General features: G+C 44.5%; 1 protein-coding gene across 2 annotated transcripts; it reads left to right on the top strand.

Moving 5' to 3' along the window:
- The first annotated feature begins 35,604 nt into the window (after positions 1 to 35,604).
- On the top strand, positions 35,605 to 142,207 carry CLMP (CXADR like membrane protein). 2 transcript variants are annotated; one of them, XM_059874714.1, is made up of 8 exons: positions 35,605 to 35,668; positions 36,998 to 37,340; positions 118,799 to 118,956; positions 134,759 to 134,960; positions 136,540 to 136,707; positions 139,645 to 139,767; positions 140,482 to 140,623; positions 141,210 to 142,207. In XM_059874714.1, the coding sequence occupies exons 2-8, from the start codon at positions 37,313 to 37,315 to the stop codon at positions 141,508 to 141,510; spliced, it is 1,122 nt and encodes a 373-aa protein (XP_059730697.1). In that variant the 5' UTR covers positions 35,605 to 35,668; positions 36,998 to 37,312; the 3' UTR covers positions 141,511 to 142,207.
- The last annotated feature ends 1,972 nt before the right edge of the window (positions 142,208 to 144,179 follow it).

The raw sequence follows: 144,179 nt of genomic DNA, 5'->3' as shown, positions 1-144,179 counted from the left end.
TCCATATATGAATGATATAATATGATATTTATCTTTCTCTGACTTCACTTAGTATGATAATCTCTAGGTCCATCCATGATGCTGTAAATGGCATTATTTCATTCTTTTTATGCCTGAGTAATATTCAACCATGTATGTGTACCACATCTTTATCTATTCTGTTGATGGACATTTAGGTTGCTTCCACATCCTGGCTATTGTAAACAGTACTACAGTGGACATTGGGGTGCATGTATCTTTTTGAATTATGGTTTTCTCTGGGTATATGCCCAGGAGTGGGGTTGCTGTATCATACGGTAATTCTATTTTTAGGTTTTTAAGAAACTTCCATACTGTTCTCCATAGTGTTGTACCACTTTACGTTTCCACCAACAGTGTAGGAGGGTTAATGGCACTACATCATAACTTGACTTTTGAGGACTAATGAAATAATCTGAAAGCACTTTTGTAAACTATAAATCACAATAGTAGCACAAAGCACCAAATCTTCAGTTTGTGTTAGGCAAACACGTGAATTCCTTTAGGATTCAAAATGCTGGGGAGGTAGGGTGTTTAGTATCCAGAAATGGAGAAAACAGCTTTCTTCTCTGATATCTGTTTAAGTATGTCTCATAGCACCCAGGAAACATGTCATTCTTAGAGGATCTGCTTTTCTTCATTCTCCCAAAGAACAGACTGAGAGGAAATTATTGTTAGTCAATAAACACCATGTGCTCATTGAGTTATTCCTTCAAAGGACATTCATTAAGCGCTGAGATGTAGCAGGTAATTCACTGAGCTACATGCCAGGAATACAGAGATTAATATCAACATACATGTATAAACATTTAGAAGAAAGTCTGGAAGGTTGTCCCCTAAAGGTTCCTGCCTGCTCTTTTCCCTTAAGCACAGTTAATTTCACATGCTCTCAGTCCTGAGTCAAGGTAACTGCAGGTTGGTTCGGGCATCGTGTCTGTGCTGGCATCCTCAGCCACCTCCCCTCGAAAAGCCAAGACAAACACACAAACATGACATTAACCAGCAGAAGCATCGTAGCTCTGTCTTCTTGGGCAACTTTTTGTCTTTGAAGAAACTTTTCGAAAACGATTGAAGAATTCCCTTCACTTCTCCTGTGTCTGAACTGGGTCGTATGTCCATTCTAAATCACTGGTAAAGGGAACAGTATCACTGGTTTAGACCAGTGGCTCTCAAAGTGTGCTCCAGGGACCCTGACTATCAGATGGGTCTATGAGGTCAAAACTATGTTCATAATACTACTAAGATTTTTTTCGCCTTTTATTCTCATTCTCTCACAAGTGTACAGAAAGTACAAAAGATTTATAGATATGAACCTTCTCAGTTTTTTCTATTTCTATTTTTTCTTTTTTAAATTGAGATATAGCTGATGTACAATATGTTTCAGGTGTACAACATAGTGATTCACAATTCTGAAAGGCTGTACTCCATTTATAGTTATTATAAAATGTTGGCTATATTCCCTGTGCTGTACAGTTTATACTGGTAGATTATTTTATGCATAGCAGTTTGTACTTCTTTATTCCCTGCCCCTATTTTCCCTCTTCCTCCTTCCCCCTCCCCAGTGGTAACCACTATTTTATTTTTTCTTTTTTTTGAAAGTATTTGGCTGCAGCACGTGGGATCTGGCTGCATCATGCAGGATCTTTTGTTGTGTTACATGGGCTTCGTTAGTTGCAATGAGCAGGCTTAGTTCTCCACAGCATGTGGTTCCCCAACCAGGGATTGAACCCACATCCCTTGCATTACAAGGCAGATTCTTAACCACTGGACCACCAGGGATGTCCCCATTATTTTTTTTCCTATATCCTTCCTACTTTTTGAGTTTTGATGTAATAGCAAATCAGAGTGTCAACAATAATATAAAAAGAATATTGAAATACCCCTCCCTTTTCTAACCACCTATCTGTGAGACCACATTTCATACATTTTTTAAAGCAGAACAACATATCACAATGGATTGAATGCAGAAGCAGATATGAAAGTTCAGCTTTCAATTAAACCAGACACTAAAAGATTTGCTAAAATGTGAAACAATGCCATATTTCTCACCAAATACTTTTTGTTTTGGAAAATATATTATTTTTCATAAAAAATGTTATGTGTTAACCTACAACAGGTTTATTATTGTTATTTTAGATGGATTAGTAAATATTTAAAATTTTATTTTAACATCTAATACAGTAATGGAAACAGTGACAGACTTTATTTGGGGGGGCTCCAAAATCACTGCAGATAGTGACTACAGCCATGAAATTAAAAGACACTTGTTCCTTGGAAGAAAAGCTATGATCAACCTGGACAGCATATTAAAAAGTAGAGACATTACTTTGCCAACAAAGGTCCGTGTAGTCAAAGCTATGGTTTTTCCAGTAGTCATGTATGGATGTGAGAGTTGGACTATAAAGAAAGCTGAGCGCCAAAGAATTGATGCTTTTGAACTGGGGTGTTGGAGAAGACTCTTGAGAGGCCCTTGGACTGCAAGGAGATCCAACCAATCAGTCCTGAATATTCATTGGAAGGACAGATGCTGAAGCTGAAATGCCAATACTTCGGCCACCTGATGTGAAGAACTGACTCATTTGAAAAGACCCTGATGCTGGGAAAGATTGAAGGTGGGAGGAGAAGGGGACGACAGAAGATGAGATATTTGGATGGCATCACCGACTCTATGGACATGAGTTTGAGTAAGCTCCGGGAGTTGATGATGGACAGGGAAGCCAGGCATGCTGCAGCCCATGGGGTTGCGGGGAGTTGAACATGACTGAGTGACTGAACCGAACAGAACTGAACAGTAAAATTCAGACATAGCCTATTAAACTGAAGCTCTTTGGGCTTTCAATAATCTTTATGAGTGTAAAGGGGTTCAGAGACCAAAAAGTTTGAACAAGACTAGATATGTCACTGGTCAGGTGTAGGGTGAGGTAGATACCAAACTTTGGCAAGAGGGAAGATATAGGAAAACAGCTATTGGAGAGGAACCCAGCAATGCATATAGCCCCTGTTTCTGAATTTTGGAGTTACTGGCTATTGTTATTATTATTTTTAAAATTTTTGGCCATACCCCAAGGCATGTGGGATCTTAGCTCCCAACCACGGGTCAAGCCAGTGTCCCCTATGGTGGAAGTGCAGAGTCTTAATCACTGGACCACCAAGGAAGTCCCTGGTTATTGTTATTTTAATCTGAGTTTATTTATATATTGAATGAACTCTTTAATATTTATTTATTTTTGGCTGCGCTGGCGCTTCATTGCTGCTCAGGCTTTTTTGTCTGGTTTTGGGGGCTACTCTCAAGCTGCACTGCGGTGACTTCTCTTGTTGTGAAGCGTGGGCACCAGGGCACTCAGGCTTCCATAGTTGCAGCTCCCGGGCTCTAGAGCACAGGTTCAATAGTTGTGGCACACGGGCTTAGTGACTTCACGGCAGATGGGATTTTCCCGGACCAGGGATTGAGCTGTGTCTCCTGCATTGGCAGGTGGATTCTTTACCACTGAGCCACCACGGAAGCCCTTGAGTGAACTTTTAAAACAAAATATACTGCTTTTATGAGCAGAAGAAAAATCAATAAGACAACTTTTACTTTGAAATAAATAAATGAAAACAAGGATGAATAAGATTCCTAGTTACAGAAGCAGAGGAGTAAACCACTGAGGATGGGCCAACTTCGTCTTCCAAAATGCTTGGAAGTGAAGAGAAGGGGAGGGAGTGGTGAGCTTGGAGAGGAGGTGGGAAGGGAGGGAGGAATTCTTTTAAATAAGAGCAATGAAAGCAGCATAAGCCTGTGCTGAGGGAAGGATCCAGTGCAGGAAGGGTGGTAGAAGGTAGAAGAGGCAGAGACAACAGATGAAACAAGGTCCTGGAGGAAGGGGCTGCCCAGGAGTAGAGGAGGCGGAGAAAAAGATCTCTCCTCTGGAAACGGGAGAAAGAGAACAGAGATCTTTCAAGGTGAAGTGGAGGGAGTTTGATCCTGTGTCTTTGTGAGGACACTCATGCCAAAAATGGAGCTGTGAAGAAGCCCGGATGATAACCTGTAAGGGGAATAAGCAGCCTGAGGCAAGAGCGCCAACTCAAAATCCAACAGGCTCAAGACTCCACTTACTAATCATTCTGCTCGCGACGCTTGACTGCTTGATATGCCATGCTGCGGATGTAGACAGACTCATTTCCATTTTTTCCACCCTTGACTTTCAAGTTTCCTGGGATTTGGATCTCTGGTAGCTCCGATAGTAAAGAATCTGCCTGCAATGCAGGAGACTCGGGTTCGATCCCTGGGTGGGGAAGAGCCCCTGGAGAAAGGAGTGGCAACCCACTAGAGTATTGTTGCCTGGAGAACTACGTGGGCACAGGAGCCTGGTGGGCCACAGTCCATGGGGTCGAAAAGAGTCGGACATGACTGAGCGACTAACATTGTCATGGTCAACAGTATCAATTCAAAAAAGGGAAAACTTTAATAATGCTGAGTTTTTCCAGTAGCTCTGAAGCAAATATAAAATTGAACCACTTCTTTGAAGGAAATGTAAATATGATTGATAATTTAATACAGGTTTCAGCAAACAAAGGCAGCAGGAGAAAACCTGCTTTTCACCTATTTTTGTTGAGCCCGAGTTAAGAATGGTTTTTGTATTTTTATATAGTTGGGGAAAATCAAATGAATATTTTGTGACAGGTGCAAGTTATATGAAATTCAAATTTCAGTGTCCATAAATAGTGGTTCATCAGAACACAGACAATTCAGTAGGAACATGCAGATGCAGATAAAATTAAAAGTAAGCTAATTGCAGTGTAAAGATTATTTATTAATATATATTGATGTCTGGGAGGGCATCCAAGAGAAAGTGCTTTTCACATTTGGAAGAAGATAAAGGCCACAGGTTGGCAGGAAATGGGAAGGTCACGCCAGGCAAAACTGTTTGCTGAAAGTTCCCTCTGTGCCAGTGATGCTGGGCATCATGGGCAAAGAGCTTCCCCGAGTGGAGTGACTGGTGTCTGGTGGGTACAGAGGGCAATGCCTTCAACTGAGGTGCCTCATCTGTTTACCCTGCTGTCTGAGTGCATGTGGATGGAGCTATGAAGTACTGCAGAGGGAATGTAAGTGAAACGTAGGGTCCTGGACCTTACCTGCAGGATACTGCAATCTATCTGGGAGATGAGATTTACTCAGTGTAAAAAGTTAGTGAAAACTCATAGACTATAGTGTTTGGATATGATGGTATTTGCAATGGGATAGACTGGGTTAAGTATAAAGAATACCTGAACTAAATAAAGGTCTCCCAGTGCTCTTCCAAATGGTCTCCCAAAATGATGGAGGGAAACTTTTGAATGGACATTTTGTTTTTTGGCCCTGCTTAACACTGACTGTGAAGAAAACTGAGCACTGAAGAATTGATGCTTTTGAACTGTGCTGTTGGAGAAGACTCTTGAGACTCCCTTGGACTCAAGGAGATCCAACCAGTCCATCCTAAAGGAGACCAGTCTTGGGTGTTCATTGGAAGGGCTGATGCTGAGGCTGAAGCTTCAATCTTTGTCCACCTCATGCAAAGAGTTGACTCATTGGAAAAGACCCTGATGCTGGGAGGGATTGGGGGCAGGAGGAGAAGGGGATGACAGAGGATGAGATGGCTGGATGGCATCACCAACTCGATGCACATGAGTTTGGGTGAACTCTGGGAGTTGATGATGGACACGGAGGCCTGGTGTGCTGGGATTCATGGGGTTGCAAAGAGTCGGACACGACTGAGTGACTGAACTGAACTGAACTGAACACTGTTCAGACAGCACAGCTACTGTGAGGCCCAACCCCTCTTTCCAAATATTTCTTTTTTCTCTCTTTGTCTTTACCTCCTTTCTCTCTCCACTCCTCCCTTCCAGTCTCCCCTTCATGTCCCTTTTACCACTTCCTCCCTTTCTTGCTCTTTTCGGGTCCTTTTTCTCTCCTTTTGTCTTGATGAAAGAAGGAAAACATAGGAACGAAATAAAAAATGTTCATTTGCAACAAGAGATTAGTACTAAATGAAAAGACATTCCTCCCCTTTAAGAAACAAATTTAATCATCTCTAATCTCTAACTACTTTCATTCCTACTGTTTATATGGGCATAATTTTACATAGCTGCTATCATAAAGTCTATATCAAAGCAATTTTTGCTGAAGGCAGAAATTAGAGATGTAGTGCATTCTCCTGAGTTTTAATGGTCCACTGCTCACTTAACCCCGAGTCAGTGCTGCAATAAACAGTCAGACACTTTCATTGCAGTAGGGTGCCAGTGATCTCTATAAAGAAAAAGAATACAAGGGGAAAAAATGCATCCACTCTCCAAACAATGCCATAGGGTAGAATGCTCTCAGGACTCCCTTATCTTCCTTGCAGGAAACCAACCTGCCAAATTGACAGAGGCCCCATACCTGGATAAAGACCCTCACTCTCTCTTCCCCTTCCTCCAGTAGTGTGCCAAAAAATAAGCCTGTGGAAGGCATGGGCTGCTTAAACTTTCATTTTATCTAAGTGCCAATTTGAGAATCTGTGATTAGCTGCCTGCAAAATCACTTAACCCAATTTTGATTCTTTAGAGAAAATTTGTGCTTAGCCAACCAAACCTTCCATTGGATGCCAGCTTCTGGGGCTACAAGTTTAAGAGACAACAAAACAAAAATAACTCCTGAGTGAACCAGCAGGCACTTTCACTTAAATCTTGAATGAACAATCAGTCTGGGTCTAGGGATTTTCTTATTTAATCTTTATCATAACTCTGTGGTTGTTGTTGTTTAGTCACTCAGTTGTGTCCCAGTCTTTGTGACCGCATGGGCTGAAGCCTACCAGGCTCCTCTGTCCGTGGGATTTCCCAGGCAAGAATACTGGAGTGGGTTGCCATTTCCTTCTCCAGGGGATCTTCCTTACCCAGGAATTCAACCTGAGTCTCCTGTATTGACAGGTGGATTTTTTTTTACCACTGAGCCACCTAGGAAACCCAACTCTGTGGTACAGGTAATATAATTATCTCATTTTCCAGAGGGGGAAACTAAGGCTTAGTTGCATATCAGAATTATGCAAGTGAGTCATGATGGAATCAGTTCCAGCTGAAACAGTTTGACTCCTGCCTGGGCAGACTAACTCTTGAGTTTGTATCCTGAACCTTCACATCATGCTGCTTCTGCAGACCTTGCTGGAGAGCCATCTCCTCTGTGAAACACCCGCTGCCTACCTGCCTCCCTGACTACCTTGCATCCTCCCAGAACATCCTCAAACTTTTGTAGGACCCTCATCAGAGCTCTTATTTGTGCTCCGGCTTCCCAAAGTCAGGGGATATGTCATTTAAAAAAATTATTTGGCTGCACTGGGTCTTCTTTGCAGCACATGGGCTTTCTCTAGTTGCTGAGAGCATGCTCTCTGGTTGCCCTGAGACTTGTGGGATTGTAGTTCCCTGACTAGGGATGAAACACACATCCCCCTGCACTGAAAGGCAAGTTCTTGACTACTGAACCAGGGAAGTCCTGGAGATAAGCCATTTTGATCTCTATAGTCCCAACATGTAGCTCAAGGTGTTTTTTCAGTAGTTGTTGGTAGGCTGCTGTGGATGGTCTACAAAACACATTCTGTTACCATGAAGGGTCTTAGAGAGCAAGTGTATGTTCCTCATGGTGCCAACTTGTATTTTCAAAACTCACTTTCTTTTAGTCATTCCTTCTTCCCTCCTTTTGTTAGACCTTGGAACTCTTCCCTAATTGCAACCTCTCTCACAATTGCCCTTCCCTCCTTCATCCATCACATAACATGAATTTATTTTGGACTTTGGTTTAATATGTTTCTCTTGGGAGACTGTGAGATCTTTCCTTTGTTATTCATATTTGTTTGTTAGAGACTACAAATTCTAAAACAGAATAAACTTTGTAATAAATCTTGGAAGAAGACTACCTGATGGTTGGTTAAGAATCCACCTGCCAATGCAGGAGACACGGATTTGATCCCTGGTCTGGGAAGATCTCAGAAGCCACAGAGCAACTAAGCCCGTGCACCACAACTACTGAGAGCCTGTGAGCCCACTGTGAGCAGCTCAGCTGCTGAGCCCACGTGCCTAGAGCCTGTGCGTTGCAACAAGAGAAGCTACTGCAATGAGAAACCCAAGCACTGTAGTGAAGGGTAACCCCTGCTCTCTGCACCTGGAGAAAAGCAACTCACAGCAACGAAGCCCCAGCACAACCAAGAATAAATAAATTAAATAAACCTTCACAAAAATCTTGTAAGAGGACCTTAAATCTAGAAGATGCTTATTAAATTAACAAATACAATTCTCCTGGCATATCTTTCAACGTAGCACCGTACGCAGTTCAACATTCTGTCATGATGCATTCATTCATTTATTGGGTAAATGAATAAATGGCTGTTACAGACAAAGTCACATGTTATAGGCTGAGAATACAAAGATAAAACTGATAGAAACTTAGCCTTCAGGAAGCGTATGTCTGTAAAAAGAAAGAATCTTCCATCAAGAAGAAACAGAGAATGCAATGACCATCCCCAGCCGAACAAATTAGAGAAGACTTCAAGGAGGAAAAGGACTTTACACAAGGCCTTAAGAATCAGTAATATTTAGAAATTTGGCAAGGAAAGAGACAGAAGGGCATTCCAGATGGAGGAAAGAATTTGAGCAAAAGCAAGAAAGTGGGAAAGCCTGGGACATGTACTTGGAACAGAGAAAAGTTCACTTGCTGGGGCATGGAGTGTGGAGAAAAGAAGGGTAAGAAGTGGTGATGGGAGTGTTTGTGAATGCCAGGTGATGAAGCAATCCAAAAGGGGCTCAGGACATCAGACCACTGGAAGCCTTCCCCTAACTCGTGTTGCTCATGAGTGCCGTCTCTTTACCAACCAATGAAGGCCTCACAAAACCCTGGGCAACATGAGATTGGCTGGTGTGTGGTTTCTAACACCAGCCACCTGCTAGCAGATACTTTTACCTTGGTGCAAATTTTCACTTCTGGAAAGATAATTCACATCATAATTATGAGTGACTTTTGCACTCATGTAGCCTGGTGCACACGAGGATTGCATTAACACAATATTAGGAGCTTCTGTATAAACTTGGGAGGAGACTGTCACCAGGTTCTTCCCACCATCAAATGCTTCTCATCACTCACCTCCACTACAAGATAGGAATGAAACCCAAGGCAGTTTGAGCAGCAGACAGTAGATTCAAGGTATCCAGGGGCTTGATTTTCTGTGTTACAGTTGGAGGCAGTGTTCCAGATGCAGGGAGATGGTGCCTTAGGAAGGACATATCCAGACAGGAAAGCATTATTGCTATTGAATCATTACCAAGAACTTGTTGTATGTGGCACAGAGCTGGCTACTATACACAGGAAGCATTCTCTCTGAACCTGAGTAGATTTCTTTGCTTCCCTAGGCTTCAGTTTCCTAATCTGTTATATGGTGGTAGAGGGGGAGAGGTTGCCATCACCCGCAGTGCAAGAATATTATGAAGATCTTTAAGGTAGCATATATAAAAGACTTAGCAGTTGCTAACATATAAGCAGTACTCAATAAATAGTAAAGGATGTATTGTTAAAAATTTAAAGACACTTATATTTTATTATGGACTTCTCTGGTGGCTCAGTGGTCAAGAACCTGTCTTCCAGGTTCAATCCCTCGCTCAGGAAGATCCCTTGGAAAAGGAAATGGAAACCCATGCCAGTATTCTTGCCTGGGAAATCCCATGGACAGAGGAGCCTGGCAGACTATGGTCCATGGGATCGCAAAAGAGTTGGACACAGCCTAGCAACTATATAACAGCAACACTATTTTATTATCTGTGTGCTTTTTTATATACATACATCTACAAACATACATATAGATGCATAGTGATTTTTCACAGTATCTGATGAGATAGGGAGGGAAACTTCCCAAAGAAATTAATCCCATGGGGCAGAAGATGCATCTACCTGAGGTCACATGTGAGTGGATGGCTTGGGTCAGAACCCAAGGCTCCCTTGTCCTAAGACCAGGCTCCTTTCCACACAGCATGGTACCCAAATGCACTTCAAGACCACCTGTATATAATTATAAATGAGAATCAGGAAATGAGCTGAGACGATTCTATGACCAGAGAAGGCAGGGAAAGGAAGCTCAGTTCTCCTTCAGGTTGCTGTTTTGACAAGGTATGTCTAGTTTTTCTGCACCTTATACTTAGAGGCTGCTTTATAAGATGTCAATCATCTTCCTCTCCTCTCTTCCAGGCTTTTTTTAAATTGTGAGTGAGGTTTCGTCAGAGACAGGAGCCCCGAACTGCATTCACTTTTTAGATAAAGGCCAGACTCAGCTGAGGGCAGAGCCTCTGTGTGTTCTTCATGGCTAGGGTGCATCTCATTTCATCTGTGTCTCACCAGCACCCAGCACCTCATAGGCTGTGTATTCTCAGGGCACCTTGAAAAGCTGTTATGGGCTTTAGTTTTAAGTATCAAGGTCCACGGGTCCGGTTATCCCGGGATTGGCTGGAGGACAGGAGCCAGACAACAAGCTCAGAGGGATGGGGCAGCAGGCAGGCAAGAAGGAAATGGGTCAAACCAGGCTGATCCAGAGGAGCAGCCAGCAAAGCACAGAGGCCCAGAAGAAGGGAGTGTCTGAGAAGCAGTTAAGAGCAGGGCCGCCCTTGCTCCAGGCCAGAGACCCTGCTGAACTGCCTGGCTGCTCCAGCTGGCTTTCTGCCCTCTTACTTCACATTCTAACGTTCTGGTCCAGAAGAATATTAACAGAAAGGCGTGACCTGGATGTCTCAGAGCACTGAGGCAAATAAACCCAGAAAAAAGGAGAGGGCCAAAAATCTTTGGTTAGATAATTTGACTAGGATTACACTGTTACAGTAACTGGGAGGGTGCCAGGTGGACTGCCATAAGGGTGGTGTCATCTGCATATCTGAGGTTATTGATATTTCTCCTGGCAATCTTAATTCCAGCTTGTGCTTCATCCAGCCCAGCGTTTCGCATGATGTACTCTGCATATAAGTTAAATAAGCAGGGTGACCATATACAGCCTTGACATATATATTTCAGACTGGAACCAGTCTGTTGTTCCATGTCCAGTTCTAACTATTGCTTCTTGACCTGCATACAGATTTCTCAGGAGACAGGTCAGGTGGTCTGGTATTCCCATCTCTTTAAGAATTTTCCACAGCTTGTTGTGATCCACATAGTCAAAGGCTTTGACATAGTCAATAAAGCAGAAGTAAATGTTTTTCTGGAACTCTCTTGCTTTTCCGTTGATCCAATGGATGTTGGCAATTTGATCTCTTGTTTCTCTGCCTTTTCTAAATCCAGCTTGAATATCTGGAAGTTCATGGTTCACGTACTTTTGAAGCCTGGCTTGGAGAATTTTGAGCATTACTTTGCTAGTGTGTGAGATGAGTGCAATTGTGCAGTAGTTTGAACATTCTTTGGCATTGCCTTTCTTTGGGACTAGAATGAAGACTGATCTTTTCCAGTCCTGTGGCCACTGCTGAGTTTTCCAAATTTGCTGGCATATTGAGTGCAGCACTTTAATGGCATCACCTTTTAGGATTTGAAATAGCTCAGTGAGAGACTTCATTTTTGGGGGTTCCAAAATCACTGCAGATGGTGACTGCAGCCATGAAATTAAAAGACACTTGCTCCTTGGAAGAAAAGCTATGATCAACCTAGACAGCATATTAAAAAGCAGAGACATTACTTTACCAACAAAGGTTCCATCTAGTCAAAGCTATGGTTTTCCCAGCAGTCATGTATGGATGTGAGAGTTGGGCTATAAAGAAAGCTGAGTGCTGAAGAGTTGATGCTTTTGAACTGTGGTGTTGGAGAAGACTCTTGAGAGTCCCTTGGAGTGCAAGGAGATCCAACCAGTCAGTCCTAAAGGAAATCAGTCCTGAATATTCATTGGAAGGACAGATGCTGAAGCTGAAATGCCAGTACTTTGGCCACCTGATGGGAAGAACTGACTCATTTGAAAAGACCCTGATGCTGGGAAAGATTGAAGGCGGGAAGAGAAGGGGACGACAGAGGATGAGATATTTGGATGGCATCACCGACTCTATGGACATGAGTTTGAGTAAGCTCCCAGAATTGGTGAGGGACAGGGAAGCCAGGCGTGCTGCAGTCCATGGGGTCGCGGGGAGCAGGACATGACTGAGCGACTGAACTGAGCTGAACAAGTGGACTAGTTGTTATGGTATTTTTTTTGCAGCAGTCAGTGGATGAAAACAGGTTCCTGAAAACAGGTTCCCACCTTGAGTGTGACACAGCACTGTGGCTCAAGAAACCATAGAAAAGAACTAAAAATTTCATATCCAGGAGCTAATAAGATTCAAGCTGAAGAAAATCAGGTCATAGACTTGAGGGAACTTAACTTGAACTGTTAAACTTAGATTTCTTTTTTTCTTTTAGTTAGACTTGTAACAAAAAATAGGCAAGAGAAAGTGATGGACAGAGGCCTTCAGACCTTGTGTCTAACTTTCCTCCCTGATGCTGCATTGTGAACCCCAGATTCTTTTTTTTTTTAATTTTTATTTACGTATGGCTATGCTGGGTATTCGTTGCTGCTTCCCTGGTGGCTCAGATGGTAGAGCCTGCCTGCAATGTGGGAGACCTGGCTTCAGTCCCTAGGTTGGGAAGATCCCCTGAAGAAGGAAATGGCAACCCACTCCAGTATTCTTGCCTGGGAAATTCCAAGGAGAAAGGAGCCTGGTGGGCTATAGTCCATGGGACTTTTGCGACTACAGTCGCAAAAAGGCAGACACAACTGAGTGACTAATACTTTCACTTTACTTTCTGGGTCTTCGTTGCTGCCCACAGGCTTTCTCTAGTTGCAACAAGCAGAAGCTACTCCTGCATTGGCAGGTGGGTTCTTAACCACTGGACCACTTGGAGAGTCTGAATGCCAGATTCTAACAGCATCATTGAAAAAAATAAGAAGTCAAAGTACTCTTGTGTTTGTCCATGGTAATACCCACCAAATAAGCAGGCAGAATGGAGGTCCCAGAGCCCCAGCAAGTAACCTCCTCTGCCTCCAGGGCAGAAAAAGTCAAAGGCTCAAATTAAAGTGTTATCTTGTAATAGAAGTGTGAAAAACTGCTGTACCCTTTTCTAGCAACCCCAATAAGCTCATGTATTTCATTTTGAGGTGCTAAACATTGCCAGAAAGAGGGCTTCCTATGGGTATTTAGGTCAAATGCTAGGATTTCTTTTAACCCTTCGGTGTTCCAGCTGAATTCCAAAGACTCTAAGCCAAAATCCTAAAACTGGAACCCTAAGAGTCATTCATCACTAATATTATGGTTTTTAGGAAAACCACCTGATTTTAGAGCTGCAATGTCTCTTTCTGCCCCCTAAAATGACCCCTGCGGGAAACTTCCGTCACGTTGTACAGCGGCCTGCCCCTCCCTACTCCTTTCCTATCTGCGGTTATATCCTGGCTGGCTCCCTGATGGGGGAGGATTCCCTTTCTTGCTTGGTCACTCCCCAGAGAATTATATCAGGCTTGAAAGATAAAGGGAAAGGCATCTCTTCCCAGCTGTTTTACCCAGGCAGGTCTCTGCAGGCCATTGGGAAGTCTTAAACCTGCCACTAAAAGACAACTGTCAAAGGAGCCAGATTCAGAAGCAGAGTAGAATAGTGGCTGCCAGGAGTTGGAGGGTGGAGGAATAGAGGAGATGTTGGTCAAAGGGTAGAAATTCCAGCGATAAGATAAAGTTTGGGGATCTAATACATTGCATGGTGATTGTAATTAGCATTATTATACATTTAAAATTGTTACAGGGTAGGTGTTATCATCTCACATACACCCTCAGATCTTAATTATATGAGGGGATGGAAGTGTTGATTAACTTTATTGTGGTCATCATTTTGCTATATCAGATCAGATCAGTCACTCAGTCGTGTCTGACTCTTTGCGACCCCATGAATCGCAGCACGCCAGGCCTCCCTGTCCATCACCAACTCCCGGAGTTCACTGAGACTCACGTCCATCGAGTCAGTGATGCCATCCAGCCATCTCATCCTCTGTCGTCCCCTTCTCCTCCTGCCCGCAATCCCTCCCAGCATCAAGTCTTTTCCAATGAGTCAACTCTTCGCATGAGGTGGCCAAAGTACTGGAGTTTCAGCTTTAGCATCATTCCTTCCAAAGAAATCCCAGGGCTGATCTCCTTCAGAATGGACTGGTTGGATCTCCTTGCAGTCCAAGGGACCCTCAAGAGTCTTCTCCAACACCACAGTTCAAAAGCATCAATTCTTTGGCACTCAGCCTTCTTCACAGTCCAACTCTCACATCCATACATGACCACAGCAAAAACCATAGCCTTGACTAGGCGGACCTTTGTTGGCAAAGTAATGTCTCTCCTTTTGAATATGCTATCTAGGTTGGTCATAACCTTCCTTCCAAGGAGTAAGCGTCTTTTAATTTCATGGCTGCAGTCACCATCTGCAGTGATTTTGGAGCCCAGAAAAATAAAGTCTGATGTTGTTTCCACTGTTTCCCCATCTATTTCCCATGAAGTGATGGGACCGGATGCCATGATCTTCGTTTTCTGAATGTTGAGTTTTAAGCCAACTTTTTCACTCTCCTCTTTCACTTTCATCAAGAGGCTCTTTAGTTCCTCTTCACTTTCTGCCATAAGGGTGGTGTCATCTGCATATCTGAGGTTATTGATATTTCTCCTGGCAATCTTGATTCCAGCTTGTGTTTCTTCCAATCCAGCGTTTCTCATGATGTACTCTGCATATAAGTTAAATAAACAGGGTGACAATATACAGCCTTGACATATATATTTCAGACTGGAACCAGTCTGTTGTTCCATATCCAGTTCTAACTGTTGCTTCCTTGACCTGCATAAAAATTTCTCAAGAGGCAGATCAGGTGTTCTGGTATTCCCATCTCTTTCAGAATTTTCCACAGTTTATTGTGATCCACACAGTCAAAGGCTTTGGCATAGTCAATAAAGCAGAAATAGATGTTTTTCTGGAACTCTCTTGCTTTTTCCATGATCCAGCGGATGTTGGCAATTTGGTCTCTGGTTCCTCTGCCTTTTCTAAAACCAGCTTGAACATCAGGAAGTTCACGGTTCACATATTGCTGAAGCCTGGCTTGGAGAATTTTGAGCATTACTTTACTAGCGTGTGAGATGAGTGCAATTGTGCAGTAGTTTGAGCATTCTTTGGCATTGCCTTTCTTTGGGATTGGAATGAAAACTGACCTTTTCCAGTCCTGTAGCCACTGCTGAGTTTTCCAAATTTGCTGGCATATTGAGTGCAGCACTTTCACAGCATCATCTTTCAGGATTTGTAATAGCTCAACTGGAATTCCATCACCTCCACTAGCTTTGTTCGTAGTGATGCTTTCTAAGGCCCACTTGACTTCACATTCCAGGATGTCTGGCTCTAGATCAGTGATCACGCCATCGTGATTATCTTGGTCATGAAGATCTTTTTTGTACAGTTCTTCTGTGTATTCTTGCCATCTCTTCTTAATATCTTCTGCTTCTGTTAGGTCCATACCATTTCTGTCCTTTATCGAGCTCATCTTTGCATGAAATGTTTCTTTGGTATCTCTGATTTTCTTGAAGAGATCCCTAGTCTTTCCCATTCTGTTGTTTTCCTCTATTTCTTTGCATTGATTGCTGAAGAAGGCTTTCTTATCTCTTCTTGCTATTCTTTGGAACTCTGCATTCAGATGTTTATATGTTTCCTTTTCTCCTTTGCTTTTCACTTCTCTTCTTTTCACAGCTATTTGTAAGGCCTCCCCAGACAGCCATTTTGCTTTTTTGCATTTCTTTTCTATGGGGATGGTCTTGATCCCTGTCTCCTGTACAGTGTCACAAACCTCATTCCATAGTTCATCAGCCACTCTATCTATCAGATCTAGGCCCTTAAATCTATTTCTCACTTCCACTGTATAATCATAAGGGATTTGATTTAGGTCATACCTGAATGGTCTAGTGGTTTTCCCTACTTTCTTCAATTTAAGTCTGAATTTGGCAATAAGGAGTTCATGGTCTGAGCCACAGTCAGCTCCTGGTCTTGTTTCTGCTGACTGTATAGAGCTTCTCCCTCTTTGGCTGCGAAGAATATAATCAATCTGATTTCGGTGTTGACCATCTGGTGATGTCTATGTATAGAGTCTTGTGTTGTTGGAAGAGGGTGTTTGCTATGACCAGTGCATTTTCTTGGCAAAACTCTATTACTCTTTGCCCTGCTTCATTCTGTATTCCAAGGCCAAATTTACCTGTTACTCCAGGTATTTCTTGACTTCCTACTTTTGCATTCAGTCCCCTATAATGAAAAGGACATCTTTTTTGGGTGTTAGTTCTAAAAGGCCTGGTAGGTCTTCATAGAACCGTTCAGCTTCTTCAGCCTTACTGGTTGGGCCATAGACTTGGATTACTGTGATATTGAATGGTTTGCCTTGGAAACGAACAGAGATCATTCTTTCGTTTTTGAGATTGCATCCAAGTACTGCATTTCGGACTCTTTTGTTGACCATGATGGCCACTTCATTTCTTCTGAGGGATTCCTGCCCACAGTAGTAGATATAATGGTCATCTGAGTTAAATTCACCCATTCCAGTCCATTTCAGTTCGCTGATTCCTAGAATGTCGACATTCACTCTTGCCATCTCTTGTTTGACCACTTCCAATTTGTCTTGATTCATGGACCTGACATTCCAGGTTCCTATGCAATATTGCTCTTTACAGCATCGGACCTTGCTTCTATCACCAGTCACATCCACAGCTGGGTATTCTTTTTGCTTTGGCTGCATCCCTTCATTCTTTCTGGAGTTATTTCTCCACTGATCTCCCGTAGCATATTGGGCACCTATTGACCTGGGAGTTTCTCTTTCAGTATCCTATCATTTTGCCTTTTCATACTGTTCATGGGGTTCTCAAGGCAAGAATACTGAAGTGGTTTGCCATTCCCTTCTCCAGTGGACCACATTCTGTCAGACCTCTCCACCATGACCCGCCCGTCTTGGGTTGCCCCATGGGCATGGCTTAGTTTCATTGAGTTAGACAATATACATATATATATATATATATATTTAATCATCACATTGTTCACCTTAAATGTACACTGTTATATGTCAATAATAGCTCAGTAAAGGTGGAAACAAACACACAAAAAAATAAATACCAGAATTGTAACAAAGTGGATGATGGTAATTCCTGGGGGTTTTTTCCTAAGGGTTTTCAGTATAGAGAAGTCACTTAAACTATAATTAAAATATCAAAGCAAAATGGTTCAAGGAGAACCCCTGGCTTCTAGGAAAACACATTATTAATCACAGGGGCATTTTACTTGGGAAGTGGCTGAGTCTGAAGCGTGATAGAAGGTGTGCACGGGTATGTGCCTGCAGCCTGGTAATGGTGGTAGGGCACAGGAAAGATGCGCAAACTTTTAACCATCATTTAAAAAAAGTCCTTGAGAATGAATCAGTCTGTCAAGAAATTATAAGCAATCCACTCTGCATCCTGGAAAGATAAGTGAAATCAACTCCCTGTTTCTGCCCTAGCAGCAACAGTAACTAAACCCTAAGAAGCCTCAGCTCCTTAGGGTCATTCAGACACCAACTAGCTACTTTTGGTGCTTAGTGTGAGGAGTTTGAGTTAAGAAAATTCAGTAGGCTGGCTTATACACAGTTATACACAGAAATCAGTACCTTTCATTTATACAAACAACAAGCATCTGATAAAAGATCTGCTGCTAAGTTGCTTCAGTCGTGTCCGACTCTGTGCGACCCCATAGATGGCAGCCCACCAGGCTCCCCTGTCCTTGGGATTCTCCAGGCAAGAACACTGGAGTGGGTTGCCATTTCCTTCTCCAATGCATGAAAGTGAAAAGTGAAAGTGAAGTCGCTCAGTCGTGTCCGACTCTTCGCGACCCCATGGTCTGCAGCCTACCAGGCTCCTCCGTCCATGGGATTTTCCAGGCAAGAGTACTGGAGTGGGGTGCCATTGCCTTCTCCAGATAAAAGATCTATTTTATAACAAATTTTTAAAAAAGAAGGGAATAAACTTAATATGCAAGATGAATAAAACATTCAAATGCTGAAACTAAACTGACTGGGAAACTTGGTAAGTGAAAAGGCTTACCATGTTCTTTGTCTGTCAGAGCATTATTAAGATGTCAGTTCTCTCTTGCATGTGTGCATGCATGCTCAGTCTTGTCTGACTCTTGGACTGTATGTGACCCTCTGGACTGTAGCCCACCAGGCTCCTCTGTCCATGGACTTTTCCAGGCAAGAATACTGGAGAGGGTTGCCATTTCCTCCTCTAGGAAATCTTCCCCATCCAGGGATCGAACCTAATGTCTCTTGTGTCTCCTGCGTTGGCAGGTGAATTCTTTACCACTGAGCCATCTGTATCTATAAATTTAATGCACTGTCACTGAAATACCAAGTTTTTTTTAACCAGTCAAACTGATTCTAGACTTGCTATGGAAAATAAATATGCAAGAATATCCTTAAAATGTTTTAAGTGAAATTTATTGGGAGTGCAAACTTTAACAGATACTAAATATACTCTAAAGTTACATTAATATAAATCATGTAATACTCATGCAATGAATAAACAGATCTTGAAATAGAAAAAATTTTTGAGAACCACAAATAATATGGCAAATTGGTATATAATCAAGTTGGAATCACTAATACCCACTGACATTTATGTAGAGAAAGAGATTATGGAATGGATGGCTTAGGGATGATAAGATAACCATTTAGGGAAATGATTAAGATGAAACCATAACACTAGAATAATCTCCAAATGAGTCAGAGATTTATATGTGAAACATTGGACTGTAAACTTTAAATCAAAAGAAACCTGGGAAAGTTCTTTTATAATCCCAGTAGAGAAAGTCCTTTATAACTATAATACAACACTAGAAGCCATAGAAGAAAATAGTGACAAACTCAATAACATCAAATAAAAAATCCAACTATTAAAAATCATCATAAACAAAGTTAAAAAAAAAACCTAGGGAAAATATTTGCAACTTATATCTTAGACTAACAAACCAATAACAAATTTGACAGGATATGAACACACAGTTCTGCCAAAACAATGTATATATATTATTCTCAAATATGTGAAAAAATGCTTCACCTCAGTAATATTTAAAAAAATACAAGTAAAAACTACAATGAGATACTATCTCCCCTCTCAAAGTTCAAACTTTTCACAACCCTGCTTTCGTGTCAGCAAGTACTCTCATATATCACTGGCAGGGGTGGAAATTGCTACAACTCTCCACAAGGAAAGTAATGCCTCAAAAACTTCAAAAATAATAAACATGTCTGTCTTTTGACCAACCAATTTCACTTCTAGGAATTCATCCTACTTAGTCATACAAAATTATATATGTATATAGTTACTCACTGAATCATTGTATCAAAAGACTAGAAACCATCTAAGTAAATATTAATAAGAGAATAGCTAAATAATTATGGTATATTTATCCGGTGGAATAGTATGTAGCCATAAACAACCGCGAGGGAGCTCTTAAAGCAAGTTGCAAGACAGTGTAGAATAGTCTACTGTTTATTGAAAAAACAAAAAAGAATATATAAATATAGTTGATAGTATACTGGAAGTTATACAAGTTGACTTTGGGAGGAAAACTGGGTGTCTGGGACAGCAGCAGAAGGTGAAATCTTCAGAAATACACTTGTAACTTTCTGAATTTGAACCAAGTGCATGTACTGTCTATTTTTTTAAATTAGCAAATGCAATTTTAAAAGATTTTACTGGATATGAAGAATGACAAGACAAACCAAAATTCACAGATGTGCCTATAATGCATAAATGTCAGTGCACAAACAGACCCAGTATATGCTCTTAGCCAGCAGACTGTGGAACAAAGTGACTTCAGTGGCGTGATATGATGGAAAGAGCTTGGAATATGGAGCTACCATTGCAAAACTTCTACAAATGTGATTCTCCTACAAATAGGGTTGTGATGATTATTAAATAAGACGTGTGTGTGTCAATTTTACACACTTAGTCCTATACAAAACTATACAAATATTTAGTATCAGGATGGGGTTGTGTCATCCCAACCTGGCAGTTCTTTCAAGCTCTATTTTGAGAGTCAGTTCTCTTAACTTCATCAGGGAAAGCGTTCTGGAAAAAATGACCTTGAATAGCAATATAAGGAGAGGAAGAGATGTCATGTGGTTGTCAGGAGGTGGGAGGTTATCCCAGACATAAGTGACAGTTTGGACAAAGGCTAAGAGAAACGAAAGGGTGAGACCATCCCAGGAGACCACAAAACCGCCAGCCTCACAGGCTGACGGGAGATGAGAGCCGACAGGTCCGATGGGCACACATTGCAACATCATAATAACTCACCTATCCCAAGAAACATCAGGGTGACTCCCATCAACATTTCCCCCAAATGCCTCTAAAAACAGAAGGAAGAAAATAACTCTCTAAATAGGCCACTACAATTGGGACACTTCTTTAAAATTGTTTTCTTCATAAATTCATGAAAATTTTATATTCTATTTCATCACATTCCCAAGATTATTTTAATATTAAGAATAGGGACTTCCCTGGTGGTTCAGTAGTTATGACTTTGCCTTCCAGTGCAGGGGGTATGGGTTCGATCCCTGGTTGGGAAGCTGGGATCCCACATGCCTAAGTGGCCAGAAAACCAAAACATGAAACAGAAGCAATATTGTAACAAATTCAACAAAGTCTTTAAATAAATAAAAGATAGGTCTTAAAAAAAAGCATCCTGCTTAAAAAGAAGAAGAATACCACCACCACCACCAGCCCTGCTCCTAGGAAAAGATCTTTGGTAAAAATGATTTACACCAAGATGTTCATGTTTATTCTATGGTTGAGTGTCCTAGTCAAGAGGCTTGCATGTCCTAGTCTGAAAATACCATCCTCTTAGCACCTTACTGTGATAAGGTTCAGTAGTCATGTATGGATATATGAGAGTTGGACCATAAAGAAGGCTGAACCCTGAAGAATTGATGTTTTTGAATTGTGGGGCTGGAGAAGATTCTTGAGGGTCCCTTGGACAGTAAGGAGGTCAAACCAGTTGATCCTAAATGAAATCAACCCTGAATATTCATTGGAAGGACTGATGCTGAAGCTGAAGCTCCAATACTTTGGCCACCTGATTAGACAAGTCAACTCATTGGAAAAGACCCTGACGCTGAAAAAGACTGAGGGCAAGGGGAGAAGGGGGCGACAGAGGTGAGATGGTTAGATAGCATCACTGACTCAATGGGCATCAATTTGAGCAAACTTAGGGAGACAGAGAAGGACAGGAAGGCTGGCATGCTGCAGTCCGTGGATTGCAAAGAGCTGGACACGACTAAGCAGCTAAACAACAACAATGATGTGGTTCATGACATCTCAGGAATAAAGGCTACTGCACAGAAGCTTCCACACTTGACTGAGGTCCTCTTGGGCACTTAAGGAACCAGAACTTGGAAAAGGGCCAAGTAGAGGGCCTGCCATAGGCAGAAATTCCATTCTAGCCTTCTCTGCAGGCCTTCCTCTTTGCAAAGACTCCCACCACCCATGAGCCCCGCCTGACGCCTTCTTGACCCTCGAAGGACTAACTGGTTTAGGGAGATTTATGACTACTTGATTTGGTCCAAAATTCCTCATTCTTTTGACTCCTTTAATTTCTCTGCTGCATTGTTGGGTGTGGAAGTAGAGCCCTAGAAGGGGAAGAGGCAGGAGAAGGGGGCGGTGCTAGAGATTCAGAACAGAGATTTATTTCCATTCGAGGGACAAGTGGTCTGAAACCTGTGACTTGGAGACCACCCAGACTCAATGCCTCCCACCTGCACAGAACCCCTTCTACCATGCACATATTTCTGCTCTCTGGAGCCTCACTCCCTGGGGCAGAATTATTATTTGTTGATGATTAGGACCAGACTGCTGAACACAGAAGGGACTCTAGTAAACTCAGACTGCGGCCCTCCTAACTGGAAGCTGCATATTTTGCTCAGAGACTTGGTGACTAAATTAATGAGTGCCTCTTTGTGTCTCAAAGGGGAATTAAGGGTAAGCTGATGACTCTTCTTTGATCCCTTCTTCCCTCAGAGCTTGTTTTTATTACCATCAAAGGGGCTGGCGGATTACAAAATAGTTCAGAAGAGTGCATAATATATCTTTTCCCATTTGTTTCAGAATGGTGGAGGCTGGGGAGACAGGCAAAAATGAAATAGGTAAAAAGGATTAAATGCTGCAGCTAACTGTGGAAATTAGGTATCAGGAATGTGGGAGATCTTCACACTATCCTCTCTATTTTTTTTTTTTTTTTAGGTTGGAAATTTTCTGTAAGAGATTTTTAAGAAATCCCTGCCCTTGCGGTGCTTATATTGTCTTTCTCATTCTTTGCTTCATCCTTTGGTGGCTGGTCCAGGAACACAGGCTTCCCAGGTGGCTCAGGGGCAAAGAATCCACCTGTCAAGCAGGAAGCAAGGATTCAATCCTTGAGTTGGGAAGATCCCCTGGAGGAGGAAATGGCAACCCACTCCAGTACTCTTGCTTGGGAAATCCCACAGACAGAGGAGCCTGGTGGGCTACAGTCCATGGGGTCACAAAGAGTCAGACATGACTTAGTGACTAAAGAACAACAAAACCCTGAGCACAGAATCCACTATTGAGTCTCTGCAGAGGGCTCCCTGGCAGGACTCTGACTTCACCTATTGGCAGACCTCTTACAAATCTGAGAAGTTTCTCCAAGTGGGGAAGGAGAGAGGGAGGAAAAGGGGATGGGAGAGGGAAGACCAAGACCCCTCTTACAGGATCAGCACCCCCCAGGAGCAACTAAGACCAATTCTGAGCAGAGATGAGAGCTACTACTCTTCCCTTGACTAATGCGAGAACCAGAATCCAAAGTGAAATCTAAAAATACAGACTTCCAGGCTCCACCCACATCACCTTGGGGTTAAAAGCTCCCTTCTATTGTATCACCCGATGTGGGAATCACTGCACCAGGCTAGCACTTAGCATCATGTTGGTGGGGCTGCAGTGTGAGCTGGAAGATTTTAGCTCTCACAGTTTGATGCAACCTGCTGCTGCACTGTGGACCCCTCTGTCAGCTTACTGTTTGCCCTGATGGTGCCTGGAGATCTCAGTACTCCCTTAACCACCCTGTTTGTTCATTCACTTTCACTGTCTTTTAACTGTCTTGTCCCAGTGGGCAGCTCCGGTTCTGCCCTTTCCTGATGTAGGTAACTAGTAATCCAAATTCAAGCTGGAACACTGTGACCATCCCACCAGGTATCCTAAAAGTTCCTCAAACTCAGTGTATATGAGTTCACTGGGCTCTCCTTTCTCAACCAGCTTTCTCTCCTGGCTTCCGTGTTTCTAGCCTTAGAATCATAATTCTTGTCTCCTAGGCTTGAAATCCACACTATAACTGCTTCTTTCCATCCCTCCCCATCCTTCATGCTCTTTCTAATCAATCACAAATCATTACTCTTTTCAAAAGTTTACATTCATGGGACTGCCTTGGTAGTCCAGTGGTTACCCCTTGCAACGCAGGGGGTGCTGATTCAATCCTTGGCTGGAGAGCTAAGATCCCATATGCCTTCTGGCCAAAACTCCAAAACATAAAACAGAAGCAATATTGCAACAAATTCAATAAAGATTGTAAAAAAAATTTTTTTATTCACCATCTCTTCCTTCTGGGCACATGGCCTCTGTCCCAGCTCAGCCCTCTTTACCTCTCACCTGGAACGCTGAATGCCCTAAAGGTGAACTCTCATCCTCCAGTTGGTCCCAATACCCTCTCCCACCTCCATCATTTCCAGCCCCACCTCCACCCTTTAAGGTGTTGACAACAAAACCCGACCACTCTTCATAAAGACTTTGTTGTCCTCCAGATCATAAACCTTCAACAGCTCTTTTGCTTCCTGAATAAAGCTTAGACATTTTCTCAGTGATTTGGCCCAACTCCACCCTTATCCACCCACATTTCTTATGCTCCCATAAAGCATTATCATTCCTGGATCCTTCAGAATAGTGCCCATTCAGATATTCTGAGCCTCTGCGCTTGCCATTTCCTTCATCTGGACTTCCACCCACTTCTTTCTCGTGTATGAAAATGTCACACCCATCCTTGAGTTCAGGGCCTGAACTCAGAAGTCACCTTCTCCGTGAAGACTTCCGTGATCACCAGCCAGATGGGAGACGCCATACTCCTGATTCCCAAGATGAGTACACTTTCCTTAGGACACTTATCATGCCCTGTTCTTCCTGAGATTATTTGATTATATACCATAGCTTTTTTTTTTTTCTCACAAGACTATGCATTTCTTTAGGGTGTGTTTCTTCCTTCTTTTTCTTTTAAATTTATTTGTTTTTAATTGAAGGATAATTGCTTTACAATATAGTGTTGGTTTCTGCCATATATCAACATGATTCAGCCTCTTCCCTCTTTTTTAAAATATTCAATTAATTAATTTATTTGGCTGCCCCAGGTATTAGCTGCAGTGCAAAGGATCTTTGATTTTCACTGAGGCATTGTGGCAGGATCTTTAGTTGTGTCCTGTGGGATCTAGTTCCCCGACCAGGGATCTAACCCAGGGCCCCCTGCATTGGGAGTGCCATTGGACTTAGCCGTTGGACCACCAGGGAAGTCCCTTTCTACTCTTTTTATATCCTCCTCTTTGTCTAACCTAATGCTTCTGTTTTATGGGTTTTTTTGTGGCGGGGGGCGGGGGAGGGGGGTGGTTGGCTTCGACACATGGGATCTTAGCTCCCGGACCAGGGAATTGAACTCACATCCCCTGCACTGAAAGGCAAAGTTTTAAGCATTGGACCAACAGGGAAGTCCCTCTAACCTAATGCTTTGCACAAAATAGTTGCTAAAAATTCTAAGTATTGACAGAACAAATTAATAATAGATTGCATTGGAACAAAGAAGGTCGATCTTCAGGTGGTACACTTAATATTACATATGCAATATTAGATGCTGGAATATTTCCACTCTGATTGGTCAGTTGGAGAAGGAAATGGCAACCCATTCCAAGACTCTTGCCTGGAAAATCCCATGGATGGAGGAGCGTGGGTGGGCTACAGTCCATGGGGTCTCAAAGAATTGGACATGACTGAGCGACTTTGCTTTTCGCCCTGGGCCCCGGGTTGCCCCCCAGTTGCCCTGGATCCTCCTCCAAGAGTCCCTGAACCCCTTGGATAACTCCACAACTAAAGAGAGGATACTTGACACAGCAGAAGGTCTCCAGAGTTAGTGCTGCCATGGTAATCTTGAATATCATCCAGGGGTGGAGCAGCAGCATAATCAAACAGGGTTAATGAAACTGACATTTAAACAGGATACTGTTCTCATCTGGGCACAGAAAGAGCTAGAAACATGGACATAGTTTCTGCACAGTTTACAATAGTCACGCTCTAGTGTGGATGGAGGGCATATTAATGTTTGTGTGATGACTAGTGAGGACAGGTGGGTATTACTATTAGTAATAACACCAACCCGATTTAACAAAACACTTTTACTAACCTAATTTAATTTTCACCAGAACTCTTGGAAGCAACTGGTATTACTGGTATTACCTCATTTTACAAGTGGACCGATAGTCCCAGAGGACCAGATAGATAGCACTGTGGCCAGGTTCCTGCCATTAGAATTCATGCTCTCTGAGTGCATGGAGTTCTCCACTGTTTTATGTTGCTTTAGCATCAGGCAGCAATGATGCTGTACCCTCGAGAGAGAGAGACAGAGACAGAGAGAGAGGAAGGAAGAGAGAGAGAGGGAGGGAGGAAAGAGAGAAGGAGGGCAAGAAAGAGGAAGGAAAAAAGAAAGAGAGGGAAGGAAGAAGGGGAGAGAGAGATGAGGGAGAAAGGAAGAGAAGGAAAGGAAAAAGAGAGAGTGAGAGAGAGAAACAAACTTATAAAAGTTTCGTGGTCTTCCCAGGCCTTTCAGCCCCACACCACATCATACTAAGCATATTAAAATATACTTGAGGGACATCCCTGGTGGTCCAGTGGTTAGGACTATGCACCTCCCCTCCCAAGGACAAGGAGTTCGATTCCTGGTCAGGGAACTAAGATCCCATAAGTTGCGTGTATATGAACTTTAACTTTTCTAAGTGTAAAAATATTGCAGTATTTTTATAGTTTTCCTTTTGATTTCTTGGTGATCACTCCACTTATAATCAGGAATTCTGCCAATGATGAAAAACTGCAACTTGTTTTCAAATAGGTAAAAATCTTGTGATAATAAATGTAACAATTAAAAGGCATCATAATATCTCCACAGATTTAGAGAGGTACCTACTAATTTTATTTTCAGGGTCTTCTTTTCATATTGTGAAGCCGATTACATTTTTTTAGATCTTCAGCATTTTTAGATCTCCAGCATTAGCCTTGGGGCAAAGAGCCTTGGTTGAGTAGGTGACCCACTGTGAACTTAATGTTGACACTTGAAGTACCAAGGACATGCCATCCGCCACCCCCTCCCCAGGGCATCTTGGTACATCTTCAGGGACAGCAGAACTTTGCTTCCACAGTGGAGCCATTCCATCTCCCAGGGGCCTCTTCTGGAAACTCACTCCCCACTCTGGATCTGGCAGCACCAGCGGGACACCAGAAGGGAAGCTGTGCATCCAGAGGGCTTGAGGCTGGCGAGCTTTCTGCCTCTTCGGTCCCTGGGCCCAGAGGGAGAGGCACAGAGTGGGTTAGCAGTGAACACTGTTTACTTGGCTAACCTGAGCACATTCCCAGCCCAGGCCGCAGTCAGAGATGACGCTGAGCAGTCCTCCTTTACTTTGGGGGTTGCTATGACAGCCAGGAATTCGCAAACCAAACCAGACCTAAAGAAGAATTCTGTCCTTGGCCCCAAAAGTTAGTGGTTCCACGTGGTTCTGCTTGTGGTTCCTGCTGTCCCCTTCGACACCTACCAGATATAAGAATCTCTAAACGGAGGATTCGGAGACGTCCTAACAGAAAGGCGATTTCCAGGCTGGCCAAAGCTGTGTTAGAAAGAATTTAGGTGTGATTGAAGAAACTTCTTGGCAAGAAATGTTGGAAAATATTACAGTAGATCCCAGAGAAAACCTCATTATTTTCTCAAAAAAATCTTTTGTATTTGTTTAGTGTTCTGTGGTTTGCTAAGCACATTCACATAAATCATCTCATTGAATCTACACATCTGCCCAGTGAAGGAGTCAAAGTTGATATTATTATTATTTTCAACCAAAGACAGGAAATTGAGGCTCAGTAAGAACAAGGTCAAGCAGCTAACAAGCAGCAGATTTGAGATGTGAATATAAACTTTCTGACTCAAGATTTAGCTCTTTGAATTAGACCATGATGATCTCTGAAAGATGAACTAGGTCACGTTTGATATGGACAACTTAGGAGCAGATTTTTTTTTTAATATTTATTTATTTGGCTTGGTTGGGTCTTAATTGTGCCACTCAGGATCTTTCATTGTGGTGCATAGGATTAGTTTCCCTGAAGCTTGTGGGATCTTTGTTCCCTGACCAGGGATCAAACCCTTGTCCCCTGCATTGAAAAGTGGGTTCTTAATCACTGGACCACCAGGGAAGTCCCAGGAGCAGATTTTTTCTTTCAAAGCAAGTGATGTTTTAGATGAGTGAATTTTTATATTGTGATAAAATACACATAACATAAAATTTATCAACTCAACCGTTTTGAAACATACAGTTCAGTGGCATTAAGTACACTCACATTGCTGTTCAACCATCACCACCGTCCATCTCTAGAACTCTTCATCTCGCAAAACTGAAACTCTGTACCTATGAACACAACTCCTCATTCCCCCTCTCTACCCCACCCCTGAATTCACCATTCTGCTTTATGTCTCTATGTCTGTGACTAGTATACAAACTTCATATAACTGAAGTACTGAATGAAGTACATACTTCATTCAGCATTTATCCTTCTGTGACTAGTTCTTGTCACTCAATATAATGTCCTCAAGGTTTATCCATGTTACAGCGTGTGTCAGAATTTCCTTCCATTTTCAGGCTGAATAATATTCCATGTGTGGATACGTCACATTTTGTTTATTCATCTATGGATGGACATTTGGATTGTTTCCACCTTTTGGCTATTGTCAATGATGTTGCTATAAATATGGGTGTACAGATACATTTTTGAGTCCCTGCCTACAGTTCCTTTGAGTATATACCTAGAAGTGGAGTTGCCGGGGCATATGGCAATTCTAGGTTTCATTTTTTGAGGCATCGTCATGTTGTTTCCCCAGAAAAGGCAATGGCAGCCCACTCCAGTACTCTTGCCTGGAAAATCCCATGGATGGAGGAGCCTGGTAGGCTGCAGTCCATGTGGTCGATAAGAGTTGGACACGACTGGGCGACTTCACTTTCACTTTTCACTTTTCACTTTCATGCCTTGGAGAAGGAAATGGCAACCCACTCCAGTGTTCTTGCCTGGAGAATCCCAGGGACGGGGGAGCCTGGTGGGTTGCCATCTATGGGGTCGCACAGAGTCGGACACGACTGAAGTGACTTAGCAGCAGCAGCATGTTGTTCCCACAGCATCTGTGCATCCCCACCAGTAGTGCGCAAGGGTCTTCCTCTCCCCACATCCTTACAACACTTGCTGTTCTCTTGTTTTTTGATATGTCATCCCAGTGAGTACGTGGGCTTCCCAGGTGGCTCAGTGGTGAAGAATTTGCCTGCCAAGCAGGACATGAGGGTTCGATGTCTCGGTTGGGAAGAAGCCCTGGAGAAGGAAATGGCAACCCACTCCAGTATTCTTGCCGGGAAAATCCCATGGACAGAGGCGCCTGGTGGGCTATGGTCCATGGGGTCACAAGAGACATGACTGAAGCAACTTAGCATGCACACATGGCTCCTGTCAGAGGGATGTTAGAGTGTTATCGTTAAAGAACTTTGGAGGAAATGCTCTGTGTAGGCTGGCCAGGAATTGATCTCTCCGCCTCTGTGGTGGATATGTATAGGGCCTGGGCTAGGCAGCCAGTGCACAGGGTCTGTCAGCCCTGTCCTTGTGCTTCACACGTCCTCCAGGAAGTGAGAGGGGAGAGGGGAGGGCCCCACGGGCCCCACCCTCCACCTGGAGTCCTTTGCCACTTCTGTTTCTTCTGCGTGCCATGCTGTGTCTGCCGTGGGTGCACGTGAAACACTCCTAGATTCATCGATTTTGTATTCTTCTGGCTGAGAAACAGGGGGAACAGAGAAGAAATGACCAGGTCCAATCAGGTCATGTCAGTTCCGACCATTTACACTCCTAATAATACTTTTCTCACCTTCATAAAAAACTTAAAAATTTACAATGTTCTAGCATGCGTATTTTCTTCAGATGAAAAACTGAGACTCAGAAGGTTAAATAACTTGTTCAAGATAACTAAGTAAGCGACAGTGCCAGGAAGGGCTCAGAGCTGGTCTCCTGACGTCACACTTCTTGCTGTGTCCACTCCTCCCACTGCCTCCAGGTCAGCGGTTTCAGGCCACAGCTATCCTGTACCTCTCCCTGCTTCATGGGAACAGTATGGTCAGGGGAGATGCAAGACGACACAAGACAGAGAGCTGAGTTGGTGTCAGGAAGTTGTGCATGTGTTGTGGTCAGGAAGACGGGGGATGGCGATCGTCCCCCCTGGCCCGTCAGCGTGGCCACTGCAGACACCAGTCTTGTCACTGAGCAGCTGCAAACAGCTGCTCATAGCTCCCAGCACCTCAGCCTACAAACATAGGAGCTCCTCACAGGACACCAGTGGCGTACACAGGCTTTGGATATATATTGTCCTCAGTTTTATTCAATGGCTTTGACAGCCTCATCCATTACTAGGAAAAAAAAAATCCCAGCTTTTCCTGGGGCCCTGTCACACGTGTTTCTGCCAGCAGACACCACGCACTTTTTTGTGCTCATTCCTGACCTTTCAGGAGGAGGCAGAGCACTCTGGGTGATCATCGTCCACACTGCTGGAAAGACAATGGGCTGGTCTCTAGGCAACCGGTCTCCAGCTTGGCTCTGCCTCCAACTTGAGTATGTCTCTGAGACAGCCCTCCCCAGGCTGGGTTGCAGTCAACAAAGTGAGGAAGCTTGACCGAAAGGAACTCAGAAGACCCATCCAGCTTGATAGCGGAGACAGCAGCTGCACAGAGGTGGAACGAATGCGGGCTCACGGCTGGAACACTTCCGTTAGGGCTGGATGAGTGGAAAGCACGGGAGAGCTCATGCAGCTGGGGACAGTGAGTGCCCCATCCGCAGCTAGGAAGATAGGAACGATTTCTGTCTTCTGGCTTGGCCATTTGTGCTTTCTGCCCTATGTTTACATGTTACAGAGGAAAGCATGCTGCTGGATTCTCTGGAAAATCACCTAGGTCTCTGTCCGGCTGCAAAATGAAGCCAGGCGTGGGTCTGCTCACCTGCCCAGTTGATGACCAGAGCAGACCTGCAGGAGACGTGGGCAGAGCACTGAACTAGACATCACTGAAGCCCTGGTTACTTCTGTGCCACCAGCTGGCCGTGTGGCGTTAGGCAGGTCCCTGATCCTCTCTGAGCTTGGGCTCTTTTCAGCGAAATAAGGATATTAGATCAGAGCCTCTGCTGATCTTTGCAATAAAATAATCTGAAATTTAGTGCTTAACCTCATTCCTGTCTCACAGACTTCTGTGGGACAGCTTGTCTTGTGGGTAGTTCTGAGTATTATCAACCAAAGAAAACTTCTGGAGTTTGATCTCATCATAGAGATGGGGAATGAGAAAGAGAGACAGCACAGAAATACTTTGACTACTTCTTTTGCTGTGTGTTTATAAGGCAGTCACTTCAAATCACCCTTAGAGGGAAGAGACGCTCTTTCTCCCCTTCTTTGAGCAGTGAGTCCCTGCAGAACTGGTTTGTAATTAAGAGGGAACGTAGAGGGAGCCGCAGTGTGCTGAGCAGCAGAGCGCCCTGTGTTAGGTGCTTTCTCTATATGTGTGTGTGTGCGCTAGTCACTCAGTCGTGTCTGACTCTTTGTGACCCCATGGACTGTAGCCCACCAGGCTCCTCTGTCCTTGGATTCTCCAGGCAAGAATACTGGAGTGGGTTGCCATTCCTTTCTCCAGGGGATCTTCCTGACCCGAGGATCGAACCCAGGTCTCCTGCGTTGCAGGCAGACTCTTTACCATCTGAGCTACCAGGGAAGCCTGCTTTCTCTGCATAGTTTCACGTAATCATCTCAAAAAATCGTATGAGAACTCTTATAGATGACCCGAAGTCATAGAGGCCAAGGGAAGTTAAGAAACTTCCCCAAGTTAGACACAGTAAGGAGAGCTGCAGGAATTCAAAATCAGCCTGTCTTCTTCCAAATGCTGAACTTCATCCCTGAGGGCATCACTTTAGCAGGAATTGAAAGTAGGATGTGGTGAGGAGCTGGGAAATTCCCAGACCTAGATTCCCAGATCTAGCTGACCTCAGGGAAGAAGGTGGTGTGGAGAGCCAAGATTCCATCTTCTAAGGATCAACTGCATTAACCTTCTCTGTTTTTTATCTTGTTTCTTGACTCTTCTGAGAGCACCTAAAAACCCCACTGGGGTGGAGGGACAGACCTGTGCCTCCGGGGTCCTGGTAATTTGCGGGGAGGCAGGGGTCATTTCTTCACTGACAAATGTCCTACAGGAAACCCGACCCCCACCAAAACCCCACCTTCTCAACTGACCACACAGATCAAAGCTGGGGATTGTGGTCTCACAGTGTGGGATAGAGCAGGGCACACTATTCTCACCTCTCCCCTGTCACACTTTCTCTACCTCAGGAGGACCCCTCATTCCTTAGCCTCCATCAGCACACAGGGCTCCTCAGACACAGCCTCAGTAAGGGCTGTCCAGTCAAGACCCTGACAGCCACTGGGGCCTCTTACCATCCAGCCATACAGAAAACCAGCGCACTCAACAGCTGAGGCAAGAAGTGATGTCCTTGTGGGACAGGAAAGACTATGTGAAGATAACCTTGTTTTAAGAGAAAAATAAAATGAGACAAGAGCTGGCTTTTTTGTGTTTTTGTTTTGTTTTTTACTGCAGAGAATGTAATTCTGTGAACTCAAATTTTAGTTGGAATAAATATTTACTGAGTCTCCTATGTGTTATATACTGTGTGAGACACCTTCATCAGAATCTCATTTCTTCCCCATTACAGCATCAGGAAAAGAGAAAAAGGCTCCGTGACATCGAGTGACCTGTTCAAAGCCACAGAAAACCCAAACTGTCTGCCTTGCAGTGCGCAGCTCCTTGCATTCATTATCTGTCAGCTGCATGGTCCTAAATGCCCTCAGAAATGTGTCTTCCTCTAAGAGAGCAGGGCACAGGTGGGTACTGTAATACAAAGGGATGAGAAGACATGGTCCCTGGTTCAGGTGTCCTGCAAGATGAGACAGCAGCACAGATCTCCTTCCCCTCCTGCTCAGGGAGGCTACCTTGATGTCTCCTCCACCAGGTACAGGGTCCTGCCATCAGTTCCACACCCTTCAGAGTATTTCTCACTCTGGTTTGTGATTGCTTCTTTGTTGTCCATCTTCCTTAACCCACCATATGCTTCTGGAGGGTGAGGACAACTTTTGCTTTGTTCACCATTGACTTCCCAGTGCTTGGCACCTAGTAGGTACTTAACAAGGATTTACTGAATTATTGATTCTAACTAAAAATAGAAAAGTAGATGAACAGATGGATGAATGGATAGATGTGGTTTATCATTTTCTATGAGTTACAGTGTCTCAAGTTAAATTGATTTTTCCCTTCCTGACAAATTAACTTACTTGACTCCCTAGGAGCAATTATCATCAAAAGTCAGTGAGGGCTTTCCATTTTCTAACTTTAAATCCTGGCTCAATCATTTACTAACCATGGAATGAGATGCAATTTACTTAATCACTCAATTAGTGGTTGGTATACTCATTTAATATGTTATTGAGGACACATAATCCCTGGAATATACTAGAAGGTCTATAATTATAGCTTTAATCTTAGCATATATAACAACATAATAGATCACTTATCTTTGGTGTCTCTTGTCTTGTACTCCCTCTCCTACCCACAACGGCCACTGGGTATTTAATCTGGCTTATCTTTCTGCCAAGTATCTTCTGTTTGTCTCACCACCCTCACTTCATCTCCCCATTTAATGCCAGTAGGTTCTAACCAGTTTCTCTTCTTCAGATTTTTCTTCCATTGTTTTATGCACACCCTGCGGTGGCTCTAGAATTCCTCTGGAGAAGAGATTTAGGGTGGTTCTCTGGCTCCACTTGGAGTGGGGAGGCTAAGGGACTTGTCTTGAAGTTGTACATGCATATCACTTTACAAAATGTTGAGAAAATGTAATTGTTTATATTAAAGCACAGGGGTAGAGAGCCTGATGGATAAGAAAGGATACTAAAGCTTTCCACCCTTGGCCAGCCTGTAGGATCACCTTTGGGCACTGCCGATTTATATCTCTTAAAATATGGTTTCTATGAAAGTCATTTTTACTAAATTTTTTCCAGGAAGCCTGGAGAAGGTCTAGAGCAAGTTCCAGAGTCCAGTCCTTTGCCTCACATTCAGGACTCCTCACGATTTTGCTGCAGGCTAATTGTTCCGAAGCGTTTTGTGCCACCAGTTTTTCATTGCAGGGATTTCATGCCATTCACTGCCGCCTGAATGCACCCCAGCCACTCCTAACTCCATGTTTCCATTCAGGAGTGCCCCTGCCCCTCAGTGGGCCTCCCCGGGTCTTCTCATCTAGTGAAATTCTCTCCATCCCCCAAGGCCTGGCTCAAGAAGTGTCCTCCCAGGGAACCTTCACAGCCACCCAAGCCCACAGTGCTCCCTCCCTTCCTGGAATTCCCAGTGTTTCTTGTTGTCAGGATAATTTATTCCGGCACTTAACTACATAACTTTCGTGTTTGTTGTGGAAACATTTCACATGTTGATGCTTCCTCTCTCACTGGACTGAGAGGTCCATTTAGGGTAAGGACTGCTGTGTACCTCTTCAGATCCCTATGGCACCCAGCCCGATCACTGTGAACACAGCATAGGTAGGCTATGTGTTTCCGAGTTACGGAGCCATCCCGGGGTACTCTGCTGCCGGGCAACAGACCGGAGGCTTCAGATTCAGAATAGTCATCTCCAAAGACCTGCGGACTCTCCTCAAGGAGCAGATGCCCAATATAGACTGGCTGTAAGACTTTAGATCTGGGGAAACTGAATGTTTATGACCCAATTTCAGCAAAAATCATAAGAAATTGGCATTTCCTGTGCTTTGTTGTTGTTTAGTTGCTAAGTCATGTCTGACTCTTTACGATCCCAAGAACTGTAGCCCGCCAGGCTCCTCTGTCCATGGGATTCTCCAGGCAAGAATACTGGAGTGGCCCCCTTCCTGACCCAGGGATTGAACAAACCGTCTTCTCTACGTCTCCTGCATTGGCAGGCATGTTCTTCCCTACTAGTGCCACCTGGGAAGCCCACTGAGCCACCAGGGAAGCCCCATTTCCTATCCTACCAACCAGCAGCTTAGAGCTGAAGGTGTTTTGTTGTCTTCAGCTTGAGCAATGTAAGTTTAAACACACGTCTGGCCTGCACCCCCATACATCTGTCTTTATGTGCACACCAACCCTCGTGCAATACAGGGTGTCATGAATTCATGAGAAAGGCCACCAGCTGTGAAGGAATAGAGATGGGGCTTTAAAACTTACAAAAATATCTCCTTTATAAAGAAAAAGGTATAAATATAAAGAAATAGAAGAAATCTGGATGAAGTGTATCAAAAATCTTTGTTCTATTTTTGCAGCTTTCAAATATCTGAAAATATGTCAAAATATTAAATAAAATTTCAAGACAAATGACAAAAAGTCGCTTTCTCTATAAGTCACCTTCCTACCTTCCTCAGCCTTTAAGAGAACTAACATTTTTTCAACACATTCATTTGTGAATTATATTTATGAGTGTTTTTTCCTATTGGACAAGAAACATAAAATGGAGAACAAAAATAGTCAGAGACTTTTAAAATATTTTATTTTTAATATAAAATAACATTAGAATATTAATATTGGAATAGAAGAGTTTTAATATTGGGGGACCTGGGGCAAGATAATTAACCTCTCTAGGTTATCGTTTCCTCAGCTTTAAATATTTTATTTATGTATTTATTTCTTTGGCTGTGGTGGGTCTTGGTTGCGGCATGTTATATCTTTAGGTGCAGCATGCAAACTCTCAGCTGCGGCAAGTGAGATCTAGTTCCCTAACCAGGGATTGAACCTGGGTCCCCTGCATTGGGAGTGGGGAGTCTTTAGCCACTGGGCCACCAGGAAAGTCCTTCCTCCTCTTTAAAATGGAATAAAAATTGCCTATCCTTTAGCATTATCATAAGAATTAATAAAAAGATAGATTAATATGCTTCCTTGTCCATAGTTGGTGCCAAGATATACTAATTCCAGATGTTTAAAAAATGTCAATAGCCAAGTTCTACTCACTTTGTGTGCTCAACGCCTAAAAAAGCATCTGGCACGGAGTAGATGCATAATAAATAGTTATTGAAGAAGGTGTGGGGGGGTAAAGGATGGGTGAGGAAAGGGGGGGGGGTGGGGAATACTGGAATTTTACTGGTGCAACTCTCAGAGCTGATCCCAAAGCCCCAAGAGCAGCTCTGAGAGCTTTCTCCTTCCCTTCTGAAGGGCCTGGTGGGAGCGCGATAACCTCTCCAGGTCTGTGCTCTTCTCATTTGTGAAATGGGGTTGGCTCATGGCAATCGGAAAAGACAAGCTAATTAGGGAGGACTGTACATCTCCTGGCTTCTAAAGGCGCGGGGGGAGAGAACTGGTTCAAAGTGTGATGGAGCAGCCTGCCAGGCCCAGGGGTGAACCTCTGCTGCGCACAGGGCAGACGCCGCCGCCCGCCGGAGGCTGGCCCCAGCTCCACTCTGCGGGCACGGGTGAGGTCGTGCCTCCTACGGCTGAAGGAGCTGCCACATCCCCGGGGACATCCAGAGGCCGGGGACCAGAGAGTCAGGTCCAGGCTTTCTCAGAGCCCCAGTGCAGTTGAGACCTGAGTGTGGCAGTCACTGCGGTCTCCTCCCGCCGCCAGGGGTCCTGGTGGGCAGAGCCCCAGGCACCTGGGAGCGCGCGGCGGCGCCCCCAGGGCTTCCTTGACGGGGTCCCTCGCACAGAGGAGGTAATCCGTGCAGAATCCTCTGCCTTCTTTTCTGAAACAGGATTACACCTGTTTTGCCCAGGGCCACGTGCAGGGTGGTCTGCACCAGGGCGTCCCAACAACGGACCCCTTTACACCGAGTTCTGAACCCCCGTCCGCTTAGGTCGGCCCGATCCGAGGGTGGGCTGCTGGGATCATCGCCGAGAGTGGAAGAGCCAGGGCCAAAGGCCGAAGGGAAGACGGGGAAGTCAGGAGCGCGCCGCCAGACCCGCACTTGACAGCCCTTAGCGTCAGTTTCAGGCTGAGCCGTGCGGAACGGTGGAGTTTTACCCCGACTCAACGTGGCAGGGAGGGCTGAGGAGAGGACAAGAAGGGAGGAAGGAAGGGAGAGAGGAGCGAGGAGGTGGGAGAGGCAAGGAGAATGCAAACGCGAGAGAAATGGAGATAGGTGGAAGCCAAGACAGCGCAGACTTGTGCGGAAGCCAGACTGTGTGTGAGCGAGAAAAGGATGCGCGAGAGAAGTAGAGAGATAAGGACGAAGTGAGGACGCAGACAGAGGAGACTGACAAGGCCTCATCCCCGCTCATGGCCCAAGTGTCCCCGGTTCTCTCTTACAGGGTCGATCCCACACCGGCCCCCGTGCGGCCGCACGCCCTCTCCTCCCCGCGGCCGCCGACAGAGCGCCCCGCCGCGGGCCGACCCCCGCCGACCCCCGCGGCTGCCCGGCCGGCGCCCAGCGCGCCAGGAGCGCTGGGAGGGAGGGAGCAGCGAGCGAGCGAGCGAGCGAGGGAGGGGCTGCCGGTGGGAGGCAACCATGTGGTTCCAGCTCACTCTTTTTTTTTTTTTCCCCCTCTCTTTCTTCACTCCTTTTTCTTTCCAAACAGGGAAAAGTGTTCCACGAAGCGGTAGCGTTTTTCCGTCTCGTCTTTTCCTCGCTGACCCGGGTCCCCGCTCCCGTCCGGGTGCGAGCTGGTGGGGCGAGCACTGGAAGCCCCTCTGAGCGGGGCGCGGGGACCCCGGAGCCGGGCGCGGGGCGTGGGGCCGTTCCCGCGCCGGCACATGGCTGCAGCCGCCCCGCGCGCACCCCGAGTCGCCGCGCCCAGCTCGCCAGAGGTCCGTCGGCTGCGCTCTGCTGCGCCCCGCCGCCACCGGAGCCAGGCAGCGGCTGAGCGGGGAGGAGCCCGCGCCCGGGCATCGGGATGACCCTCCTCGTTCTGCTGGGGCTAGGTGAGTGCCTGGGGAGGACGGAAAGGCGAGTGGCCCCGGGGAACACACTGTCCCGCACCCGGGCGGCGACGCGGGCTCCGAACGTTCGTCCCCGCGGCCCCAGAGTGAGCCGGGCGCCTTTGTGCCTGCCTCCCGGGCCACTCTGAGCACATCTGGCAGCGGAGGGCCGCCCGGTCGGCCATCGAACATCTGGGCCTGGAGCAGGCTTTGGGGTGCGGGCTTTCCCGGTAGAGCTGGGCCGCGAACCGCTCGGTGTGGAGGGTCCTTTGGGGGGCGGTATTTAGTTTCAGGGGTATCTGGGGAAAGTGGAGAATTAGGGGAAGGAAGGTTTATTCAGGAATGTTTTGTGCCAGGTTCCTGAGGGTGGGGGGAGCTTCTTCGTTTCAAGCAGGCGCCTGGAGGGCGCAGATTAGAAACAGATGTGTTGGAGGGTAAATGAAAAGGCGTAGGGGAGGAGGTGGGGAGAGGATAGCCGAAGGGAAAGGGCCGAGCACCAGGAGGACCAGGAAGGTGCGGAGAGCCTGGGAAGAAGAGAGGGGAAGGGAAAGGGCTGGGAGCAGGAGAAAAAAGGAGGATAGTGAGGCAGAACAAGACTGAGGGAGGCCGAGCAAGACCTGAAGAAAAATGGAGCACAGGAGGGTAGACAGGGAAGCAGAGAAGTGCTGCCTGCGTGCCCCTTCCAGGTGTCACCCAGGCAGGACTCCTGAGGCCTGGGAGGCCCTAAGGCACAGACTCACCCCAGGCAGGAAGCAGGCGGGTCTGCAGGACAATGCCCATCAAGGATGTATGGGCAAGAGCTGACAATGGGATGCTCTGGGTCAGGGAAGGTGGCTGGGGAGCTGAAGAAAAGTCACCACAGGCACCAGGGAAGTGTGGGCTACAGCTGACCCAGGACCGAAAGTGAGCCAGAGTTCAGAGAGCCAGCAGGTGTGGAGCGTGGCTGCTGCCCTGGACACTAGGCCAGGGGACAATGCCCCCCGGTTTTGAACTGACCACCTGGTTGACCTCGGACCATGTACCCACTACCCAGGCCTTCGGTTCCCATAGCTCCAAAACAAGCAAACCAGACAGTTCCTAAGTGCCCCCTGTCTCTGACAGCCTTAAACACCAGGAGTTTGCTTGGGGCCTAATGGATAGAAACCGCCCCCCCCGCCCCCCCCCCCCCAAAACCAAAGTGAAGAGGCACTAACAAGTCCCTCTGAAATAGATGTTTAAGGCTGTCTCTTTTTGAAACCTTACAAACGGTAGGCCAGCCTCAGGCCAATAATAACCCATCACCCAGGTTAAGAGAATAAAAGAGGTGGATCAACCTGAACTATTGCTCAAGTAGGGCATGTAAGGAGCCATGCTTCTTCTCATCTCTTTTAAATACCAGCCAAGTATTGCAATATCACTCCTGGGCACAGCTGGCATGTCTGGATGGCACCTTTGTCACCTGTAATGGCCTCTACCCCTAAGCCACCAATCACCAGCAGTCAGTAGGCCCGAACGTCAGATCAGTCTTATTCAAAACAACTGAAAGTCACTGAGTACTTATTATGCTGAACACGTTACATGGGCCATCTTCTTAACTTATTTATTCTTCACACCAACCTTATTGGCTGCCCACTATTATGATCCCCATTTTACAGATGAAGAAAACAAGATGTAAAGAGTTCAAATATAATAACACTCAAAGCCGTAAGCTCCTGATTAGCAGAGGTGGCATTTGAATCTAGGTTGTTTTCTCACTAACCTGCCATGAATACAGCCTTCCAGCTCCACAGAAGGACTCTTAAAGATGTTTTCTTCAGTGAGATCCTGTTCAGCCCTTTTCATGGAGCAGGAAATGTCAGTGTGATCCTGCCCGTGGGAGGAGCCTGGGGAAGGGAAATAAAACAAGGGTATTTGAGCCCCTGCTCTACTCCAGCCTGCTTTGGGCACAATTTCTGATGGAAAGTGACTTTGGCCCACATGGTCAGTTGAAATCAGCCGGCTTTGATGATGGTCTGCCTCTTGGTATCATGAGAAGGAGAAAACAGACTAAGACATGGATCAAAAGATAATGTTGATTCCCTGGCTCTTTTTTATTGAGTGCCTACTGTGTGTAATCATTCCTCTGGTGAGAATATCATCTGTTGGGTTGATGCTCTTTCTCATAGAAATTGTCTCTCTTCGTGATGTCTTTTTTTGGGAGGATGGGGGTTTGGTCTTTGTATACCAAAGGCCATGTAGAAGAGAGCAAGTGGGCTGCTGACATAGAATTGTGCATAACTGGATGCTCATCTACTGGTCACCTCAGAGGATGATCACCTACTATTAAGCTTTTGCCATATAATGATGCTAAAGCTGAAACTCCAGTACTTTGGCCACCTCATGCGTAGAGTTAACTCATTGGAAAAGACTCTGATGCTGGGAGGGATTGGGGGCAGGAGGAGAAGGGGGCAACAGAGGATGAGATGGCTGGATGGCATCACTGACTCGATGGACGTGAGTCTGAGTGAACTCCGGGAGTTGGTGATGGACAGGGAGGCCTGGCGTGCTGCGATTCATGGGGTCTCAAAGACTCGGACACGACTGAGCGACTGAACTGAACTGGACACCTTTGTTAGAAATGCACAGACTCATGACATCCCAGATCTCAAATTAAATAAACTATTCAAGTATGAATAGTCACAGAGGGACAGCCTAGAGGGGTGGTATGGTGAGGGGTGGTGGTGGGAGGGAGGCTCAAGAGGGAGGGGACATATATATATATACTTATGGCTGATTCATGTTGGCAGAAACCAACACAACATTGTAAAGCTGAGGTTTTGAGCCCTGGGATGCCTGGCCGGGCACTCGAGCAAAGCCAGGAGGAAAGCCCTCAGAGTTGGCTGAATCCTAAAATCATCTCTGGGCCCTGAAAGGAGCAGTTCTGGGGTGGCTTCTGGCCACTGCTAGTGTGATTTCTGGCCTCTTTTCTGGAGAAAGTTCAGTATTGAAGGGAAGTCCTAAGGGCTAAGCATTCATAATCTGAACAAACGTGGACCTAATGACTCCTTCCTTTCTAGACCCACCAGTGAGTGAAATCAAATGTCCCACCTCTCTGATGTGAATGAACAAGAAGTGCTCTGATCTCCATGGAGGAGAAAGAAGGGGGACTTTGTGGGCTCTCCCAGCTCCTCCTCTGCCCGCCACCCTTCCCTCGCCCCTGTTGCTCAAGTCTCATTATCCCATCTGAACTTCTTCCTAGACTTCTGTAATAGCAGCCACATGGCCTCTGGCTTGAGCTCTCTCTCCTTCATCCTACACACTGCTACCCCAGTAATCTCATGAAACAGCTGTTATAAGGCAAAGAATTTGGATTAGGAATCTGGCAAGCTTTCTGGGTTCTTGTTCTGACTCCCTTGACTGTAGAATGAGGGTGGGGGGATTTTAAATTCAAATTTTCTCTGATTCCTTGATCTTGTACTGCTCTTCCATAAACCTGGAGTAGTCTCCATTGCCTATAATGTCAAGTACAAATGTTAAAGATATTACACAGTATCATTCGCAACTCACCGCCTTCCCCCCCCAACACACACGTAACTCTTCAATAAACCTGGAATACTTCCTGGATTCACATTATGCCACGTGCTTCTTTCTGGTTCTCTGCTTTTGTTTATAATTCCTCCACCAAAAATACCCTCTTACTCTCCACCCCTACAGATGGTTGACTTCAGATCAAAATCCTGTTCACCCTTTAAGTCTCACCTCAAATACCACTTCCTCCATATACCCATCCATGATTTTGCCAACAGAATATACTTTCTTTCCTTCCTTGAATCTCAGCAGCCTTTCTGTTGTGCTGCTTTGTATTATAGTGACCTGAATGTTTAGAGTGTAAGCTCCATGCCTCATTCATCTGGGTATCACTTTCAGTACCTTGCATGAACTGAAAGAGTGGAAACTTTCAGTACCTTGCATGAACTGAAAGAGTGGAAACTATCTGTTAGAATGGTTGGATTTTTGAAACATTTGGAACACTTAAGGTCAAGAGAAGTGAAAGCTTTGGAATATGATTACTCTTTGACTGTGGAACAACACAACTGTGAGGAGCCTAGTTTTAACTGTTTGCTTTTGTGCTTCCTTGTCCATTAATGCAAATACAACCTGTACTGTTTTATTTTAATTATGTACAAAAATTATACATAGAACATTACATGGACAGGGACCAGACAATACATCTGTTATACAAACTGGTTGTATCGATAGTACCAGATTTTTTTAATAGACTTAAAAATTTTTTTTTCTCCTATTACTCATTAATTAATTAATTAATTTTTGGCTGCACTGGGCCTTTGTTGCTGTGAGTAGCCTTCCTCTAGTTGTGGTGCTCGGACTTCTCTTTTCAGTGCTTCTCTTGTTGTGGAACACGGGCTGTAGAGCGCTCGGGCTCAGAAGCTGTGGCTAACAGGCTTAATTGCCCCGCAGCATGTAGAATCATTAGGGCAGGGATCATACTTGTGTCCCCTGGATTGGCAGGTGGATTCTTAACCACTGGACCACCCCGGAAATCCTGTTAGCACCAGATTAACAATAGACTTCATTGAAACTTTTGCCAGGGTGGGGAAGGAGCTTTGCTTCTGAGAAAATGAGTTTGAGGAATGCTTGAACAGCCTACTGGCCCATAGCTTGATGATCGGTCTCAGTAGGCTTCCATGTCCTTCCCTCATCTTCCCACATTAACGGTGATGGTCATAATAAAGATATGTTCCCATTTGGCTCATATCTTGTCTCATTCAATTTTTGTCTCGTGCTCAACTGGGCAAAGTATGCATGAGTATATTTCATAAATATAACTAATGATGAATTAGACAGACATTTTTAAAAGGTAGAGTCAAAGATTATCAGACATGGGCAAAAGATAAGACACTATCTAAATCAGTACAGTGGTTCTTAAAATTTTGAATTCCAGGCCGCTCTGAGAATTCCAGTGAAAACCCTGAATCCACTTCTTAGAAAAAGACATTTACACATCAAATCTTCCTGTAACTTCTAGGGGTTCAGTGACCTCCTAATACCATTCCTTGGAACCCAACTAAATCCTTAATCTAAACCCACCCCTTCTTTTGTGATGAAGAAAGAATCAAAGTTCAGAGAGATATGGCTAAACTTAAACAAGTAGCTTAATAGAAGGGCCAAGATAAGACCCCCTAACTCCATAATCTATCCTAGCACACATTCTCAAGGTAGAAAATCTCTCTCTCTCCGCTTTAGCTCATTAGTTGAGATCCAAGATCACAGTTGCTCTTCAGATGCTCCATTTAAATGAGCTAAGCGCTGAATAATTGCCATTTGGTTTTTATGTTGAGAAATTGCCTGAAAAATAGGGCAGATGTCATAGCATTTCAATTTAACCATCTTAACTGGAAATCTCGGAAACTTCTGCAGTGCCTTATATAATGTCTGGTGTATCTGGGGGGAAAGGGATTATACCCGAAGTCCTAAAGATGTAGGTGTGCCTTCAAGGAACCAAGCAGGGAATCAACAGCTCTAGCTGCAACTTCATGGTTTCGCTGGTTTATTCTGGGCAAGTCATTATCATTCTAAGCCTCAGTTTCTTTCTCTGTGAAATGAGGTTACTAGACTCAGGTTATCTCTAAGTTTCCTTATACCACTAACATTCTCTGGTTTGTTTTATAATTCTGAGAATTTGTCAGCTGGTCCAGACATGGGTGTGGTCAGAACACATGGGTGTTAGTTACCATGCTTGTTTGATTTCTTTTTTTTCAGGCATTGCCCACTCATGGGAATCGGTAGCATGTGATTATGAATCCAGAAGGGCTGGCTGCCTAATGTGAAGAGAGCAGTTGTAACTCCACCCTGCGTCTGCCCTGGGGCGCTGTTAGCCAGGCAGCATCATTCAAGGTCAGGGTAGATGGCCACAGAACTCAGCCCTGGAAGTTTAGTACCTGAAATACTCATCAAAGGGCCTCGTCCTGAGCAGAATTACCTATAAAACAACCCGAAATATGGACACCCAGGGTAGACTTCTGAGTAGCAGGTCTGTTTATGGAACTGTTTACAAGGATTAAGCATTTCCTTCAGTTTTTAAAATTGAGGCATAATTTACATATGATAAAGTATACCTACTAAGTATGTAGCTTAGTGGTTTCCCTGCATGGATTTGAACTTGTGGTTGGGTTTTGAAATATGAACTGTGTATTTTTAGCTTCCTCATAGTACCTGAGAAAGGACTATGTGGGTGGGATTGTTATGACAGCAGAATTTATTGCTAACCTTTGTACAGAGTTCCACAGTTTACATACCTTATCTCATTCTCAAATCACTCGTTGAGGGTAAATGTCATCATTATGCCACTTCACAAATAAACTAAGGTCTAGAGAAATAAGGTGAGTTTCTCAAGATTACCATCTTAGTAAACAGCTGAGCCAGGACACCAAGCAAGCATTTTAGATCCTAAAAACAATTTGCTTTCCAATTTTCAGGAGGTACGTAGTTATTCTGAAGTCAAGGCTTCTGTGTTACCAAGAAGAGAGGGTCAGGTTGAAGCAAGGCTTCATTTAAAGAATTCTAAACCATAAATCCCACAGTGGAAAGTTCAGTTAGAACATTATCACCCCCTACCCTGTACTCCATTCAGATGGTTAAGAAATGTTTGGGTTAATGTTTATTGTTTACGATCCAGAATTACTGCATATGACATACAAAGATTACGTTTGCCAATGAATGAAGTTACATACGCTAATGAATCAGAAGACTCTCCTAGTCCTCAAGGTCATTGTTGTGGAGACCTTACTGTGCTTTTGAGAAGGATGCGTGAGCTCAAGCTCCTTGTTGGTACTGGGACTGGGTGATGATGGTGTACGTTTGGCTATGACTTGCCCTATATATTGCCTTTTCTAGTTAAATTCCTCTTTTCAGCAGTTTTGACTTCTTTGTTTCCCTTCCCCAAAGAAGAATGCAGACTATACCAAAAAGAAAAGAAAAAAAAATTCTGGTTATCTGAGCTTCTTAACCGTCTAGATCCTGGGAAAATAAAAGTTTGTTTCCTTTGGCACTGAATAGACCAGAATGGGGAAGAAGGCTGAAATCAAACAGTCTTGATTTTGCTAGTGACAGTGGTGTGGAGCCCCAGCCAGAGTCTGCTGGTGATAAGACTGAGGTCTGCTTTGTCTTTGCAGAAGGCGGGGGAGAAGCCACTGCCTTTGTGACCACACTGAGATGGGAACATGGGCAGCCATTTTCAGACTCCCGTGTGGAATATGGGAGCTTTTTCTGAAGCCAGGCAGCAAGGAGATCTGAAGAGCTCAGGCCATTACAACAGGGGAGATGAAGGAGGAGCAGGCGGAAGAGGAAGGCATAGAAAAAGCAAGAGCAGAGGATGCCAAAGCTAAAAGCCAGCCTTTCTGGCTTTACAGAGCAGCTTCTCTGAGCTCTTTCTATTGCACAGAAGAAGGGTGGCCACAACTTTTGGGAGCTTCCAGGAGCTCTTTTGTGTGTCCCATAACATTTTTTACTTCATTCATACACCCACACTCACAAAACAATTAGAGAAGGCGGGGCAGGGTGCTCCTTCTATAGTTCAGGCTCTGTGCTAGGCTCCCAGGTGCCAGTAATACAAAATGCAGTTCCCACCATCTAAGAAGTCAGCCCAGTGGGGCAACACAGTCATAAACAAGACTGTCATTGAGGAAAGCACCAGGGTTTCTAGGTGTCCCAGGGAGGAAGCAACTCGATCCTGTGCTGTCTTATGAGATGGGCTGTATGTTCCTACGTGGATCTTCAGGCTGGTGGCTGATGTTTGCTGGTGGCTGATGTTCATCGGTCGCCAGCAGCACTTGCACATTAGTGGGGCAGGTGCTAAATAAACAGCTGGTGAGTTGATGGATCACCCCCATCGCTATCAGAAGGGATGGATTCAGCGGTGTGAGTCCTTGGCTTTCAGCCCAGTGCTTCCTGGAGGGATCGGACCTCCCGAAGTCCTCACCTATTGAAAGTTATGGGTCATTCTCCATCTCAGCCTGCCAGTTCCATAGCTGCCTCTGGTTCCCTGTCCCTCATGGGACGTTAAAAAGAAAAGAAAAAGAGAAATACATCAGTGAATTTGGATCTCTTAGTTAAGAACGATAGTCTGTTCACCTGAGGTTTTAATAGCATTTATCCGCACGGAAAGCAAACAGGATCAAGCCAAGAAGAAATTTTTTGTTCCAGAAGAAGTCCATTTGTACTGAACAGTCTAAGCCCCTGACATACCCTTACTTTTCTTGTTGGGGTGTTGGGGGTGAGGGGGTGTCAAATCCTGGAGAGGGAGATTGCTTTGCGAGTTCATTGTTTAAATTTAGGCTTGCGTTTGTGGGGGTCATTCTGACTCGGAGCAATAAGCCTTCCAACCCAGCTTCTGTCACTTCTCATTACTTCCAGTGACAGTTCCAATTATTTCCAATCACTCTTCAAGGGAAGAGTCGGGGCAGGCACAGGGATGGCCATGTGGACCAGGAGGGTAGCCGCCTCTGAGCACCCGGCCCCGGGGTCCTGGCTGGGCCTCGCTATGACCGTGTGACCTTGGGCATTGCCCCTTCCCGACCTTGGTTTTCTCACCAGTGACCACAACTAATAATGCATAGGTTTGTTGTGAGAATTAAATGAGTCAGTGCATACAAAGAATTTATCATCCTGCTCAGTACATAATAAGCTAATAAATGACTATCCCTGCTGGGAGAGGCTCAGCCCAGGGGGATTGGAGGGTTTGCTTGAAATCAGCCAACACCAGGCCAGTATGCCGGCCTTCAGGGTTCTGACCACTGCTGCCCCTCCATCAGGCAGATGAGTCCCCAGATGTCCTTTGGGGAATGTCACCCTGCCCCATGACCCCAGGAGGTGCATAGACTCCGTCTGCACCACAGTTTCTGTAACTGCTCTGAGAGAGTAATTTTTTGCGTTACTCAGTCCCGAGTAAGAAACGCCTGCTCTGCTTACTGTCCACTGAAGCCAGATCACAGGGGGCCGGCTCTGCCCTGCCCGACACAAGCTCCCCGAGGCCCATGCCCACTTGAGCTATCCAGCCTTAGCAAACACAGTTTGGTTCATTTCTGCTTTCACTCTGAGGCAGTGTTTTATTGAGCACCTGTTATGTAGCAGGCATCATGCTAGGGACTTTCATACAAGAAATTTCTGGTAACCTCATCACAACACGTGAGGCTGGTATTATCATCATCCCTGTTTGGGGTCAGAAGAGAGTGACTTAGGCTGCAAAGCTGTACAGACTGGATCTGAGTTTGCCTCCTGCTTCTTTGCTAACCTGGGGAAGATGGGAGGGGAAGGATAGATGGATGACACCCCTCTGGGGACACACAGATGGGAGGCCACTCAGGGACCGAGCAGCCACCACCTGGTCCTTGAGAATCTGGCCTGAGAAGCAGCTGCAGGGCCCTGCATCCTCCACTTTCGTCCTGACCAAAATTAGATCCAGTGAGCTCAACACCCACACTCCACATGTTGAATTGTATTTCCTGTTTAAATTTGGGAGGAAAGGAAAACCTCAAGGTGGGAAGGAAAATGTCTTGTTTTTTTCCACTGACCTGAACAGCAAAGAGAGCAAAGAGTGTGATTCCCTCCCCTTCAAGAGGGCTAAACTGGGTGTCCCAGATTTCTGCAGACCTAGAATTCCCACTCAGAGTGGATTCCTGGGCCAGGTGGGTAGAGGCTGGGTGTCCAGCAGAGGCTTGGTCTCCATCTGCTTTCTTTGGCTGGAGGTCCATCCCCCAGCCCTTCAGACAATGGCGAAGTATGGGCTCCCACCTCTTGGCCTGTCACCCTCAAAGGAGGAGAGCTAGAAACGGGACCCCCCCCTCTTCACAGCATCCATCTCTGTTCCACCGCCTCTCTCTCCCTGTTCCTGGAGTCCTGCAGTTTCCCAAGCCCCGAGGGATCCAGATGACCGTCCCTCACACGCCTGCCACCTGAGCCTGCCCTTCCCCTCCCTCTGCCCTTCCTGCTCTGGACCCAGGATGGCTGCTGTCAGGTCTGGTAGGTAATGAGAGGGAGACAGAGATGGAGAGAGATAAACGAGAGTGAGACAGAAAAACAGAGAAAAGACAGAAAGACAAAGAAAGAAACAAGAGAGACAGAATGAGACAGGAAAAAAAAAAACAGAGAAATAGACATACACACAGAGACACACAGAGACAGACTAGCACACACACACACACACACTCGAAGAGCAGTCGTGTCCTCCGTAAAGCTCATCTTTCCTGTGTCACCTGTCATATGCAGTCAAAGGTCCTCTTCCTTTTTCTCCTCTTCTCTGTCCTGGTGGATTCACCCTGCATATCACTAACTCCACTGGGGTATCTGAGGTAGGGCGAGCAGAGGAAGCACAAGTCAGTGATTATAGAATGTGTTGGTGGAATTTAAAAAAAACATTATTTCCAGGCTTAGGGCTTACGTGTATGTTAGCCCATATAATCTTCATGACAGCTTTGTGAGACAGGTATTGTCAGTCTCTGTTTAATCAAAAAGGATCAGAGAAGTTAAGACATTTTCCTGGTGTTACATAGCTAATTACTAGCAGAATCAAAAGGAGAAAGCAGGTCTTCCAACTCCCAAACGATTGCTCATCTCCCTCCTCCACGGGACCATGAGAACCCCTATCCATGGCAGCAACACCCCCAGCACTGAGCAGGGCCCCTCGCACGTTCCCACCTCTGCTGTCTCATTGCCAGCTGGTGGAGCGGGGAGTGAACGAGCTTCCTTTGAAAGATCGTAGCCCGTTGTGACTGCTCTCTACCCTGGGAGGACTTGAGGTTTGTCTAATACGTACAGTGACCAACTGTCCTGATTTGCCCAGGACTGGAGGGTGGTTCCTAGAATTTGGAATACAGGATTTTCAGTGCTAAAATCAGGACAATCCTGAAAAAACCATTTGGTTGGTCACCCACGCTGTAGACTATGTCGGCATTTCAGGTGTGATCCTCAGACGAGCGGCAGGGGTAGCACAGGGAGCTTGCTAGAAGTGTAGCATCTCAGGTCCCACCTGCACCCACTGAAACAGAATCTTCAGGATTCCCACAGAACATCAGAAACATCTGAGAAGCTCCAGAGGGAACATCAGGCACCTTTGGCAGAACTGGGGAATGGAAGACACACACCTTAGTTCCCTGATCTGGCACCATCACCTGCTGTCACCTCAGGTGATGCCCACTGACACATAAGATGTAGGTTTAAAGGCTGAGGGGAAAAGCAGTCAAGGTCCCAGATTTGACTCCATGGCAGTGAGAGGCTGGAAGGCGTCTTGGTGCTGTGTGGGTGGGCGTGAGTCGTGGTTAAGCTTTTCCATCTGTCCTTGGAATGATGATACAAAGGTTCTGAAGTTTCCTGGACCTCCTTCACTTTTATTGGAGTGAGGCTGGAGTAGGCAGTGGCCGACAACAAATTACCCAGGTGTGCATGGGGCCTCTGGGCCCTGGGGACATGGGAAGTGAGAAGACAGAGGGTCTAATAGACCCATTATTGTCAAGGAGTAGACTTCCATGATTAGTAGTTGAAGGAACAATGCAAGCCTATGCAAGCAATCCTGTCTGATGCCTGCTTCTTGCTGCAGGAACCTGACCCAGCTTTGCAAGCAAGCTGGCTGTGGTTACCCAGCCCTTCATGGCAAGCACTTCACTGGGATGTAAATAGGAGTCATCATGAACCTGTGCTCAGTGAGGAGGTGGTTGGCCAACTCCTCCATGCTTCACCAGCTCCTGGAGGTCTGGGCTTATCTCAGCGTGAACCTGGGTCAAAGCAGGTGTTCTGTCCTCTGAGTGATGGTGGCATGTCATCTTCTTTTTGCTCTCAGACCTGACTGTCGCTTGTGAAAATCACAGGCACAAGGCAAGGTAGGAAAAGACACTTGCATGTCTAGGGTGGCGGGGCAGCCTCAAAGTAAAAGAAGCATAACCCACATTTGTCTACTTTCTCTCTTCCAAGTCACATGCCCAGCAGGGACTCTGAAATAAGAGCAGCCCAAAGGAGCGGGTGACAGGCAAGCCTGGAGATGGATGTGTTCATCCCCTCAGAGCTGCTTCAGACAAACCTGATTTCTGCTGTGATTTTAAATTAAAAAAACTTTTTTCTGGCTCTGCTGGGTCTTCATTGCTGTGTGCAGGTTTTCTCTAGTTGTGAGCAGGGGGCGACTCTCTAGTTGTGGTTCGAGGGCTTCTCATTGTAGTGGCTTCTTACTGCAGAGCACGGACTCTAGAGCATGGACTCAGAAGTTGTGACCCACGGGCTTAGTTGCTCCACGGCACGTGAAATCTTCCTGGACCAGGGATAGAATCCACGTCCTGTGCGCTGGCAGGCGGATTCTAAACCAGTGGATCACCAAGGGAGTCCCTCTACTGTGATTTTAATCCCACCCCGACCCTGAGAAATCAAGCCATCACTTTTCTTGTAATAGGGAGAGATGTCTCTGACCTAGGATGGTTTTGTAACTAGTTTTGTCTGTGTGTGTTGTTTTCCCTGGGATCTCCAAGGGCTTGACTGTGGGTGGATTTTATCAGAGGATTCACATTTCCATTATGAAGCAACTCCTGTGTCCTGGATTACTTGCTCATCAAAGTTCCGGTTGGGGACCAGACTGACAGAGGGAAAAGGAAATGGTGAGAAAGGTCAGACAATGTGGTTAAAGGCCAAAATGCTTGGCAGAGACAGGAAGTGAAATGTGGGTTTTGGAAAAGGAGAGTCATTAAGGTGTAAGATCTTACTTCAGCTAATGGTGGAGCAAGAGTATGTGTCATGTGAGGTGAAGACGTTGCGTCAGAGGGTGGGTGAGAAGGCAGGAGGAGACGCACAGCTGGGGCATGCAGGGGGCGGGGAGGACACATGGGGGAGCGTGCAAATACTCAGCCTCATTCTGGAAATAACACATACTCGAAGCTTTCAAGCCAGTTTGGGGACCTACCCCAGGCGGTGTGGAGAAGGACCTTGGGCATCTATCTCATTCTCTGGGTCTCAGTTGTCACTCTGCACAAGCCGAGGTTGGAGGGGAGAAGATCCAGGTCCTTCCAGCTCTGCAGCAGGTGGGCTCTGCAGGGTTCCTTAGCAGGAGACTGCAGACCCCAGTGATCCCTTGCCGTCCTTCCCAGGCAGACAGTGTGAGCTGATGCCTTACCCGTCCAGGTCTCCCTGCTCCCTGAGGCCCCAGCTCTGCCCCCACTGCTTTCCCTGGCACAAGAATAGACCCACACAGTCTGCCCTGAAGATGCTGAAGCTGCTTCAGTCCCAGGACCTTTGCACGTGTCTTCCAGTGTTCTTGCCTGGAGAATCCCAGGGACGGGGAGCCTGGTGGGCTGCCGTCTATGGGGTCGCACAGAGTCGGACACGACTGAAGCGACTTAGCAGCAGCAGCAGCAGCAGGTCCCTCACCTGGTGCGCTCTTTCCCTGGTCTTTAAAGGCTCCTCTTGCCTTACAGTTTTCACTAACAAACATTACATCCATGAGACCCTTCCTGAGCTCCACCCAGCCTCGGTCTGGTCACATCACATTACCCTGCTATATTTTTTTCCTAACATTTATCACAATCTGAAGTCTTCTTTTTACTGCTGCTCAACCCCTTGTCTCTTGTCTGTTTCCACAAGAGTCTTGGACTTTGTATACCAACTTCTGGATCCCCACAGTGCATCTACACAGAGGTAGATGCTCAGGAAAGAGCATCATGATGAATAACATGATGCTCAAATAACACATGATGAATAAACACATCTGCTTTTTACCCTCTATGGCATGCATAGCAACTGAGACATTTTATAAATGAAAAAAAGTTATGTAATGAGCCCTTGTTTGTACTGCGCTCTTTGTATATATTATTTCAGTAATCATTTAATCCTCATGACAACTCTACTATGTAGATACTATTAGGATCTCTTTTACAGAGGAGGGCGTGGATCATTATAGAGGTGAAGTCCTTGCTGAAGGTTACGCAGCTTCTGAGCCATGAAGCCTGGGTTTGAACCTAGGCAGTCTGATTGCAGAGCTGGTGCCGTAAGTTCATGTGCTATTCAGTCACCTAAGCCAGTGCTTCTCAGACGTTAAGGTGCTCATGAATCACCTGGGGATCTTGTTAAAATGCAAGATCTGATTTAGCAGGTCTGGGATGGGGGCCTGAGACTCCATGTCTCCAACAAGTTTCCAGCCAGTGCTGCTCGTCCATGGAAAACACCTTTCAGGAAGGAAGGGAGAGATGGAGAGAAACTGAGACTCAGAAAGGTCAGGTGGCTTTCCTTAGATCATGCAGCCAGTTCATGGCCAGCCCAGTATCCTGGCTCCTAGTCCAAAGCTCTTCAAGCAACTCAGAAATGCTAAGGATTTTAAAGCATGTACACATCTTCAAAGACCCTGTGCAGAGAACATAGTCACCTGAATTAGAGATTGCAGAGGGGCCCATGATGATGGCCTGTGCCCCCTGCTGATCATGACCAGGGTATTTGATTGCAGCTGGGCTTCTTTCCCTCCCAAGGCAGAGGACATTGGGGGCAGAAGGGGTATGTGGAGATCACACACTTCAGCACCCTGAGTGTATGTGCTCAAAGGAGGTTTGGAAATTCTGGGAGACCACTCTTTATCTCTCAAAACAAAGACTGTCATGCCAAGACAGAAAGTGCTGCTATCTTGGGTTTATCAAGTTTTCTCTGGCTGTTTTAGGGTTTGCTGAAATAGTATTTATTACAGGTAACATCAGGTCATTCGGGCCTGCCTCTACCCTTCCCCTGCCTTCCCCTGCTTCCTGTCTTCCTGACATAGAGGATTCAGTTCCTGAAGACTTTCATTCGTCCATCTGTTCCCCTTCCCACCCAGCAGAAGTCCCTTCTGGAAGATGGTCATCCATCTTCCAGTGGAACACACCGCAGGGTACTCAGGACCTGCAAAGCCCTGTCCACTCTAGGACAGCTCTTACCCTGGGAGGGACTTCACGCTCTGAGCTGGAGTCACTTTTCAGGAAAATGTCACCCACCAAGGCTACAAAGATTAGGAAAAGCCATAATGGCCTTAAAAGTGAAGGGCCCGCCAGTTTGTAAAGTGATGTTTTAAAAACATTTATCTGTGATGGGTACTGTGCTAGACATTTTCACATACACGTCACCTTGTATAATATTACAAGCACAGCCTGAAGTGTGTAGTGATCAATCCCCCTTTTGTATAAGGACACTGAGACTCAGGAAGAGATTAAGGGACTAGGCTCAAGGGAGACAGCTAATGTCATTGCTATTACGTCATAGCTGCCCATCCGCATTCTATCCCAAAGCCCAATAGATAGTTGAAGAACATTCTTTCATGGTTGTCTCCTGTCCTGCTTTTCCATTTTACAAACTAAATACTCCTGTTTCCTTTAGTCTTTCTCCCCAGTTATTGCAACCAAATTCCCTGGTGGCTCAGGTGATAAAGAGTCCATTTCAATGCAGGAGACCTGGGTTTGACCCTGGGTTGGGAAGATCCCCTGGGGGAGGGGGCGGCATGGCAACCCACTCGAGTATTCTTACCTGGAGAATTCCATGGACAGAGGAGCCTGGCAGGCTACAGTCCATAGGGTCGCAAAGAGTCAGACGTAACTGAGCGACTAACACTTTCATTTTTCATTAATTGAAGCCATGCTGTGAGCCAGGCATCCAATATGGAGACTGAATTCATTTCCGTAAAAACCCTAAGACATCTCCATTTTATAGATGAGCAAAATATTGGAACTAAGAAAAGTAATTTGTCCAAATTCACTTGTTAGTAAGTGACAGTGAGGATTTGAGCCTTGGCTTTGTAGACTGAAAATGAGAAAAATGTTTGGATGGTAGGAGAACAGTGGGAATCAAGTGAGAAATGATGCAAACTTCGAAGTTCTCCCATCGTAACTGTTGTGTTGTCAGGCATGGCCTCCCTTACTGAATAACCTCACACTAAATAGATCTTCAGGGGAACTGAAGGTGCGGGGAGGAGGGACTTGAGTTATTGAAGGCTTTGTTGGTGAGAAGGTTGTTTTTGTTTAATCACTAAGTCGTGTCTGACTCTTTTCGACCCCATGGACTATAGCCCACCAGGCTCCTCTGTCCATGGGATTTTCCAGGCAAGAATACTGGAGTGAGTTGCCATTTCCCTTCTCCAGGAAATCTTTCCAACCCAGGGTTCAAGCCTGCATCTCCTGCATTGGTAGGTAGGTTCTTTACTGTTGAGCCACCTTCACACTAATTCTAAGTACTTAAAAAACAGCTTTATTGAGATGTAATTGACGTATAATAAACTGTATCTATTTAAGGTATATAATTTGTTGGGTTTTGGCATATAAATATACCCATGAAACCATCACCACAATCAAGATATTTTAAATATACGTCATAAGTCCAGAAGGACGGCATCCCCAGTAATGAATGTTGAGGGTTCTGAACTTAATGGTGGGTCCAGTATAAGGACTCAGGAAGAGTGTAAACTATCTCCAAACCCTGGAAAGTCATGAGTAGCCTTAGACCTAAGGTCAGCTGTTGTCCAGACCTGTAGGACAGATCTCCAGCCTCTCTCTGCTTCTAAATGTTTGTGCTGCTTGGCAGTTTTCTGACTTATTTTGACCTTGAGGCCAGAGCCCATGGCTCCAGCCGTGTTTGACTTCTCTGGATTCCTGTGAACCTTTCAAGAGGACGTTAACTATCAAGTTCTTGGGGTTGAAAAATCAAGTAAAATGGAACCCAACGTGGCTGGTGCTCCAGCTCAGTGGCCTGTCCTTGCAGGGTTTTGGATTCAGTAAGGATAAGGTGGCCCATCTGAGTCTCCAAGAGGACACCCTGGAGATAAGAGGCACTGGGCCGGTGTCTACTTCCCATCTTCCCGCTGCCCATCTTTCCTCATCCTTGCCTTCTGAAGCCCCATCGCTAAATACACACTGTGTTAAAGGGACCCTAAGTCTTGTGGATTCTGATTGAAGGACTGATTGCAGAGTCTTACTGTAAGATAGATGAATGGCCTAAATCCCTGTTCACTCTAAGACCTTCCACCTTCCCCCTCTGGTTGAAATCATTTCTGCCTGCTCTAAACTCCCAGAAACTATCCATATGTCACCAGTCTCCTTCTACTCTTTGAAATATAATTATTCACTTTCTGGGTTGTGCGCTTTCTCAGGCGTGGTCCTGGTTTGGTCTGTATTTGCATCCCATGCATTGTAGTGGTACACATGGTGGTTGTTGAACAAATGAATGAATGGCCCACCTTGTCCTAAACCTCAGGGAAGAGCTGTGCTTATACAGGACTCAGAGCTGAGCCTAGCGTTACCCCAGTGTCTCTCACACCAGATGACACACGAGTATCAGTATATTACGCCCCAAATGTGATTCTCACTCAGATGATATAAATAGAGCCAGAAAGATACACACACCGTCTTTGCACACTCTGTTCATCCTCAGCAAAGGTGAAGCTAAGCTTGACAGGCTTGGCTCACAGAAGGAAATGTACTGCAGTCACTTATGTGACTGCTGTCCAGAGACTGCCATAGCTGGTGAGACTGTCTCCAAGGAGACGTGGCTCCCCACTCCCGTGGTTCCAGTGGATGCTAATGAGCCAGAGGAGAATAGGTAGCTGAAGTGGGAGAGAATAGTTCTGAGCAAGGGGATGAGGGGGGTGCAGGGGGCTCAGCAACTAGGGTCCCATTTGGAAAGAAGTCTACAGAGTCCCGGTACTGTGGGCCACCAGTCCAATTCCCCATCCAGAGATGGATAGGGAAAGACCCAAGTGATTAGGTGCCTTAGGTCACTGGAAAGAAATTCATTCATGGATTAGGCAAAATTTAGTTTGAAGTATAGGCATGACTAGATTATGGTTTCTCAGAGTTTTAGATTTCAGGGATCAGTGAAATTTCAAAAATAAATTTGGGGACTTCCCTAGTGGTCCGGTAATTAAGAATCTACCTTGCAGTGCAGGGGACGTGCGTTCAGTCCCTGGTCAGGGAACTAAGATCCCACATGCGTGGAGCAACTAAGCCCGTGCGCCACGACTAGAGAATCCAAGCGCCACAAGAAAGGATCCCGCACAGTGAAACGAAGACCCGTGGTAGCCAAATACATAAATAATTTTTTAGAAAATGATTAACGCATAAATAAATTTGGACACAAAATCAGGTGTCCACTTTTAAAATATTGCTGATTATTGATGTTATAGAAAAATGTAAACTATCATCCTTTTACAATTATTCCTAAAAAGAAATGGCAAGAACAACAATAATAGAAACAAAAAGACAGTTGACAGCCATGCACGGACAGCTGTCTATCTCAGCTAACATTTACGGAGTGCTACCAGTATGCTAGGCAACATTCTAAATATTTTATTTTCAGCTCATTTGACACCGTACATATTACGTCATTTACATTTTTCCTTCCCTACAAAAGAAAAATTTCGTCATGGGTCAGTGGCACCAGTTTATACCCGAGAGTTCAGAAATCTCTAGCTGAAAGAACTTTTAGGGGTAACTTACAGCCCTAGGAGTCAAACTCCTATGAACCTTCAAGCTTCTGCCTGGTGCAGAGGCCAGGACACGATCTTTCAGGGTAAATTCTTGAAATAGGATCACAAAGACCTCCCTCTGATGTTTTCTTTAAGACGTGGGACCCAGCGAGTTCTGTTCCCAGTTGCAACCGAGACTTGCAAGCTTGTAGCTTTTATCGACAAATGCGATGACCCAAGTAATTCACCATCCAGCCAAAGATAAAATGCTTCCAAGTACATTTTTGGGTCATGAAAGATGAAGGAAAAGCTACCACTTTTGCAATATAGGTCCTTTTCTCCCTTCCCTGCCTGTAGTTTGAAAAGCTTAATGTTCCGCTATCATGTTTCACAATGAACACAAACCAGATGGCTGAAGCCAAAGGAAAAAATGCTGGGTTGAGTAACAGGGTATGAATTAAATAACTCTTAAACAGCCATGTAAAAAAATTCCTAAGTGTTTCCTAATTTCTGGATTAAAGGAGGCCTGAAATTGAAAGAGAATATAAAGGACCTTAGGACACTGCATGGGTTGGGGCTTCCCAGCTGGCTCAGTGATAAAGAATCTTCCTGCATCTTCCCCCGTAAGAGATGCGGGTTTGATCCCTGGTTGGGAAGATCCTCTGGAGTAGGAAATGGCAACCCATTCCAATATTCTTGCCTGGGAAATCCCATGGACAAAGGAACCTGGCAGGCTACAGTCCATGGGGTCACAGAGTTGGACACCACTGGGTACTCTGTGGACACTGCCTCTAGACAGAAGGCCCTTCTTCAGATGGGCAGCCAGCAAGGTCATCCATTGCTAAGTCTCCCCAGAGATCAGACACATCTTCAAAAAGAGGAAGCGAGTGGGAGGCATTGTTGTTTATTTTTCCAGTGCTTAACAAATCAGCTCGAGGAAACCCAATGTCAGGCCTAGACGTGAAATACTGCGTTTTGGGAGATAGCGTTTTAATATCCAGATGGAAAAGGAGCCAGATTCAGGATAGCATGTGGTTTGAGTCCAGGCAAACCTATACCGTTCCTTCCCCTCAACCACCTTGCTTCCCTGAATAGGAAAGAAAGATGCAGTTGAAACTTCCTATTATACATAGGATGCCACAAAAAAAAATTTCAAACTACTTCCTATTCCCAAAGAACCAGATTTGGAGGGAAACATGAAGAAGCATAACGTAGTAGAAAGAGCATTTACATAAATGTAAGAAGAACTTAATCTGAAGGGCAAGTCCTAGCCTCTACGTCATGGACGTTTAGACTCATGGGGCTGGAATGTGTAAACTCTGGTAGGGGGTGGGGAGCCCTGGAGAGCAATAATTCCATTTTCTATCAGCTCTGTGAACCTTGGGTAAGTCACTTTTTCCTGAGTCTCAGTTTCCTTATCTGCCAAATAAGGATACCCAATCATTAGAAAAGACCCTGATGCTGGGAAAGATTGAGGGCGGAAGGAGAAGGGGACAAAGAGGATGAGATGGTTGGATGGCATCACTGACTCAATGGACATGAGTGCTGGAGTCCATGGAGTTGCAAAGAGCCGGACACGACTAAGCAACTGAACAAGTCCCACTTTACAAAGGAGGAAGATAAGATCTTAAGGATTCAGCAACTTGGCCAAAGTCACAGTCCAGTAGATATCTTATTGCAAGCCTGTGCTCTTCTCCCTGGAGAAGGCAGTGGCAACCCACTCTAGTACTCTTGCCTGGAAAATCCCATGGATGGAGGAACCTGGTAGGCTGCAGTCCATGGGGTCACTAAGAGTCGGACACGACTGAGCGACTTCACTTTCACTTTTCACTTTCATGCATTGGAGAAGGAAATGGCAACCCACTCCATTATTCTTGCCTGGAGAATCCCAGGGACGGGGGAGCCTAGTGGGCTGCCGTCTGTGGGGAAGCACAGAGTCGTACACGGCTGAAGCGACTTAACCACACCAAGATGAGCTCATAGACACTGAAATGCTTATAACGAGCCAGGCGCTGTGGAGTTGTCCCTGGTGGCTATTAGGTACAGACGTCCATCTGGCATCTGCAAACAGACATGTCCGCCCACTTCTTCACATGTCCATGAAGACACTCACACCAGCAGTGCTTTACAAATAGAAGCAAGTTCCTACTCTGACCAGCATGAGAATACGGCAGGAATAAATGGACAAGCCCAGGGATTCTCCTGTAAATCCAGGCTTTGCAATAGCTCCAGTCATAGGAAAAGCAATCGTGGGTCATGGACAATTGTTCATGCTCTAATGCCAGTTCTTTTTAAGAATATTTATGTATTTATCTGGTTATTTATTTGGCTTCACTGGGTCTTATTTGCAGCACAAGGGGTCTTTTGTTGCAGTGAGCAGGCTTCTCTCTAGTTGTGGCTGTCGGGCTCGCGACTCCAGAGTGCTCAGGCTCAGTAGTTGGCATGCCGCATATGGGATCTTAGTTCCCTGACCAAGGATTGAACCTATGTCCCCTGCATTGGAAGGTGAATTCTTAACCCCTGGACCACCAAGGAAGTCCCTCTAATGCCAGTTCTGATCTTTCCAGCAGGGGTGACATTCACGTCACTCTGGGAGAAGCCTAGTCCAACCATCCTGCCTCAGAAATGAGTTTTTTCTAAGAGGTTAAAGCAAACCATGTCTGCTCTGACTGGACATTCCTCTGGGGAGGTCTGGGAAAAGAGCGTTGACTTTGAGGAACTGATAAAGACGGGGTGAACTCCTGATCTGTACCCAGGGGGGCAATGCTCATGCATTATTAGTGGAGTGTTGATAACACAAATCATTTTAAAGAGCAATTTAAAGGAATTGAAAAGCCATTCATAGCCTGGGACCAACACTTCCATTGTTAGGAACCTATGCTAAAGAGATAATCAAATAGAATGACCAAAAGTTTATGTATTAGAATGTATTCACATACGAAGATGTTCACTGCAGTTAAAACACTGGCACAAACTAAACGTCCCAGAATAGGAAAGTGACTAATTAAATTACAATTCATGAATCCATACAGTTGAAATATAATGCTGTTAGTAAAATAGGTTACAAAGCGCTTTTACGACTTGGATAAATGCTCTTGATATAAAAAGTAAAAAGACTACAGAACTATGTATATAGTAAAATCTCTGTGTGTGTACACCTACATACATATATATATATATATATATATATACACACATATATGTGCTCAGTCACTAAGTCATGTCCAACTCTTTCAACCCATAGACTGTAGCCCACCAAGCTCAGACTCTGTCTGGGGAGTTTCTCAGGCAAGAATACCGGAGCGGATTGTATACACACACACACACACACATATATAAAAGACTGAAAGGAAATTTTACAGATATTCATTTTTTTCTGGGTTATTTTTGTCCCTGTTTTCCAATTTTGTATAAGAAGTATGTATCACGTCTTTTTTTTTAATGTTACTTTTAAAATTACTGAAATGTCTAAGTGCTACTTGTCTTTAACAGGCTTCTCCTTTGCTTGAGTAACTACAGGAGCCTCCCAGCTGCCCCTCTGCCCCCACTCCCTTCCACTAGATTCCCAGCCCAGTCTGTACTGTCTCCAGGGTTGTCTTCTCTGACTCCAAGCTGATTAATTTAGTACTCTTGGTCCAATACAGGCCCTGGCTACCTTTCGCCTTTAGACTGGAAGGTTGGTCCAAATTCCTTTGTATGGTTTGCTGTTCAACCACATAGGCCAGACTCTCAGATCTTCTGGCCTCAAGCATGGTCTTCCCTCTGCATAGAACACCCTTTTCCCTCCTTCTCTGCCTGGGAAAGCCTTATTTGCTTTGAATGGCAAGTTCAGAAGTGAGCCTCTCTGGAAAAATCTTACCCGTGAATCCCAAGCAGAGCTGGTTACTGTTGGCTCTGGTCCCAAAGACTTAGCCCATAGCTCTGTTTTAGCAAATATAATTTATTGTAATAAATGTATTTTAATATCTCTTGCTGCCCCTTTAACTTCCTCCCCGTATAAGACCATATGACTGTGAGGATGAAGTCTGAGACTCATTTATCTTGGTATGCCTGGTGCCTGGTACAGAGTACTTGTCTGGTGATGGATAGATAAAGAAACTGGTGGGACTGAGCTAGACCAGAGGAGGCAGGAGGGAGTCCTAAAGCTAAGGGGTTGTTGTTCAGTTGCTCAGTCATGTCCAGTTGCTTAGTCTTTGTGACCCCATGGACTACAGCACACCAGGCTTTCCTGTCCTTCACTATCTCCTGGAGTTTGTTCAAACTCATATCCATCGAGTTGGTGATGCCATCCAACTATCTTATCCTCTGTTGTCCCCTTCTCGTTCCGCCTTCAGTCTTTCCCAGCATCAGGGTCTTTTCTAATGAATCAGTTCTTCACATCAGGTGGCCAAAGTATTTGAGCTTCAGCTTCAGCACCAGTCCTTCCAATGAATATTCAGGACTGATTTCCTTTAGGATTGACTGGTTTGATCTCCTTGCTGTCCAAGGGACTCTCAAGAGTCTTCTCCAGCACCACAGTTCGAAAGCATTAATTCTTTGGTGCTCAACCTTTATGGTCCAACTCTCAGAGAGTCTGGCTTGTGTGGCTGAAAGTCACAATCTGTGTAAGATGGTGGTGAACTGACTTTCATTCCATTGCAGGCAAACAGACTTAAGTTAGCCAGAAAATTTGCACAGTTTCCTATCACTGGAGTAGATGAATGTTTGGGATAGGAGGATGGCTTCAGAAGAGGGGAGATACCTCCCTGTGTAATAAGGGTTAGACGCTGTCCTTCTTGGAGACTGCAGGGTGGACAAGGGAACCTCTGCCAGACCCAAGCTTCAGCGAATTGTCCGAGTAAGCAAGGTGGAGGGCTCTCTCCATCTCCCCAGCCCACTATGATTCTGCTATAGGCCAGGTGGGTTTCCATGTCAGCTGCACTTCCAAACCCAGATCTACAGTTTGAACCTAAAGGCCCTCAGATGAAGAAGACTGTGCTCAGAGTGAGGCCAATTGCTCACAGAGCCCAGCAGGGCTCTTGGCTCCACAATACTCATTAGCATCTTAAGTTCACATAAACATATGTGAGGCCTCCCCTGGGAGTCCCAGAGGCCCTCGAAGCCAAAGTGAAATCTCTCCCTCTTTGCACCTCCTTCTGTGTCTTCTGAGCCCAGCTGACTCCTGGAGCCCAGTGTGGTGTGGCTATTCTCCGCAAGGAGCACTACAGCTCATTTTCAGGGTACAAAACTAGACGTTTGGTCCTTCGGGAGACTAGCTCCGTTCTGCCCCTCCCCTCCTTGTGGTGGTCCAGAATCTCTAAAGACCAGGGGTTTTCCCGCTGTTCCTCTCTCAACACAGATTCTGGACACTAGACGGCAAAGTGAACCCACAAAATGCCTGCAGGATAGCCCAGACTGGATGTTGCAAAATGTAGGGCTGCGGGAGTCAAGACACTTGGGGCTTTTTGTCCTTAAATGGCCCCCAGTCTAATGGAATATGCAAAAAAGAGAAGGAAAATCAGAAACCAGAAAGCTGAGGCACAGTACAACCGCAGAGAGATGAAAATGGAGAAGATAATCAGCAGTGTGAGAAGCCTGTAAACTCCCAGGAAGGAAGTCTGGCTCCATCCAACCTCAGAGCTTCTTGGAGGGGGTGAATTTTGACAGGAGAAGGATGGAGTTGGGAAGGGAACTGACTACTGCGTGGGACAGCTGATTGCCTCCCCCCACACCCAGGGGCCTTGCAGGGCAATCGGAATGGCAGGGAGAAAGCAGCTCCAGTTCACAGACTCCCAGGAATAACTTCCTCTCATTCCCAAGTAACTAGCCTGACTACCACAGTTGTTTCCAAGTCTGGAAGGAAAGAAGGGCTTTCAGAGGAAAGCCAGGGAGTGAAGTCAGTGGAATCCCTATGTATATGGGGAGAGCCTGGAGTGGGTGGCTGTCCCTCAGTGCTTTCTGCCCAGCTACAGGGTGTGGAACTGCTACAGCTCTGCCCTGGTCAAATGCATGACTCTGCTTCTGCAGCTTGCTCTGCATGGAAAGCACACATATGCTGTAGAGGACTAGAGGAGGGCGGGGGACAAAGTAGGAGGGGGACATTTTGGTGGCAGGTTTCCAGCCTCTGACAGCATTTTCAGCTCAGATTCTTTTTTGGATTTTTTTTGTCTTACATGAAGTATCTTACTATGTGATACTATTAAATTTAATTACATATTTAATACACATAATTTCAAAATAAAATTACCAGTATTATTACCAATACATAGACTACTGTTTTCTTTAAAACTCTATTTCTTCACAAAATATATTCCACTAAATATGAAAAGTCAGAAAACTATGTGGAAAACAATTTTTTGAGTGTTTGCATGTGTCTCTAACTTGATATACAGTTAGGTTCGTGTTTTTACTTTGTTTTCATATTTTAGGGCTTCACTTCATATTTTAGTTACTTCACTTCTAATCTCTTTCGTCCTCTTCTCCTTTTTTTAAACTTTTTATTTTCTATTGGAGTATAGCTGATTAACAATGTTGTGATAGTTTCAGGTCAACAGAGAAGAGAATCAGCCATGCATACCTGTATCCATTCTCCCCCAAACTCCCCTCCCATCCAGACTGCCACATAACTCTGTCAGCTCAGATTCTTTGGACGAGGTTTCTCCAGTCCCACTCCCTTTGCTGACCTGATGGCCCCAGTGAGGCTAAGAATAGGCATCCTGCTTTCTGAGGCATCTTTCACCCTAGTCATCTATCCGTCTTTCTTCCTTGGGCCTAAGAGAGCCCAGGCTCTGCATCTGCTTCTCATGGACCACAATCAGCCTGCCCATCCACAGCAGACTCTCCTGGACAGGGAGGGAGGCAGGTTTCACAGGTAGGGAGGCGCTTTCCTGGCTCTGAGATCTTCAACTTGAAGTCACAGCAGGTAACATTGGAGGAATCCTTAGGGGTTGTTAATTTTAAGTCACACCTCAAGATCAGAGTAAAGAGTTGACTGGGCTGTAATCCGTGGTCATCTCCTTGTCACCACGGTAAGAGGTGGCACAGAAGGGAGGCTATAGCACCATGTCTGACTTTACACCCCTTCTTTCTGACTTGAATGTGATGAAACCTGGAATGAGTTTTTGAACGTATCTAAGGGTCTGTTTCCTCAGCTACCAAAAAGAAAAAAAAGAATATAGTAGTGAATAATAATTCACCTTTGTAGAATGACCTGCATGATTATTGATGATAAGAGCACTCACTTACTGAGTACTCTGTGCCCCTGCTGTGTGGATGTTACTCCACCAAGCCCGGCACTGTGCCCCGGAGACGGTCATTTACCTGTAATTGTGACCACACACAGACCCCAGTCGCTGGTGCTGGTCATAGACAGGCCTCTCCTTTGCTTCTGAGATGATAGAACTCCTTCGGTGCCCAGTTTCTGGAGGTCAGAGGGCCTCAGGAGAGCAGTTTGCATTCAGTCTGAGCCCTGACTTGCTGACCCGTCCTCTGGCACTGGGGGAAGGTCCCCGGCCTTCTGGTCCAAACACAGCCTGCCCTCATCTTATTTAAACAAGGCCACGGAGGCAGGCAGAAGGCCTGTGGTCGGGGAGGAAGAAACAAGGGCTGTTTGGGATTCCATGTAGACTCTGGGCTATTGAAGCTGTCAGGCTGATACACAAGCTCTGTCAGGCTTGTAGCTCTTGGCATTCTGGCTGCTTCCCCGTGATGACCATTTATAGTCAATCCCTCTGAAGCGAGTGAAGCCCTGGAGTTGGGCAAAAGTGATGAAGCTGGAGGAGAGGCACCTGGCCGAGGGAAGGCAGGAGTGGGGTGGGCCGGGGGATGGGGCCACCTGCCTACCTCCACATGCTACATGGTCCCAGAACCTGGCCTCAGCTGCTCCCCCTTTAGGCCTGAGATGTAAGAGCAAGCCAGTGCTGAAAGGGAGTTGAAGGGTTTGGATGGATTGAGGCCACAAATCATGGATTTGTAGAGAAATGTCTTGTTTGTTTGTTTTGGCTGTGCTTGGCGGCATGTGGGATCTTAGTTCCCTGATCAGGGATCGAACCCACACCCCCTGCGTTGTAAATGCAGAGTCTAACCACAAGGCCTCCAGGGAAGTCCCTAGAGAGTTTTGATGTATGACAAGCCCATATGGTTTTGTGGTAGGAATTTCAGCCCCTACACCCCTTGAAGTTTTCTCTGATTTTCCCTTAAAATGTAATTTAAGATTCTTTTTTTTTTTTTATAATACTGGGAGTAGGGCACCTTTAACCTTGCTCAAGAAAGAGAAAGATGTCTTGACAGTGTCCACAGTCCAGTCTGGTTGGTAACCTGTGACTTGTTGCTGTGATTTCCATGGTGTCTGCTTCAGAGAGGGCACTAGATTACATGAGTCTTAGATAGACCCCATGCTCTCCTGGTGACTCTGATGGTGAATGATTAAGAGGTGGGTTTGGAAACAGTCCTGCAGAGTCAAGGTTGAGTAACAAGGACACTGTCCTCAAAGCCAGCGAGTGAATTGCTCGAAAGATGGAAACTCCATGTAATGGAGGCTTGCTGGCTGCTGAGACCAAAGAAAACCAGTACTGTAAGGTGGTCACCATGGGCCTACTGCATGTGTCAGAATGCAGAATGATAATAATGACCTTGTTAACCATGATAGGGGTATGGGTGGGTAGGGGAGGGATGGGCAGAGACCAAGGGTAGAAGGAAGCATTGATAGTTTTGTCCTTGATACCAGATACTGGGTTGGGAGCTTTATATACACTAATTTATTGCTTATTTACTTAAAATTTTTTTTAATATTTATTTTATTTATTTATTTGGCTGCATCAGGTCTTAGCTGCAGCATGTGGGATCTTCAATCTTCTTTTAGTTGCAGTGTGCCGAATCTAGTTCCCTGAACAGGGATAAAACCCGGGCTTCCTGCTTTGGGAGCTCAGAGTCTTAGCCACTGAACCACCAGAGAAGTCCCTACATTAATTAATTTTTTAAGGTCTATAATGAAATCAAGTGGGCCTTAGGAAACATCACTACGAACAAAACTAGTGGAGGTGGTGTAATTCCAGTTGAGCTATTTCAAATCCTAAAAGATGATGCTGTTAAAGTGCTGCACTCAATATGCCAGCAAATTTGGAAAACTCAGTAGGGGCCACAGACTAGAAAAGGTCAGTTTTCATTCCAATCCCAAAGAAAGGCAATGTCAAAGAATGTTCAAACTACCACACAATTGCACTCATCTCACATTCTAGTAAAGTTATGCTCAAAATTCTCCAAGCCAGGCTTCAGCAATATGTGAACTGTGAACTTCCAAATGTTCAAGCTGCTTTTAGAAAAGGCAGAAGAACCAGAGATCAAATTGCCAACATCTGTTGGATCATCGAAAAACAAGAGAGTTCCAGAAAAACATCTACTTCTGCTTTATTGACTATGCCAAAGCCTTTGACTGTGTGGATCACAACAAACTAGAAAATTCTGAAAGAGATGGCCATACCAGACCACCTGACTTGCCTCCTGAGAAATCTGTATGCAGGTCAAGAAGCAACAGTTAGAAGTGGACATGGAACAACAGACTGGTTCCAAATCGGGAAAGGAGTATGTCAATGCTGTATATTGTCACCCTGCTTATTTAATTTATATACATAGTATATCATGTGAAATGCTGGCCTAGATGAAGCACAAGCTGCAATCAAGATTGCCAGGAGGAATATCAATAACCTCAGATATGAGGATGACACCACACTTACGGGAGAAAGCGAAGAAGAACTAAAGAGCTTCTTGATGAAAGTGAAAGAGGAGAGTGAAAAAGTTGGCTTAAAGCTCAACATTCAGAAAACTAAGATCATGACATCTGATCCCATCACTTCATGGCAAATAGATGGAGAAACAATGGAAACAGTGACAGACTTTATTTTGGGGGGCTCCAAAATCACTGCAGATGGTGACTGCAGCCATGAAATTAAAAGATGCTTGCTCTTTGGAAGGAAAGCTATGACCAACCTAGACAACATATTAAAAAGCAGAGACGAAAAAACAAAAACAAAAACAAAATAAAATAAAAAACAAACAAAAAAAGCAGAGACGTTATTTTGCCAACAAAGGTCTGTCTAGTCAAAGCTATGGTTTTTCCAGAAGTCATGCATGTATTTGAGAGTTGGTTTATAAAGAAAGCTGAGCACCAAAGAACTGATGCTTTTGAACTGTGGTGTTGGAAAAGACGCTTGAGAGTCCCTTAGACTGCAAGGAGATTCAACCAGTCTATCCTAAAGGAAATCAGTCCTGAATATTCATTGGAAGGACTGATGCTGAAGCTGAAATTCCAATACTTTGGCCACCCAATGCAAAGAACTGACTCACTGGAAAAGCCCCTGATGCTGGGAAAGATTGAAGGCTGGAGAAGAAGGGGACGACAGAGGATGAGATAGTTGGATGGCATCACTGACTCGATGGACATGAGTTTGAGTAAGTTCTGGGAGTTGGTGATGGACAGGGAAGCCTGGCGTGCTGTGGTCCATGGGGTGGCAAAGAGTTGGACACAACTGAGCAACTGAACTGAACCTTGAGAGATCAGGTTTAATCATATTTTACAGATGAAGAAACTAAGGCTTATTGGCTGTATTGCATGCAGGCTCAGTCATGTCTGACTCTCTGCGACCCCAGGGACTGTAGCCTGCCGAGCTCCCCTGTCCTTGAAATTCCAGGCAAGAATACTGGAGTAGGTTCCCGTGCCCTCCTCCAGGGGATCTTCCTGACCCAGGGATCCAACCTGAGTCTCCTGCATCTTCTGCATTGGTGGGTGGATTCTTTACCTCTCTGCCACCTGGGAAGCCCTTCTAAGACTATCATAGAGGCCAAGTAACTTGTTCAAGGTTTCAGACTTACCATATGATGGAACTGGGATTCAAACTTCTCAATATTCTGTCAGGACTTTTTAGCAGCTGAAGGTTAGTTACTTGTTCAGGACACTCCCATAGAGGGGGTGAGAGGTACATGTGCTCGGGAGGCCAGATGACAGACCAGAAGTGGCTGCGGTGAATATGAGGATCCTTCCATCAGGCTGAAGGATCTGAGATGCTGATGAGGTGCTCCAGTCTGAAGAGGTACCTGTTCTTATCAGAACAGCTTGTTCCCTGCACAGGGTGGAATGACACTGTCACAGTTTCATTCTTCTGGTTCTTTTTCTGGAACTTTGTAAAGATCATGACCTTTCTGTGATGACATCCTTTATTCCTTGGCTAAATGAAAACATACTTGGTTATGTTTCAACATTCTTTGGTTAGCTTCAAATCCAAGGATTCTGAGGTCCTGTTTTTATTAAATTGATGAGTTTGTTATCACATTCTAAAAACCTTTTTTAGTGCAAACTACAAATTCATTCATTCATCCAAGTTTATTGAGTCATTGCTATATGCCTGACACTGGTTCAATACTGGGAACAGGAGAATGACTCATTTGTGTCTTCCTATTTGAGGCAGATATATTAGTATATGCCAAAACATTAAAACAAAGCATTGTACAAATAGCTATTCTCACTCAATTGATTTTTCATTCATTTAAAAAAAAATAAATGAGTTCGCTGTGAGGCACTATGTTAAGTAAGGGAAAAATTATGAAGAGTCAAATGGGGGAAACAGATGAATAAATAGATTAATTATATGATACAAAGGGGGATAAAAGTCTGTAACAATTAAGGGAAGTTTTTGATTGGCACGTTACTATTGATTTGCCTAGAAGTAAATGACTTAGTACTGTCCATACAACAGAGTGAGCACTTAATAAATGGGAATATATGTTGCTGTTATTATCATCACTATTATTGTTCTTGTTAGCAAGCATTTGGTGAATTAATGTGAATTTTTTTTTTTATAAAATTTTTATCTGGGCAATATTGTTATCTCTCCATTTTACAAAGAAATTTTACAAAAATATGATTTAAGTGGCTCCACCATACAATGATTTATAGTATACAAAAATTAAGCAAATATTCTGGTTCCTGACATATCCTTCTAGCTATGGGCCCTGGAACCCCCAGCTAGTCAGTAGTCTGGTCCACTCAGCCTTAATGAAAACTGATTCTGACTCTACCCTCAACCCTTTATGGTCCAGCCTTCAAAACATCTGATGTTATTGTCAAATCTTTTCCTTCTTCCTGTATTTGGGAAGTTGCTGGGTCCTCATAAACTGTTGGGTTTTTTTTTTATGGCTGATACCATCTTCTGCTAATATAGCCTTCATTCTTATGGGCAGCACCTCACCAGACCTTCTGCCAGTTACTTCTCAATCTGGCAGTCACAGAAACGTTTATTTTTAAAAATCTTATTGGAGTATAGTTGATTTACAATGTTGCGTTAGTTTCAAGTGTACAGCAAAGTATTTCAGTTATACATATATATATCTCCACTCTTTTTTAGATTTTTTTCCCATATAGGTCATAACAGAATATTGAGTAGAGTTCCCTGTGCTGTACAGTAGGTCCTCATTAGTTATCTGCTTTGTATATGGTAGTGTGTATATGTCAGTCGCAATCTCCCAATTTATCCCTCCCCTCTCTTACCATCTGGTAACCATAGTTTGTTTTCTACATCTGTAACTCTATTTCTGTTTAGCATATAGATTTATTTATGCCCTTTTTTAGATTCCACATATAAGCAATATTTATCTTTCCCTGTCTGACTTATTTCATTTAGTATGACAATCTCTAAGTCCTTCCAGGTAGCTGCAAATGGCATTATTTTGATCTTTTTTTATGGCTGAGTAATATTCTAATGTATATATATATATCACATCTTCTTTTGCATTCCTCTGTTGATGGACATTTAGGTTGCATCCACATTCTGGCTATTATAAACAGTGGTGCAATGAACATTGGGGTACATGCATCTTTTTGAATTAAGAGTTTTCATCTTTTCTGGATATACACCCAGGAGTGGGATTGATGGATCATGTGGTAGCTCTACACTGCCAATGAAAGACCAGAAAGAGAAGTCAAGGAAACAATCCCATCTACCATAGCATCAAAAAGAATAAAATACCTAGTAATAAACCTCCCTAAGGAGACAAACGGAGAAGGCAATGGCACCCCACTCCAGTACTCTTGCCTGGAAAATCCCATTGATGGAGGAGCCTGGTGGGCTGCAGTCCATGGGGTCACTAAGAGTCGGACACGACTGAAGCGACTTAGCAGCAGCAGCAAGGACACAAAATACCCATTCTTCTCTAACACTCTATGCATGCAGATCACCTGGAGCTCTTGTTGAAATGCAGATTCTTTTTTTTTTAATAAAAAAAGCAGATTCTGACTCTGTAGGGGTCAGACTCGGTCTAGGGTCCTGCCTTTCTAACAAGCTCCTGTTGAGGCTGGCGCTGCAGGTCCCTGGATCACACTTTGAGTAGCGAGCTGTCTGCTATAATCTCAAAGCCTCTCTGTCAGTGACCTTCCCTTCTCTTGCTCAGGCCCTCCTCCCGTCCTCTAGGTTAGACCCAGCCTCCTCAGTGGTCTCCCCACCCATACATGCTACTTCCACCCCATCCTATATGCGTCTTAAAAACTCATCTTCTCAAGACATGACTGCCCCCAGCCTGCTCCCCTCCAAATGCCTTCCGTGACTCACTAGCAAACGGAACACAGATTTCTCCAGCTACAGTGAAGACCCTCTTGAATTTACCTCTGCCTCTTCGGTGTGAGAAATCTCAGGATTCCCATTGATTTCTCCTACTCCTTCTCTCTACCGCTTCTTTGCCTCAGGGACTTGGTGGATTCTCTTCCTCCGACTGGTGTCCCTTCTCACTTCTAACCTTGGCTTTAATCTCAGCCCCCAAACCCGCTCCCTCCTTCAAGGCACATGGACACCCACTTCCCCAGCTCAAAATGATCTGGAAAGTGCTACAACTCTGGGCTCAAATATGGCCATTTATGGGACTTTGCAGGTGGTCCAGTGGTTAAGACTCCAAGCTTCCACTGCAGGGGGCACGGGTTTGACCTATGGTTGGAAACTAAGATCCCACATACCGTGGAGCCATAAATAAATAAATGCACTTTCATCTTCCCTGGTGGGGTCCCCCATCTCTCTCAACAAACCTCACAGCGTTTCTCACAGGGCCTTGCTCCCAGCCAGCCCTCAATCCTCTCATCCCAGTGCCTGAGAGATCTGTTTCCCAGTTTCTTTTAATGGGACTCTGTTCTATTTGCATTATTTATGCTCCTGTGTTAGATGAATTTTCATAGTGGTTCAGTTCAGTTCAGTCTCTCAGTCGTGTCCGACTCTTTGCAACCCCATAAATTGCAGCATGCCAGGCCTCCCTGTCCATCACCAACTCCCGGAGTTCACTCAAACTCATGTCCATCGAGTCGGTGATGCCACCCAGCCATCTCATCCTCTGTTGTCCCCTTCTCCTCCTGCCCCCAATCCCTCCCAGCATCAGAGTCTTTTCCAGTGAGTCAACTCTTCGCATGAGGTGGCCAAAATATTGGAGTTTCAGCTTTAGCATCAGTCCTTCCAAAGAACACCCAGGACTGATCTCCTTTAGAATGGACTGGTTGGGTCTCCTTGCAGTCCAAGGGACTCTCAGGAGTCTTCTCCAACACTACAGTTCAAAAGCATCAATTCGTCGGTGCTCAGCTTTCTTCACAGTCCAACTATCACATCCATACATGACCACTGGAAAAACCATAGCCTTGACTAGATGGACCTTTGTTGGCAAGTAATGTCTCTGCTTTTGAATATGCTATCTAGGTTGGTCATATCTTTCCTTCCAAAGAGTAAGTGTCTTTTAATTTCATGGCTGCAGTCACCATCTGAGATGATTTTGGAGCCCCCAAAAATAAATTCTGACACTGTTCATGGTGGTAAACCACCTCAAATCCTGTTTGGAAATTGTTCAGTTCAGTTCAATTGCTCAGTCATGTCCAGCTCTTTGCGACCCCATGGACCGCAGCACGCCAGGCTTCCCTGTCCCATACCAACTCCTGGAGCTTACTCAAACTCATGTCCATTAAGTCAATGATACCATGCAACCATCTCATCCTCTGTTGTCCCCTTCTCTTCCTGCCTTCAATCTTTCCCAGCATCAGGGTCTTTTCCAGCGGGTCAGTTCTTTGCATCAGGTGGCCAAGTATTGGAGCTTCAGCTTCAGCATCAGTCCTTCCAATGAATATTCAGGACTGATTTCCTTTTGGATGGACTGGTTGGATCTCCTTGCAGTCCAAGGGACTCTCAAGAGTCTTCTCCAACACCCCAGTTCAAAAGCATCAATTCTTTGGCGCTCAGCTTTCTTTACAATCCAACTCTCACATCCATTCATGAGTACTGGAAAAACCATAGCTTTGACCAGATGGACCTTTGTTGGCAAAGTAATTTCTCTGCTTTTTAATGTGCTGTCTAGGTTGGTCATAGCTTTCCTTCCAAAGAGCAAGAATCTTTTAATTTCATGGCTGCAGTCACCATCTGCAGTGATTTTGGAGCCCCCCCAAATAAAGTCTGTCATTGTTTCTCCATCTATTTGCCATGATGTGATGGGACCTCTTGATGAAAGTGAAAGAAGAGAGTGAAAAAGTTGGCTTAAAGCTCAACATTCAGAAAACTAAGATCATGGCATCCGGTCCCATCACTTCATGGCAAATAGATGGGAAAACAGTGGAAACAGTGGCTAACTTTATTTTTTTGGCTTCCAAAATCACTGCAGATGGTGACTGCAGCCATGAAATTAAAAGACGCTAAAAAAATAAATAAATAAATAAAAATAAAAGATGCTTACTCCTTGGAAGGAAAGTTATGACCAACCTAGACAGCATATTCAAAAGCAGAGACATTACTTTGCCAACAAAGGTCCATCTAGTCAAGGCTATGGTTTTTCCAGTAGTTGTGTATGGATGTGAGAGTTGGACTGTGAAGAAAGCTGAGCGCCGAAGAATTGATGCTTTTGAATTGTGGTGTTGTGGAAGACTCTTTAGAGTCCCATGGACAGCAAGGAGATCCAACCAGTCCATCCAAAAGGAAATCAGTCCTGGGTGTTCATTGGAAGGACTGATGTTGAAGCTGAAACTCCAATATTTTGGCCACCTGATGCAAAGAGCTGACTCATTTGAAAAGACCCTGATGTTGGGAATGATTGAAGGCAGGAGGAGAAGGGGACAGCAGAGGATGAGATGGTTAGATGGCATCACTGACTGAATGGACATGAGTTTGGGTAAACTCCGGGAGTTGATGATGGACAGGGAGGCCTCATGTGCATGGGGTCGCTAAGAGTTGGACACGACTGAGCGACTGAATTAAACTGAACTTGAACTGAACTGATGGGAGCGGATGCCATGATCTTAGTTTTCTGAATGTTGAGTTTTTTATTTTATTTTATTTTTAAACTTTACAATATTGTATTGGTTTTGCCAAATATTGAAATTAATCCGCCACAGGTATACATGTGTTCCCCATCCTGAACCCTCCTCCCTCCTTGAGTTTTAAGCCAACTTTTTCAGTCTCCTCTTTCACTTTCATCAAGAGGCTCTTTAGTTCTTCTTTGCTTTCTACCATAAGGGTGGTGTCATCTAGTATCTGAGGTTATTGATATTTCTTCCAGCAATCTTGATTCCAGCTTGTGCTTCATCCAGCCCAGCATTTCGAATGATGTACTCTGCATATAAATTAAATAAGCAGGGTGACAATATACAGCCTTGACGTACTCCTTTCCCGATTTGGAACCAATCTGTTGTTCCATGCCCATGTTTGGAAATTGGTAAGCTAGAAATCAGAAATAATCAGCTGCAAGAGTAGACATTCAGGAAATATGTGTTAAATGAATAAATGGGTGCTTACTTCAGGGCCGAGAAAAGAGCGGGCTACTGTCTGCTCTTCCCACTCCTTCCTGCCTCTGGCCCTTTTGCACATCTGTCCCTCTAAATGTGCAAAACACATCTGTCCCCGACATCCCACACCAAGCCTATTGAATCAGACGGTTCTCAGATTCTTGTGTGTGTGTATGTATGTGTGTGATAAGCGCCTGGTGGGCTTGTTAAAATGTAGGTTGCTGGGTCCCACCCCAGAGACTGTGGGAAGGGAACCAAGAATTTGCATTTGTAACATCCCCAGATAATGTTGATGCTGCTCTGAAAATGACTCTTGGATCACTGCTCTGCAGATAAGCCCCAGTCATTCTGTATCTAAAGAAAAGAAACCACAGGGACTTTCTTGGTGGTCCAGCGGTTAAGACACTTTCCCACTGAGAGTGTGTGGGTTTGATCCTTGGTCAGGAAACTGAGATTCTGCAAAAGAGAACAAAGAAAAGAAAAGAAACCATAAAGCCTCTTATGGACTAAGTGTGACTGGTTTAGCACACGGTAGGGCAGTGTTCTTGCCTGGAGAATCCCAGGGACAGGGGAGCCTGGTGGGCTGCCATCTATGGGGTCCGCACAGAGTTGGACACGACTGAAGCGACTTAGCAGCAGCAGGAGCAGCAGCAGGGTCTTTGTAAATATTTAATGGATTAAGGGCTTCCCCCCCTCATAGCTCAGTAAAGAGTCTACCTGCAATGGAGGAGACCCCCTGGGTTGGGAAGATTTCCCCTGGAGAAGGAAATGGCAACCCACTCCCGTATTCTTGCCTGGAGAATATCATGGACAAAGGAGCCTGTCAGGCTACAGTCCATGGGTCCCAAGAGTCAGACACAACTTATTGACTAAACCACCACCAATGGATTAAATTCTTTGCTCCCAGGCTTCCCTGATGGGCCAGTGGTTAAGAACCTGCCTGCCAATGCAAGGCATACCAGTTCCGTCCCTGGTTTTGGAAGATCCCACATGCCATGGGACAACTAATCCCGTGTGCCACAACTACTGAGCCTGTGCCCTAGAAACCATGCTCCACAACAGAGAAACCACTGCAATGAGAAGCCCATGTACCACAACTAGAGTAGCTCCCGCTCACTGCAACTGAAGAAAGCCTGTGCACAGCAAAGAAGACCGAGCACAGCCAAAAATAAATAAATGACTGAAGATCCCAAAGAAGTTTATATATATATATATATATATTCTTTGCTGTATCCAGCTTAGTCCTTACCTTCCCAAATAGATTATCTGTCACTTGCAGTTGGAGACCAAGGTTTTCAACTACTTCCCTTACAAATTCCATCATGCAGAGCCCAGGGCTGGGCACCATGTTTGCCCTCAAATAGACCTTTGAGTGAGTAGCAGCCTTTCCTGCCCCTTTTTGATATCGCTGTCATAGGAAAGCCAAGCAACCTCAAGCTACCCATCTCAAACAATTGATACAGGCAAGCTCAAGGTATTTGAGCTCAAATACAACTTTGTATTTGCCACACAAAGTTGGCAAGCTCTTTGTCAGCTTCTTGAAACATTCATGCCTCGGGTGTTTATAAGGCGAGGAGGCTTCTAAACAGGAGAACCACAGCAAGTCCCCGCCATTCTCTGCACTGGGAAATCAGTACATCAAAGCCCTGTCTCTAACCAAACCATCCCAAATAACTCAGCACCATTCAGCCACCCATTCCCTAGGCTCTGGTGTTGCGTGTCTGCTGTGCTCTGATTTCCCTTAAAATAAACAGTCAGTGTCACGTGAGCCAGCACTGTGTTGCTGTTGTTGCTTAGTCGCTAAATCATGTCTGACTTTTTGACCCCATGGACTGTAGCCCACCAGACTTCTCTGTCCATGGGATTTCCCTGGCAAGAATACTGGAGTGAGTTGCCATTTCATCCTCCAGGGGATCTTCCTGATCCAAGGATCAAACCCACATCTCCTGCACTGGCAGGCAGATTCTTTGCCACTGAGCCACCTGGGAAGCCCTGAACCACCACTTAGGACATTATAAAAACCTATAGAGAAGCCACTCAGCAAAATCTGCTTCTAAGGACTGTCCTTTCCAAAATGTCAGTATTTATTTACCTTCACAGGCAAGGAAAAATTAAGTTCATGAGGGTATAGCTGGACTGTCGAAATAAATTCTTACACCAGTGTCTGCTTTGTGGTTCTCATTTTTTAAAATAACACACACCCATCCATATTTCAGCACATTCATTTCTTTAATGCTTTGACAGATCTTTGTTCCTTCCACATTTTACAAATGTCTTAGAACCAGGCTTGCATGGCAACTACTTCATGAACTTCTTGAGGGAACAACTGTCTTTTATATTTGAATCCCCAGTGACTAGTATAATTCCTGGCACATAAAGGAGCTCAGAGAATTAAATACAGATAGCAATAGTCATAGCTTATACTCACTGAGCATTTCCTCTGTGCCATACACTGTGAAGCCCTTTATGTGATGATCTCACTGTGACCCTCACAACTACCCCAGGGGCTGAGGATTACTAGCCCCACACCTGGTAGATGGAAACAGCATGGGGCTCAGAGAGGGAAGTAACTTGTTCAGGTCCAACAGCCAGGAAGTGGTAAAGCCAATTTTGAATCCAGGTCTGTCTAGCTCCAAAGCCCCTGTGTTCGACCTTGCACAGTATGAGGACAAGAGTGAAACTAATCTTGATTTTGTTTTTCAGTTGGTAAGTCATGTCCGACTCTTTTGTGACCCCATGCACTGTAGCCCGCCAGGCTCCTCTGTCCATGGGGTTTCCCAGGCAAGAGTACTGGAGTGGGCTGCCATTTCCTTCTCCAGGGGATCTTCCTGACCCAGGGATCAAACCCACATCTCCTACATTGGCAGGCAGATTCTTTACCACTGGACCACCAGAGAAGCCCTAATCCTGGTTTTAGAGACTGAAATATTCAGGTACTCTATTGGCTTTGTGATTTATTGCAAAACTAAAATCATATATTTGATGGCATAACATATATGAGAATAATGAATAGTGCCTTAAAAAGGGAGATGGTGAGGCCCAGCTAAGAGACTGGGTCCTACCAAAACAGGCAGGCTGAGCTGGCACTGTCCCTGAAGTCCCCAAGGCTGATTTCCAGCAGCGTCCAGAGTGTCTGAATTCTCCACCATTGTTCTTGCTCTTAGTCTCCTCCAGGAGAGAAGCATTTTATTAAGACTGCAGCATTCCATTATGTAGGCATGCTGAGAGTTAGCTAGCTCACTCATTAAAAGAGACGGCTCTCTCTGATTGATGGGGCGGCGGACTGTAATTGGAAGGGCACTCCAAGGCTGAGAAGCAGTACGTGACTTGCCTAAGATTCCAGGGCAGATCTTTGGTGGCCGATCGATATTAGAGCCCCAGTCGCCTCACCCCGTCACTGAGGGCACTCTCCCTTCCCCCACTTTCCTACCTGATAAAGCCTGGCTGGGTATCAGGGTTCTAGCAAAGCGGCAGAGGGTGCTTTCAAGTGGGCTGAGTGATGGAAACCTGCCAGAGCAGCCCTGGGGAGAGGGCTGGCTGTGTAGGAGGGACCACGTAGGAAGGAGCAGGGAAAAAAATCATTTAAGGAAGAAATGGCTGCGGGGAAGGAAGTAGTGCAGAGCTGGGAGAGGTCAGGATCCCCTGCAGAAGAAGCACTGGCTTGGCGTTCTCCCCCCATCCCCGAGATAAGACAGTCTGCACTGAATCCAAAAGCCAGAGCTCCAGGCTCTGCTCCATCATTCACACGCACATCATGTACACTCGGGGAAGCGACTTAGCCTCTGGGCCCTCGTTTCTTCTTTATCCTGAGCAAGAGAGCTTGTCCTGCGGCACTTCTGAGACATCCTAGCTCTAATGTTCCCAGATTCTCCTGAACTAGAATTATTTAAGGTTAGGCTCCTGTCCTAAACCTTCTCAGACACTGTCACCTCCTCTCCCAGTTCTTCTTAATTTTATTTTAGAATAAGGAGCCAGCTGATAAATTGGTCAAAGGTATTTAACATCTGTGATTCCAACGTTCTCCTGGCTGCACTGGGTCTTCGTTGCTGTACACAGGCTTTCTCTAGTTGCAGTGCGTGAGCTCTACAGTAGTTGCGACTCACAGGCCCTAGAGCACCAGCTCAGTAGTTGTGGTACACATGCTTAGTTGCTCTGGGACATGTGGAATCTTCCCAGACCAAGGATTGAACACCTGTCGCCTGCATTGGTAGGTGGATTCTTCACTACTGGACTATCAGGGAAATCCCACTCCTAAAATTCTTAAACATTAACTTGGTCATAAACTTCAACATTCAATAGAAATATTAACCAGAATAATTTGTTAGCAAAATAGAAGACAGAGATCAGGAAAGAGAGTGTCCAAGTAGTGATATTTGAGGAGATTTCCCCTAGAGCCATATACAATAAGCCATATGCACTGCTGCTGGGAATGCTAAGCAATTATTTTTGGGAGGAAGGAAGCATCTTTTGGGATTTGATTGGCAGGCAGATTCTTTACCACTGAGTTAGCTGGGAAGCCCCTTAGTTCTCTGGCCAATCAAATCTGTGCCTCTTGCATAAGATGGTCAGAGCCCCAACCACTGGACCACCCAGGAAGTTCGCCTGTGGGATGAAACATAGCTGGGCTCTGTCCCACAGGTGAAGTCTCACAAATGATGTGTCTTTCCTTCAGTTATGCAAAATGCCCTTCGGGTACTGCCTGGCCCTAAACAGCCCTCTCCCTTACTTCTTGCATCAGTCACTATTGCTGCATATAGAAGCATCCGCCCTCCAATTAAGTGACTAAAACAACACACATTTCTTATTTCACAGTTTCTGTGGATTAGGGATTCAGAAGAGGCTTACCAGCTGGTTCTGGCTTAGGATCCTGAGTTTGCAGTCAAGCTGAGGCTACAATCATCTGAAGGCTTGGCTGGGGCTGAAGGATCCATCTGCTTCTTTGGTATAAGTTAGCTCAGGCTAATGTGATAACAAAATATCACCGACTGAGTGGCTTGATATTTTGGCTAAGAAACACATTTATTTTTTCGTGGTTCTGGAGGCTGGAAATTCATGATCAAGGTGCCAGCAAATGCATTTCTTCTGAAGGCTCTCTTCCTTGCTTGCAGATGGCAGCTCCTTACTATGACTTCACATGGCCTTTCTTTGGTACATGGGTACAGGGAGGGAGACAGGGGGAGATGGAGAGAGAAGGAGGGAGATGTGGTGTGCATGCTCTCTGCTTCTCTTCTTTTAAGAACGCTAATCATTAGCCCCCTACCCCGACCCTGTGACCTCACTTAACCTTAATTACTTCCTTAGAGGTTTCATCTCCAAATATGGCCATGCTGTGAGGGGAGTTAGGGCTTCGGTATGTGAATTTGGGGGACACAAACCTTCAGTCCACAATAGCTTCCAAGATGGCATATTTACATGATGCTGGTTGTAGGCAGAAGGCTTAGTTTCTCCCGTCGTGGGCTTTTCCATGCACTGCTTTATCATCCTCATGCCATGATGCCTGTGTTGCTGAAAGAGAGCAATCCAAGAAAGCAAGATAGAAGGCACAACATGTTGATGACCCACTCTCAGAAGTCTCACACCATCATTTCTGCAAAACCCTGTTGCCTACAAAGACTGGGTCTATTCAGTGTAGGAAGAAACTACACAGAGACATGTGAATGCCAGGAGGCCAGTCATTGAGGGCAGAGCAGGGAGGCTGGCTGCCATGTCTCTGAATGAAAAGACATGATGAGATGGTATCAAAAAGGACATATGTTTTTAAAACCCACAGAACTTGAAGCTAAAGTCAAATTCTAGCTCCACACTTGTGAGTTCTGCAAACACAAACCTCTCTGAGTCTGTTTCTCCATCAATAGGCTAATAATACCTTCCTCATAGGAAGTGAAGTGAAGAAGTGAAGTTGCTCAGTAGCGTCCGACTCTTTTCGACCCCATGGACTGTAGCTTACCAGGCTTCTCAGTCTATGGGATTTTCCAGGCAAGAGTACTGGAGTGGGGTGCCATTTCCTTCTCCAGGGGATCTTCCCGATCCAGGGATTGAACCCCTGTCTCCTGCATTGCAGATCAGATCAGATCAGTCACTCAGTCGTGTCTGACTCTTTGCGACCCCATGAATTGCAGCACGCCAGGCCTCCCTGTCCATCACCAACTCCCAGAGTTCACTCAGACTCACGTCCATTGAGTCAGTGATGCCATCCAGCCATCTCATCCTCTGTCGTCCCCTTCTCCCTCCCAGCATCAGAGTCTTTTTCAATGAGTCAACTCTTCGCACGAGGTGGCCAAAGTCCTGGAGTTTCAGCTTTAGCATCATTCCTTCCAAAGAAATCCCAGGGCTGATCTCCTTCAGAATGGACTGGTTGGATCTCCTTGTAGTCCAAGGGACTCTCAAGAGTCTCTCCAACACCACAGTTCAAAATAATCAATTCTTTGGCGCTTAGCCTTCTTCACAGTCCAACTCTCACATCCATACATGACCACAGGAAAAACCATAGCCTTGACTAGACGAACCTTTGTTGGCAAAGTAATGTCTCTGCTTTTGAGTATACTATCTAGGTTGGTCATAACTTTCCTTCCAAGGAGTAAGCGTCTTTTAATTTCATGGCTGCAGTCACCATCTGCAGTGATTTTGGAGCCCAGAAAAATAAAGTCTGACACTGTTTCTCCCGTTTCCCCATCTATTTCCCATGAAGTGATGGGACCGGATGCCATGATCTTTGTTTTCTGAATGTTGAGCTTTAAGCCAACTTTTTCACTCTCCACTTTCACCTTCATCAAGAGGCTTTTGAGTTCCTCTTCACTTTTTGCCATAAGGGTGGTGTCATCTGCATATCTGAGGTTATTGATATTTCTCCCGGCAATCTTGATTCCAGCTTGTGTTTCTTCCAGTCCAGCGTTTCTCATGATGTACTCTGCATATAAATTAAATAAACAGGCAGACGCTTTACCCTCTGAGCCACCAGGAAAGCCTCCTCATAGGAAGATTGTATTAAATGAGAGAATAGATTTGCTGAATCACAAATCATGATCATCAACTAAATATGCTTTCCCTCCCCAGTCTTCTCTAATCTCTTACCACCTTGCTATTCCCACTTTCACTTGCCCAGGTTTCACATACTTTCCTTGTACAATGACAATACAGACACAATCAGGATTCTCGAATTTCAGAGTTAGGAGGATTTCTGTATCATCTATCTAATAATCCCCAACTTTTTAAACCACCAAAGTTCTTTCTGTTGTCTTTCTCCCAGTGAGACCCATATTTGGAATACTTTTGATCCTCCAAATTAGGCTAACTACATAATTCATTTCCATTAAATTTGTCAAAGGCATATATAACTGCCCATCAGAACTTCTGATCAGTGAGAGACCATCAGTGTTTCCATACTGAGTTGTGATAATGTCAGGAAAAGCAAAGCCATTCTCATCTTAGAAGCCCAGAAAGATGAAAGGTCATTTAGATTAGTTAATGATAGAACTAGGACTCAAACCTGGACCTCCAAATTCCAAACCAATGATCATCCCTTAAATCTGAGTTGTTACCTTATTTATCTGATGTGCTATGCTCTACTTCATGATATCTGACATGATAAAAAACTGTGGTGCCTTTCAGACTAACATAAAAATCCAGGATAAAATATCCACCTTCTCGAGGCTCTAGTTCCATGAATAGCACAAATGTGCGAGACCTCCAAACCTACCAGTGTGGGCCCATTAACACCACAGGACAGGCCATTGTTTGTGTGGCCTCCGTGGAGGGCTGGCCCACTAACCCATATGCCTGTAAGATCTAGGGCTATGTAGTCAGAGCTTTCGGATAGGGAGCTAGTTTTCTGTCTTCAGGTTTGCTGTTCATACTCCAATCATAAAGAGAAACTAGCTTCTCACTGACAAACAGAAGTCAAGTCGGGATAGAGCAGTGACATCGTCCCCAACACCACTATGTGGAGGAGGGGTGGGAGGACTGCATGCTCATGGGTCTGCATGATCTCTGTCTTCCTGCGGAGACTGAGAGCTGAGGAGAGTAAGGGCTCCGTATTCATCTGAGGTGGGCCAGCAAACCCACTGCCATACTTCGAGGGCTTTTGGGATCTTAGGTCCCCCACCAGGGATTGAACCTGGGCCCTCAGCAGTAAAAGTGTGGAGCCTTAACCACTGGATTGCCAGGGAATTCCCAAGACCCACTTTTTGCCCAGAAGGTAGGTATATGCTGCTGCTGCTGCTAAGTCGCTTCAGTCGTGTCTGACTCTGTGCAACCCCATAGACGGCCTCCTACCAGGCTCCTCTGTCCCTGGGATTCTCCAGGCAAGAACACTGGAGTGGGTTGCCATTTCCTTCTCCAGTGCATGCAAGTGAAAAGTGAAAGTGAAGTCACTCAGTTGTGTCTGACTCTTAGCGACCTCATGGACTGCAGCCTACCAGGCTCCTCTGTCCATGGGATTTTCCAGGCAAGAGTACTGGAGTGGGGTGCCATTGCCTTCTCCGGGTCGGTATATGACAACTGTTTAATTCCAGTACCATCTCTGAAAAGAAAAAGAAGCAAAGGAAGAAAAGGCAAGGAATTAAAGAAGATTTTTCTTAGCCTAGAGATGGAAATAATAGTGCTTGTGAGCAATTTAAGTGGGCCAATTGTTTAAAAACAAATACTTTATAAATATTGTTATGCTCACATGCACAAATAGGCTATTTCATATATGCATTATATATAAACATATATGTTCAGTCCTCCTTTAGTTCACAGTAAAGTTCTTTTTGAATGTTCCTCTGATTTATTAGCTGGTATAAGGAGAGAGGACGTTCTATTTTCCGTACTTGGGGCAAAATTTTAAGTGGGCGAGGTAGATCTCTGGGGACAGATGTGGTCATGGCAATAGGACTCAAAGGAGAAAAGCTGGCAGGAGAAAAAAGGAACTTCAAAGAAGATCAGATAAAAGTTTTCACTTGTGCCTTCCTCTGTAAAGAGAAAATAGCTGAAACTCTTATTTGCTCAAACCCTGGAGGCAGCTCTGTGCCTGGGGAGAGGAGAGGCGTTCAGTGTTCCAGACGATGGGCAAGCTTGAATGTCAGTGCTTCCTGCAACACGAGCCCGGAAACCTTAGGAGCCCCATCAACATCGGTCCAGGGAGATGCTTTAATGTCAATTACAGTTAATGTCATTGCTCTGTACTCTCTCAGCCAGATGCGTTTCAAGGCAAGAGATCTCATTTCCTAGAGAAAACCTTTAGCAAAAAGAACAAATGTCCTCAGTCAACTTCCTTTGAGGGCAATCTGTATCAGCCCAATGGCTGAAACACTTTTTTCAACATGCTTCCCCTTCGGGCATTTCTTATACAACCTCTGTGCTCCAAGTCCCTTATTGGACCCCCAAGTATGGGTAACAGAAGATGTGGTCCTGAACTTTCAGAATGCACCGTCTGGTGGGGACATAAGTGATATACAACATGAAAAGATACAGAGGGAAAGATGGAGGGAAAGGGGGAAATGACTTGGCAAAGAATTCCCTAGTTAGAGCTTTGGAGAAAATAAAAAGTGGCTGCCCTTCAGGGGCTCCATCATGGGAGGATTATTGTGCTAGGCCTGTCCTAACAAAGTACCACATACTGGGTGATGAAAACAACAGAAATTGATTTTCTCACAGTTCTGGAAAGCTGGAAGCCCAAGACTAAGATATCTGCAGGACTGAGTTCTTCTGAAGCATCTCTCCTGGCCTTGTAAACGGCTGCCTTCTCCCTCTGTCCTCATCTGGTCTTCCATCTGTACCTGTCTAGCTTCTATCCTTCTCTTGTTTTTCTTCTTCGTCTTCTTCTTTTTTTTAATGCTCTTGGGAACCCCTGACACAGTCTGTAATCTATCTTTTGGTTTGATTTTTTCAGGTTCTTTATGAAAAATTTATTTGTTTATTTGTTTTTGACTGCTTAGGTCTTCGTTGCTACACTCAGGCTTGCTCCGGCTGCGGCGAGCAGAGGCTGCTCTCTAATTGCAGAGGTGGGCTTCTCGTGTTGTGTAGGCGCGGCCTCAGTAGTTGCGGTGCACCAGCTTAGTTGCTCCACTGGGCATGTGGGATGTTCCAGGACCAGAGATAGAACCTGTGTCCCCTGTAACAGAGGCAGATTCTTAATCACTGGACCACTAGGGAAGACCCCTCGTCTTCTTAAAAAGACACCTATAGTATTGGATTAAGGCCCATCCTAATGACCTTGTTTTAAGTCAGTTACCTCTGTAAAGACCCTATCTCCAAGTACCTTCACATTCTGAGGTACTAAGAGTTAGGACCTCAGCATACGAATTGGGTAGGACAGAATTCAGCCCATAAGAGGGGCTGTCTAGTTTAGAAGAGGGGACAGTTCACATCCATCTGATAAGTTATGTAAGTCTATCAACTAGGCGGCTGTGCTCCAAGCCACATGTGTACTCTTACAGGAAGGAACTCAGGAGATGGAGAAATTGCCATGACCCTGAGTGGTTTGAAGAGGCTTCTGTTTTTTTAAGTTTTTATTTTATATTGGAGTCTATAGGTGATGAACAATGTTGTTAGCTTCAGGTGTACAGCAAAGAGATTCAGTTATACATACAAATGTATCTATTCTTTTTCTATTCTTTTCCCATTTAGATTGTTATCCATAACATTGAGCTGAGTTCCCTGTGCTATACAGTCGGTTCTTGTTGATGATTCATTTTAAACATAGCAGTGTGTACATGTCCATCCCAAACTCCCTAACTGTCCCTTCCCTCTCCTTCCCTGCTGGTAACCATAAGTTTGTTCTCTAAGTCTATGAGTCTGCTTCTGTTTTGTAAATAGGTTCATTCGTATCATTTTTTCAGATTCCACATGTAAGTAATCTCTGATGATGTTTGTCTTTGTCTGACTTACTTCACTCAGTATGTCAGGCTCTAGGTCCATCTATATTGCTGAAAATGGCATTATTTCATTATTTTTGATGGCTGAGTAATATGCCATTGTGTGTGTGTGTCTCTGTGTGTGTGTGTGCTCAGTTGCTTCAGTTGTGTCCGACTCTTTGCAACCTATGGATAGTAGCCTACCAGGCTCCTCTGCCCATGGGGATTCTCCAGGCAAGAATACTGGAGTGGGTTACCATGCTCTCCTCCAGGGGATCTTCCTGACTCAGGGATTGAACCCGTGTCTCTTATGGCTCCTGCATTGGCAGGCGGGTTCTTTACCACTAGCGCCACCTGGGAAGCCTATATATATATACCACATCTTTTTTATCCATTCATCTTTTTTATCCATTCATCTGAGACAGCTAAGTAAGGAAAGCTAAGTAAGGAAAGACAGGAAAGTAAGGCTTGGATGAAAGTAGAGGGAGTCTGGTGGAGGACAGGGCATTCCAGGTGGGAGGAATAGCATGGGAAATGGTCCAGATGGGGCTGTAAGAAGATGTGCTCAGAGGGTGCTGACTACACTGACCTTGTAAGAATGGAGCATCCATTTTGTAGGAAAGGAGAGGTAAAGAGTTTGAGGATGTAAGCTGAAACTCAAGTCTGGAGGGCTAGGCTGCAGAGAGTGTGTCTCCCACTGAAGGCTTTTAAACCACATAGTAAAATGAGAACAATAATAATGTATGTGAACAGCCTCTTATGATTATTAAGATTTTTCATAAACATTATCCCATTTCCTCACCACAGACACTTAACGAAATCAGCAGGGCGTCATTACAACCATCCTACAAATGAGTAAGTTGAAGTGGTGAGAGTTTAAATTGCTTGACCAGGAGATGTAAGGGCTACAGTCAGAACTGTGCTGTGGGCAGATTAATCTGACAGCTGTGAAGAAGGCTTTAGAAAGCAGAGAGGCAGGGGGCAGGGAACTGTTAGAAATCAGCACAGGAGTAAAGTTGATGAACTCATGAATGAGGGGAGTGGTACCAGAAGTGTAGAGATTTAAACAGACATACTATGTTGGTTTTGATTAATAAATATGCTAAGAATGAAGATGCTGTGAAATTAGCAAAAATGCCCTTGGGAAAGGTAACACATTAGGTTCTCACCAGGCTTCTGTACCTCAGCAGGAATTAATTGATCAGATTCCTCCCTGACTTGGGTAAGTAGGAGCAAGGAGAACGTAAGTGCAGCTCTGTTCCTGTGTGTCTCTCACAAGCACTTAGTGTGTTGCACTATAATTATAATCATATATCTCCTCCCTCGCCAGATCATGAGGTCCTCCAGGAAAGTGACGATATTTTATTCATCTTTGCAGGCATACTCAGTACCTAGTAAAAGGCTTCTGTAGTTAGAAGGTCAGTGACCACTTTTTGAATGAATGAATGAGAGTGACCCGGTGGGGACACCAACGCAGAGGAGGGAAAGGGCATAAAAAGCAAAGGCGAGGAGCCTTGAGGACGAGTGTCAGTGACTTCACAGGTGTCCCCAGAACAGCTTGCTCTGAAGCAGGCAAACACTAATATACCTAACAGACATCTCTGTAAAACCAGGGGACTTCAAGGAAGTGCTTTGCATACTAGGTCACTGCAGGCATCAGCTTTTTTCACGTATGGACTTTTTTGTACAAAATTGCTGGGGAGATGGCACCAGTGATGGGATGGCTTATTTCAAAGACCAGATTTATAAGCAGAAACCAGTAGTTTCCTTTCCAAGGTCTCAGCCCACCAGTGCTCCAGGGTCCTTCCCCACAAGCTCCTGGATTACCTCCTCTCCCATCTCTTGCACTCACTCCAGCTACATCTCAGCGGAGCCCCCAGAACACCTGCTAAATGAACAAATCCACTTTTAAAGAAAGGTGGTGAGAGGTACAAACCTCCGGTTATATAATAAATAAGCCACAGGGATGTAATATGCAGCATACAGAATATGATCAATAATATCGCAATAACTTTATGTGGGGACCACTGGTTAGTAGACTTACCATGGTGGTCATTTCATAGGGGATGCAAATGTCAAACCACTATGTAACACACCTGACTAGCATGTTATTGTACATCAGCTATATTTTAATTAAAAGAAAGAAAGGGGACGTGATGAGAGGGGAGGACCCAAACACTTCAGCATGACTTGTTCTCCTCTCAGTGTCTATTGAGACGTCCAAGTGGACTGGAACACCTGACCTTCCTTTTTATATCCCCAGGGTATAACTGTGATATAAATCAGTTTGTGTGAACACATAGATCTTGTGAAAATGACAAAGACGGGAACCAGACAGCCACACCTTGTTGTTCAGTCGCTTAGTCATGTCCAACTCTGCGACCCCATGGACTGCAGCGCGCCAGGCTTCCCTGTCTTCACTATCTCCCAGAGTTTTCTCAAACTCATGTCCATTGAGTTGATGATACCATCAAACCATCTCATCCTCTGTCATCCCCTTCTCCTCCTGCCTCAATCTTTCCCAGCATGGGGATCTTTTCCAGTGAGTCAGCTCTTCATATCAGGTGGCCTTCAGTTTCAGCATCAGTGCTTCCAATGAATGTTCAGGACTGATTTCCTTTAGGATGGACTGGTTGGGTCTCCTTTGCAGTCCAAGGGACTCTCAAGAGTCTTCTCCAACACCACAGTTCAAAAGCATCAATTCTTTGTCACTCAGCCTTCTTTATGGCCCAGCTCTCACATGCGTACATGACTACTAGAAAAACCATAGGTTTGACTATGTGGGCCTTTGTCAGCAAAGTGATGTCTCTGCATTTTAACATGCTGTCTAGCTTGGTCATAGCTTTTCTTCCAAGGAGCAAGTGTCTTTTAATTTCATGGCTGCAGTCCCCATCTGCAGTGATTTTGGAGCCCCCCAAAATAAAGCCTGTCACTGTTTCCATTGTTTCCCCATCTATTTGCCATGAAGTGATGGGGCCAGATGCCATGACTTAGTTTTCTGAATGTTGAGTTTTAAGCCAACATTTTCACTCTCCTCTTTTACTTTCATCAAGAGGCTCTTTAGTTCTTCTTTGCTTTCTACCATAATGGTGGCGTCATCTGCATATCTGAGGTTATTGATTTCTCCCAGCCATCTTGATTCCAGCTTGCACTGCATCCAGCCTGGCATTTTGCATGATGTATTTTGCATGTAAGTTAAATAAGCAAGGTGACAATACACAGCCTTGACATACTCCTTTCCCACTGCCCTCTTCTAATCCTCCATGGGATATGTGTGCCTTTATGAATGTCTAGAATTATAGCCTCACTATTAGAACTGAGAGAAAATAATGCTAGGGGTCTGCTGAGAGCCTCCCCTAGGGTAGTGAGCGTGTATTTAAGGAGCAGAAGATACTGAGGCAGCTGGAAGCTCCCTGAGCTTGGCCCAGAACCAGGCTTGTGGGGGTGGAGAATCTTCTTCCCCTGGGAGGGCAGCAGGTGTGAGTTGTCAGGCTGGAGGGGATATGCAGTGTGACAGGGCGATGCAGTAGGTGCTCCTCCAGGCGCGTTCATCAGGCTCACTAGGGCTCAGAAGCGGAAGCTGCATGTCGTTCTGCATCACACGGTCAGGAGCACAGCTCGCTTCATCACCAGGGAAGTCCGGCTCTTGGGACCTTTAGCTGCAGCATGAGAACTCGTAGTTGCAGCGTGTGGGATCTAGTTCTGTGAAAGTGAAAGTCACTCAGTCGTGTCTGACTCTTTGCGACCCCAAGGACTGTACAGTCTGTGGAATTCCAAGAATACTGGAGTGGGTAACCTGTCCCTTCTCTAGCGGATCTTCCTGACTCAGGAGTTGAACCGGGGTCTCCTGTATTGCAAGCAGATTCTTTACTAGCTGAGCTACCAGGGAAGTCCTGTGATCTATCCAGTGATCTATCCTGGGCCCCCTGTATTGGAAGCTCGGAGTCTTAGCCACAGGACCATCAGGGAAGTCTCAAAGTTAATGTTACTGAAAAGCAATGCTATCCAATAGAAAATATGGAAGAATGTGAGCCCACTTGTAATTTAACATTTTCTAGTAGTCTTGTCAAAGCATTGAGAAACAGATGAAATAATTTTAATATATGTTTTATTTAGCCCTAAATATACAGAATATGGTTTTTCCAGCAGTCACGTACAGACGTGAGAGCTGGACCATAAAGTAGGCTAAGTCCTGAAGAATGGATGCTTTGGCCACATGATGTGAAGAGATGACTCATTCAAAAAGACCCTGATGTTGCTTGAGGAAAAGAGGAGAAGTGGGCAAAAGAAGATAAGATGGTTGGATGGCATCACTGCCTCAATGGACATGAGTTTGAACAAACTCCAGGAGATAGTGAAGGACAAGGCAACCTAGTGTGCTGCAGTCTATGGAGTCACAAAGAGTCAGATACAACTTAGTGACTGAGCAACAACACCACTTAAGCAGCTTGCAAAAAAAATTAGGGAGTAGGAACTGGAACTCAGTTGTGCCCCCACACAGGGAATAGGTTGTCAGAAGCCTCTGCTGGTTTCTTGACATGCCCCTCCCTGGATCTGCAGAGACCACAACGATGAGATGTGGACAGCAGCCTTGAAAGAAGAAATCTAGAATAGTCATAAAATTACTAATTTTTGGGGTTGGGGGGGCTGTGCTGCATGTCATATAGGATCTTAGTTCCCCAACCAGGGATCAAACCCACACCACCTGCAGTGGAAGGGTGGAGTTTTAACCACTGGACTGCCAGGGGGTTCCCAAATTAATAACTTAAAAAATTTTTTAATTTATTTTTGGCTGTGCTGGGTCTTCGTTGCTGTGTGGGCTCTGTTGCTCCGTGGCATGTGGGATCTTCCTGGATCAGGGACCGAACCCCTGTCTTCTGCATTGGCAGGTGAATTCTTATCCACTGAGCCATCAGGGAAGACCCAAAATTAATAACTTTTATGAATGACATGGGGGAGAGGGGGAGGATTAAGGAGAAAGGGTTTGAGGGAGATCTAGAAGGGTTTCCTTTTTTTTAAATGAGACTATAGTTATGGATTAATCTTTGAACTTCATGAAGTTTTAAAATTTAAAAAGGTTACTGTGTATCTTATATTATATTGATAAAAATGCCTCACCACCCCCTCCCACACCATCAAAAAAAAAAAAAAAAAAAATTACCCCTCCTGTCTGTCTTGTGAGGAAATTGAGGTCTCTTGTAGGTAAAGAAATCTAGGAGAGGACCGGGGCCTGGGTGTTTCTGGTCATTTGGGATGGAGGTGGGGGTGGAATTACATTCATAACTTTTTTTTTTTTCTTTAAAGGGAAAAGCAACTTACTGCTCTTTCTGCTTTTCTGCTGGGAGACTGGGGGGTCTAGGGTCCTTAGAGCATCTGACTGTGGAAACAGACGGAGTAAGGCTGGGGGAGGGGTGGGACAGGGCGTCCTTCAGGGTCTGTTCAATCCCCGAACAGAAGCCCGGCAGCTCCAGCCGATTTTGATTTCTTTTGTTTGCGAGGAGCTGGGCCCCTAGCGGGTGGCTGCCCTGGGGTTTGGCTTAACCCCCTTCTGTGAAATTCCGGAAATCGCAGGGCAGCCCCAGGCGACCCACTGCAGGCTCCAGCAGCTGCTCAGGGAGCCAGGCTGCTGGGTTGGGGCCGCTCGGGATCTCTGGGGACCACTAACCCTGAGACCTCTTGGCCGCCGCTGTCCAAAGCAAACAACCAGCAGATGTCCCCAGCGCGACCTCTGGTGAAACTGTTTATTCTTAGGAGATGGCCATCTCCCCTCTGGGACTCTGCCGGTCCGCCAGCCTTCCTCCTCTCTCACTTCCGCCTCCCTCCCTCCCTTCCTCCCACTGAGATCCCGTCCTCTGAATTTGATACCACTTGGTGAGCTTTAAAACAAGGGACTGCAAGAAAAATCCAGCATTCCAAGTTCATCAATTCCAATTTGATGCTCTAGGATAAAGAAGAGTTGCTGGAAACTTCTCTTGGGATCAGGGAAGTAGGCACGGGAGGTTTACTTACCCAGTTTGGAATGAGGAGACAAACCCGGAGACAAACCCTATCAGTCTGTGTTGACAACTTGTTGCACCTAAAACCAGAAGTCCTTAGCCAGACAGCCCATAAGTAAGATTCCACTTAGGGCTAGTCACTTGTTAAACAGTTAAACTTTGGACCTACATTTCAGATGCATTGCTTAAAAGTCATAAGCTAGGTTCTAGCCACGAACTGTTATACTGGAAATGAAAACCCATGGGCAGTCATCTTACTTCAAACAGTTCAATATCCAGCCTGCATCCCTGAAAAATACCTTTGAGAGACACTTCATTCAGTTTTTTTGTCCTCGTTCGGTTTTGTTTTGTTTTCCACTGTACTTCCCTCTTGGGATATTAACTTTCAGTCTTTAGCCTTGACCTTACATACATATAGGTTATCAGCTCTATAAGTCAGACTGGCCATTTGCATAGAAATACTTTACTTTTGAGAATGTCAGCACAAACATTACAAGGATGCTTGACACATTTCTCAGGTATTCTGTTGGCCTCGAGGCAAATAGGAGAAAGGAAAATTTTCACGAGGTCAAAAGTATTTATTTATTGATGCTACTGGGTTTATCGCATCTGGCTTCCATGAACCAAGCTCTCCCCTTGCATTTGTCACACAGGTAAACAGAGTTCTCATGCTAGAGTAAAAATTTAAGCATGTAACATCCCTGCTTAAAAACCCTTATGGCTGCCTATTACTTATGCATCAAGTATAAACTCTAGTCTTCCTAGTAAATCAGGCAAACTTTTCCTGGTCTGGCCTGATCTTACTTTTCCAGCTCATTTCCAGTCACTAGATCCGTGCCAACTCTATGCTTAAGTTCCTGGAAATTTCTCATCTTACCCTGAACGTATTTCCAGGTCATCCCAACAACTCTGGCATTCCTTGGTCCTCAATGATAACCAGAGAGCACAGAGAAGTAGGAAACACTGGAGAAGCTGTTATTTAGGAAATAGCCTTCTCCACATCGACCCTCCAAAAAGCTTCCCCTAATCCACAAATAAGTGGGATCGTGAAGTATTTATCTTTGACAATTTGCTAATAATTCCTTTGATGAGTTCCTTAATAAGAGCTGCCGCCTGCTTGATCGCATCAAACTGTCAAATTGCCCTGGCATCAGAGTGGATCAGCACAGAGGAAGATATAAATCATATTTTTCTGCAATTTGCTCAAAAAAAAGATGTTGTTTGTCCTAGCAGAGGCTTTGCTTAGTTCCCCTCCTTCCTTAGAGGTTGCTTACCTATATGTCCTCGCTCTCCCTAGAATGACTACCTTCTTTCCACTTTTGTAGTCCTTATAATAACAGCTAAAACATAGTTCATACAATGTGCTTTAAAACAAGCATCCCTTTGTTTAATCCTTACAAAAACCCTATGGAAAAGGGACTGCTACTATATAATTTACAGATTATAAAACAAGGTCTAGACAAGTTTAAGGATCTTAAAGCCACATAGTATCAATAAAAGGCAGAATCAGGACTCAACCTGACCTAAGCCTGCTCAGGTGACCACTCTCCACACTGTTTTTATACTTATTATTTTAAGATTCTGGAGGGAGAAAGTTGCAGGCTTGTTTCATTGTTACTGTCCTTTGTTTTGTTTTGCTTAGTCTTCCCTGGTAGCTCAGCAGTAAAGAATCCATCTGCCGAGGCAGGAGACGTTGAGTTTGATCCCTGGGTCGGTATGGTCCCCTGGAGAAGGACATAGCAACCCACTCCAATATTCTTGCCTTGGACATCCCATGAACAGAGGAGCCTGGTGGGCTATATAGTCCATGGGGTCTATAATTTGGAGGAAGGAAAAACAATCATGTACTTCCATCCTACTTTGGAATGATGTATATTAGTTTTGAAATACACCTGGGGTGTATTTTGCAAATCTTAGGTCCACTTTTTTGTCTCTGTGTGAAGATGGTACACACATGTGTACCATGATGTGTTTAGAAAAACTTTCAACCAAGCTTTAGATTTGTGCACATTTTCTGACTCCTGAACTAGTTTGTTTTTCCTGCAACCATTTTCAACAGCTCAATGTTCATCATTCAAAATGCTTGCTCCACATTCCTCGACCTGGGGCAGGCCATAGGAATGATGCCAGTCACGGTGAGTGCCAACCAAGGAAGATGGGCTTCTTTCTGTCTGGATGAGAACATCCGTTAGGGGACCTAGGCCTGTTTGAAAGGAAGGGGCCCACACTGCTCTTCTCCCTCCTGACCTGCTTCGAGGCTATCCAGTCCATACTGTTTCTCTTCTTAATTAACATCGCTCGAGTTGCAACACATTTTTTTCATTTTAACTTTACCAAACTTTTCCAGAGGGCAGGGCAAAACTCCAGTCTTGATGTCCTTGGATCCACTTCCCAGCACCTCTCAAGTGGCTCTAAGAAGCCCTGGGGGCTGTGAGTAGGAAGATAGGAACTGATCTTTGTCACAAAAGGGCAGTTTGAAGTCTCCTGGGACACTTACATCACCTGCATTCCTTTTTTTTAAAGCAGCTTTTAAAATATATATTTATTTAGTTTGGCACACTGGGTCTTAGTTGTGGTGCGAGATTCAAGATCCTTTTTTTTAAAGTTGCTTTATGTGAACTCTTAGTGGTGGCATGCAGGATCTAGTTCCCTGAAAGGGATTGAACCTGGGCCCCCTGAATTGCTAGGGCACAGTATTAACCACTGGACCACCAGGGAAGTCCCTCGCCTGCATTCTTTTGCTTAGACTCCAGAGTTTCAAATCTCTAAGACATGAAAACCATGGTCATCCTCTCCCCTCACCCTAACCTTCTTTGCCTCCTTTTCCCTTTAATACACTTCCTTTCTCACCATCTGCATTCCTATAAAGGGAGAGTTCCACTCAATCCTGCTTTAAGATGACTCTTTTCTGAGAGTAGGCAGTGTCTTCTATGTGGCTTCGTGGTTTTGAATGCTAAACAAAGCAGGAGACGAAATGCAATCCTTGGCTCTCTAAATTATATTTATTTCTCTCGTATTTTGGGCCTGGAGCTCCCAAGGAGGAATAATGGGTGTTTTGTTGAAAAGGCAGGGGTGGGAGGATTAGATGTGAAAGTAATACATTGTGTCCCAGGAGTCAGAGAGCCTGAATTCTAGTCCTAAATTTGCCATTCACTTTAATCAGTGTGACCTGATGCTCAGTTGCTTAATTTATAAGGTAAAGTGGCGAAGTGAGAAGTAGTAATGGCCACTAACTCCAAACAACAGATCGTAGTTCAATTATTGGCTGCGCCATTTACTAGTTGTATTTCCTTAGGCAATTTATTTGATTTTTCTAAGCCTCGGTTTCATCATCTGTAAAATGGGAATAAAAGTTGAAACTATTTTATAGAGTAGTTTTAAGGATTAAATAAAATAACGTTCATAGAATTCTTAGCAAGCGCTCAATCAAATAAGCTATTAGCATAGAAGTTCCACAAGTTTCCTCCTATCTCTGCATTTTGTGAGTCTATTTGCAAAAAAGTCATTGATTATTAAATTTTTAAGTAATGTTCACTTGTAGTTCTGTTTTGCTTTTTATTTGGCTCTGCTATCTTTGCTGCTGCATGCGGGATCTTTTTTAGTTGCAACATGAGGGATCTAGTTCCCTGACCCTGGCCCTGCACCAGGAGCACAGAGTCTTAACCACTGGACCACCTGGAAAATCCCTTGCTTTTTCTTTTTTAAGAAGTTTCCTTTTTCCTGTTTTAATCATAAGTGGGTGTTGAACTTGTTAAAATTCTTTTTCATCTACTGAAATGATATTTCTTTTCTCCTTGGCTATACATATGGGTGCTTGCTGTGATTAATTTTTAATGTTAAATCAACCTTATGTTCTGAGGAAAAAACGCACTTGGTCTAACGCATTATTCTTTGCATTTATTGTGTGATCTGATTTTGTGAAGAGCTGACTGCATCTATGCTCCTGGGGGATACTGGTCTGATGTTCTTTCTTTTGCATGTATACCTTTCTCTGGTGTTTAGGACCACAGTAATACTTAAAATGTGTTGGGAAGTGTTCCCTCCTTCTCTGTTTTCTGAAACAGTTTGTATAGAATAACTATCACTCCTCCTCTCCAGGAAAGTTTAGCTCTTTTTTTTTTTCCCCTGGTTTTTTTTTTTTTTTTTTTTTCCTTTTTAGCTGCATGCTGAACTTCCCCAACCAGGGATCAAAAAGCATAGAGTCTTAACCCCTGGACTGCCAGGGAAACCCTAGCTCTGGTTTTTAAATGTGAAAAAGACTATTCTTTTCAATTCTCCCCTTCCCTATATAAAAATGGAAAAGAAGTCATTACCTCAAGATGCAGAACAGTCTAAAAATACAGTTCAAAAAGGGCTTGAACATACATGGAACTCTACTCAGTATCATGTGGCAGCCTGGATGGGAGGGGGGTTGAGAGGAGAATGGATACATGTACATGTATGGCTGAGTCCCTTTGCTGTTTACCTGAAACTACCACAACATTGTTAATTGGCTATACCCCAATATAAAATAAAAAGTTTAAAGTTTGGGGAAAAAAAAGAAAAGAAAAAATTCTTAAAAAAAGGGGAAAGGCTTGAGCAAATTAGGATAAGGTTTTAAAATGAAGAATTCTGCTATAATCCAAACAATATAATTGTGTGGAATATTAAGTACTCAAAGTATAATTTTTCAAGATGGAATCATATATGTTCATAGTTTCCTGTACTTTTCCTTTAAAACACCTCTTTACTTTTACAGATTTTAGTTAGATTTAATTGATCACATTTTATATAACAACACTGATGATTAAGTATTTTTATTTTATTTCTGTGTCTTCATCACACAATTATAAGCTTAATGAGAGAAGAGACTAATTCTGTTTTTTTTTTTTTACTACTATCTTCATAAACCTGGCTCAATAGTAGAAAGCTGGCAAGTAAGTAATGAATGTGTAGATGATGAATAAATTAATTAATTCTTTCAGATGAGCTTCCCAGAGAATTTGCATGTCCCTCTGAAAACTTAGGGCTTCCCTTGTGGCTCAGCTGGTAAAGAATCCGCCTGCAATGTAGGAGACCTGGGTTCGATCCCTGGGTTTGGAAGATCCTCTGGAGAAGGGAAAGGCTACCCACTCCAGTATTCTGGCCTGGAGAATTCCATGGACTGTATAGTCGATGGGGTCTCAAAGAGTCGGACATGACTGAGTGACTTTCATTTTCACTTTCTGAAAATTTAATTAGTTCAGCTTCCTTTCACTGAGGACTGGTAACAAGCATGGTATGACTATGAAGATGAGTGCAAAACCATCCTTGCTTAGGAAGCTTAATGTCCAGTGGGAGAAAAGCTGAGCAAATAGACACAACGCAAAGACTCTTGACAGGTGTCTGTTGAGTATTACAGGGAAGGGAATAAGAGAAAGCCATGCTTTTGAGGCAAAGCCACATACTTGGGCTGCTTCCATGAAAGAGGGAGAGAGGTTTTCCAGACAGGGGAGGTGAGACGAAAGAGTATAAACAACTTTTCTCTCTTTCTTTTTTTTACCCCCTCAGCAGGCAGCTTGCAGGATCTTAGTTCCCTGACCAGGGATTGAACCCAGGCCCCTGGCAGGGGAATTGTGTCAGAGTCTTAACCACTGGACCACCAGGGAATTCCCAAATGTGACCAACTTCCTGTGGGTCATGGTCAAGAATGTATTTTGTCATGCACAGATCCCTACCCCAGCGCCAAGCCTGGTGGATATTGAATATGTGTGTCATATGTAATTGATGCATTTAGGAACGAGTCTTGGGACTTCCCTGGCAGTGATTATGATTTCACCTTCCAATACAGGGTGTGCAGGTTCAATCCCTGGTTGGGGAGCTAAGATCCCACATGCCTTGAGGCCAAAAATCCAGAATATAATAAACAACAGAAACAATACGGTAACAAATTCAATAAAGACTTTAAAAATGGTCCACATAAAAAATACATATATATTAAAAAAAAAAAGAAGGAACAGTCTCTCCTGCCAAAGGAAGAGGCAGAGGAAGCAAGGAGTGTAAGTTACAAGCAGAGAGGACTTGGACCTCATCCTGGAGAACCTTGAACTTCACAAGATCCTGTAGGCCAGACCAAGGCCCCTAGGGGTTTTCACGTAGGGCAGTGCTTGCAAATGTTTCCACAAAAGTGCTCCTGAAGGTGGGGGAGTGCACATGTGCACCTCTGGGGACTTGAGAACACAGCCCAGAACAATCTGTCACACATGAGACATTTCTTTGAAGTCTTACTTCAGCTTAAAAATGCATATGAATTTTTGCAGCACTGTTTACAATAGCCAAGACACAGAAGCAGCTTAAATGTCCACTGACAGAGGAATGGATAAAGAAGACATGGCACATACATACAATGGAATATTACTTGGCCATTAAAAAGAATGAAATAAGGCCATTTGCAGCAATATGAATGGACCTAGAAATTGTCATACTGAGTGAAGTAAGTCAGACAGAGAAGGAAAAATATCATATGACATCCCCTATATGTGGACTCTAAAAAGAAATGATACAAATGAACTTACAAAACAGGAGACTCACAGACTTAGAAAATGAACTTATGGTTGCCAGGGGGAAAGGATGGTCAGGGAATTTGGGATGGTCATGTACACAACACCCCACTCCAGTACTCTTGCCTGGAAAATCCCATGGACAGAGGAGCCTGGGAGGCTGCAGTCCATGGGTTTGCACGAGTCGGACACGACTGAGCGACTTCACTTTCACTTTTCACTTTCATGCATTGGAGAAGGAAATGGCAACCCACTCCAGTGTTCTTGCCTGGAGAATCCCAGGGACGGCGGAGCCTGGTGGGCTGCCGTCTAAGGGGTCGCACAGAGTCGGACACGACTGAAGTGACTTAGCATAGCATAGCATAGCATGTACACAATGCTGTATTTACAACAGATAACAAGAATCTACTATATAGCACAGGGAACTCTGCTCAGTGTTATGTGGCAGCCTGGATGGGAGGGGAGTTTGGGAGAGAATGGATACATGTACATGTGTGGCTGAGTCCCTTCACTGTTCACCTGAAACTATCACAACACTGTTAATTGGCTATACCCTAATACAAAATAAAAAGCTCCTCCAAAATGCATATGAATGTAATCTTCTACTCCAAATATTTTTTAAAATACAGGGGATTATTTTCAATTACTTACAATTTAGTAAAATGACAGTCTGCGAAGATACTGATCATGTGGTTATTCTATAATTCTGTGTGGTCCTGTCATACTGTCCATGAGCCCCAAGAGAGGAGCATATCTTTTTGAGAAGCAAAAAGGGAATATCCATTCTGTCCACTGCTATAGCCCTAGGATCTCAAAATGTGTCTTAGCAGGTGCTCAGAAAGTAGTTATTGAATGAATGACTGATGTGCCTGAAATGACATGGTCAGATATTCTAAAACGTGACATGGACAGATGCCTATTAGATAATCTCAGAGACACAAGCCAGAAAAGCCTTAGGCCTCTGCTGCCAGATAGGCCTGTGTGCTGAAGGAAATATATCTAAATTCCTTTTTATCTAGATTTACTCATCTGTGACACTGAAAGTGATAGTCACTCAGTCATGTCCAATTCTTTGCAAACCCATGGACTGTAGCCCACCAGGCTTTCTGTCCATGGAATACTCCAGGTAAGAATACTAGAGTGGGTTGCCATTCCATTCTCCAGGGGATCTTCCTGACCCAGGGATCAAACCCGGGTCTCCTATGTTGTAGGTAGATTCTTTATCATCTGCACCACCAGGGAAACCCATCGGTGACACTACAGCCCACCCACCAAAAGCCTGGAGATTCAAAAGGGGTTGGCAGAGTGGGGCGCTCACAAAATTAATTCTCCATCTGCTTCTGAATTAATCTCAAAGAATGGTAAATCAGATCAGGTGGGAAAACTGTAGATAAAAAACCAAGACTATTGTTACACTAAAAACAACCAAAAGAAAAATTAGAGCTGTTCTCTTAGGACCTGTTTAAATAGTATTTCTCTAGAAGCTTCTGTATCCTGAATCTCACCTCGAGTGATTTGCTTCCCCCTCACTGCTCCTCTTGTCTTTCCCTTGCAAGCTTGAGTGATTATGTCATTCCTGCCCAAACATCCAGCCCCACTCCCAACAGTCTGCCTGGCAAAGTTCCCATCTACCAGTCACCCATCCTACCTACTGAAATGCTGTGACCACTCAGACCACAGGGATTACTTCCTCCACAGATTGTAATCATCCCTTGGTCTTTACCATCTCCTCTGAGCTCCTGAAATTTCACAGGATTTGCCCATTTTGTATGTCTCATAAATGGCAGCCCACTCCAGTATTCTTGCCTGGAAAATCCTGTGGATGGAGGAGCTTAGTGGGCTGCTGTCCATAGGGTCACACAGAGTCAGACACGACTGAGGCAACGTAGCATGCATGCATGCTAAGTTGGAGAAGGAAATGGCAACCCACTCCAGTATTCCTGCCTGGAGAATCCCAGGGATGGAGGAGCCTGGTGGGCTGCCGTCTATGAGGTCGCACAGAGTCAGACACAACTGAAGCGACTTAGCAGCAGCAGCAGCACAGCATAGTATTCTCATTCTGTCACACCACTTACAACTATATTGGGTCCTTTGTGAGCACAGGAATCAGGAATCCTGTGTTAATCCTCCTCTCATATTTCTCATAGAATCCCAGTGTGCAGCGGGGACATAATTCATGTTCACACTGTTGGTTCCCTCGTTGATCCAGGAGCTAGCAGTCAAGGAAATCTGCTTGCATGTCCCACGCAGCTCCTCACAGGACTCACCACCAATTTCTCCTGGACAAAAATCTGCAGATCTCTACTAGAATTCTGTAGAGTTCATGCCCTCAAATCATAGTTGGAGGCCAGTAATATGCCCAGAAAAGCTGATTCCGGGACTAAGAACCACAGTGGCTTTTAAAGACCACAGAGAAAATGAAAGCTTTATTTAAACAAATATTTTTCCTAGGAAGACATTGCTCTTTTGTAGGGTTTCTAAGCTGCAGATGCAGCAAAAGAGGTGAGGGTGGATGAAAATGGGTGCTGGGCAGAACAGGGATTCATTTACATTGGGCAGCATGGCTTGGTCCCCAGGGTTTCTGGACTGCTTCAGTGTGTTCTGAAAACCTTGATTCATTTTTCCCCAATCTGAGCCAACATAGCTGAAATACAATATTCTGGTGAACAGGAAGGAGGGAGGAAAGGAAGGAGAGAGAAGACAAGACATTAAAAAAAAAAAAAAAATCCCACACACTTTTTCTCTCTGGGTTCCATAGGTCACAACTAGCCAAGTGATTGCAGTTTCCTCACTCCAGATGAGACTTGCTTTCACATCTTTCTGGTACCCTGCTCTCAGGCAAGTTCCTATGGAAAAGACAGGAACGTCCTTTCTCCTTTCCTATCGGCTGAACAAAGGAGGTTGCAGCAGAAATGCTTTCCAGCAGGGCTGTGAGCAACCTGAGGACAAGAAGATACAGCTCTGGTCCTGAAAGACTGTCCTATGGGGCAGTGTCACAGCTGTGGAGCTCACCCTGCAAAGATGACTACCTGTTGAACAGGAGAAGTGAGAGGATAGAAAGCCACACGTGTTATCAAGTTGTTCAGTTCAGTTCAGTTCAGTCGCTCAGTCGTGTCCGACTCTTTGCGACCCCATGAATCGCAGCACGCCAGGCCTCCCTGTCCATCACCATCTCCCAGAGTTCACTCAAACTCACGTCCATTGAGTCAGTTATGCCATCCAGCCATCTCATCCTCTGTCGTCCCCTTCTCCTCCTACCCCCAATCCCTCCCAGCATCAGAGTCTTTTCCAATGAGTCAACTCTTCGCATGAGGTGGCCAAATTACTGGAGTTTCAGCTTTAGCATCATTCCTTCCAAAGAACACCCAGGGCTGATGTCCTTTAGAATGGACTGGTTGGATCTTCTTGCAGTCCAAGGGACTCTCAAGATGTTAATTGTTCTCAAACAGGGAGCAGAGACAGTATTTAGGACATCGAAGACAATGCCTGCTCTCCACCCCCTGTCACGTACTGGGTTGAACACAGGTGTTTTGAAATCCCATTAAGATGGAAGTGAAGGAATAAAAGGGCTGCAAATCCACCAAGGACTAGAGAACATGGGAGGAAATTGAGGGGAAAGAGAAATGTCGACAAACGTTTGGATGAAGGGAAGCGGATGAGGAGAGAACTGTTTCACCATGTCCCAGGGACTGAAACCCGCTGCTCACAGAGGAAAGGCTCAGGAGCCTGAAAGCAGGTCCTCAAGTGCAGCAAAAAGATGAACTGGGGCATGTTCTTAAAGCTGGGCCTCAGGTGACAATCTGTTTTAAAAGACCTACATGTCTCCTCCCGCACCCTCTGCAGAAACGCCCCAATTCACCCCACCCCACAGGAGAAGAGAGTTTGGAGGATCAAACCTAGAGACATCAGACCCAGAAGAGAGCAAAGGGCCAAACTGGAAACACGGGGCTTTCTAAAGTCCCGGTCTGGAGCCCTCTTGTCTGAGGCTGTTGGATTTGCATTCTGAATGGGACTTTCCTGGCCCCCACCCCAACTCCAGCCCCCAGCTTAGAGATCACTGGCAGCCATTACCCACCTCCCACTAATGGATGGGTGACTTGAGAATTCTTCGGAGAAAGAGAAGAGCTACAGAGAAAAAGCTTCTGAACACTGACATTTGGGAATCCCAGGATGAAAAAGCGTGCAGAGAAATCTGTGGTGCAAAAAGCCCTGCTCACTCTTGATCCTTCCAAAGAGCTTTTTTGTATCTCTCCCTCCAACATGGCACACTTGAGAAAAGTAAGCGGAAAACAAACAGAAACAGAGACTCTGCAAGGAACCCTATGATCAATATCCTAAGGGACATAAGGGAAGAAATTGAGGAATGTTAGGCAAAAGGAACAGATGAATGATAATAATAGCAATATTTATTGAACATTTACTCTGTACCTGGTATGTATTTAAACTAACTTAATCCTCAAGGAGATCCAACCAGTCCATTCTAAAGGAGATCAGCCCCCTGGGTGTTCTTTGGAAGGAATGATGCTAAAGCTGAAACTCCAGTACTTTGGCCACCTCATGCGAAGAGTTGACTCATTGGAAAAGAATCTGATGCTGGGAGGGATTGGGGGCAGGAGGAAAAGGGAACGTGATTGAGTGAACTCCAGGAGTTGGTGATGAACAGGGAGGCCTGGCGTGCTGCGATTCATGGGGTCGCAAACAGTCGGACAGGACTGAGGGACTGAACTGAACTGAACTGCACTGAATCCTCATAACATGCTTTTAATCCTCATTTAATGCCCATGCTGCTACTGCTGCTAAGTCACTTCAGTTGTGTCCGACTCTGTGCAACTCCATAGACAGCAGCCCACCAGGCTCCCCTGTCCCTGGGATTCTCGAGGCAAGAACACTGGAGTGGGTTGCCATTTCCTTCTCCAATGCATGAAAGTGAAAAGTGAAAGTGAAGTCACTCAGTCGTGTCTGACTCTTAGCGACCCCATGGACTGTAGCCCACCAGGCTCCTCCATCCATGGGATTTTCCAGGCAAGAGTAATGGAGTGGGGTGCCATTGCCTTCTCCAATGCCCATGAGTGGGGTACAATTATTTCCCCCATTTTATAGATGAAAAAAGTGAGGCCCAGAGAGGCTGAGGTTATCAACCAGAAAGGAGTGTGTACTAAAAGTATTTGAATTGCTGATTTTAACAATATCTAAGAGATCCTTTGGGGAAAAAAAAAACAAACCAAAAAACTCTGAGGGGAGTTACCTGACGGTCCAGGGATTAAGGTCCACTGTAGGGGGTGCAGATTCCATCCCTGGTGAGAAACTAAGATCCTGGAAACCATGCTGTGCAGTCGAAAACACAAAAACTCTTGAGCAACTCAAACAATATGAGAAAAAGATAAGAAAATGAGAGGATCAACCCAGGAAATCCAATATCTAACATATATGCATACAAAGAGGAAGAAGTGAAAATGGAAGGAATTATATGATTATATATTTAAGTAGTCTAATAACATTTCTTGACATTTAAATGAAATGAGCTTTCAGATTACTAGCCATAAATGAATGGGGTTGAAGGGGGAGGAAGACCTACAACCCCAAACCCATCTTAGCAAAATTTTCCAACTCCAGGGATGAAGATAGGACCCTAAAAACATCCGGGGGCGGGGGGAAGAGGTCATTTATGAAAGATAAAAATTAAAGTTGGCATCAGACTTAGCAACTAAATAGCAGCAGACTTCTTAATAGTAACTCTGTAAACTAGAAGTCAGTGGAGCAATGTCTTCTGGAATTTGAGTGAAAACTGTATCCAACCTAATATTTCATAGCAGCCAATCCAGGAGTCAGGTGTGAGATACTGAGTGCACAGCAACTGGTAGCAAGTGTTCCCTGTTGGAGAGAAACTGAGGGCCAGGTGTGGGGGAGACACCTTTCTCAGTAGACCATTTTGTTCTCTTTGAATCTTTACCATATGCTTATATCACATTATTCCAAAAAGTTTAGAACCAAAAAATCACTTAAGTAATGCCAATAATTAATTAGATTTGGGAACCACCAAAAGCCCTTGGGTGATTTCCAGTTCTCTACGTCTTTCTTGTAAACATGAAGTAGGCAGGGAGAAAGGGAGGTCCACCAGAACCTATTTGCTGCATGATGAACATGCAAAAATTCTCTGGAAGGCAATCCTCTGGCGAGCCAAAGGCAAGACTCATCATTAGGTCACTGGAATAAATACATGATTGAATGAAAGGATAAATGAGCATGAAGCAGTCATTTGAGTCATTTGGGTGTGGGTAAGTGACAGGAAGGAAGTAAAATTAGGGGAAATTCTTTGGCATTGTAAATCCTCCCTTGCTGAGACCTGCCATTTTCTGCAGGGATGTATCCTGGGTGCAGGGAGCCAAATTGCCATGCTGGGTCTCTTCCTGCCACCTTAACATGATAAACTGAAGTCTGATTTAGCTGATTTGGCTGCATACCATCATTAAGCAGCATGCAGAGCAAGGGCCACATTTCTAATTGCCATTCTCTGTCTCTGGGAGAAGAGAAGCTCTGAGATGTTTCTTGTGAAGCTTGAGCTAAGCCTGATTATAGTTCTGTTCACACATTTGATATAGGAAGCATATTAAAGCTTATTGCAGTCCTTAAGAACTTATCTGATATGCTAATTATGTTTAAACCCTTTTAAAAAGTCTGTGTTAAATGAATACTATGAATGAATGAACATATTACTAAGGGTGTATTAAGACAATTTATCCAAATGTTAATAGGTCAATAGCATCAGCCTCTTGAAGAAAGACTGTATCCTTAAATGTTAGATACAAATAGTGTTTGAGGGGAATTACTGTCTTTCACATTTTAACTGAAGATTTTTTTTTTTTCCTCCTTGACATTAGGACGGCACAGCTTCTATAAAAATTTCTCCATGACCTATTCCAGGAAAATGTATTACCAGAATGATTTGAAGAGTATAGTTTATATCATTTGTAAAGCATAGACGGTCTGAAGTCAGACTGAATTGACATTATTAGCTCTGAGGTCTTAGCAAATTACCTGACCTGAGATGAGGCAAACCCTGTTTCACAGGGTTAAGTGATTAAATGAATTTATTCATATTTTGTTGTTGTTCAGTCACTAAGTCGTGTCTGACTCTTGGACTGCAGCACACCAGGCTATCCTGTCCACTATCTCCCAGAGTTTGCTCAAACTCATGTCCATTGATGGTGCTGCTATCTAACCATCTCATCTTCTGCTGCTCCCTTCTCCTTTTACCTTCAATCTTTCCCAGCATCAGGGTCTTTTCCAATGAGTCAGCTCCCTGGTGGCTCACACAGTAAAGCATCTGTCTTCAATGCAGGAGAGCCGGGTTCGATCCCTGGGTCAGGAAGATCCCCTGGAGAAGGAAATGGCAACCCACTCCAGTACTCTTGACTGGAAAATTCCATGGATGGAGGAGCCTGGTGGGCTACAGTCCATGGGGTCGCAAAGAGTCGGACATGACTGAGCGACTTCACTTTCACTTTCTTTTCAGCACTTCGAATCAGGTGGCCAAAATGTTGGATCTTAAGCATCAGTCCTTCCAATGAATATTCAGGGTTGATTTCTTTTAGGACTGACTGGTTTGATCTTCTTGCAGTTGAAGGGACTCTCAAAAGTCTTCTCCAGCACAACAATTTGCAACCATCAGTTCTTTGGCACTCAACTTTCTTTATGGTCCAACTCTCACATGACTACTGGAATATAAATATACTACATATAATATGTATATATATATATATATATACACACGTATGTTATATATATATTCCTTATCATACAGTAACTAGCATATAGTAAGCACTCAATGAATGTTACTATTGTTAATATTATAAAGCATTTTATCATTTGCAGAGTACTTTTAGATAAGCTAATACTAAACTACTTATTCTGCATAATAAAACTCAAAATATGTATGGGAAAGAATTGTGAAATCTAAAAAGTGCTATGCAAACATAAAAGTCATACTGTTGAGCTAATTATTGCATTTCTATAAAACAAAATAAAGAATTCATATCATAACCAACTCCTAGGGATACTGTGTTTGCAAAAAAAACTTGTGAAAGTATTTTTAGTTCTATGATAGTGATTATCATTGTGAGTGGAGAGGCAGAAGAAGCTAATGTATAAATTTTTAAACTTTATTATTAAAGGATGTGGTTGGCAGCCTCTAAGATTATCCCGAGAATTCCTGCCTCCTAGTATTCCCTTATGCTTGAGTGTGGGCTGGACCCTTTGTCTCTTGTGAATCCTGCATTGGCAGGCAGGTTCTTTACCAGTTGAGTCACCCCCGAAGCCTACTGAAACCACAGCAAAATCAGTTACACGATCTTGACAGGTCTGTTAATATCAAATTGTTTATTATTGTATATCATAAGATAAAGAGCCTCTTTATCATAAAGGGAAAAACAAAGGGAAAAAGGAGAAAAAGGATAAAAGGAAAGAAAAGGATAGAGGGAAAGAAAAGAAAGGATAAAGATAAAGGGAAAAAGGAGAGTGAACAAGTTGGCTTAAAATTCAATATTTGGAAAACGAAGATCATGGCATCCGGTCCCATCACTTCATGGCAAATAGATGGGGAAACAATGGAAACAGTGACAGACTTTATCTTTGGGGGCTCCAAAATCACTGCAGATGGTGACTGCAGCCATGAAATTAAAAAACGCTTGCTCCTTGGAAGAAAAGTTATGATAAGCCTAGACAGCATACTAAAAAGCAGAGACATTACTTTGCCAACAAAGGTCCGTCTGGTCAAAGCTATGGTTTTTCCAGTAGTCATGTATGGATGTGACAGTTGAACTATAAAGAAAGCTAAGCACCAAAGAATTGATGCTTTTGAACTGTGGTGTTGGAGAAGACTCTTGAGAGTCCCTTGGACTGCAAGGAGATCCAACCAGTCCATCCTAAAGGAAATCAGTCCTGACTATTCATTGGAAAGACTGATGCTGAAGCTGAAACTTCAATACTTTGGCCACGTGATGTAAAGAACCGACTCATTGGAAAACACCCTGATGCTGGGAAAGATTGAAGGCAGGAGGAGAAGGGGATGACAGAGGATGAGATGGTTGGATGGCATTACCGACTCGATGGACATGAGTTTGAGTAAACTCTGGGAGTTGGTGATGGGCAGGGAGGCCTGGTGTGCTGCAGTCCATGGGGTCACAAAGAGTTGGTTATGACTGAGTGACTGAACTGACTGACTGATTCAGACCAAACCTATGCACTTTTCATTATGCCGTGCTGTCTCTCTTCAAGCAAATACAAAAGCATTTGCAGCAAGCTCTGGCACCACTCTGAGCATTGATAGTATTCTTGTGCTTATTCGCTCAGTCGTGTCTGACTCTTTGCTACTGCGTAGACTGTAGCCCTCCAGGCTTCTCTGTCCATGGAATTTCCCAGGCAAGAATACTGGAGTGGGTTGCCATTTCCTTCTCCAACTGATGTCTGTAGCATTTCCTTAAACTAACACCTTATCCAGGATGGTTCAGATTCTGGGTGTCACAAACTAACAACAACATTAACAGAAGAGTTGGCACACAGAGGCGGGTGAGAAATGAAATATTTCCTGCCACATCAATAAACAAGGATGTCACAGTCATCAGGGATTCCCGCCCTCCAGTGTGAGCCGGTAAGCCCTTAGGGCACTCAAGAAGGAGAATAATATCTGCAATCTAACAGCCAGTAGGCTGTGGCCTCGCCCCAGGGTGAGCCCTAAGGGAGCTCAGGATGTGAAAAATAGGAGATACTGGCCTAGGAAAGCTGAGATGCGTATGAAAGGAATGATTTCAGTGCGCCCAGACTCTTGCATCTTCCTATACACAGAAAAGCACCAAATTCCTTAACTTGGGATACTGGCTTCCTTTAATTAACAATAATCTTTTGATGTTCAGACTACCTGCCCTTTGCAGGAAAACTTCTGTATACCCTGGCTCCTCCTGTTGCCTCCTCAGAGCAGTTCTCTCAGGGTTACTTGTGATGCTGTCTTCAGGGCTTGAAGTCCTAAAATTCCCACAGATTAAAACATAACTCAGTTTTCAAGGGCTTCTCAGGTGGCTCTGAGCATGCATGCACTCAGCTTTTAGGTTGTGAGTATTTTTTAAGATGACAGTGGTAACCAGGAGTGGATAGTTGTTGGACGAATATGAGCTGCCCTCCTGTTCCCACCCTAAGTGATGTCAGGCTACAAAAATGAATGACATTGTCTTTTTGTCTATGCAGACACCCCAATAATAGAGAAACAATACAAGCACCCAACAAATCTATCTCAAGGCAATGTGTGATCAACATGAAGGTGAGGGTCAGAATGTGCTCCAGGAATTTAAAAGAGGAAGATCACCAAGGTGATCAGGGATGGCTTCATATGGTGGTCCAGTGGTTGAGACTCTGCATTCCCAATGCAGGGGGCACAGATACAGGTTCAATTCTTGGTCAGGTAACTAAGATCCTGCATGGGGCATGGCCAAAAACAAGAACATTGAAAAAAAAAAAAAGAAGGAAAGGAAATATTGAATATTGAACTTGGGCCTGAAGAATAGGCTGGACTTTGAGCAGCTCTGATTGATAGGTAATGACATTCCGAAGACTGGGAACGGCAGTCTGACTGCTTAGGAAATGAGTTGCCAAGCTGACCTCAGTGTTTGGCAGATCGGACCATCACTGTGGACCCTCAGTCCTGGTGAGGTCTCACACGCTGGTCACTAATATCACATACCAGCATGTGAGTTCTACCACTGTCCTGCACCTGGGGCCTGGCTATCTGAGAGTAATGGTTTATCCAGGTCAGGGGAAGGCTACAAACCCAGTCTAAAGGGATCACTCTGGACTCGGACAGACCCCAGTTATTCCTCAGAATTCTGTTCTCAGTAGTATGCTTGCTTGTACATGTTCCACACGTGTATTTGTGTTCACATATGCAGGAACATACAAATACACGAACCTGTCTAGAGACCCCTACAAGCCTGCCCATGTCTGTATGCAGATCAGATGAGAATGTATGCCTTTGATGCTGACACTCCAAGAACTAACCTATTTCATTGACATGCCTATTTATAGCTTCTATCTCATTCCAAAAGCTAAGTCTCTTTCTAAACCTAAATCTTTTATCACCTTCAGCAGAGATTCAACCAGAGAGGGGAAATTAAAAATAGATACAGACTGGCTATTGAGAGAGCAGCAATCAATTTTTAGGGGTTCATGGCATTTTGAGATTATGTTGATAATTAAAATCCACTAATAAGTTAAAGCCTCAGTTCAGCCTTTGACTTTATCCTTCATCCTCCACCTTCCCATCAAAGCTAATGACAAAGAGAAGATGACCGTCCTGAACTTCATCTGTTTCACCCTCCACCACCCTCTCTAGGGACAGACAGAAGAGCCATGAAACCAACAAAATTATAGTACAAATTTGTCACTCAATACATTTTAAAACTACAGTGGGCTTCCCAGGTGGCGCTAGTGGTAAAGAATCCACCTGCCAATGCAGGAGACGAAGGTTTGATCCCTGGGTTGGGAAGATGCCCTGGAAAAGGAATTGGCAACCCAGTGCAGGATTCTTGCCTGGGAAATCTATTGGAGAGAGGAGCCTGGTGAGCTACACTCCATGGGGTCGCAAAGAGTCGGACACAACTAGGCATACACACACTAACACACCTGTCAAGATCGTGTAACAGTTTTGCTGTGGTTTCAGATTTAGTGATAATAAGAGACTATGAACAATTTGATATGCAGATTAGTTTTAAATATGAAATTTACCTGAAGGTAAGATAATAATCAAAATGACCCTCTGGGCCTTCTCAAGTTTGAGATTCTACATTGCAGAGAACCAGTCCATCCCAGGGTTTTGTAATTCAGTAAATTACTGGCCTAGAACAAAAGCTAAACGTCAAGATTAAAAGGACCCTAAGGGTTCTTCTGCTAATTCCTCCCCTCTAAAATACCTCGAATGGACATTTATTCCTTCACTCTTTGCCTTTCTTTTTTTGTTGTTTTTTGGTCACTCAATCACATCCAACTCTTTGCAACCCCATGGACTGCAGCACGCCAGGCTTCCCTGTCATCTACTATCTCCCTGAGTTTGCGCAAACTCATGTGCATTGAGTTGGTGATGCCATCTATTTATTTATTTGCTGTACCAGGTCTTAGTTGCAGCACTTGGAATCTTTGATCTTTATTGCAGCAGGCAGGATCTTTAGTACCATGTGAACACTCAGTTGCAGCATGTGGAATCTAGTTCCCTGACCAGGGATGGAACCTGGGCATCCTGCATTGGAAGCTCGGAGGCTTAACCACTGGACTACCAGGGAAGTCCCTACCTTTCTTTATCTACTCAGTTCACAACACCTGAGTAATCAACTTGTTTCATAAGAAATTCTGCGATGAATATAAGTTTTTTTGGTCTCAGACAAAATAAACATCCATTTCAGCTGAAAACAGTTAAACCAGTGACCTTAAGTTATTTTAAAAAGTGTTTCTATTTATTTAATGGATTTTTTTCCCATGACCCCTGGAAACTAAATGCGTACAGTTTGAAAGTTAGCATATAACCACAAATGGCAGCCAAGTACTTAAACCCAAGGTAATCTGTAATTCTTTATCAGTGTTAATAATCCATTTTACTAATATGAGGCATGGCTAATCCTAAGTAAATTCTGCCCCCTTGTGGATTAAAATAGCCACAACTAGTTGCATGGGGCCAGTTCTTTTAGTTCTATCAAATAGCCCTTCAATGATCTTTAAAAATAATATACAGTGGAAAAAAATTAGACTATTTGTATGCATTGTGTAAGGGCTGATTGATGATGACAAAATATACTGACAGCGAATAGTATACCTCTGTTCTTACAATTTGTATATTAGGACCGTGTCTTGACTATACCAAGTACTGGATAAATATTCATAGAATGTTAGGAGAAACATGAAATATTGGGTTTAACATCCACATAGAAGAATTCCTTTCATAGCTCCTGATACACCCCCACTCAAGTGACTCCAAGAATGGAAAATGCATTAAATGATAACAGCTTGTTCTTCGGTCAGGCAGGGATTAACTGTTAGAATGTCTATCAGCATATTAAGCCAAAGTATGGATAAACAATATGGTCCTAGTGTACAGCACAGGGAACTATACTCAATATCCTGTGATAAACCATAATGGAAAAGAGTATGAAAAAAAATGTATGTGTGTATAACTGAGTCATTTTCCTGTGTAGCAGTGATGAACACAACATTGTAATTCAACTCTGGTGGTGGCGGTGGTTTAGTCACTCAGTCGTGTCTGACTCTTTGCGACCCCATGGAGAAGCCTGCCAGGCTTCTCTGTCCATGGGATTTCACAAGCAAGAATACTGGAGTCGGTTGCCATTTTCTTCTCCAGGGGATCTTCCCAACCCAGGGATCAAACCCTCCTGCTTGGCAGGCAGATTCTTTACCACTGAGCCACTTGGGAAGCCCACTACAATTTAAAAAACAAACAACAACAAAAGATATATATATATATATATATATATAAAACCAAAATGGAATAAATCCTTTGTAAGAGAATCATATCATTTCAGAACTGGAAAGAGGTGTTGGAAATATCCCAGTTTATCCTTTTATGGTTGAATCACCATCTGGACCTAATTCTGCTCTCTGGAACAACACTCAATAAGTTCCATCCTGCCCACTTTTCACCGATAATTGTCGACTATTCCTCATATGACGTGTTTTTAGAACCCACCATCTCCCAGTTACAACCCTGGATGCCAGCTTTGTTGTGAGCATCGCTCCCATGTGCAGCTTCTAGAACTGAACACAGATGTCTGGATGTGCTCCTTTGTCTAGGATAGAAAACAATGAAGTGGTTATGCCTTAGGACATTAAACCTCTTTTAACGCAGCCCAAGCTCATTGGGATTTTTCAGCAATTGTATCATACTACTGGTCAGTATAAATCTTGTAACCCGCCAGGTCCTCCAGATCTTTCCCAACCCTGTACTTTTGCCTGGCTATAACTTTTAACAATTGTTGCTATTAAATTTCATCTTGCTTTTGCCTCAGAATCTCAGCTAGCAAGATAATTATATCTTTTAAAAATATATTTATTTATTTGGCTGTGCCAGGTCTTGGTTGCAGCACAATCTTCTATCTTAATTTGCAGGATGTCTGGCTGTGGCATGTGAGCTCCTAGGTGTGGCATGTGGGACCTAGTTCCCTAACCAGATTTTGAACTCGGGTCCCCTGCATTGGGAGCACAGAGTCTTAGCCACTGGACCACCAGGGAAGTCCCAGATAATTGTATATCTTAATGTGTCTACTCAGATTTAGTTCTGCTACCTGCTCTGTGCCATCCACATTTAATAAACATGATCTCTGTGTTTCCAACCACTCAATTTCAAGGTAGAAGCTTTGATTCAGAAAAGAGATTAGAAAACATTGGAGGTAGGCCCATGTCGCTGAAGGGCTACCCATCAGCCATGTGGCCTCAGCTGTGTGGTCTTCCAGTTTCTCTTCTCTGAAACAGAGGTGATAACATGAGCTTTCATGTGCTCCTAGGGCTCACATGAAAAAATGCAGTTGGACAGGCTGACTTAAGTGTTAATTGCTAAATAAATGTAAAGTATTATTAATCATTAGCTTTCAAATGGTTTGAGGAGGGAGGAGAAACTGTTATCGTCTTTTGTGTCTCTTTTCTACCTGTTAGGTGAAAAGCGCCTTATGATTTTTTAATGTGGATAAATACACATGAAGTACATATTGAGACAGTTTTTCACAGAGGGGAAGGGAGGTGAGTTGATAGTTTTTAATCAGCCTGTGTTTAGTCTGGAAACTTGTTCAACTATCTTCTATCAGCATCTCTCCCTTTTCCCCCTCTCTTCTCCTCTTTGTCTAATCTGACTCCCTCCCCTCTCCCCTCCTCCTCCTCCCCCCCTCCTCTGTCCCACTCTCCCCCCTCCTCCTCCTTTATTCCATCTTTCTCCCTGCTTTGCCCTTCCTTCACCTCCTCTAAAACCAATCCTCAGATTGGAAATCAGGAGGAAGCTCTATACACCCCCTGCCTCCCCTGACCCACCACCGCCGCCACCACTGAAGCCAAGGCTTCCACCTCGGTCCTTGCACCTACACCATTCATTTTAGGATTTCAGGAACAAATATTCACCTCCTTGGGGGAAAAGATAACAGGCACCACACTGATTCCCAGATGCCTGAAATTCCACTGATAACCACAGCTGTGTTCCTTCAGCTCCAGTCTTTTTCTAAATATCAAATATACGTTTGTCTCTGAGAAGACAGCGAAATGAATCATTTAGCAGCTCAGAGTGAATTTGGCTTTCCTTTTCCAAAGACCTCATAAAGGCTGTTGGCTGGAGAGATTCTGGGGTCAGGCTTGTATGGGAAGGCAAAATAGAAAACTCCCCTGGTTTACAGCCAGGGCGCCTGAGGGGCTGATGGGGTGGGGGAGGGGCTGCCTCTGCCTCCACTGCAGCTGCTCCCCAGTCGGGGCGCTCTCCGCCTTCCCTCGTGTCTGCAGGAAAAACCTGTCTGTCTCTAGAACTAGCTTAGTCTCACTTACTCCTCAGAGTCTTCCTTAACCACTCTGGTCAGAAATGATTGATTTTCCAGTAATCACGCAATGTGGTTACTTTTCCTGGGTGTGATCATGATGTTGAAATATAGCAGCAAAAATATGTGACAAAATATAACTGAATATATATATATCGATTCCGGGTCTCCTGCATTGCAGGCAGATTCTTCACCATCTGAACCAACAGGGAAGCACCCCTCTCCCCTCCACCAAAAAAATAAAGACTAGTGTGCATGCATGCTAAGTTGCTTCAGTCATGTCCTACTCTTTGAGATCCTATGGACTGCAAACCACCAGGCTCCTCTGTCCATGGGATTCTCCAGGCAAAAATACTGGAGTGGGTTGCCATTTCCTTCTCCAGGGGATCTTCCCGACTCAGGGATCAAACCCTTGTCTCCAGCATCCCCTGCATTGGCAGCCGGGTTCTTTACCACTAGCACCACCTGGGAAGCCCATCTGTACATATACATACATATGTATGGAGAGAGAGTGAACAGATATGGCCAAGCGTTAAGTCATCTAGCAAAATGACTTTCAAACTCCTCACAATTCTGCTTTACCTCCTTAGCATGTTTTTCTCGTTTTCCTTTTCGTATGGTGTGTACAACTATTAATAATGACCATTTGTTGAGTATGTACTGTATATCCTGTGCCAGTGTCAGACACTTTCAGTTCAGTTCAGTTCAGTCGCTCAGTCGTGTCCGACTCTTTGCGACCCCGTGAATCGCAGCACACCAGGCCTCCCTGTCCATCACCAACCCCCGGAGTTCACTCAAACTTACATCCATTGAGTTGGTGATGCCATCCAGCCATCTAATCCTCTGTCGTCCCCTTCTCCTCCTGCTTCCAATCCCTCCCAGCATCAGAGTCTTTTCCAATGAGTCAACTCTTCACATGAGGTGGCCAAAGTATTGGAGTTTCAGCTTTAGCATCAGTCCTTCCAATGAACACCCAGGACCAATCTCCTTTAGAATGGACTGGTTGGATCTCCTTGCAGTCCAAGGGACTCTCAAGAGCCTTCTCCAACACCACGGTTCAAAAGCATCAATTCTTTGGCGCTCAGCTTTCTTCACAGTCCAACTCTCACATCCATACATGACCACAGGAAAAACCATAGCCTTGACTAGCCGGACCTTTGTTGGCAAAGTAATGTCTCTGTTTTTGAATATGCTATCTAGGTTGGTCATAACTTGTCTTCCAAGGAGTAAGCATCTTTTAATTTCATGGTTGCAATCACAATCTGTAGTGATTTTGGAGCCCCCCAAAATAAAGTCAGCCCCTGTTTCCACTGTTTCTGCATCTATTTCCCATGAAATGATGGGACCAGATGCCATGATCTTAGTTTTCTGAATGTTGAGCTTTAAGCCAACTTTTTCACTCTCCTCTTTATATACATCTTAATAATCCTTATAATCATCTTTCATGATTGATGTTTTTATACTCATTCAGAGAAAAGACTCAGAGAAGTCAGGGAATTAATTGGTCTTAGAGCAAATTAAGTCCACACTACATCTATCTGATTCCAAACTCATGGTCTTTCTATTAAATCTTGAACTACATACAGTGTTCCAGAAACAGTCTGGAAAATACATTCCTGCGCGCGCGCACACACACACACACACACACCCCTACACCTACAGCCCCGGCTGATCCAGGGTATTCGAAGCGGGGACGGCGTCGGCGAGGATCAGGAAACAACTGCTTAATTAAACGTTAATTAAGGATATAAAGAGTAATAGAATGAGGATAGCTCAGTGAAGAAATTCAGTGGAGAAAAGAGGCTGAAATAAGGATAGCTCAGTGAGGAAATTCAGTGGAGAAAAGAGGCTGAATAATTCAGCCAGAAGGTAAGAGAAAGAACGACATGGTGAGACCAAGTTTCGGTGAACAAGGCCTGCACTTTATTTTCCAAAGTAGTTTTTATACCTTAAGTTATGCATAGAGGATAATGGGGGAAGGGGTAGAGTCCTGCAGTAAGCCAGGCTTTCTTCCTGCAAACTTATCATATGCAAAAGTTTAGGTGATTTGCATCATCTTCTGGCCCGGAGGCCTTTTTCTCTAAAGGTGATTATTCTCAAGTCAGGCGCCAGCCTCCAAAAAGCATTAGATAAAGTTGCATTCCTACAGAGCAAAGGTGTGGTGGGCTATAACAAGAAAAAGAATTAACTCAAGGGTCCCAGGTTACAAACATTAAAGCTACTATTTACACCAATTATATTAATCAATACACTGCCAGGGACACAGCAGGTAAGGGATATGGAGACTTAGCAGCAAACATTGGCCCAACAAGTGAAAATCCCTTCACCAATACAATTTCTAATCAATCTTTAGACTGCTCAAAGGAATCTGTATTTAGACAGTTTAGAACATCTCATGGCTCTCACAGTTTGGAGGCTCTGAGCAATCACATGTGGCCGGAAAAACCTATTCAGGCAGGCTAGAGGACTTCCAAGGGAGTTTGTAGGTTGAAACACTGTCACACCCAGGAATTATTAACTGGAGCTATAAGCTAACTCTTTTTTCAGAGAGGTAGTGGGGGACAGCCCCCCGTAAAGTCAGAGGTGTAGGTGAAAGCACAAAGCAGAAAGTAGGCAGACTCTGGTTTTGGGGGTAGATTGCTCGAGAATTTCCAGGGAGACTCCTGAGGCTTGATCCCGCCTTTGCGTATGCCAAGCCTCCTTCCTCATGACCTTTGCCAGAGGCGGAGCTCGCTCCCCGCAATTTTACATATATATTAGTCTAGAAATTGGAAAGCCTTTGGGTGAGTCACTTTTCTCCAAGTCTTGATTTCTTGATCTATAAGAGAAGTTTAAAATTTCCAAAATCTGGACTTCCCTGGTGGCACAGTGGATAAGAATCCTCCTGCCAATGAAGGGAAGATTCCAGATACCAAGGATGAGCTAAGCCCATGAGCCACAACTACTGAAGTCCACACAGAGACTGAGTCCGTGCTGTGAAACAAGAGAAGCCAGAGCAATGAGAAGCCCGCGGATCACAACCAGAGAGTAGCCGCCATTTCTCTCCACAACTAGAGAAAGTCTGAGCGAAGCAGTGAAGACCCAGCACAGCCAAAAATACATTATTTTAAAAAACAAAATTTCCAAATCCTTTTTATTTTTCTGAATGACATGATGATTTTGGTTTTCCTGAGGCCTTCTCGAGTATTCTCTGTAAAGCAAAACACAAGGAAACTTTCCTCCCAATTAGGAAATTGAACAGGTCCATTGAAAAGAGAGAAACCACTGAGTAGAAGGCGGGTGCTTGCACCCCTCCATCGCCCTTCATGGGTGCCCCACTGCACATTAAATAGTGGCAATGGCGCAGCTCCTGCACGTGACTTCAGACAGTAACTGCTATGGCTGTCTATGTTACTTGTAAACAGTATGTCTACACAGCCTGATAATCAACAACTCAGTTCTAAAACAGGACCCAGAAAGCACGATGGCCTCTCCTAGGGGCCCTGGGGGAACGTGGGGTGTCAGAGTTAATGATGGCAGCACTAGAGGATCCATTCTTTGGAGGGAATAGCAGACCCTGGGCAACTTGTGCCTCATAGGCATTCAGTAAATATTTGAGAAGGAGAAAATTCTCTGCTAGGGAAATAAGAGAGAAATAAGATATGTTATATGCAGATCCTAGTTTCTATTAAAAGTTACCCTGGGCAGACTTCTTTGGTGGAATCGTGGCTAAGACTCTGCCCTTCCAGTGCAGGGGACCTTGGTTTGATCCCTGATCAGGAAACCAGATCCCACGCGCCACAACTAAGAGTTCGAAGGCCACAACTAAAACCCAACACAGCCAAATAAATTGTGTGCTGTGCTCAGTCATGTCCAGCTCTTTGTGACTGCTTGTACTGTAGCCCCGGAGAAGGCAACGGCACCCCACTCCAGTACTCTTGCCTGGAAAATCCCATGGATGGAGGAGCCTGGAAGGCTGCAGTCCATGGGGTCGCTGAGGGTCGGACGCAACTGAGCAACTTCCCTTTCACTTTTCACTTTCATGCATTGGAGAAGGAAATGGCAACCCACTCCAGTGTTCTTGCCTGGAGAATCCCAGGGACAGGGGAGCCTGTTGGGCTGCCGTCTATGGGGTCGCACAGAGTCGGACACGACTGAAGTGACTTAGCAGCAGCAGCAGCAGTACTGTAGCCCACCAGGCTCCTGTCCATGGCATTCTCCAGGCAAGAATACTGGGGTGAGTTGCCTTTTCCTCCTCCAAGGAATTTTCCCAATGCAGGGTTCTTAACCCATGTTTCTTGCATCTCCTGCATTTGGCAGGTGGATTGTTTACCACTGCACCACCTGGGAAGCCCATTAAAATACATAAATAAATAGAAATAAATATATTTTTTGAAAAAGTTACTCTGGGCCATTTGTCTTTCTGCCTCCATAAAAGCAAGCTAGGTTACCAGTGGCCTTAGGGGAAGGAACCATCTTAAAAAACTCAGCCAGGATTCTTGATCCTGCCACATCTGCTCGAACTGACAGTCTGATCCGAAAATTGGGCCTCAATATGTGAGGGAAAGTCAGTGCACAAAAATTATAGGTCTCACTTATTTGGACTAAGTGAGCCTCCATGAAAGGGTCATCCAAGGTGTCTATTTGACCACTAAAACAACGCCAATTCTTTTTTAGAAAGACTTCAACTATGAATATTTTATGAGAAATGTAGACAGCATATTAAAAAGCAGAGACATTGCTTTACTGACAAATGTCTGTAGAGTCAAAGCTATGGTTTTTCTAGCAGTCATGTACAGATGTGAGAGTTGGACCATAAAGAATGCTGAGCCCCAAAGAATTGATGCTTTTGAATTGTGGTGCTGGAGAAGACTCTTGAGAGTCCCTTCAACTACAAGGAGATAGAATCAGGCAGTCCTAAAAGAAATCAACCCTGAATACTCATTGGAAAGACTGATGCTGAAACTGAAGCTCCAATACTTTGGCCACTTGATGCAAAGAGCCAACTCATTGGAAAAGACCCTGATGCTGGGAAAGATTGAGGGCAGGAAGAGATGGGGACAACAGAGGATGAGATGGTTGGATGGCATCACTGACCCAATGGACATGAGTTTGAGCAAACTCTGGGAGATGGGGAAGAACAGAGAAGCCTGGCATGCTGCAGTCCACGGGGTCACAAAGAGTCAGACACAACTTAGTCACTGAACAAGTCTTTCTCCAGCTTCCCAGGTGACTCAGTGGTAAAGAATCTGCCTGCCAAGCAGGCGACTCGAGTTTGATCCCTAGGTTAGGAAGATCTCCTGGAGAAGGAAATGGCAACCCACTCCAGAATTCTTGCCTGGGAAATCCCATGGACAGAGGAGCCTGGCAGGCTATAGTCCATGAGCTGCAAAGAGTTGGACATGAGTGAATGATTAAGCAGCAGCAGCAGCAGCAAGGTCTTTCTCAATGAAAGTGAACCCTTCAGTGCCTAGGGAACCCAAGGCTGGCCCCTGGGGGTTAAATTGCCCTTCTTGCTCACCTGCCAAGCAGCAGACACATATTCAGCAGCCCCCATGAGCATTGCCAAGCCTGGAGGTTGTAAGGAGAGCCCAGGCACTTTGCATGTAGACTTCAGGAGTTTGAGTTTAAAAGCACAGAAGTACCTGAGAATTCTGCAGGGATTCTAGGGACCTGAGGTTCAGGGAAGACTAGAGGTGCATGCACCCTGATCCTGAGGCTCCTTGCCTTGGTAAAACCATCTGTGATTCACGGAGTGGCCTGGCCCTGCACTGCTGTGTTAATTCTGGGTGTGGTATAAATAGAACTTGGTGCTCTGGCAAAGCACACCACCCACTACTGTGTTCCTTTCCTTTGAGGACATCAACCAAATCTGAGCCTCTGATTCCCTCTAGTGGCTCAAATCGGCAACTCTCCTAGCTGATTCTTTGCATTTAATTATTCAATATATATTGAGTGCCTACTGTATGCACCGAATTGGTGCTGGGTTCTCTAGCTTTGCCAGGGGTGCTTCATCTGAACACTGTCCTGTCCAGTGGGAAGTGATCAGAGATGGAAGCCAGAGCTCCTCCGTAGAAACTTAGCTTAGTACAGGGCAAACCGGTATTAACTGAGTACAGGGCAAACCAGTATTAGCTTAGTACAGGGAAAACCGGCTCAGCTTTATGGGAACTGAAGGAGGATGGGTTTTATATGGGTTAGTTCTGCCACTAAATGAGTTGTAGGACCTTGGGCCAACCCCTTTATCCCCAGACCTCAGTTTTCTCATTAGTAAACTCAGTGCATGGGTTAGATTCAAATCCATCCAATACATATTATTGAGCATCTGCAGCATGTGAGACCCTGACTGAGTGCTCTGGGCATGCAGTGGTAATGGAACTTAATCTCAAGGTGCTTAGAGGCAACTGGGAGAACCAGACACTCAGGAAGCCACATAAAAGCAAGGGAATAAGTAGTTTAGCATGGCTGTTAGAGTGAGCTTCTCAGGGGACAGATCTGGGTAGAGCCTTGCGCTGACACTTCCTAGCTGTGTGATACTGGGCAAGTTGATGGAATTCCTGGTGATCTAGCAGTTTGGACTCCACACTTCCACTGCTGGGGGCCTTGGTTCCTTCCATTCCTGGTCAGGGAACTGAGACCCTACAAGCTACCCAGCCAAAAAACAAAAAAAATTCGTTGCTGACACAATACCATTTCTGGGAAAAGATGAAAGTTAAAGAAAGTAGAACTGAATTCCTATTGGCCAAAGGAATATTGGACGGATGAAGGGACAGGATCCAAATGTGGTCACTTGGATTTTGCTTTGGGTTAAAAGTGCTGCTTCCTATTTTGCAGCCATATGATATGAAACTATGGAGAATGAAGATGGAAGCTGGGGGAGTAGGAGACTGTGTGTCCCTTAAGGGAGCAGGGGCTGCCCAAGAGCCCGCTTGCTCCTGGAGGAACGGCTGCACTCCCTGAGAGTTTTGTGAGGGCGGCCAGACTTCAAGGCTCTGAGGAGTGAACCGTATCTGGAGCCTGTGCTGGGAGGAGGCTAGCCCTGTCCTTCTTGCTAGTTTCCGTTCTTTCAGAAGCCTTTGTTAGCAGGGGAGAGAAAGGTCAAAAAACAAAGCTGTTTTTAACTTGAGTGATTTCATTGTTTCTAAAAACCCTGGTGGGTAGGAAAGGTGGGCATTACCAGGAGTGTAATTTGGGGGGGTATGGAAGATATGATGAATTCAGTTAATGGAGGAGCCAGTGTGAGACCAGGGACTTCCAGTACTTCTGGACCAGGGTTCCTCCAACACCTTGACGTGCTTCTTGCCCACAGAAACGTCCAGTAATGATTAGTTGTAGTATTTGTTTCCTGCACCCTGTCGTCCGGTTTCTGCACAACTCATTGGAGGTTTTCCTCTTCCAGTCTCCTACTACGTTGGAACCTTGGGGACTCACACTGAGATCAAGAAAGTGGCAGAGGAGAAGGTCACTCTGCCCTGTCACCATCAACTGGGGCTCCCAGAAAAAGACACCCTGGATATCGAATGGCTGCTCACCGATCGTGAAGGGAACCAAAAAGTGGTGAGTGTGTGTCTGACTGGAGTCCTGCCTCCTTTTCCCTTGTCCTCCCCCGACCTTGCCTTAGTCCTGCATTTTCCTCACTGTGTAAGAAAGTTCTAGAATTGCTTTTTGATCTGGTTTACAGTTGGAAAACTCTAGATACAATACTATAACAAGAAAGGGTACTGGGTTGTGGGGATAAGAGATTCTGTTTGGGGGCAAGCAACAGCTACAAGAATCTATCATTTTTCCAAGGAGGGAATCTACACTAGTAGCATCTTTCCTATGAGGGGGCAAGGATGCAGTAGCTTGATCGCCTAGCCTAGTGGGCCAGAACCATACCTGTCCTGAGAAGTCTGCTCCTCTTCCTCCTCTGAAACCATCACCACCTGCTGGTGCTTAAACTTTGCATGGTCATGACTTCTGAACTCTACGATTGTGCAAAGTGATAAACAACATAGAATACAGAGAAACAAAGAGGAGGTGAATGGAAACGGTTAAAACGTATACTTGGATGAGCAAAAGAACTGATACTGATTCTACAGTTGGGAAATAAGGAGCTGGCCCTGGGTCTGCAGTGCTGAGGTTTGGAAGGGTCACCAGGATGGCCCGTTGGTTTTTATAAGCTTCTAGCAGTATAAACCTAACCCTAACCCTAATTCTGTTTGGGGGTGAGCAAGAACTACAAGAATCTATCATTTGCCCAAGAAGAGTATCTACACTAGTGGCGTCTTTCCTATGAGAGGGACAAGGATGCAGTAGCTTGATTGCATAGTCTGCTGGTGCTGCTGCTAAGTCACTTCAGTCCTGTCCGACTCTGTTCGACCCCATAGATGGCAGCCCATCAGGCTCCCCCATCCCTGGGATTCTCCAGGCAAGAACACTGGAGTGGGCTGCCATTTCCTTCTCCATTGCATGAACGTGAAAAGTGAAAGTGAAGTTGCTCAGTCGTGTCCGACTCTTAGCAACCCCATGGACTGCAGCCTACCAGGCTCCTCCATCCATGGGATTTTCCAGGCAAGAGTACTGGAGTGGGGTGCCATTGCCTTCTCCGGATCGCATAGTCTAGTGGGCCAGAACCACACCTGGAAGACTCTTAAGAGTCCCTTGGACAGCAAGGAGATCCAACCAGTCCATCCTAAAGGAAATCAGTCCTAAATATTCATTGGAAGGACTGATGCTGAAGCTGAAACTCCAATACTTTGGTCACCTAATGTGAAGAACTGACTTTTCTGAAAAGACTCTGATGCTGGGAAAGAGTGAGGGCAGGAGGAGAAGGCGATGACAGAGGATGAGATGGTTGGATAGCATCACTGACTCAATGCACATGAGTTTGAGTAAGCTCCGGGAGCTGGTGATGCACAGGGAGTCCTGGCATGCTGCAGTCCATGGGGTTGCAAAGAGTCAGACACAACTGAGCGACTGAACTGAACTGGCAGCATAAACAGATTTGTCACACTCTGCTCCTGATGACCTCCTGGCATGACATTCATTAGAGAATGAGGACTAGGTAATCTTCTGTTACCATCCTTTCTGCCTTGGCTGCACTCGACCACTGCACCTTGGCTCAGCCTAGGTTTTCTGGCATAACTGTTCTTCAGTAGCCTTTGGGCATGTTTGTGCGTTCTCAGTTGTATCTAACTCTTTGTGACCCCATTGGACTGAAGCCCACCAGAATCCTCTGTCCATGAAGTGGGTTGCCATTTCTTACTCCAAGGGATCTTCCCAGTCCAGAGATTTAATTAACAGCCTTTACCCATTGACTTTTTTTTCCCCCAACATCATAGGCTGGCTTTTATTTTGTTGTATTTTTTTACACAAGTGTTTTATTTATTTATAGATTCTTAAACTTTTATATTATATTGGAGTACAGTTGATTAACAATAATGTGTTAGATTCAGGTGTACAATGAAGTGATTCAGTTATCCATACACATGTATCTATTCTTTTTCAAATTATTTTCCCAATTACGCTGTTTCAGACTATTGAGCAGATTTCCCTGTGCTATACAGTAGGTCTTGTTGATTAACTATATTAAATTTAACAAGGTGTACATGCCCATCCCAAACCCGCTAACTATTCCTCTCTCCACCCTTCCCCTCTATTGACTTATTTTTAAAACTCTTTGTTGAAAGTTTTGTGGTTAAAAAAACAAACTACATCCTACGGAAGCTGATTTTAGACTTTCCTTCTTTTTCAGAACTTTACTTCTTTCCCTACTAAAAAGGATAAAGTTGTCCTTTCCTCTCCGATGTCTATGCTACTAATTTTATAAGGTGGTTTATGCAGAGGGAAGCTAAGGTTTTCACTGAAAATAAAATTCAAAATCACAGTTGGAATTGAACTTGCTTACAGAGCTGCCTACATCACCTTGTTATTTTGATATGCTTGTCATTCTCTTCTCCTAGTGCACCATCCCAAGACTCAGTCTGTTCTCTCCAGAGCAAGGTCACCTTAACCTGAGCATGTTTATTCCAACAATTTCATAATCAGTCCTAGACCTGATACTCTCAGTTCTGAAAGAATAAGTGCCCATGTTCCTCTAATAAAAATCCAAGAATGACATTCTTTGTCTAACTTTCACCCAAGTGGTTTCATTTAAACTAAAGGAAAAAAAAGTTACTTGGTTTTATAGCCAGGTGAATATAAGGATTGATTTAAAAAGGCTTCTGAGGGACTTGCCTGGTGGTCCAATGGTTAAGACTCCCCCTTCCAATGCAGGGGCTTCAGGTTCAATCCCGGGTCCAGGAACTAAGGTGCTATGGGGTGCAGCCAAAAACTAAATAAAATAAAGAAGGTCACTGATACAGCTTCTGTCCTCACCCTAATAAGCAGGCACAGTTCCCTACTTATCTTCAGTGAATGCTCTAAAGAAAGGATTGCCGTTTATTCACTCGTTCAGAAGGCACGATTTTTTTTTTTTACCCCCGCCCCCCCCCGCCAAGCCATGTGGCATGAGGGATCTTAGTTCCTCCACCATTGGGTTGAACCCATGCTTCCTGCACTGGGAGCCTGTAATCTTAACCACTGAACCACCAGGGAAGTCCAGATGGCATGAATTTATTTTGCACTTACTGTATTCCATGGTAGGCGCTGGGGTATAGCAGTGAAGAAAAAATCAGAATCTCTGCCTTCTAGGAGCTTAAATAAAATGACATTTAATAATTTTTTTAAAAAAATTTAAGTACAGAACAATAAATACCAGCTGCAGGCCAGGCACAAATCTGTTTAGCACATATTGTCTCATTTAACTTACTGCTCATAACCGGGGTTATTGGTACCATTTTACAGATAAGGAACTGAGGCATGTACATACACAAAGTGAGAAAATTGCTTAAAGTCACCCATTTTTTTTTAATTTTATTTATTTATTTGGCCACTCTGGGTCTTAGTTGTAGCATGTGGGATCTAGTTCCCTGACCAGGGATTGAACCTGGGCCCCCTACACTGGGAGCTCAGAGTCTTAGCCACTGGACCACCAGGGAAGTCCCAAAATCACCCATTTTTGAAATTGAGCACTCTGATATTGGTAGCTAAACTATTAAGCACTAGCTGTGTTGTCTTCATAAATAATTAGAAATTAGACAATTAGTGCTGCTATATTGGAAATAAGGAAAACATGGGGAGAAAAATTATTCCAGCAGATTAATTATGCAAAGACCCTGATGCTGGAAAAAGCTTGGCACTATCGGAAGTTCTGAAAGATTAAAAATCAATTTAGTTGGGACTTCCCTGTTGGTCCAGTGGCTAAGACTCTGCCCTCCCAAGGCAGGGGTCCCGGGTTCCATTCCTAGTCAGGGAACTAGATCCCACATGCTGCAACTAAAGATCCCCAGTGCCACAACTAAAGAAATGCTGCATGCTGAAACTAAGAACCTGAAGCAGCCACGTAAATAAATCAATATTTTATAAAATTGATTTAGTTAAATTTAATAAATATTGGATTTCCAGTGTACACACACACTCTCTCATAAAGGAGCTACTTGAAGAGATACATATCAAGACTGAGATTAGCAGAATGTTCTAGAGGAAAGCAGAGGAGGAGCCGCTGACTGAGAGTCCTTGGGGAGAGGTCGAGGTGTGCTTCTGGTAAGAAGGCACAGTTGATTTGCATGTTTATAGAAGGCACTGCCCTCAGGAAATCACAAGAGCAAAGACACAGGCGGGCCCATTCTGGGAACTTCTAAGTGGCTGATCCAAACAGAATGCAAGTTTCAGCTTGTGGGGTTGCAGGACCAGAAACTGAAAGGTCTTGTCTATCATACCAGGGAGCTGAGAATTCTTCTTATAACGTCATGGTGTGCTTGAAGGATTTTCAGAGTGAAAAGGGCATCTTTGCATCTTAGAGCAAGCACTCTGGCACTCTGTGAGGCACACTGATTTAAAGAGGACTCAAGTAGAAGAATGGAGAAGGAAATGGCAACCCACTCCAGTGTTCTTGCCTGGAGAATCCCAGGGACGGGGGAGCCTGGTGGGCTGCCGTCTATGGGGTCGCAGAGTCAGACACGACTGAAGCAATTTAGCAAGTAGAAGAATCAAGATTCGTTGAATAGTTTCCAGCTATACAATAAGGGTTTAAAGTACAGTCGTGGGTGGCTGGGATGCCAAGCAATGGGTGAAGCTTCCTGAGCTGGTTAATTGCCAGGGTATTGGGAGTGAGAGTGAGGGGAACTGAGAAAGAAAATACAGGAAGGGTTGGAACAGACGTGTTGCTTGTTTTTCTTTTCTTTCCATCATGCCTCTCAGCTTATGGGATCTTAGTTCCCCAACGAGAGATCAAACCCGTGCCCCCTGCAGTGGAAGCTCGAGGTCCTAACCACTGAACTGCCAGAGAAGACCTGGATGAGGTGCTTAAAATAGGCTAGCCAATGACCTAGATCCCAAGGTCAGCTTTGCTCTTTAATCTGAGCAGAAATGTTGCATCCCTCTTGTCTAGGACCCTCAGATATCCAGGAAACATTTAGGGGTGGGAGAAGGCAATGGCACCCCACTCCAGTACTCTTGCCTGGAGAATCCCATGGATGGAGGAGCCTGGTGGGCTGCAGTCCATGGGGTCACTAAGAGTCGGACACGACTGAGCGACTTCACTTTCACTTTTCACTTTCACGCATTGGAGAAGGAAATGGCAACCCACTCCAGTGTTCTTGCCTGGAGAATCCCAGGGACAGGGGAGCCTGGTGGGCTGCCGTCTATGGGGTTGCACAGAGTCGGACACGACTGAAGCAACTTAGCAGCAGCAGCAGCAGCAGCAGCAGGCAGCCTCAGGAATATTTGAATTTCAGCCTAGACAGTAGGGTCACTAGGATTCTGGAACATTCCTCCTGGTTCTAGGATGGAAACTTGGTTGAATTTCCAAAGTAAGAGTGCTCAGAAGAAGAGTCAGGAACTCACAACACACACTTTTCTCCTGTATTTTTCAGATGGAATAATTAGGACAGAGATGCTCAATTTTCCATGCCAACTATCTTGGCCACTCTTTTACCCTTTCCCCTTTCTCTTTGGCTTTGAGCAAGAAAAATCTTGATCTAAAATACAGAGAGAGGGACTTACATCCATCTCCTTCAGGGCAATTTCACAACTGCTACGTAGGACCTGGCGCAGCAGAGCAACTGCCAGAAGGTTGAGCTGATCCATCTGTTCCATCTGAGTCCTAACAAATTGTCCTGCCTCGTCTCCCTAAAAGCACATCCGGAGCAGGACACCAGGAATGTCATGAGACACAGTCCCACAACAGCTGCAATTCATATATTTAATCTGTTTGCAGAAGAATTAGATTTATATTCACTGTTCCCCCATCACACTCCCATTGACCCTTGGCTTAGTCTCAGCATTACGTTCCTTAGAATTAAAAACAAAATAAAACAGAGGTACTCAAGCATCTAATATTCAAGGTATGTCTGGGGGGAGAAAAAAGCCAAATTTCAAGGCTGTAGCTGAACCCCAACCCTGTCAAAAGTGTTTTGAATTCTCGTATTAAATAAGGGTCATTTAATTATATTAAGGTTATTTTGAAGTTGTATACACTCTGCTTTCCAAAGATGTTAAATATTTACCTGTAGTTATCTCTTTTTTCTTCATTTAATATTAGGACAGGAACTTCCCCAGTAGTCCAGTGGTTAAGAATCAATGCTCCCACTGCAGGGGGCATGGATTCAAGCCCCGGTTGTGGAAGATCCCATATGCTGCAGTTTGTGATCAAATATATATTTGTGCTCAGTCGCTTCATTCATGTCCGACTCTTTGTGACCCTATGGACTGTAGCCTGCCAGGGTCCTCAGTCCATGAGATTCTCCAGGCAAGAACACTGGAGTGGGTTGCCATACTCTCCTCCAGGGGATCTTCCTGACCCAGGGATCGAACCTGAGTCTCCTGTGGCTCCTGCATTGCAGGTGGATTCTTTACTGCTGAGCCACTGGGGAAGCCTATATGTCATATATATATGTAATGACCCAGATAATCACGATGGTGTGATCACTGTCCTAGAGCCAGACATCCTGGAATGTGAAGTCAAGTGGGCCTTAGAAAGCATCACTACGAACAAAGCTAGTGGAGGTGATAGAATTCCAGTTGAGCTATTCCAAATCCTGAAAGATGATGCTGTGAAAGTGCTGCACTCAATATGCCAGCAAAGTTGGAAAACTCAGCAGTGGCCACAAGACTGGAAAAGGTCAGTTTTCATTCCAACCCCAAAGAAAGGCAATGCCAAAGAATGCTCAAACTACTGCACAATTGCACTCATCTCACATGCTAGTTAAATAATGCTCAAAATTCTCCAAGCCAGGCTTCAGCAATATGTGAACCATGAAATTCCTGATGTTCAAGCTGGTTTTAGAAAAGGCAGAGGAACCAGAGATCAAATTGCCAACATCCGTTGGATCATGGAAAAAGCAAGAGAGTTCCAGAAAAACATCTATTTCTGCTTTATTGACTATGCCAAAGCCTTTGACTGTGTGGATCACAATAAACTGTGGAAAATTCTGAAAGAGATGGGAATATCAGACCACCTGACCTGCCTCTTGAGAAATTTGTATGCAGGTCAGGAAGCAACAGTTAGAACTGGACATGGAACAACAGAATGGTTCCAAATAGGAAAAGGAGTATGTCAAGGCTGTATATTGTCACCCTGTTTATTTAACTTCTATGCAGAGTACATCATGAGAAACGCTGGACTGGAAGAAACACAAGCTGGAATCAAGATTGCCAGGAGAAATATCAATAACCTCAGATATGCAGATGACACCGCCCTTATGGCAGAAAGTGAAGAGGAACTAAAAAGCCTCTTGATGAAAGTGAAAGAGGAGAGTGAAAAAGTTGGCTTAAAGCTCAACATTCAGAAAACGAAGATCATGGCATCCGGTCCCATCACTTTATGGGAAATACATGGGGAAACAGTGGAAACGGTGTCAGACTTTATTTTTTTGGGCTCCAAAGTCAGTGCAGATGGTAATTGCAGCCATGGAATTAAAAGACGCTTACTCCTTGGAAGAAAAGTTATGACCAACCTAGATAGCATATTCAAAAGCAGAGACATTACTTTGCCAACAAAGGTCTGTCTAGTCAAGGCTATGGTTTTTCCTGTGGTCATATATGGATGTGAGAGTTGGACTGTGAAGAAGGCTGAGTGCCAAAGAATTGATGCTTTTGAACTGTGGTGTTGGAGAAGACTCTTGAGAGTCCCTTGGACTGCAAGGAGATCCAACCAGTCCATTCTGAAGGAGATCAGCCCTGGGATTTCCTTGGAAGGACTGATGCTAAAGCTGAAACTCTAGTACTTTGGCCACCTCATGCGAAGAGTTGACTCATTGGAAAAGACTCTGATGCTGGGAGGGATTGGGGGCAAGAGGAGAAGGGGATGACAGAGGATGAGATGGCTGGATGGCATCACTGACTCGATGGACGTGAGTCTGAGTGAACTCTGGGAGTTGGTGATGGACAGGGAGGCCTGGCGTGCTGCGATTCATGGGGTCACAAAGAGTCGGACACGACTGAGCGACTGATCTGATCTGATATATACATGACTTATATATGATAGGAACTAGGGGAAAGGGAGGGAAAAGCAATACACCAGAAAAGCCCGTATACACAGAAGGTGACCCTCATGCTTTATCTTGAGACCTGTAGAGGTGGTGTTTAGATTAAAATAAAAGGAAACGCATTTCAGAAGGAGAAAACTTTATGATCCAAGACAAAGACACATCAGACACTGTTCAGAGCACAGGACTCGAGTTTGGGGAGTAGGCTATTCAGAGATCTGAGGGCAGGGGCCAAAGCTGAGATGTGGTCCAGGCTGCACTGGCCTTAGGGGCCACATTCAGAGGGTCAAGCTGTGGACCACAGCTTGAAATACACCACAGGTGAGGGAACCAGTGGAGGTTTTTAGCCAGGGGAGTTTCCCTATACAAATGAATAGAATGCATGGGCTGAAAAACTTGGAAACCTTAGGGGCTTCCTAGAACCCAGAATCCATCTGATAAAAATGATCATGAGGGCTTACTATCTCATTCCGCCCAAAATCCTGTGAAGTAGCTTGTCCCTGTGTGACAGCTGAAGACCTTAGGGATTAGCCAAGTTCATTAGCTGAACCAAGACACGCAGCAAGTGGAGGAGCTCCCTTTTGAGTACAGAAGACTACTGACTTCCCAGCCAGCTTTCTCCATCACTGTCCCTGGTATAGCATTTTTCAAAATTAGGACGGAGGAGCCTGGTAGGCTGCAGTCCATGGGGTCACTAAGAGTCAGACACAATTGAGCAACTTCACTTTCACTTTTCACTTTCACGCATTTTTTTGGGGAGAAGGAAATGGCAACCTACTCCAGTGTTATTGCCTGGAGAACCCCAGGGATGGGGAAACCTGGTGGGCTGCCGTCTATGGGATTGCACAGAGTCGGACACAACTGAAGCGACTTAGCAGCAGCAGCAGCAGCAGGGGATCATAAGCAATCAGATTTTTTTTTTTTTAACTTTTGGTTACGCTGGATCTTCATGGCTGCACGCAGGCTTTCTCTAGTTCTTTGTTGTGATGCATGGGCTTCTCAGTGCAGTGGCTTCTTTGTTGCGGACCACAGGCTCTAGGCGCACATCTTCAGTAGTTGCAGCACTTGGGCTCTAGAGCCCAGGCTCAGTAGTTGTGGCACACAGGCTTAGTTGCTCCCAGACATGTGGAATCTTCCCAGACCGGGGATCGAACCCATGTTCCCTGCATTGGCAGGCAGATTCTTAACCACTGGTGGGGTTAGTCGCTGAGTTGTATCCAACTCTTGCGACCTCATGGACTATAGCCGGCCAGGCTCCTCTGTCCATGGGGTTTCCCAGGCAAGAATACTGGAGTGGGTTGCCATTTCCTTCTCCAGGGGATCTTCCCGACCCAGGGATCGAACCTGTGGCTCCTGCATTGCAGGTAGATTCTTTACCATCTGAGCCACCAGGGAAGCCCAATTTGTGCTATAAATCTAAATGATCATCGTCAGAAGGAACTGTGCCCTTGCTCAAAAACTGTCTTTTAAATTTAAATCTTGTTATAAGCCTGGGAGGTCGATAAGGTAAGGATTGTTACAATAGTTCTTTTAATGAGTGAAGAAAATTAGACCTCCATCTCTAGAAAACTTGGATTCTAAACCTTTCAGACTTTCAACAGCCCAAGATGGATTTCAGAGTTCAGATCTGAACCCAAGCTTCCCAGAGTTAAAGCCCTCTGCCCCTCCCCCATGGCTTGCAGCTTCTGTGGAAAAGAATGTAGGCATTCAAGATAAAACCTCTGCCTGGGAGTAAATACCAGACTTTTGATGGAAATCATGCAGTTCCCATACTTTCCAGAATGTTCCTCAGCTTGAAGACAGTGTTCAGGAGACCCCTCCCTAGGGGGTAAGCTGTGGGGTTGGGGTGGGGAGACAGCCTCTCCTGGAGTGAGAATGAGAATTAGCTCTCCTGTAGGCAGTTCCCTGCCCCAGTGCTCCATGGCCTCCTCCAGGTCTGTGGCCACCCTGAGTTCACCAGTGACTCACTGAGTCTCTTGTCACAGGCCCAGCCCTACCCATGGATGCAACTCTTCTTCCTCCTACCCTCTCTTCACTTTCCTAAATATTCTCTACCTGGCCATGCTTGCCAACTTGCTTTATGCTTTTTTGGCTTTGCTGCTTGGCTTGCAGGATCTTAGTTCCCCAAGCAGGGATCAAGCCCATGTCTTCTGCCGTGGAAACTTGGAGCCTTAACCTCTGGACCGCCAGGGAATTCTCCCAGTTTGCTTTAAAAGGTCTTTGCAGAGTTCGCCTCAGCCTTAGGGAGAAGCTGGATGGTGCTGTCCTAATGAAGCTGTCCCGATTCCCCCTCCACCCTCATTCCAACAAGAAGGAGACAGTCCCACGGTGCTGTTCTCAGTAGCCTTTCAGATTCTCTAATGTAGAGACTCAGCACGTTGAACCTGGAGACCACACCCTAAGGGAGGCAGCTGTAGGAGGACAGGGAATGCACCGAAACAGGAAACACCTTCAGGGGATCTAATTCCCTTTATTGTCGTACTGAAGTGAATTCTCCCTGCCCGAGCCTGAAAACCTGCCCCTTCCCTGTAATACACCATAGGGAAGTGTCTCCTGAACGTCAGCTTTATGCCTAGAGTCCAAGTTTTCTGGAGATGAATTAAGGTCTAATTTTCCTCATGTATTAACTTCTGTAGAAATAGAAATTACCTTGTGGAATGCTGATAGTGATGCCAAGTTTCCCATCCATAGGATGCAGATGGTTCCAGTTTATAGAGATGTAAATGAATTTTGTCCAAAGGAGAATGTAAATCTCTTTAGTCCAGTTCTCCTTTGAACTTGTTTGTGACAGCTTTCTGGTTCCATCATGAATGAATGAGTTAAACTTTTTGATATGTGTTTATTCTCTTTATATACGAGCATCATGATTTTAGCTTTTTTTTTTTTTTTTTTTGAAAAAAGAAAAAGTTGTCCTTTAAAACTGTTGTTGTTTAGTCACTAAAGTGTGATTGACTCTTTTGCGACCTCAAGGACTGTAGCCCGCCAGGCTCCTCTGTCCATGGGGTTTCCCAGGCAAGAATACTGGAGTGGGTTGCCATTTCCTCCTCCAGGGATCTTCCCCACCCAGGGATTGAACCAGCATCTCCCACATTGTGGGCAAATTCTTTACTGCTGAGGCACCGGGGAAAACTAGGGCAGGAAAAATTATCTTTTTCCCTCTACTCACCTAAGTGTTCATGCTGGGGCACTGTCAGACTGAAAAAAGGCAGGTTAACAAGAAAAAACAAACAGTATTGTGTAAATAACACCTGAGCATACCCAGTGATGAGTAACTGAAAGAGGTGGTTAGAACTAGGGCTCGGTATGTTTACCTAATTTAGTAGGGGAAGGGAGGAGTAGAAAGGGCACTTTCGGAGGAGCAAATGAACACTTAGAAGAACAGATGGGAGATATGCTGGTTTGTGACATCGTCTGAGTGAGATGTCCACCTCTGCTCTCCCAGAAGGGAAGACTAGAGTTGCCCTGGGAAAGGGGATTTAGGGACACTCAGATTCTTTGGGGAGGCTCTGTTTTTAGACAAATAAAGGATTTCAGGAACTCAAGTGCCTTCAGCTGAAATTAATCCTTATGCATATGCAAAGTGACATATTTGGAGGTGGCATGTCCTGGTCCCCAAAATTATAAAACTCATTTCTTTGTATTGTTATCATCTCTAGAATAATGCCAAGTGTAGAGTATGTTTCAATTAGTGTTTACTAAATAAAAGTTTGCAGGGTTGCAAAACTGGACAACAGACATACATAAAATCAGTATGAGGCTTCCCTGGTGGCTCAGTGGTAAAGAATCCACCTGCCAGTGCAGGAGATACGGGTTTGACTCCTGGGCTGGAAAGATCCCACATGCTGAGGAGCAACTGGGCCCGTGCGCCACAACTACTGAGCCCGTGCTCTAGAGCTGGAGAGCCACTACTACTGAAGGCTGAGCACCCTAGAGGCCAGGCTCTGCATCAAGAGAAGGCATTCACAATGGGAAGCAACTGGAGGGCAGCCCTCACTCCACAACTAGAGTTAGAGCCCACATAGCAACAAAGACCCAGCACAGGCAAAACTAAATAAATAATACACTTATTCTTAAATTAAATAAATAAATAAAATCAGAATGGCCTGAAGGATCTCCCAGACAATGCCCAGAATTACAGAAAGGGGTCCAGCAAACTGTCTGCCTAGCATCTTGACTTTCACAATTTTTCCTCCCATAAAAATGGTGCCAAGACATGCTATGGATGACAGCAGAGACCATTCTAAGCTTGTGTCATATCAGGGAAGGTTTCACAAGGAAACTTAACATTACCCTGGGGTTTAAAATAATGAATAGGGATTATTTGGGGCTTCCCAGGGGGCTCAGCGGTAAAGAATCTGCCTGCCAAGCAGGAGACGTGGGTTCGATCCCTGAGTCGGGAAGATCCCCTGGAGGAGAGAATGGCAACTCACTCCAGTATTCTTGCCCAGAGAATCCCCACAGGCAGAAGAGTCTGGCGGACTGTAGTCCAAGGGGTTGCAAAGAGTTGGACATGACTGAGTGACTAAACAACAACAAAAAGCTTATTAATATATTATCATGTAGGGTAGTTTGGAGAGGACAGGCATTTATAGTGGCCAGACAGCTGGAAGTATAAAAATGGAGCTCAAAAATGTGTTGGTGTCTGGACTTCCCTGTGGTCCAGTGGCTAAGCCTCCACGCTCCCAATGTAGGGGGCCCAGGTTCGATCCCTGATCAGGGAACTGGATCCCACATGCCACAGCTGAGTGTTCACATGCTGCAGCTAAGACCTGGTACAGCCAAAGAAATAAATAAAAATACATATTTTAAAAAAATGTGTTAGCGATAGAAAGATGTCAGAATTATCACAATAGTTGTATTGGTTGAAGTGAGGGGACAAAATCAAATACTGAAAACATTTTAAGTCATATTATCTGTTACCTTAATTTTCTTTTATTTGATTCTCCAGCATTTTGTCCCTCAAAAGACCGTGAGGCCCTCGGGGTAGGAACTATATCTTATTCATGATTGTTTTCCAGAGCCTGGCAAAGTACCTGATGTGGGCACTCAGTAAATATTTGGTGAAGAAAAAGAACATACAGAGAAAGGAGAAAACACTTTTTTTTCAGAGATGTGGTAAGGGCAAAATGGATGATGCTGAAACGTTCTAACATAATGGTGAGAGAATTTATGGCCATTTGATTGGATGGCTCCTGGTCTTTTCAGGAAGGCATTTCCTGAGCTGCAGAGTGTCACGTGATTAACAACAGGGTTCAGGGCTTAGAGTGAAACAGTTTGGAACAGCTGAAGCCAGAAATGTGCTAGGGGACTCCCATGTGCTTGCTTTTTTTTTTTTTTTTAAGTGCTGTTCCATGTGTCTGGAATGCTTCCTCTGGCAATCTTTGCCCTGCCTCTCTCATCTCTTACTTGGCCTACTCATCTTTCAAAGCCTAACTCAAATGCCACCGACTTTTCTGGGAACATTCTCTCTTGATACTATTTCAAGTTAGTCATTCCTTTTTCTATGTGTACACTTCTCTCCTTGTTAATCCCACTAGATTATAAATTACTTGAAGATCAGAAGAGAGTTTTATTTCATCTGAATAGCCTCCTCCTGACCTGGTGGGGAACAGTCATTCCATAAATGTTTGCTGATGTTTAAATCAAGTACGTTTAGGAATATGATTGCTAAGTGGCAGCAAGGGATAACTGAAGTTACCAGTCTTGGAAGACAAGATCAGCGTGGTTTTTGTGATTAGTAGGAGGTGATGGGGACTCCCCTGGTGGTACAGTGGTTAAGACTTCGTGCTCTCAATGCAGGGGGCATGGGTTTGATCCCTGGTTAGAGGCCTAAGATCCCACATGCTGCACAGCTTGGCCTAAAAAAAAAAAAAAAAAAAAAAACAAAAACCAGCAATAAAAACAAGCCAGGAAGTGATGGATAACAGAACCAGGAAAAGTTTCAAGAACTACAGGTCATGATGCTGTGTGCTTCTTCACTCAGTCGTGTCCGACTCTTGTGAGCCCATGGACTGTAGCCTGCCAGGCTCCTCTGTCCATGGGATTCTCTAGGCAAGAATACTGGAGTAGGTTGCCATTTCCTTCTCCAGGGGAAATCTTCCTGACCCAGGAATCCAACCCAGGTCTCCTGAATTGCAGGCAGACTCTTTACTGACTGAGCTACAAGGGAAGCCCTCGTACGGGTCATGATGCAGGCAGATGAAAATTCAGGGAAAATCATGATTATTTTTTTCTGTCAGGGAAATCTAAACTTTGGTCTTTCTAGCAGTGAAAACAATGACATGAAGCACATGTGTATTTTATGGAAAGAAAAGACACAGTTTCTTCCCACCTAGCTTACTCTTACTAATCCACAGTGAAGTCAAAAAGAAGGAAAGTCACCAATGATTCCCTCAGTATCAGACCTGGACTGTAACATTAACTTCTATTCCTTAACTTCAGCTGGACTCTGAACTTTCATAAAGGCAAACACATCTTTTTGTTTCACATTTTCTCCCTCATTTCCAAACTTTCTGGAAGAGCAGTTTATGAGCAGTGAGATGAATGCGGGTGGGGAAAGGAGAGGTAACCATGGTAACCAGAACAGTGAACAGGATGGCTTCAGATGGCCACGTTCAAACCCTGGTTCTGCTACCTGCCTGTGAATTGGGGACAGATGACGCCTGCTTGGAAACACTGTGTGAGAAATAAACTAGATGTAAAAGCACTCAGCGCAAGGAGTGTCTGTACCTTGACCAGATCACGTGCAAGTGGAAATGCATGGGATTTAGTGAAGTAGGAAATGCCAAGTGCAGAAGAAAGGTATGCGGGGGAAAGGTAAGACTCCTCCCCTCCCTAGCTTCCCTTCTCTCCACGTCCCTCAGAATCAACTCTGGAGACCATTCTGTGCATTTTCTTCTTTCCTGGGCTCCACTGTGAGAACTAGAGTTTGGAATTCAAATTTAAAATCCCTTACTGCACAGGGAACTATACTGAATATTTTGTAATAACCTACAGGGAAATCTGAAGGAGATTTTATATATATATAAGTATATCATATATATAAGCCCACACTATATATATTTATTAAGTTATATAAATATATATTTTATATATATAAAATATGGGCTTCCCAGGTGGTGCTAGTGGTAAAAAACCTGCCTGCGGATGCAGGAGACATAAGAGACCTGGGTTCGATCCCTGGGTCGGGAAGACCCCCTGGAGGAGGGCATGGCAACCCACTCCAGTACTCTTGCCTGGAGAATCCCCATGGACAGAAGAGCCTGGTGGGCTACAGTCCATAGCGTCACACAGAGTCGAACATGACTGAAGCGACTGAACACACACACACAATTATATATAAAATATATATAATATATATAATTATATATATAAAATCACTGAATATATATATTATATAAATCTATATATTAAATTTATGTATTATATAAAATCACTGTGCTGTACTACCTGAAACTAACATGATATTGTAAATGAATTATACTTCAATAAAAAAAATACATATGAAATTTTAAAAATAAAATTCCTTACCTCTAAAATGGAAATGTTCTGAGCATTTAATGGAACAATTACTACTTGTTAAAAGGCTACACAAATTATGAGGAGCTGTTATTCTCAGGAGAAGGAAGGCCTAGACAAACACAGTGTATTTAATTTTGTCTAGAGCAGAGGTCTCCTGGACTCAGCCCTGGGCTTGACTGCTCTGCTCCACTTCCTTTCCTCATCTTGCCTGCAGCAGGAGGGGAGGCTGAGAGCCACAAAGCGTGAATCTGCCTCTGTCTGTCCCACAGGTGATCACTTACTCCAGCCATCACGTCTACAATAACTTGACTGAGGAACAGAAGGGCCGAGTGGCCTTCGCTTCCAATTTCCTGGCAGGAGATGCCTCCCTGCAGATTGAGCCTCTGAAGCCCAGTGATGAGGGCCGGTACACCTGCAAGGTGAAGAACTCAGGCCGCTATGTGTGGAGCTACGTCATCTTAAAAGTTTTAGGTAAGACAGAGTGCCCCAGTAAGTACCTATATCTTATTAACAAGGGATAGGCAAATGTATCACAGTGGTATGAAACATCTTCAATACTTCATACTTTTTAAAAATAATTTTCTTTGTTTATATTTGGCTGTGCTGGGTCTTTGTTGCTCTGTGGATTTTTCTACAGTTGCAGCGAATAGGGGCTACTCTCTAGTTTCGGTGTGCGGCCTTCTCATTGCAGTGCCTTCTTTTGCTGTAGAACATGGACTCTAGGGCACGAGGGCTTCAGTACTTGCCGCTCCTGGGTTCTAGAGCACAGGCTCAGTAGTTGTGGCACATGGCTTGTTGATCTGAGGCATGTGGGATCTTCCCGGATCAGGTGAAGCCATGCCTCTTGCATTGTTAGGAGGATTCTTTACCACTGAGCCACCAGGGAAGCCCCCAATATATCATATTGTACAGACATCACCTAGTCCAGTTCCCTGGGGAAAAGTGTGTATGTTTTGTATTTTAGCCATAATGATAGAAGAGAATCAATTTTCCATGGTAGCTCATTGTGCTATGCTTAGTCATTCAGTTGTACCTGATTCTTTGTGACCCCACGCACTGTAACCCGCCAGGCTCCTCTGTCCTTGGGATTTTTTAGGCAAGAATACTGGAGTGGGTTGCCATTTCCTCCTCCAGAGGATCTTCCTGACCCAGGAATTAAACCTACATCTCCTGTGTCTCCTGTGTTGCAGGCAGATTCCTTATCCGCTGAGCCACTGAGGTAGCTCATTACAAAAGTTAAATGTCCTCTCAAGTTTAAGTAGTATCCTCCTAGTGAAGCAAATCTCTCAGATCTGATTCAAATCCATTTCTTTGTTTTATGACACAGCAAGAGTTCCTAACTTCTTCTTAATTGCTTCCAACTTCATGAACTTCTGTCCCTGTTTCAGTGTTAATCAAATCACACTGGCACTTTCCTGGTGGTCCAGTGGTTAAGACTTCTTGCTCCCAGTGCAGGGGCCTGGCTTTGATCCCTGGTCAGGGAACTAAATCCTATGTGCCACAACTAAGACCCAGCACAGCCAAATATATAAATATTTTTTTAAAAAAAGGAAAATCACACTCAACTTTTCTAAAATTTCCAATTATAAAAGGTTTTTGGGAATTCTCCATTGGTCCAGTGGTTAGGACTCTGAGCATGTTCAATCCTGGTCAGGGAACTAAGATCCCACAAGCCTGGCAGCATGGCCACCCCCAAAATAATGCAGATTCCTGGGCCCTCAGTGAGTCCCACCGAGTCCAAGTAGGGCCCTAGGAATTAGGAAAAAAGACCAAAACATTTTTTTCTTTGAGAAGTGATGAGGGCGTTTCCGAGGCAACCTCTCTAAATTACATCAGCACCACTGGAAACAGCTGGAATTGGGTGTGTATGTGTGCAGGGGATGGAAGTGGGTATATTTTGGGGAGTGAGATGTAAAGCATGGCGAGGTAACAAAGGACTATTAATATTAAATTCACACTCAAAAGTTGACCATATGAGGAAAAACAAGTCAACAGGATATTGTTCACGGGTGTCAGGGGATCTTTGACTTCTTTTTTTTTTTTTTGCCAGTGAGACCATCAAAGCCCAAGTGTGAATTGGAAGGAGAGCTGACAGAAGGAAGCGACCTGACTTTGCAGTGTGAGTCATCCTCTGGCACAGAGCCCATTGTGTATTCCTGGCAGCGAGTCCAGGAGAAGGAGGGAGAGGATGAACGTCTGCCTCCCAAATCTAAGATTGGTAAGTCATCTTTTTTACTGGTCCATGGAGACAACAGGCCAGTCAGTCTTCTCTCAATGAATTCTGAATCTGGTTTGGTGAGCACCTCACAAGGATCTTGAATACACTACTGAACCTCACTGTTTCTATTTTTCACACTTAACTGGGAACAGAAAAATATGTCTTTTCTTTCCCTAAATGGCAAAAATAAAAGTGGTAAGGAGATTAAGAATAAACGTAGTCTATAAATCTATTCTAATTATTGTGTTTCAGTTCAGTTCAGTTCAATTCAGTCACTCAGTCGTGTCCCACTCTTTGCGACCCCATGAATCGCACGCCAGCCCTCCCTGTCCATCACCAACTCCCAGAGTTCACTCAAACTCATGTCCATCAAGTTGGTGATGCCATCCAGCCATCTCATCCTCTGTCGTCCCCTTCTCCTCCTGCCCCCAATCCCTCCCAGCATCAGGGTCTTTTCCAATGAGTCAACTCTTCGCATGAGGTGGCCAAAGTATTGGAGTTTGAGCTTTAGCATCAGTCCTTCCAATGAACACCCAGGACTGGTCTCCTTTAGGATGGACTGGTTGGATCTCCTTGCAGTCCAAGGGACTCTCAAGAGTCTTCTCCAGCACCACAGTTCAAAAGCATCAATTCTTTGGCGCTCAGCTTTCTTCACAGTCCAACTCTCACATCCATACATGACCACTGGAAAAACCGTAGCCATGACTAGATGAACCTTTGTTGGCAAAGTAATGTCTCTCCTTTTGAATATGCTATCTAGGTTGGTCATAACTTTCCTTCCAAGGAGTAAGCGTCTTTTAATTCCATGGCTGCAATTACCATCTGCAGTGACTTTGGAGCCCAGAAAAATAAAGTCTGACACTGTTTCCCCATCTATTTCCCATGAAGTGATGGGACCAGATGCCATGATCTTAGTTTTCTTAGTTTTCTAAGTTTTCTAAGAATGTTGAGCTTTAAGCCAACTTTTTCACTCTCCTCTTTCACTTTCATCAAGAGGCTTTTTAGTTCCTCTTCACTTTATGCCGTAAGGGTGGTGTCATCTGCATATCTGAGGTTATTGATATTTCTCCCGGCAATCTTGATTCCAGCTTGTGCTTCTTCCAGCCCAGCATTTCTCATGATGTACTCTGCATAGAAGTTAAATAAGCAGGGTGACAATACACAGCTTTGAGGTACTCCTTTTCCTATTTGGAACCATTCTGTTGTTCCATGTCCAGTTCTAACTGTTGCTTTCTGACCTGCATATAGGTTTCTCAAGAGGCAGGTCAGGTGGTCTGGTATTCCCGTCTCTTTCAGAATTTTCCTACAACACCCAAAACAGATGTCCTTTTCATTATAGGGGACTGGAATGCAAAAGTAGGAAGTCAAGAAACACCTGGAGTAACAGGCAAATTTGGCCTTGGAGTATGGCATGAAGCAGGGCAAAGGCTAATAGAGTTTTGCCAAGAGAATGCACTGGTCATAGCAAACACCCTCTTCCAACAACACAAGAGAAGACTCTACATGTGGACATCACCAGATGGTCAACACCAAAATCAGATTGAGTGTATTCTTTGCAGCCAAAGATGGAGAAGCTCTATACAGTCAGCAAAAACAAAACCAGGTGCTGACTATGGCTCCTTATTGCCAAATTCAGACTTAAATTGAAGAAAGTAGAGAAAACCACTAGACCATTCAGGTATGACCTAAATCAAATCCCTTATGATTATATAGTAGAAGCAAGAAATAGATTTAAGGGACTAGATCTGATAGACAGAGTACCTGAAGAACTATGGACGTAGGTTCGTGACATTGTACAGGAGACAGGGATCAAGACTATCCTCATGGAAAAGAAATGCAAAAAAGCAAAATGGCTGTCTGAGGAGGCCTTACAAATAGCTGTGAAAAGAAGAGAAGCGAAAAGCAAAGGAGAAAAGGAAAGATAAGCATTTGAATGCAGAGTTCCAAAGATTAGCAAGGAGAGATAAGAAAGCCTTCCTCAGTGATCAATGCAAAGAAATAGAGGAAAACAACAGAATGGGAAAGACTAGAGACCTCTTCAAGAAAATCAGAGATACCAAGGGAACACTTCATGCAAAGATGGGCTTGATAAAGGACAGAAATGGTATGGACCTAACAGAAGCAGAAGATATTAAGAAGAGGTGGCAAGAATACACAGAAGAACTGTACAAAAAAGATCTTCATGACCCAGATAATCACGATGGTGTGATCACTCACCTAGAGCCAGAATCCTGGAAAGTGAAGTCAAGTGGACCTTAGAAAGCAACACTACCAACAAAGCTAGTGGAGGTGATAGAATCCCAATTGAGCTATTTCAAATCCTGAAAGATGATGCTGTGAAAGTGCTGCACTCAATATGCCAGCAAATTTGGAAAACTCAGCAGTGGCCACAGGACTGGAAAAGGTCAGTTTTCATTCCAATCCCAAAGAAAGGCAATGCCAAAGAATGCTCAAACTACCACACAATTGCACTCATCTCACATGCTAGTAAAATAATGCTCAAAATTCTCCAAGCCAGGCTTCAGCAATATGTGAACTGTGAACTTCCAGATGTTCAAGCTGGATTTAGAAAAGGCAGAAGAACCAGAAATCAAATTGCCAACATCCGCTGATCATGGAAATAGCAAGAGAGTTCCAGAAAAACATCTATTTCTGCTTTATTGACTATGCCAAAGCCTTTGACTGTGTGGATCACAATAAACTGTGGAAAATTATTGTGTTTAGTATCCCTTAAATGTTCAGAATCTTTTGTGACTTTTGAGGGTGCACTGCAGTTTAAAAGAATGTTCACCACCTTTCTTCCCACATTCTGGATCCATTCTATCACCTCATCCTTAGCAAACGGTATCATAGGATCTTAGGTCAGTGACACAATAAAGTAAGCAATAAATATAGACCTGTCACTGGGGGATCACGGTCATCTTTCTGCTTGTGTAGACTACAACCACCCTGGACGTGTCCTGCTGCAGAATCTCACCATGTCCTCCTCTGGGCTCTACCAGTGCACAGCAGGCAATGAGGCTGGGAAGGAGAGCTGTGTGGTGCGAGTGACCGTACAGTGTAAGTACCCAAAGTGTTGCTGTGGTTTTGCCCGCGCACTGTGGTTCAGTGTAAAACATTTTTAATCGCAGGTAAGAGTATGGTCAAAAGCTTCATCTCCAGAAGGACATGGTTATCACTGAAATAAATTCAGTAGTTGCCAAGGACTATTCAACAGTTGCAGCTCACTCTAAATTTACAAGTATGTGTGAATTTTACGGCCCCCTAAAGAAATTTTTTATCCAGGAGGGAACCAAATGGAGGTTTCCTTTATAAATGCAAATTTCCCTTACAGAGGATAACTTCTACTGTTTTCAGAGCTTCTCTGATGTCTGCTGTTGCTCAAAAATAATCAGCTTAGGGACTTCCCTGGAGGCCCAGTGGCTAAGACTCTGTGCTCCCAATGCAGGGGGCACAGGTTCTATCCCTGGTGAGGGAACTATTTAATAGATTCTGCATGCTGCAACTGGGATCCGGCACCACCAAATAAACAACAAATATTTAAAAACCTAATCAGCCCCAAATAATCCTAATGTCAACAAGGCATATTTTAGGGTGGCTCTCCTGCTCCCCATCGATATCAGGAGGGACAGTCATACACACCCAGAGAGGGTAAATGGGGAACTCAGGGAGACATATATGAAGATCTGGAAATACTCATCCAGAGCTTTATGTATTTTAAGTCTATGCATTGCATAGCTTATGTTTGGTTTTGCTTTGTTTCTGAGAAAACAGATGTACAGAGTGTGGGCATGATTGCAGGAGCAGTGACAGGTATGGTGGCCGGAGCCCTGCTGATTTTCCTCTTGGTGTGGCTGTTGATCCGAAGGAAAGACAAAAAGAGATATGAGGAAGAAGAGAGACCAAATGAAATTCGGTAAACTTCCCACAGAATCCCCTTCCTCACCTAGGCTACCTTTCTAGGGCCAGCTCCATAATGCCCAGCCAACCAAACTGTCCCATTTCCTCATAACCTTGAATCTGTTACAAGGATTATTCCGGTAGGTAAGGACTTGCAGCCCAGGGGAAGAAGGACAGTTGACCTTGACTGTCTTGTGAAACTATCTGCAACAGAGACTTAATAAACTTTACACTACTTCTGATTACCTTCCACTTATAAAAGCTATACAGTAAAGAATGGGCCTAGCTCATCCATGGGCCTTTAAAGAGTTTCCACAGACCGACTCCAAGTCGAGGGGAGTGCTATGTGAACACCCGGTGGGGCGTGCCTGGTCCCCCCCACCCCGCGCCCCAGTCACAGGGTTGACCTTGGGGATGCACATCCGCCTGCGCCCACGAGAGGGCTCAGGACGCAGGGGGAGTCCGTATTTCCTTAAGTGGTAACTCCAGGTTTCCAGCTTGAGGAGTTGATGGATGGGGCAGCCTCCGAAAGCCTCAGCCAGAGCGGAAGCTTTCACAATCCTGTGATCCTAAAATCTATCTTCGGTGTTTTTCCCCTTCAGAGAAGATGCGGAAGCCCCGAAGGCCCGCCTGGTGAAGCCCAGCTCCTCTTCCTCGGGCTCGCGAAGCTCTCGCTCCGGCTCCTCCTCCACGCGCTCCACCGCCAACAGCGGCTCCCGCAGCCAGCGGACCCCATGCGCAGAGGCGGCGCGGCGGCAGGGGCAGGCCGCCCACACCTACGGCCCGGTGGGGCCCGAGGCCAGAAGTTCTGAACCAAAGAAAGCCCCCCATGCTACCCTGACCAAAGCAGAAAACACCCCCAGCACGATCCCCAGCCAGAGCAGAGCCTTCCAAACTGTTTGAGTTAGAGTGGACTTGACTCGCCAGCTTTTCCCAGGCGTCAGGGCTCTTCTGGTCATCAACTCTCAATCACCAGCCACACGACCCTCCTCGAGCCCAACAAGGGGTCATTTAAGTAGCAGCAACCACTGCACGGAATAGATTCAAATGAACACTTTTCTTACATGACACCAAACGAGGAAAAGGATGTAAGCTGATCATCTCCAAAAAGGCACCTCACTGTGCCTTTAGACCAGAGTGGGTGGGAAATGGGGGCCCAAATCTGGGTGTTTGGGGACCGGGAACCATGGTGAAAGAGTTGGGGAAAGGGGAAATGAATACACTTAGAACTTCTCACTTGCAGTTTTGTATCACGTTGACTCACCATTGTCAAGAAACGAGGTGTTGTTCATAAATTTTCTATGCATTTCTGCAAACCTACTGGATTATTATGACTATTCAGAGTCAAGCAGAACCTACAGCCTTATATTACACCTATTTGCACCATGAGAAACTCCAAAAAAGGAAACACATCTCTTCTATCCTGACTTGACTTCATTTACCACAAAATTTGGGTATTTCAAGAGGAGTTGAAATAGTGGGAGATGGAGAATGATTGAACTTTTCCACGACTTATTGGTTGAATACCAATAATCCACTATCAATCTTCCTACTTATATTGAACCATAAAAGAAATAAAAAAGGAGTTCAAAATGTGTAATGAGGGACTGTGAATAACTTTCCATTTTGATATTCAGAGGGCCACTGACAAATATCAGAAATATATGCTGGAATAATTGTGGATTTTCCCTCAAAGTGGATGTCTCTAAGGATTTTCTGCTGGGTATCTGTGGAGCAAGAAAATAGGTGTTTTAACATTTAACAGTCTCCTTAGATGGAAATCTTTGAGAGAAAAGGTCTTTTCAGGATGCTGGAAGATCATCCAACAAACCATTACAGTCTCTTCTTTCTGTGAACATATGAAGTCAGAATTTCAAGACTGACTAGACCAGAAAGGGAGATTACATCGGTTTTCTCTTAGTATGTCAAGGAGTGATATCAGAAGTTCAGTATTGCACCAAACTTAGGAGTTTCCTCCACTTCTTTCCTTTCAGGAGGATGTGAACGTGGGACTTGTATTGATTCTAGGCCTTAAATAATCAAACAGATCAGGGATTGCCAACATTTTCTGGTGGCACTGCATGGACATCATAACATTCCCTCTTGAGAGGCTGAGACAGACAGAAATTCAGTACTTTCTCAGTTTAGCCTGTAAGGAAGCCTAGCTCTAGGCTGGAAGGAAAGGAAATGAACATTTAGGCAAGAGATGGTGAGGATAACTAGTGGGTGGCGGGGGGATCTGGGTTAGTGCCTGTTAAATATTGTCAGCATTTTGGAAAGATTTGCGGAAATGATTCACCAGGATAGCTCTCACAAGAGCTGACTCATGGGAGAAGAAAGGTGGGGTCTGCGAAATAAAAAGAAAGCAGCCTCCCATACAATAACTTGCTTTTTTAATAGTTTTGACTACTCTGCTAGTCAAATTCATCCTACAATTCATTGTTTAGCAAGAATGCCAAACCTGAAATAGCCCTTCAAACTCTAAAGCAAATGTCAACAGGTCACCATTGGTAGAACAAAATGTTTATTATTATTAAAAGGCCAAGAAGTCCCTGGCAGGGCAGTGGTTAGGACTCTGCTTTCACTGCTAAGGGTGCAGTTTCAGTCACTGGTCAGGGAACTACAGTCCTGATAGGTGAGTGGGGCAGCCAAAAGTAATTAATTAAACATTGTTAAAAAGGCAGCAGGCTATGAGAAAGGAAAAGTAGTGCTAAATGTGGTGATGAAATCCCTGTTTGTTTTGGGAATCTAAGTTCCCCAACCAGGGATCAAATCTGTACCCCCTGCACTATGAGCAAGGAGTCTTAACCACTGGACCACCAGGAAAGTCCCGACAAAAGCCCTGTTTCTAAAATGGGAATCAGGTGCTTAAAGGGGAAAAGTTGACCTAGGATTTTGTCCCGTTTTTGTTTTCATTTTTACCTCTAATTATCACATACTATAAATGCATTTCTAAAGTCCTTTAAGAAGCAGGTTTTACCCTTGACTAAAAGTTTCATTTTGAGTTTTGTCTTCCTCTAAAAAAAAAGTTGGGGGCAATTCCCTGCAGTCTAGTGGTTAGGGCTCTATGCTTTCACTGCCAAGGGTGCTGATTCAATCCCTGGTCAGGGAACTAAGAGCCCACAAGCAGCACAGCTCCGCCAAAAAAAAGTTGGGAAATGAAACACTGAGGAAGCAAAGAATGTCTGCCATTAGTTTAAGAGGGTTAGCATATTTGGAATGCTTCTTATACTAACACTGCCTCCTTGTAAGATATAAATTTCTTATTTACTTCACCAACTTATTCTTCTAGTTGTGTGGTGTCTAGGCAACATATCAATTCTGCTGTGTAATTCAGAGAATTCTCATTCCAAGAGTATCTGAGCCAAACTGAGTATTCTGTGGCAGCTGCGGCAGTGCCATCACTAGCAATTTGCTCTTATCATTATTTATTACCTTTGAACCTAAGGTTTCCTGCCTATGCCTCCACAGGCAGGAGTCAGTCCCCTTTGCATGAAAAGGTTTAAACAGGTTAGTTATTAGAAGACTAAAATACTAGTTGAATATTCGTATTTTGGAAATCTGTTCACACT

Source organism: Bos taurus, chromosome 15 (assembly GCF_002263795.3).
Source record: "Bos taurus isolate L1 Dominette 01449 registration number 42190680 breed Hereford chromosome 15, ARS-UCD2.0, whole genome shotgun sequence".
Taxonomy (NCBI): domain Eukaryota; kingdom Metazoa; phylum Chordata; class Mammalia; order Artiodactyla; family Bovidae; genus Bos; species Bos taurus.
This window is presented reverse-complemented; position numbering and strand designations above follow the sequence as displayed.

Bases quoted from the DNA above. Each gene is read 5' to 3' on its own strand.
- CLMP (XM_059874714.1), top strand. From the start codon at position 37,313: ATGACCCTCCTCGTTCTGCTGGGGCTAG. The intron at 37,341-118,798 runs GTGAGTGCCTGG...TTCCTCTTCCAG, and splicing joins CCTCGTTCTGCTGGGGCTAG to TCTCCTACTACGTTGGAACC. The intron at 134,961-136,539 runs GTAAGACAGAGT...TTTTTTTGCCAG, and splicing joins CGTCATCTTAAAAGTTTTAG to TGAGACCATCAAAGCCCAAG.